This window comes from Medicago sativa, chromosome 5 (genome assembly GCF_051527215.1).
Source record: "Medicago sativa cultivar Bolivia chromosome 5, Bolivia_mono, whole genome shotgun sequence".
In the NCBI taxonomy this organism is placed as follows: domain Eukaryota; kingdom Viridiplantae; phylum Streptophyta; class Magnoliopsida; order Fabales; family Fabaceae; genus Medicago; species Medicago sativa.
Window position 1 is genome coordinate 9,527,118 of NC_140753.1, and position 144,179 is coordinate 9,671,296.

General features: G+C 32.7%; 8 protein-coding genes and 1 pseudogene across 8 annotated transcripts in view; 5 read left to right on the plus strand and 4 right to left on the minus strand.

Moving 5' to 3' along the window:
* Positions 1-988, plus strand: part of LOC146919819 (uncharacterized) — a 2,978-nt gene extending 1,990 nt beyond the window's left edge. The window contains exons 2-3 of the mRNA XM_085713217.1: positions 1-639; positions 747-988. The exon at positions 1-639 is cut by the window's left edge and continues 216 nt beyond it. Coding sequence (XP_085569343.1) covers positions 1-639; positions 747-775 — 668 coding nt within the window. The 3' untranslated portion in view covers positions 776-988. The remainder of the gene's footprint in view (positions 640-746) is intronic.
* Positions 989-15,546: 14,558 nt separating this feature from the next.
* On the minus strand, positions 15,547-17,009 carry LOC146919820 (cyclin-dependent kinase inhibitor 6-like). Its single transcript, XM_085713218.1, has 4 exons — positions 16,654-17,009; positions 16,417-16,475; positions 16,022-16,171; positions 15,547-15,939 (listed from the first exon to the last, which is right to left on the minus strand). The coding sequence occupies exons 1-4, from the start codon at positions 16,921-16,923 to the stop codon at positions 15,870-15,872; spliced, it is 549 nt and encodes a 182-aa protein (XP_085569344.1). The 5' UTR covers positions 16,924-17,009; the 3' UTR covers positions 15,547-15,869.
* Positions 17,010-31,917: 14,908 nt separating this feature from the next.
* MAP1D (methionine aminopeptidase 1D) lies at positions 31,918-37,745 on the plus strand. Its single transcript, XM_085713227.1, has 9 exons — positions 31,918-32,053; positions 32,133-32,425; positions 33,073-33,234; positions 33,312-33,353; positions 33,770-33,841; positions 34,691-34,770; positions 34,885-34,982; positions 35,615-35,662; positions 37,396-37,745. Exons 1-9 carry the CDS (start codon positions 31,939-31,941, stop codon positions 37,539-37,541), a joined length of 1,056 nt encoding a protein of 351 aa, XP_085569353.1. The 5' UTR covers positions 31,918-31,938; the 3' UTR covers positions 37,542-37,745.
* A 1,079-nt stretch (positions 37,746-38,824) lies between these two features.
* Positions 38,825-58,118, plus strand: LOC146919822 (exocyst complex component SEC8-like). The gene is made up of 25 exons (XM_085713226.1): positions 38,825-38,996; positions 39,144-39,236; positions 39,568-40,056; positions 40,610-40,719; positions 41,096-41,269; positions 42,420-42,591; positions 42,693-42,799; positions 43,516-43,823; positions 44,566-44,729; positions 45,269-45,384; positions 46,087-46,157; positions 47,061-47,191; positions 47,280-47,329; positions 49,267-49,367; positions 50,266-50,378; positions 50,597-50,704; positions 51,744-51,941; positions 52,132-52,217; positions 54,045-54,222; positions 54,307-54,384; positions 56,216-56,317; positions 56,435-56,509; positions 57,386-57,481; positions 57,570-57,619; positions 57,690-58,118. The coding sequence occupies exons 2-25, from the start codon at positions 39,195-39,197 to the stop codon at positions 57,775-57,777; spliced, it is 3,207 nt and encodes a 1,068-aa protein (XP_085569352.1). The 5' UTR covers positions 38,825-38,996; positions 39,144-39,194; the 3' UTR covers positions 57,778-58,118.
* A 612-nt stretch (positions 58,119-58,730) lies between these two features.
* Positions 58,731-60,251, plus strand: LOC146919823 (protein PLANT CADMIUM RESISTANCE 2-like). The gene is made up of 4 exons (XM_085713229.1): positions 58,731-59,004; positions 59,130-59,201; positions 59,493-59,705; positions 59,832-60,251. Exons 1-4 carry the CDS (start codon positions 58,797-58,799, stop codon positions 59,921-59,923), a joined length of 585 nt encoding a protein of 194 aa, XP_085569355.1. The 5' UTR covers positions 58,731-58,796; the 3' UTR covers positions 59,924-60,251.
* A 2,788-nt stretch (positions 60,252-63,039) lies between these two features.
* On the minus strand, positions 63,040-76,817 carry LOC146919824 (seipin-2-like; annotated as a pseudogene).
* A 2,629-nt stretch (positions 76,818-79,446) lies between these two features.
* On the minus strand, positions 79,447-82,388 carry LOC146919825 (patatin-like protein 1). The gene is made up of 7 exons (XM_085713220.1): positions 82,177-82,388; positions 81,846-82,033; positions 81,539-81,725; positions 81,275-81,439; positions 80,600-80,893; positions 79,803-79,978; positions 79,447-79,709 (listed from the first exon to the last, which is right to left on the minus strand). Exons 1-7 carry the CDS (start codon positions 82,303-82,305, stop codon positions 79,646-79,648), a joined length of 1,203 nt encoding a protein of 400 aa, XP_085569346.1. The 5' UTR covers positions 82,306-82,388; the 3' UTR covers positions 79,447-79,645.
* A 4,680-nt stretch (positions 82,389-87,068) lies between these two features.
* LOC146919826 (patatin-like protein 1) lies at positions 87,069-90,551 on the minus strand. Its single transcript, XM_085710676.1, has 7 exons — positions 90,397-90,551; positions 90,114-90,301; positions 89,773-89,959; positions 89,452-89,616; positions 88,812-89,114; positions 87,969-88,144; positions 87,069-87,418 (listed from the first exon to the last, which is right to left on the minus strand). Exons 1-7 carry the CDS (start codon positions 90,505-90,507, stop codon positions 87,355-87,357), a joined length of 1,194 nt encoding a protein of 397 aa, XP_085566802.1. The 5' UTR covers positions 90,508-90,551; the 3' UTR covers positions 87,069-87,354.
* A 25,955-nt stretch (positions 90,552-116,506) lies between these two features.
* On the plus strand, positions 116,507-121,354 carry LOC146919827 (uncharacterized). Its single transcript, XM_085713230.1, has 6 exons — positions 116,507-116,837; positions 117,907-118,142; positions 118,223-118,481; positions 119,744-119,923; positions 119,998-120,153; positions 120,874-121,354. The coding sequence occupies exons 1-6, from the start codon at positions 116,808-116,810 to the stop codon at positions 121,039-121,041; spliced, it is 1,029 nt and encodes a 342-aa protein (XP_085569356.1). The 5' UTR covers positions 116,507-116,807; the 3' UTR covers positions 121,042-121,354.
* The last annotated feature ends 22,825 nt before the right edge of the window (positions 121,355-144,179 follow it).

The following is a 144,179-nucleotide window of genomic DNA, read 5'->3' on the forward strand; positions in this document are numbered from 1 at the left end:
TGATGCTTATTAAGAGATCCATTGATGATACATTAGTTAAAGCCATTCCAAATTCTGATGATGCTAAAACCTTTATGGCTTCTGTTGGTGAAAGATATGCCATTTCCGGAAAGGCTGAGGCAGGGCAATTGATGGATTCCTTTATTAACATGAGGTATGATGGTAGTAGTGGTGTTAGGCAGCACATCATGCAAATGATGACCATAGCCAACAAGCTTAGTGACCTTAAATGTCCATTAGCCGATAAGTTTATCATACACCATGCTATAAGTTCTCTACCTAGCAAATTTGATGTTTTGAAAACCTCATATAATATTCAAAGTGGAGAGTGGGATATCAATACCCTCATATCTGTTTGTGTGCAAGAGGAAGAAAGAATGAATCATTTGAGTAGTGGAAGTGTGAATTTTCTTTCGCAACCTAACCATAAGAGTGGAAAGAATGGTTATTTTAAGAATAAGGGAAAGAAACCATTTTTTAAACAAGGAAACAATAAGAAGGGTGGACCATCCAACATGGCATCTAGTTCAAAACCCAACTTTAAGAAAAAAGGGCTGAAATGTTGGTTTTGCAACGGTATAGGACACAAGAAGTCAAACTGTCATGCCTTTAAGAATTCAATCCAAAGTGAAACCCAAGGTAAGCCTTATGCTTTAGTTTGTTTTGAGTCTAACATGGTAGATATTCCTTTAAACTCTTGGTGGTTAGATTCAGGGGCATCAATTCATGTTTCTAATTCTTTACAGGGGTTCAAGACAAAGAGAAAACCAAGTGAAGTTGAAGTGAACCTGTTTGTAGGAAATGGAAATAGAGTTAATGTGCAATTTATAGGATTAGTAGAATTAAGATTAGAATCTGGTTTCATTTTGCAATTAAGAGATACTTTGTATGTTCCCTCTATGAGGCGTAATTTAATTTCTGTGTCAAAACTTGATGATTGTGGATTTTCTTTTAGTTTTAATAAAGGATTATGTTTGTTATCTTATAATTCCAAATCTGTTGGAAAAGCTCATAAACATGATGGTTTATATAATTTGGAATTGGATTCTAATATTTATAATAGCCTACATGTTCAAAATATTGGATATAAGAGACCTTTATTAAAGGACACTTCACTCTCTTTGTGGCATGGACGCCTAGGGCATATCTCTAAGGATAGGATTAATAGATTGATTAAAGATGGACTCTTACCACCTCTTGATATTAGTAACTTTGATGAATGTGTGGATTGCATAAAAGGGAAATTTACAAGAAAAAATAGGAAGGGTTCTAATAGAAGTAGAGAGCTTTTAGAGATAATTCACACTAATATATGTGGTCCTTTAAGAACAACCTTGTGTGGAAATAAGTACTTTATAACATTCATAGATGATTATTCTCGTTTTGGTTATGTCTACTTGATGAATGAGAAGTCTTTGTCCCTTGAAAAGTTTAAGATTTTTAAGACTGAGGTCGAAAATCAATGTGGCACAAAGATTAAGATAGTTAGATCGGATAGAGGTGGTGAATATTATGGTAGACATGGTGAGACTGGACAATATATGGGACCTTTTGCCAAATACCTTGAGGAATGTGGAATCATATCTCAATATACTATGCCCGGTACTCCTGAACAAAATGGTGTGGCTGAGAGGCGTAACCGTACATTGATGGATATGGTAAGATCCATGATGAGTCATTCTAAATTACCAGATTTCCTTTGGGGAGAAGCCCTTAAGGCAGCTATGTATATATTAAATAGGGTACCATCTAAGGTTGTACCTAAGACACCTTTTGAGTTGTTTAAAGGATGGAAACCTAGTCTAAATCATCTTCGTACATGGGGGTGTGCAGCTGAAGTTAAAATTTATGATCCTACTGCATCGAAGTTAAGCCCTAAGACCACTAGGTGTTATTTTATTGGTTATCCTAATAATGCTAAGGGGTATAGATTTTATTGTCCTACTCGGGGAACAAAAATAATAGAAGCCATTAATGCAAAATTTCTTGAGAATGATGTTGGTGATTCAATTGGTCATGAAACTGGAGAATCAAGTTCTAAAGGAGAAAAGGTTCTAATACCTATACATATTATACAAGAAAGAGTTGAGATACCTTTAGTTGAGCAAACAACCGAGGAACCACAACCAACCATCATAGATAATCCACCCGCTCCTGCACCCGCTCCTGAGCATCATGTTGAAGCTTTACCCATTAGACGTTCTCAAAGAGAACGAAGGCCTGTCAATCGTGATGATTACTACACTTTTCTGGGGGAGAAGGATTCAAACATAGGATGTTTTCCAGATCCAGAAAATTATAGTGAGGCAATTTGTAGTGATTTGTCCGATAAATGGATCGAGGCTATGAATGATGAAATAATTTCGATTAATCACAATAATGTGGGAGCTTGTGGAACTTCCCAATGGTTATAAACCTATAGGATGCAAGTGGGTGTTTAAAACTAAGAAAGATGCTAAGGGAAATGTAGAACGCTTTAAGGCAAGATTAGTGGCTAAAGGGTTCACACAAAAGGAAGGAATTGATTACAAAGAAACATTCTCTCCTGTATCATCAAAGGATTCTTTTAGAATTATAATGGCTATTGTGGCTCATTATGATTTGGAACTTCATCAAATGGATGTTAAAACGGCTTTCCTGAATGGAGATCTCTATGAGGATGTGTACATGCTACAACCTGAGGGTTTCATAGAGAATAATAAAGAGCACTTGGTGTGTAAATTGAAGAAGTCTATATATGGTTTAAAACAAGCATCAAGACAGTGGTATATTAAGTTTGATGAAGTTGTTGCTTCCATGGGTTTTGAGGAGAATAAGGTGGATCAATGTATATATCTCAAGGTCCGTGGGAGTAAATTTATCTTTCTTGTTCTCTACGTAGATGACATTCTACTTGCCAGTAATAACCTAGATTTACTTTTAGAAACCAAGAAAACCTTGTCCACTTCTTTTGATATGAAGGATCTAGGTGAAGCCTCTTTTGTCTTGGGTATTGAGATTCATAGAGACAGAAACCAAAAATTATTGGGTTTATCTCAAAAGGCATATATTGATAGAGTTCTGAAAAGATTTAATATGGAGACTTGCAAGCCTGGAGATGCTCCAATAGTTAAAGGAGATAAACTTAGTAAAGATCAATGTCCCAAGAACAACATTGAAATGAATGCAATGTCAAATGTCCCATATGCTAGCGCAGTAGGCAGTCTGATGTATGCTCAAGTATGTACAAGACCTGATTTATCTTTTGCTGTGAGAGTATTAGGTAGATATTTGTCTAATCCTGGATGTGCTCATTGGGTTGCTGCTAAGAAGGTAATGCGATACCTCCAGAAGACAAAGAACTATATGCTTGTTTATAGGGAAGTTGATGATTTAAATGTCGTTGCATATTCCGATGCTGATTTTGCTGGATGCCCTGATGATGAGAAGTCAACTTCTGGATATATCTTCAAGATGGCTGGCGGTGCTATATCCTGGAAGAGCGTTAAGCAAACTCTAACTGCCTCATCCACAATGCAAGCAGAGTTTGTTGCATTGTATGGTGCTGCAACCCATTCAATGTGGTTAAAGAATTTTATCTCAGCTCTTGGTATAGTTGATTCCATTTCTCGGCCATTGAAGATATTTTGTGATAATAGCTCGGCTGTCTTCTTTACCAAAAATAATAAAACGACTTCTGCTTCTAAACACATAAGGATTAAATTCTTAGTTGTTAGAGAAATGGTGGAGGATAATGAAATTGAGGTTGAGCACATATCCACCGAAGAAATGACTGCAGATCCATTAACTAAAGGGCTTAGGCCGATTATATTTACGAAACATGTTGAAAATATGGGAATTGTAAAGTCTTTTGATATTTTTAATTAGTGGGAGCAGACATTAATTGTATGTGTTCATTTTTAAATTAATAAATTTATTCTCATTTTCTTTTTATTATTACTATCATGCTTAACATGCATATTTTTTTTTTAATGAAAATTTTATTTGAGATTTGTCTCTGATTTCTCTTGTGGAAATGATGTTTCATATGAAATGTGATTTTAATCTCTTTGGGGAGATTGTCATTTCTTTCATGAGAAAGAAATTGTGTTTCGTAATGGAATGTTTCATTTGAAACATGAATCTCTTTTAAGGGATTGATTGTACTTTCTTTGAAAGGTACAATGAGGACTTGTACACAATAGTATACAATGATCACAATATATATACTATGATGTGTATTGCATTAGTACGCTTATTTGGTGATCATGACAACAAGAAATGTTAGTTATGTGGTTGTGGGTGACATAAACTCTTAATAGTTTAATTTTCACCTATAGCTCTAGCTGATAGGTTTTTTTTGCTTGTCGGCATTGATCATGGTTATTTGTGATTTTAGTCAAGATACAAAAGTGGCCACTATTATTCAACCAATGTGTTTTTTAAAGTTTTATTTTATTTTGGTTTTTTTGTTTTGTTTTGTTTTGTTTTCTTTTATTTATCAAATCAATGTTGCCCAAGTGGGAGAATGTTAGAAATTTTTTGGTCTTCCATTGATTTATAAAATTAAACATTGGTTGAATAGTATCTTGATGGGTCTTGAAATATCTATATTGTGATCAATAGATATTAGACATCACATGGTAGGTGTACTTGAATAATGTAGCTTATAGTTGAATGAATCCATGATGGGTGGAACCATTCAACTCTTTATGAAAGGGTATGGTTTGATACCTAGTGACTATTCATGAAAGAATTGGTAGAACCATTGTAACCCTACATGAAAGGGTAGGTCCCCTCTCCACTTTCTCTATAAATATGTCTTGGGGCATATGCAAAAGATCATCCATGTTATTACATACTTACCCATCAAAGTTTGAGAAAGAAGGAGAGGAAGATCATATCCAACATAATTGGAATTCAAGATCATCAAAGAGCATACATACGCGTTGACAATCAATGGCTTCAAGAGGTAAGTCTTAAACCCTCTTATTTAATTTTAATGGTGTCCTAATTCATGCAACTATGACTGAAGTTTATTATTCATGATATGTAAATTATATTTCATGATCTGTTATAAAAATTAACAGCGGCATGGCGAGCGTCCACTACAACCACAAAAAGATATTGTACCACACTCGGAGAGAGAAATTGCACCTATCAAAAAGGTGAGTTGCCGACTCTTCCATGGATTCGCACCGAATACATTTCACATTTGAAGTAACCGGAAAAGCTTGTGATGGAGATGATTGGCGCATGCGGGCACCCAATCTTACACAGGCCAAGATAATTGTTATTAAAACTAGACCAGAAGAGCACTACAAATCAGTTGGTTAAGTGTATTGAGCTTTTGGAAGAGGACTACAAATCTACATATATAACTTGATGAGGAACGGATAGCTTTAAACTATAATTTAAGCATCAATAATTTGTCTTATAGTCAGTCTAAAAGGCTCAAACATGGAGTGATATTTTATATAGTCATTGGAGCGCTTATTTACTTTAAAAAAAAGTAGAAGAGCTAGCATGAGGAAGCCTAAATCTCTTGGAACTTTAAAAAAAATACAAATGTATCTAATAGATTTTGTATTTTAAAATACAAAAAATTTAATGATTGACAAGGCTATCTATCAAAAGATTTAATAATGTTGTATTTGCAGAATTTATTTCGAACTCATAACATCTAGTTAAGTTAGAAGACATCTCTTGTCATTTTATTCAATCCGTAAAAGATAAAATTATAAAAATAAAATTTCTAAAAGCGAATTTCTTTTTAAAATATGTAGGGGTGCAGGGAAGATTTTTCTCTATGAGATGGAGAACGGTAGATTGATGGAACATACTCCTACAATATCAAGGAGCAAGAGGGTTTTTGGGACTATAGGCAGTGTTGGTGACCAAAGAACAATTCTTTGATAATTGCTCTTTTTCACAACAAAAAATGCTCACTCACACCCCAAAAATACTAAAATACCTTTTAGCCGTAGTTAACTTTTGTTCGCACTAGGGTGCTCCAGCGGTGGTCAAATGCCGATTTTTCATTTTGCAAGCGGCATTTAACCGCTACTTAGGTTATTTTGATATTTTTGAGGTGAGGGAGCATTTTTTGCTGTGAAAAGAGCAATTTTTCAATCCCTTTATGGGTTTGTAGTTTGTACATCGCAGCCTAGTCCTGCATTTAGTGGACTGTACCACTTGAGTACAAGGCCATTACAACAAAAAAGTTATAAGTTTTTATTTTTTTTTTAAGAACAAAAAGCTAAGTTTCTTTCTAAACAAAACACCCACTCCTCTAAGAAAAATTAATTATGCTTATATATTTTAGGGTTAATAGGCTTTTACCCCCTGTAATATAGGTCACTTTTGGTTTTAACTCCTAGGAATTTTTTTTTTTAGATTCCGTCCTCGTAAAATGAAGATTCTTTGGTTTTGCCCCCTGAGCCAGTTGAGTCAGCAGAATCTCCTACGTGGCATGCGACGTCAGCAGATTCTGCTGACGTGGCGCACTGACTATATAATTATTTTTATTTTTTTATTGGGGTACACGTGGCATTTTTGTTTGTTTTTTTTTTAAAAAATTAAAAAATTATGGAAAAATTAAAAATTAATAAAAAAATTTAAAAAATTCTGGAAAAATGAAAAATCAATAAAAAATTGAAAAAAATATTAAAAAATTCTGGAAAATTGAAAAATTAATAAAAATGAAAAAATTGAAAAAAAACGGAAAAATAAAAAAAAATCTGGAAAAATTTAAAAATTCTGAAAAAATTAATAAAAATAAAAAAATCTGAAAAAATTTAAAAATTCTGGAAAAATTAATAAAAATAAAAAATGATTAATAAAATAAAATAATCTAATAAAATGAAATATAATGAAAAAATTCTGGAAAATATTTAAAAAAAATTCAAAATTTTCAAAAAAAATTAAAAAGATTAATCATTTTTAAAAAAATGAAATTTTTGAAATTTTCATTCGTTTTTTTCGAAATTTTGATTAGTATATATGTCGAGCTTAGGTTTTTTCAGTGTATTTTTTCCCTTATTCTCGGTTTATAAATACACAAAAATTTCCGGAAAAAATACTAATGAAAATTTTGAAATTTCGAAAAATTCGGTTTTTTCAGTGTATTTTTTCCCTTATTCTCGGTTTATAAATACACCAAAATTCCCAGAATTTTTTTGAGAAATACTAATAAAAATTTCAAAAATTCGAAAATTTCATTAAAATTTCATTTTTCCAGAATTTTCATTAAAATTTCGAAAATTTTTATTTTTCCAGAAATTTAATTTTTTTAGAAAATTTCGAAATTTTATTTTTTCCAGAATTTTTTAATTATTTTTCATTTTATTAGATTATTTTATTTTTTTTCATTTTTCCAAATTTTTTCCGTTTTTTCATTTTTATTATTTTTACAATTTTCCTGAATTTTTTAATTTTTTATTCAATTTTTTATTAATTTTTCATTTTTCCAGATTTTTTTATTAATTTTTCGATTTTCCAAAATTTTTCAATTTTTTATTAATTTTTAATTTTCCCTGAATTTTTTAAAATTTTTTATTAATTTTTTATTTTTCCAGAATTTTTTAATTTTTTTTTTTAAAAAAATAAAAATAATTATACAGTCAGCGCGCCACGTCAACAGAATATGCTGACGTCGCATGCCACGTAGGAGATTCTGCTGACTCAACTGGCTCAGGAGGGCAAAACCAAAGAATCTTCATTTTACGAGGACGGAATCTAAAAAAAAAATTTCCTAGGGGGCAAAACCAAAAGTGACCTATATTACAGGGGGGTAAAAGCCTATTAACCCTATATTTTATGTAATTTCAGTCTATTATTCTTTCCATGTGAATTACTTTTAACTATTTTTAAATATATTAGTTTAACTTAAATGCACATTTGCTTTCTATTTATTTTATTCTTGATTCTAATCCCTCACTTCTAAATCCATAATCTTGATCCTCCAAATTTAAAAATGTCATACACTTTCTTCACTACGAAGTTGAAACTAATATTGAGCCATTGTCTAGTTGGACTTAGACTTTAAACTTGGTGAGAACTTTAATCCATGGATGATTTTTCTTTCAAAAATGGTAGTGGCGCATCAACAAATCCAATTCATCCAATTTAAAGCTAATTACGTGTTCAAAAACGAGAGGATCAAAGTCAAAAATAGGATAAAATAAAATGATTAAAATTGCATTTGTAACTTTGAGTATACATATATCAACTTCAAATCAATTTCTTTGTCTAAAAATTTACGGGTCTATGGTGAATTGAAGATATTAAACAATATAAGAAATAATTGTGAGAGATTCTCCTCTAATTAGAAGAGCAGTAAAATGTAAGTAGATAGTTATAGTGAAGGCATGTAGGCTCAAAACTGGTTGAAATAATTAGTAAATATGTTCGAGATGGTTCCAATGTACAAAGGGAAAAGGGTAACATTTGCCACCTATATGTTGAAAGAAGCATGTGTATACATGGTTGCGAATAACATTCCCTTGTCTTGGGAACATTTTCAAGTTGCTTTCTTTGATATGTACTTTCCAAAAGAGCAAGAATTCCTTCACTTGAAGCATGAAAGAATGTTGGTAGCTAAATTTACAAAGAAATTTGAACAATTGGCAAATCCTCACAAGTTGAATTAGGGGAGTTTCTTTAATTAGGTTCGATTCTTTACGGGGTCTTGTAAACGAGTGTCCCCGGAGCACTCTTTAAGCATTCTAAATTAAGTAATTATCTTTTAAAAAAGTCAAAATTTTCAATTTCCAATGCACGGATTACACAAACTTTCATAAGAAGTTACTATTTAAGGTCCTTATCTAGTGCCCGGGGGCACTAGTTAACATTTGTCTTCTTTATATTAGAGATTATGATAAATTCTAGAAGGAGAATGCTAATCAATACCCTTGGGGCATTGGTTAATGTACTAAAATAAGTAATTTTGCAATAAAAAGTTGTGTAATTATTGACAAGACAAAAGTGAAAACTTGCATTTCCAAGACAAAACATTATGTTTCGTTGTTGTCAAATTAAAATTAAATGGAGATTTCTGTAGTATACTCCCTCTATCCCGCAATAGATGACCCATTTGAAAATGTGCAATTTTGACCAAACTTATTTTGACCGTATTTTTCTAGTAATATACAAAGATAAATAATATCATATAAGATGTCGTTAGATTCGTCTCAATGAGTATTTTTAAAATATCAAATTTTCATAATTTTTTTAATATATTATTCAAGATATTTAAGCTCAAAGTTATGCATTGGCATACGTAATAAGGTCAACTGTGTCAAGTATTATGGGACGGAGTGAGTATTGATCATCACTTCTTTTCAATAACTCCTTTTAAGATGGTTGTTGAATTTATGAAAACTAGACTCAATTCCCTTTCAATAGGAGTACTGGCTAATTTCATAGGTTTTGGCTTAATATTGATGTATCAAATCATATACCAAGATAGACAAAAAAATGCATACAATTAAACAAGTTCAAATTTGAGCTTTTAGTATCCTAGCGAACTGTTATGTTTCCAACTTCTATCATTTTAGCTCATTCTAAACCTAAAAATTAGTATTTCATTAGGATTGGTTATAGTAATGTCAAGATATAAGATTATTAATTACTCAATTTAGTAGTTAGGCGCGGTATCATGTATGCATCAACATAAAAGATACTCCCTCCGTTCCTTTTTAAGTGTCGTTTTAGAAAATTTCCACGAAAATAGCAAAGTGAATTTTTGCACGTTTTCTTCCTATTATACACTCAATTTAATCCACCAATATATCTCTATTTTTTGGCACACACTTTATCTTTCCAATAAATTTAATATGTTATATATTTCTCGTAACAAACATTTGTTTTTTTTTAAGATCGTAACAATGAGTCTGTTACTTCTCGCGCTTCATCTTCCATTAGTAGTTCCAATGAGTCTTCCACTCTTTCTTCTTTTTGAACATTCATGGAGTTTTTATTTGTTTTTCTCTCAAATTGTTCTTTTACTTTGCACTTGAAATTTTTAACAATGAGTATTCATCTTATTTATATAATTTTAACTCTTAACAAAATCATTATTATATGTAACAAAATTTTGTTTAAATCTGAAGATAACAAAACAAATTTTGTTTTTTAAAAAAACAAACTTTAGTTTTCCAAATATATAACATTAATTAGTTTTATTAAAAAAGATAAGAGTAACCAAACAAAGAAAAAGATATGAGTAATTGACAAAGGGTATAATTGACAAATCGTACCCTTAAAATACCTAAACGACAGTTAAATATGAACAAAAAATTCACCCTAAAACGACACTTAAAAAGGAACGGAGGGAGTAATTATGAGACGTATTATTCTCTGTTGACTTTGTGATTGTTTATTTGCCCCTGATACGCCTTGTGTTGGCGGGAATGATTTATGGTATTAATAATATATTCTATTTTGGTTTTTTCAAAACAATATTATTCTCTAATTACATGAGCAATATAAGTAGAAAAGTGAAGGCATATAAGTGGGATGCCATTTATAAGCTTGCTTATATACTCCACTAGTATACAAGCTTATTTGGGCTTACTTATTACGCAAGGAACTTGACCGTCGTAATAGATGAGTGGAAGGTTATATGTAACTTATAAAGAGATATGAACTCTCCCCTCAAAAAGAAATATGAACTCTAATGATGTATTTTAAGATTATGTTTTAGCCTTAATATGGTTTAGTTTAAAGAGCTGGTTGGGATGTGATATCTCCCCGTCATAGTTGTTTTTTAAAAATGGCATTGAAGAAGAAAGAACATGGTTTTTCAGATGTTGTAGTTTAATCATTTGTATTGTAGATTTTATAGTAGCTTTTCTATTGTCATTGTAAACTCGTGCCTTATTATTTGGTTTTAAGGTAATTGTACAAGTCTGTTGTGTAAAAAGACTTCGACTTCCCCATTATTTTCGCCTAGTATGTGATTTTTTAGACAAATTCCATGAACTAGGGAACAAATTGAGTAGGGAACATTCCTTAAAAAAAAATTGAGTAGGGAACATTGAGCAGGAAAACAAATGTTTCCTCTAATCCTATTTATAAGAAGAAAAAAACAAAAATCATAAAGACCAATGCATCCATATTTGATAATTGATAAGACTATTTCAAATATATACCCTACAATTAATGTTCTTTGAAAAGTGAGGTCCACTCAATATGTTCTTACTAAATATGGAACAGGGTCTAAGAAATACTCCAGCATTTTGTTCATTTCGCACATACTATTGCGCAAAAATTTATAAGTGAAAGAAAATGAAAAATGATTTTGAGTGTATTTGTTAAGTATTAGTGCATTCACTATTATCATAAATTTACACTAGAACATATTAAATTAAGAGTGGGGAAAGTATTATTAATAAGAGTTATAAGTGAAAAAAGTAATTAATATTGTATTGAAAAGTGAAATAAGTCAATTATTTTAGAATAATTGTTTTTTCAAATAACTCAGTTATTTTAGTACGGTGGGAATAGTATTTGAAAATTAAAAAAAACTTTTAAAATTTTCCTTATGATCAAAGAAATTAAAATAGTGAACAACCAACAACCAATTGACGAGACAAGACAAAGTTTTATCATTGTAGTGAATCTTCATTAGTTTATCAATCTTTTAGTTTGTGACGTCTATTTTAACTTTCAACCTAATATGTTGAGGGTGCGCAAATTTGATAGAATTTCTTGTAGGATTTGTTTGCGAGTTTGGAGGGGAAGGGATGAGAGGGTTTGAAAAAAAAATGAAGGAGCAAGTGGAATAACTAGATGATATTGAAAGAGAAGATTTTTGGGGTTCATTTTTCTCCATAATACAAAATTCTCCTTATTTTGGGAAACTAAAAAATTGTATTAGCGGAGGGTTATGGAGGGTTTACATAAATTCTTCAAATATAATCTATATAGTTATAATATTCTTAAAATTAAAAATATATTGATCATAAATATTAATTTATCATTCTCTAAAAACATACTCTTTCGAAAAAAGTGATTTTTTTTACCATTCTTCCCTATATTTCCAACCCTCCAACACCTTCCATTTCCCTCCCCTCCAAACTCTCATACAAAAGCCATAGAGAAATGTTAAAAGTATTCCAAAAGCAACTTTTTTTAAAATCTAAGGATGTGTTTGTTTCAAGGGTGTGTAATGCTATTTTCGAGAATGTGAGATTGAAAATGCAGCAATTCTACAATTGTTTCAAATTTTCAAAATACCTTTAACCTAGTATGTTAAGGGTATTTCTTCTATTGTTATTTCAATACATTCCCATCGGAACAACACTCAACTTTTTATAACTTCCCACTACCACTCACATTTATTTGTATTTATATTTTTTAATTACATAAATTTCTAAAACATTCTTTGGAAATTTAATTTTTTACCAGATACATAAGTAGAAATGTTATTCATAAAAATATTATTCCTTATAATGTAATTTCTTATCTTAACACAAACACACCTTAAAATTTGTTAGTTTCAAATTAAAATTTCTATTTTATGTTTCCTTTTAACTATTATACCCTTAAGTTGTTGACAATACATGGCGCTATGCTGCTTGTGCCCGATTGAATTCGTCTATTAAATAAACTATCTACTTCAAAACTACTAACATTCTTCACATTGTCTACTAAATTTTTATCAAGATATTTTATTTTCTCCATGACCCAACCAACAAAGCCATGTGTAAGAATAAAGAATACATAATTGACAGGGTGGATACGAAGGTTATACTTGGAACACTTGGGAAGTCAATATTCCACGTGGGTACGGAGGGCCCTAAAGTTAAAGTAGCATAAAATAAAAGTGAGTGAAGTAAAAGAATAGTGCACAAGATCCAAGAAAATTGGTTACCGTACCTTTGTGACGCAATTCTATTCTATTCAGTGTAAATGTAGTTGTTTGTGCCCATTAGCTACTTCCTTCATTTATACACCACCCTTGTAGCTAGCTCCATTGTCATCACTCACTCAACACTACTATTGTCCTCAACAACTACCACTCCAATGCATTTTTTCCCCCTAATTACTTCATATACCCCCTTTCTAGTACATCCTCTAACCGCCCCCAACCCAAAACAGATAAACCTCCTATTCTTTATCTTACCTTAGTCACTGACATGTATTTCACCATTTTAGAACGTTTCGCTATCAAAACGGTTGATAAATATCAAATCAGCTTAAAAATTGAATAGATGGGCCCACGCCACCCCATCCATCTCTTTCTTCTTTATGATCCATCATTGTGTAAAATTTTACTGATGCCACCTTCTCTTTCAAGTTCCCACATGCTTTTGTACCTTCAATCTTCGTTTTAGCTACCGATTACCATTTTAATTCACATTTTACTTTTTTGGATCGTACTTTCCTTCTTAGCTATCCATCCATATTTCTTATATATGGTTGCCAATTGCACAATATATGCATATTTTATTTTAATATCCCTATGTATAGGATCCTATAGAAACTTCCCTTAATTATATATATATATATATATATATATATATATATATATATATATATATATTATTTTGCTAAATTATAGTAACATCATTTGGCGTTGTGTCCATTATCCAATGTCTTCATATAGGAATAGGACCCTACCCTTAATGATATCAAAATTATCAATATCTTAAATTCATATAGATGCTGGCTTTAGACCACAAATAAAGGTATGCCGAGACAAAATAAAATGATAAGTGGCTATGAATAAAAGAAAATTAAAGTACTGAATTTTGAATATATTTTTTGGTACATGGTACCTAATTAAGGTTAGAAATTGTTAAGTTAATTATTAGTTGACACGGATTTGTGGGGGACGACAATAAGAGATGTTGATTTTTTGTGTGGATATGAAACACTATTACATCTGTGAATTACATTCTGTATCATAAACTTGTCGTGATGTGTGTCATATACTAAAGAATATCCGGGGGCCCCTACTTGATGATTAGAAGATAAAACTATCTTGCATTAATTTGAATTAGCTTCCTTTGTTTTCTTGTCTTACCTATTCCTAGTTAGTGACAATTGTCATCACTATTCAAAAATGTGTTTTCTTATAGACACGCACGGGCAAATGTTTGCGACCTAACATAAAGATTAATAAAAGAAATATTGTCACACAGCCCGATGATCATATCTTATCTATATATATACCATAGTAGTACCCACTGAAAATTTGCCTTCTAATTAAACACGAGTTGAAAACTATGTTTTATTTTTCTTCTTTTAGTACATAATAAAGAGGCATTCTTGTATGGACACAAATACAAATGAATAGTATTTGGTCACACACACATCAAAAACCATTTTTTCAAAAGGCTAAATCATTTTATTATCAATTTCTTTTTTATTATTAAAAAAATTCTTTTGATGTATGTGTGCCCAAACACTATACATTTATATTTGTGACCATGATAGACTTTCTCCGTAATAAAATAGGGAAGTAGAAACAATCTATACTCGTAGTACAATTGGTTTTAATTACTAGGGGTAAAATAGGGAGGTAAAAAATGTCCTTCGAAAATGTGAAAAAGATTTTGCAAGAATGAAGATTCTCCTGCGCGAATGAAGATATAATATCTTAACCGAATCATACCCTCGTTGATACGAAATATGCAATGATTATAGCATAACGGAAAGTAACAGTGTGAGTCATGAAAAATTGCTTTGCTTGCTGCAAAAGTATGTATCGAGTCTGTTTGTTTCTCACTCCATGATCCCCAAAACCAACCCACAATCACATCATGAACTCCACACACTATGAGGCAGAGGAATCTTAATCCTAACCCCATGTGCTTGCTTGTTGCTACCCCTATAAACCATTGCCTTAATACTATACTAGTACCCCCTAACCTAACTAGTACGACGTGACAATCACGTTCCTACCGCGTTACTTGCAACAAATCATTATAAAATTTCATAACTAAAACGACGGCCAAATAAATAACAAACAAAATGCAATTGCAAAAATTAAATTAAACAAAACAAAATAGCTTAATTAATTTATGAAGTAATAATGTAATGTATTGTTCTAGAATTTGAATTTTGATTGAACAAAATTCTACCAAATAGTTTCATCTTTTACGATAACAAATATTCCTCCATTTTTCACTCATGTACAAATTTTGTTGTACTTGGTGAAAGTAGAGTGGATTTGGTAGATTTATTTCCAAAATTGGAAGACTCATCTCACATGGGGTGAGGGTAATAAGATCAATTTTTCTCATCGTCTCTAACACGTGCACGTACCTTACACGCCATTTTGCGTGTCCCTCTGCATCTCCCAATCCCAAAACAATCACTCTTTCTACCCAGATTTTTCACTATGCGTTGGTTAATTTTCTTCCTTTTACCATTTTTCACTTTTTGCAATTTTTTATACATATATAACTCCACTGAAATCATAATCTGTATGAATAAAAAAACAAAAGAAAAAAGAGGATATGCAATCATACAATCACTGACTTTGTTGTACCTTTTTAATGGCAAAGGTTAAAATAAAGAAACGGACACGGATTTTAAGGGAGAGAGCATAAAATATGAATGGAATGAAATCATCGTTTTGTTCTTCATTGAGTGAATTTACAGAAATTCTGCACAATTAAGCTTCGTAAAAACCCATTCAAAGAACGAACCAACGAAACTACCTTAATCTTTTTTCTTCCATAAATAACCCACCACATCCCAAATATTAAATCTATACACTACTAATTAAATTAAAGAGTAATCTCAAACTGACATTAAACATAGATTAAATTCAAATTCAAATACCTAAACTAAAATAGTAAGAAAAAATGTCAGCAAAGTGGAAAGTTCGAACTTTTCGAACAGATTCTACATCATCATAATGTTATTGTTAACGTTCATGGCTTCAACTGAACCCACTCGTAGCGTCCTTCCAATGGAACATCCTTCACAATATCATAATTATACCTGCAAAATCATTCTTCAAGAATCATAATCTGAATTTTGAAAAATAAAGCAGACATGAAGAGAAAATGAATATTGAACTTACTTTTCTTGAAACTTTTTCTGAATGTTTTTCTCGGCAGCAGAGAAAAATTCTTCAAGCTCAAATTCCGTTGGCATATTTTTTGGAGAAGAAATCGGGCGGTTAGAATTTGTTTCCATTGACTCAAACTCGTTTGAACGACTCATCTCTCTCCTACACTCACAAAATATTCTGTTTCAGAATTTTGATATGAAATGAAAATGCGAACGCGTAAAGTTAGTTATATACACACACACATATGAGAGAGAAGAATCAAATCAGTTACTACGATTTTGAACGGAAAAAATTGTGGCTGTTAGAAACATACTCATTTATTTCATCATGTTTATTTTTTTTTTTCCTAACTCAAAAACTATAACTAACTCAAAGAATCCAAAGCAAATTCAAATTTCAAAAACCTCTGAAATTCTTCTTCACTGTAATTGCACGTCGACGTTTCAACTTGCGCGCTCTCCACCTGTAAATAGAAACGTTTAATGCGTTAGGAAAAAATGAGAATAAAATTATGAATAATAATTACTGAAGAAAAAAACGTGACAAGTACTGAAATTAATTAAGAAGTTCAACAAAATATATAAATAACCGCATTAAATTGTTCATTTCAGTTCATAAAATTCAAATTGAATTTCTCTAACCTCTAGATCTAACGATTTGATCCTTTCTTCATCGAGTTGAACGGATCCATTGCTTGAACAACAGGACGCGGGAAATTCTTCATCGGAGATATCACCGGAGGATTTTTCATCTTTTACCGGTTGCGGAAGAATCGTCGGTGTTGAGAATTTTCGGTTGTTGTTGATTTTTCTTCTCTTTGAAGTTTTTGGAGATGAAGTTGTAGCTTCATCCATGGCTAATGCAGCTTGAGCGCGAGTCCTGACACCTACAACCTGAGAAGAAATCTCCATTGATGATGAAATTCAGCGAAGTACGGGAGTCTGAAACTGCGAAACGAATTTCTATTCACACCTCACTCTGGCTTTTCAGGTGTTATAGTGCTTTTTCTGCGATTTTTCTGGCTTTGTAGAGAGAGAGAGAGAGAGAGAGAGAGAGAGAGAGAGAGTATGCGAGATAGAGAGAGTGTTGATAACGCGCGTGGAGTACGGAGACGACGAAAATGTGTGATGATAAGAAATTGAACGGTTAGGATTGGATGATTGCTTTTTCGTAGTGGTGTGTGTGGTCCAGTCTCCGTTAATAGTGACGGGGGAATCTCAAAACGGGGAATTTGACGGCGCCGTTATCTGATTAAACAAGGGAATGACACGTCGTTGTAACTAACGGGGGATGAAAACGGAGAAACGGTGTTTTGTTGGAATAGGAATGGGAAGAGGATGAGGATCGATTATGACTTTGCATCTGCAGACTGCGTTTGCGTTTGCGTTTGGATTATTCTTTTGAGTGAAAAGTGCGTTTGGAATTTACATACAACAAAGGAAACGCGATTATTTGCAAGTGGAAAATTATGAAGGGATCATGGGGTTGAGATCAAAATAATCATCATCATCATGTATTTGCGTTTGTGTTTTAGGAATTCCGTTTGGTGGAGAACCGGTCTTAAGCAAAATAATTATGTTCAGAACAGCAAATTACGGATTTATCCTCAACTGTGATTGTGAAACGCAAAACTTTTTTATGTCTGAACCATGTATCCTTACCTGCAACTACATAGACTAATTTTTCGAGTTAAATATTAGCTGCAGCCGAGTGTTTTCGGTGTTTAATTTAAACGGGAACATCTAGTTAAACTGGAAGAGATTTTTTTTTGTTGAAGGAACTGGAAGAGATATTTCATCATCTCATTCAAGTATTTTTGGTCCGAAAATACTTATTTATTATGCATGCTAGTATAGTTTTTTCTGTTTGTTTGTTGTCTCTACAATGCTAGCCACACGACAAGAGCGTTTGGCGTTTTATCGCCGTAACAATCATATTGCACAATTCTCTAGCAAAAGAAATCATAGTGCACAATTCATCTTTATCCTTTATTACACTCCTTTGGTTAGGTTTTCTTTCTTTGTTTTGGTAACAATTCTTTAGGCTTTTTTAAGAGGGAATGGAAAAGAGGGCTTTTTGGAGCGAAAACCTTAGATGTTACTCTATTGATTAATGAAAGTAGGAAAGGTGATGAAGAGCCAATGTTTACTTACATGACTATTTTGGGTAATAGACAGAAATTAGTTTAGTTGATAAGAAGTAATTTCAAAACGTAACTTTTCATTCAATAAGGCGGCATTAGTTTTTTCTCTCTTGGTTTTTTCTTTCTTTATTGAGGAGTGGTTTTGGGTCAATTTTTGACCTGAAATCACTCATCTTCGTCGTTTTCTCTCTATTTCAATCTAAATAAGTAATTTTCACATAGATCTAGGTTTTTCTTCGTGATTTCGTCATCTAAATGTGATGGTGTGTTGTCCGTCGTCGTATTTTTATTTTCCGTCTTGTTGCGATGTTCGTTTGATTCATATTGAAAGATCGATTATTCAATCAAAGATTTGAGCATCAACGTTGCAGATCCGGAGGCAAGGGTATTTCGATCACTTTAATTTTATCATATTCTGTCATGTATTAAGTGTTATTTCTTATTATTTTATGCAGATTAAAAAATATAATATAAATAAATAAATGAGCATAATAATTTTACAAGTCGTATTTATTATTAGGTGTTAATCATCAATATTATAAATATAGAACAGTGAAATGAATTTTGAAAATGCATATAATATTAATGAATTTGAAGATAGAAATGAAATAAAATGGTTAATATTTTTACATTAAAAATGACACTAGTATTTAAGAACACTTTTCTTTTGTAAATGTAACACTCGACATAAGACAAAAAATAGTTTCAATAGTTCATTTAATTTGTATACACCGAAAACTTAAAACTTGTTATATGTGCACTCAATCAAATCGCTTCTTAAGAAGATGAAGGGTGCCAGTCAACTTGTTAACTTTTCCTACCCATCCGGTCACTATTATAAGCAAAATTTCACTTTTTAGATACATTAAATAATTAATGTATCTAATCTTTATTATGGATTAGATACATTAATTATTTAATGTATCTAAAAAGTTGAGTTTTGCTTATAATAGTGATCGGGAGGAGTATTTTCAGCACACGCTGATTAATATTTCTGGATGAAACTATTTTTTTTATCAAACTATACTTACCTCACAATCAAACTCTAGATTATCAAGACCCTTTTTATAAGAATTGAAGGGTTGAAACAAAAGAAACACACGCCCTAATTAATTGTATTTGCAGACAATATATCTTGAAATGATGAACCAAAATGATAATATGATTATTCTAAAAAGAGAATTTGATTCCAATTTCTAAAATCGTTCATTTTGCTTGAATGGCAAAATGCATATATTAAAAATTGAGAAGTGAGTACAAATTAATGGGTACTCAAATCCATTATAGAAACTAAAAACAACAAAAATAAAACCTACAAAGATAGGAACAACAAATTAAAAGGCAAAGAAGAGTTGTCCAAAACAAAGGGGCAAAGGAACAAAAAGACCAAAAAAGGCCAAAGAACTCAAACATACCAACAAAGTACTCCACAACCATAAGAATTAGGTGACGAAACAGATTTATTTCAAAAGACAAAGGGAGGGTTCAATGGCCTAGTTGTGGAAAGTACAAGATGACTTACTTGAAAATCACTTCTAAGATCTAAGATGAGAACTTAATTTGATCCGTCAATAGCTCAATATTCACATTTTCACAGTTTTGTTTAATTTGATTCTTATTCGCTCAATAAACTCCTTCCCTCTCTTCCCCTCTAAACTCGCAAACAAAATTTAAGAAAAAATCTACTGTGAAGGATCTAATTGATAGAGCCTCAATATTTTCATACTTACCCATATGATTCATTTGAAAGAGAGTTATAAGAATTCATGTGCAATCCTTCAAAAAAAAGATTTCATGTGTAAAAAATTAAATAACCCCATGTCAATTTTGAGATTTGACTCAATATTGAAGAGTCAAGAACTTTATTTTTAGTGGGTAATGATTTTTTTTTTTAAATGATCAGTAAAACTATTCTACTACTTTCATTTCACAAATGTTCATCACTTTAAAAACTAAAGTTTATTTAAAATGAATGTTATTTTCACATTTTAATGTAAAACTAATTATATTTTTGTATTGTACTCCAAAGTACTCCCTTCGGTCTTATTAGTTATAGGTAAGAAAAAAACCAAAAAAAGAAAGTGGTCTAGGTGCAATTAAGTCATCATAAAAAAGCAAACTCTTTCCAATTTTAACTTTGAAATGCTTTGGAAAGTGTTGAAAACATTGGAGGATGAATAATTATAGTAGATTTGATTTAAGTATAAATTTGGAATAGCGATGTTAATCAAACACAAAAAGTTTAAAATTATCCCTCCCTTCCCCTCCGAACATCCCGAACCAAACGGATCCTAAATGTAAGGAAAATGTTGACGAAAGGAGAATGTTGATGAGTGCTCTTAGGGCATTGGTTAAAGTAGTAAGTTTATATTAAAAAGTTGTGTAATTGTTGCATTGACCAAAGTAACAACTCATGTTCTTAAGACAAAATTTCTTTTAATGAAATATTTAAACAATGCTCTTAGGACACTCGTTAGCAAGACCCAAAATATAACAATTATAGTGGATTTTTGCTTATATTTTATACAATGAGAATTTTTTTTATTCCTTAAATAAATAAATAAATAAATGTAACCAATTAATAATAGTGAGAAAAAGCATCAATTATCAATAAGGTTGATTTGATTTGATATGTAACCAAAAAAAAATAAGGTTGATTTGATATAAATATCATTTTAATAACTTTATTGTGTTTATTAATATGTGTAAAAACTTTAATCAACACTATTTTTAAATGGATGAAATAGTAGTAGTATAGAGATGCAGGAGAAGTGTGCGAGGGAACATGACACACATGGTCATTTAATTTTGGACCATATGGGTAACAGGGTAAGTATAGAAATCAATGTACTACATGATGATCAAATACACATGTTGAAAGTGCATTTACACGTGGGAACGAACATAGATCAATACTGAAGGGAAGACATGCCAACTTGATCACCTACACTATCCATCCGCCAAGCAAAAAATATACACTTTAATAAATTTTGATTAGGAAATATACCACCATCTAAGATCAGTGACAATTATCATAGATTTTGTCCTCTCAAAAAATAAATTATCATAGATTTTGTGTCCAGAATAAAATAATCACCAAGTCTACATTTAGTCTAGTCTACATACAAGACATATCCAAATTCAAGCTGATCATGGTTAGTGCAAACAGAAGTTTGACCATTTGTGCTAACTTGTGTTGGCTAAGATAGTAAATTTATTTATTTTTTGATTGTAAAGAGGGTCATCGGTCCAAAGGAAACAAATTATAAATTGATCATACGAGGCTGTGGAACCCCCATTTGATCAGCTACTAACAAATGTCTTAATTGAGTCGGACAAGACTCATAGATCATCAAAGTAGATCCCATACTACAACCAATATTAGCCAATGCATCTGCACAAGTGTTTGCTTCGCGGTAAGAGTGTTGAACTTTCACCTCCCACACCATTTGAAGTAATCTCCTTATCTTTTGAACAAGACTACGGCTAATAGGACTGACATCTTCTTCATCCAATAAATTCTTTGCCACAACCAAAGAATCAACATTTAATTCTACCAATATGAACCCCAAAATCTTCTTGCATACCGACGACCTTCATAAACTCCCCACAATTCCGCGACATACGCACTACACATCCCGACATACTTAGAAAAACCGCCAAGCCATACACCTTCGCTCCCCTGTATGATACCTCCACAACCCGCTCTGCCATCTTCCTTTCGTGCTCCGTCGGTGTTGATTTTAACCCACCCCGCCGGGGGCACTTCCAGCTCACCATTGTCATAACTTTTGGAGTTTTTTGAATGATCTTTGTGTCTTTATCAGCAGCATGATATGCGTTAACATAACTCATGACAGCAGCTTTCCCATCCAATGATGGCCTTTTAAAGTTATCAATATGATTTTCCTTAATAAATTTAATCTGTAAATAAAGTTGATTAAAAATTATTCATACTTTGAGACTATTAAATGATTCTTTAAATAATTTTTTATATAAATATATACCTTTTTCATCTCCTTTTAATTTCTTAAAATATTCTCATTCACAACATTGTTTTAATTTCTAAGAATGTACTTAGTTCTATCTGTTCGGTATATCCCTTTTATCTATCACTGAGGATGAGTGCTTGGCTATGGCTAAGATCTAAAATAATTTAACTCCATCCAAGTGACTTGCTTGAATTTCTTAAGAGTGATTCAGAATGTAACTGAAAACAAATTTGTTTTGTGTTCAGCAACTCACGAGTCTGAATCTCATTTGTTGGCTTTGTGTAATTTTTTGTAGTTGGTCTACTACTACATAGTTTCATTGCTTTTGGGACAAAAGGGAAGGAGAGTAAGGGATTAATTAATGATTTAGAACTTAGTGATTTGAGCAATCTGAAAGAATGATTGTATTTTTTTCCCTTTCTAATCTATGTCCATTTGTGTCGAAGGTGGTTGACTACATTATAGTTTCGTCTTGAAAATGGTTTATAGTTAGAGAAAAATGTCCCTAAAAAAAAAGTTAGAGAAAAATGTGTTTCTTGTCTTATTATGAATGGTATATGATCTCATTAGATTGCATTTAAAGGAGGTAGCCTAATATGCTTGGTCCTATTTTTCTTATAATTTTTTCTTAATTTATAATGAGTTTGGAGTATCATCAATTTGCTATTTTATATAGTTTTGATGAGTCCCACCAATAAATAAGAGGTCCATTTGAGCACTAACAAAACAAACATGTCTTGGACATTTATTGAAACCTTTCCTTGAAGTCTTGGATATTTCTTATAAAAATATTTATTGAGACCCTTAAAATAGTGAAGAGAGAAGGTACTTCCGTAGCCCACATTCACCGCAAACATTTGATTTTTTCATTTCATAATTTGAGTGTCTATTTAGCTTAATAGGAAAAAAAAAAGTCAAGAAACCCGAAAGTGAACCTAATTTCAACCACTTCTTGATTAAGTTATATTTTCCTCTTTCTTTCTCCTTTTCAGTCCGTCTTCTACCTATGTGTTTTATTGAGTTCTATTCTTGCCTTAAATAACTTTTGTTTCTCAACATCTCTTCCCCCTAAGTATTATTGATGCCTCTGATCAAATTTTGAGTAAAGTTAGGTTGACTATTTAGTTGACGGTTGAGTAGCTCAACTGTTTTGAATTAAGAGATAAATAGTTGAAGGCTCTACATTTAAACTCAACGAATGGCTAAAATATTAATCTAACAACCAACTTCTAACATTTGTTATTAAAAAATAAAAGTTATTTATTTAGTTGTCTTTTTCTTGTCTTTCTTAGATTCTCTTCTCCCAAGTGTTAGTTTTACTAAGCTTTTTTCTGATTGATTAACTCTTGATTTCTATGTATTTCTAGATGTGAGGAAAAGAAGAAGTAATTTTGCAAATGGCTTTTATGTGTTTGGGTTTTGTGGTCTGAACGTAATAACAAGTTGTTCCAAAACAAGGTGACGAACACGCATCAACTGGTTGAAAGAGTAAAAATCCATTCTTACTAGTGGTTGAAGGCGGCTAATGCAGTCCATGTGCTAGGGGTCCATAGTTGGCTAGCATGCCCTCTTGATTGTCTGGGCATTTGTTAATTATGCTTTTGTATTGTGTTGGCTTACCGTATAACTCTGGTTGCATTGTGTAGGCACATCTTGTGCTGAAGATGTTAACCCGTCTCTGTTGGTATATATAATTTCATTTTTCCCTCTTCAAAATTTTTTTTGGCCCCCATGTTATAATTTTTTCTTAATTTATTTTGTTCATTTTTATCGTTTATTGGCTTAATTTTGTCCCCCGTCCAATTGTTACTTTTTTATTTATAGACAAATATTAATTGTTTTACTTATTATATTATCTTAGTAGTAAAGATTTTAAACTTTGAATCTCTTTTTCAAAATCTTTCGAATGTTCTTGCTTAACCACTTGAATTACTTCTTAAAAAAACTTCCCCACGGCTGCATTTCCATAAAAACCTTATCAACTTTAAGTTCTGTCATTCTTTGCATTGCTAGACAATGGAAAGAGTACTAATTGAATTGCCAAAAGAGAAAAGGAAAAAGATGATGAAGATTAAAAGTGAGCAAAAGAAAATTGAAGAATCTCTACATTGTCCTAAACGAGATAAGAGTTAGGCTGTATGAAGACTTAAGGGGTAGGTTTCAATAAATGTCCAAGACATGTTTGGTTTTTTAGTGCTCAAATGGACCTCCTTATTTTCTAAAAGCATATACTGTATTTCCATTTTTATGGGTTGGATGGATATGAGAGTCAGGATTGTTATTTTTTCTTTAGGACCCCCCTCACACTTTCTAAAGTAAAGGACTTTTTGCACCTTTTCCTTCTTTTAATTGTTTCAAAAGTCATGTGAAAAATTATGATTGCATGCACAAATGATCACAAATCAGCTGTGGGTCTATATGGAGTACTCTTTTTACATTGCAGCAAATGTTTTTGAAAATTGAAACTTTTTCATCTTACAGACCTTTATCGTATCGATCACATGATGCCTTGTGTCATTCATGAAGTGGAATTGGGATCTACTACATTTTTTTAAGTGAGGGATCGACTACATTATCATGGTTAACAGATTTTTAAGCTATTGCAGATAAACTCAAATAGTAAGTATTATGAAAAAAAAATTAAGTTTAAAATAATGCAACTAAATTGATTATTCATGCAGGTAGTTAGTAAAGTTACATGATATTAAGAAAAAAACATACAAAATTTATTAATGACGAGTAAACTAGCACAAGATGTATAGTCAGTAAAAACTTTCACTTGAATGATTTTTTTTAATAAGCATGACGAACAAACTAGCATAAGATGTGCAAAGACGCTCCATAATTGCAAACAAAGTTACAAGAAAATTGTCAATCATCGAAAGTGAAATAACACACATGAAGAAGTAAAAAAATTGGTTAAACTATACCATATGTCTTTTAAGTTATTTAATTATAACAAATTGGTTTTTTAAGTTTTTGTCGTACTACTTACGTTTTAAAGTTTTTTTTTTGTCAAGTAGCCTAGTGGCTGGAGCTCATACATTTTAAATGTGAAGAAGTGGGGTGTCCGGGGTTCGAACCCCGGCCCCTACATATAAAATGCATTTGTCCCTACCAATTGAGCTAAGCTCACGGGACCGTTTTAAAGTTATTTAATCATAACAATGTAGTCCTTTAAATTTTTCTATATACCACTTAGATCTTTTAAGTTATTTAATTGTAACTTTTAAACGCCGAATAACTTAATTTTAAGATCTGAAATTTTCAAAATTGTTATAGTTAATTAACTTAAATGACCTAAGTGGTATGAGAAAAACTTAAAAGATCAACTCGTAAAACTTAAATAACTTAAAAAATTTAAGTGGTACAAATAAAAAACTTGAAGGACCAACTTATTGCATTTAAATAACTTAAAGAACCACTTGTGTAATTTAGCCTAAAAAATACCACCTGGATGGTAGATTGAGTATAAGTTTTCTCACCATGTAGATAGGAGAGTACAAATGCAAAATGACGGGGAAAGAGGGAAAGTGATTCTCATTATCTATCAGTGATTAAGTAAGAGTATGATGTTTAAAAAAGTATATGAAAGATGGCGGAGATTGATGCTGGAGGGTTGGGTTTCATGGAGGTAGTTTTGGTGGATAACAAAACATTATACTACTTGAATAATCCGGAAAAAAAACGATAACACTTTTTTGAAAGAAAAATAAAAGCAACATGTAGTACCGGTTTACTAGTAAGCGAGTAAAAAAATGACTGCATGAAATCGTAATTTTAAAAAGGGTTATGTGGCATATTATATGAGGTGTGTGTTCAAGAGCGAGTGCATAATGGATAGCGGGTGTCACTAGCATCTAGGGGTGGGAATAGGCCAAACATTTGTTAGGGGCCTATGATACGGTCTACTTAAATCCTGGTTCGGCTTAGCTCGTTTATTAAATAGGTTAGACTCAAACTTTTTAATAGGTCAGACTAAAACTTATAGAAAAGCCTACTAGGCCTATCAGGCTAGCTCATATATTTGTAATTATATATACTACATTATATGATACATGTGTATTACCCTCTACGAAATGAATGTGATAGTTCTACAAAAGTGGAGAGGGGGGGATTTACATGTTTTACAAAATTTTATTGACCTATTAACCTTTTAAAAAATATATGGTTCAAAATTGCACAAAATAAGTTAGGGAGTGTCAAAATTGCACATTTATAGAAGTTGAGGTTTCCAAACTGCATTTAAGCCTTGATTTTATTATCCTTTCTGCAACCCATTTTTTAGGTTATCCCAATCAATTATGCTTAATGTCGTGTATTTAAGAAGAAAAGTTGAACAGATAACGAGGACAATAAAAAGTAAATTATATTAATGCAACAAATCCAAAACATTTGACTTGCGGGGGTAAAATCATATAAATATTTCTATAAAAAAATATTCAAATGATAAAATAATAATCATCATTATCATTATGCAAAATGTAAATACATGTTTCTTTCGATTGTTGTAGTTGTCACAATAAAAAGCAATGTTAACTTTAAGAGCAAATCTTCCATAGTCACAAGATCACTAATTCAGTTTATCTTAACTAGAATATTGTTCACTAGAAGGTATATCTATCATATAATTCTAAATTTGATTATTGAACCACATAAACTCAAAAGAAACAATCGTAGTGTAGGTGTGGTGATGTGTGGAGAAATTGATTTTTCTTCTTTCTCTTTTGCACCACCCTAACTCCTAAACACCTTATTTCTCATTATAAATTTATAACCAACGCTATTCCTATTTCTCTCTTTTTTTAAGGGACTGCTCCTATTTCTCTTTTAAAAGGGGAGGAAAAAAATAACACATTGTTAAAGCCTTTTATAACTTCTTTGACTCATGAGACAAGGCCAACTGTTATTGTTAATGTGATAGTAAGTTTTTAGCTTCTAACTAAAATAGTGGGGGTAACTCAATATATGTGGTGGGGGCAAAAGAATATAATGTCTTATCATTAGTCAACAAATATGTAGAATAGTGTGAGCAATGCCTTCAATGCACATAATGTAGATTCGGGCCTATGTTAATGAAGATTCAAAGCAATCAATTAAAGAACAAAGAGTAGAAAATTAACACCATTTTTTTCCATGTGTTTTTTCACTGTATTTTACGGTTAACTATGTGTTTAGACTTCCTTTGATCATCGTTAGAGTCTATGTTTGTATTTTGCCTATAAAATCCACTCATTGTTCGCGATTTCTCGTTCCAACTCGTATTATCTCATTTTCCTTCTTTCTTTTGTTTTAGGGGACATGTGTTTTAGTATGCTATGATTGGCGCCATTTAGCTTGGACCAATTGAAGAATTGGTCTATAATGGATCATTTTTTTTTAATGTTTAGATTAGACTATCCACCAAATCTTATCATACTCAATCTGCACCAACTCTAAGCCATCACCAACTCTATCTTCTTCTTTGCTTTTTCTCTTTCTCTCTCACACACACCAGTAGGCAGTAACCATATCCAACCTTGCAATCTCTATACTTCCTCAATTCAACCCACACCACTCCTCCAATTCCTCATCCTTTTTATTCTTAGTACTTTTTCATTTGCTTCTTATTCCAAATTAGTGAAACTTCCATTTTTATATCAATACTATTCAACAACTTCCTCTAGTTCCATTGAAATGGTGAAGGTTTCAGATATATAACTAAAGTACAATATTATTATATCAATTTATTGAAAATGATCTCAAGCTTTTTAATTAGATACAAGAACTTCTTTTTTATGGATTATTATTCTTATTCTTAAAGGATGGTAATGAAACACCTCTACATTATTTATTTGCTTGCAATGGTTCATAGGGAGAAAAAAAGTTACCAATGATTTGGAAGGCACTACATCACAACCTATAGAGTTGCTTCCCCCTCTAGAGCCGAAGTTATTCATGAGTTTTGTTTTATGTTTCCGATGAATATGAGCTTAAGTATGGTTGAGTTTTTCCCAATTTGAGAGTGTGCAAAGAAAGATAAAGTTGATGTGAGCTAGATATAATATAGATAGACCATGATAACTTTAAGTGGAATGCTTTATCTAGCGTTGAAAAAAATGGGTCCAGTATGGATCAATTTTATCATGGGTCCAATTTATACTTTACCGCTATGATTTTATTGTTGGCGTTTCATACACAAGTTCATCAAAGACCTTCGTAACAATAGTTTTTGAATGGTGGAAGTGGGACATTCTACACCAACTTGTATGTCAGATTAGTATGGATCTCAAATTGTTCAATTCAATTCCCACTTTCTCTTGCTCAAACATCTTGTGCTCGCGACTTTTTTTATAAGGGTGCATGAAAGGGATGACAAACCTACTCTCTTCTTCCACCTCTATCTTCTTGTACAACAACTTTAGTTTACCAATATTTTGTGTCATGTATATGTATCTATACTATATATAAAGAAAACTACCCATTTCAGCACACTTTTGGGTTAGAATTTCAAAAATACCCTTAATTTTAAATACAAATAGCCAATTATAAAATAACACGTGGATTGATAATCAATGTCACTAATCGTCACCGTTAACATTCTTTTACCCCCGTTAACAACAGATCAACCTCACAAAAAGTTTAAAAATTATATTTGCATTCTTTATGTCTCTTCTCATGAATTCAAATCGATCCACAATTCATCACAGTACCATCTGATCACATCTCATCACCTCTAAAAAATTAGAAAGTTCCAAGGCTCACGAACTTGATTAATACTTCTGAAGCACCATTGAATGGAATATCTTTAAGGTCCACTTCATGAATTGAATATCTTTCTGTTTTATCCTTCGAGCAATTTACTTTCCGCCAACATTACAATTCAAGTTTTGTTTTTACTTTTTTTTGTTAGAAGAATGAATGAATCAGAATTTGAGAAAATCAAAGTTGAACAATAATCACTTATGAAAAAAAATAATCCAAAGTTTATGTTTTTTCCTGCTTTATTTCTCACAAGTCTATGAGTTTTTTTAATTTTTTTAAACAAAAATAATAGCCGATGAGGATTGGACTATAAATCCTCTAAAAAAAAATTAGTAACAAACGTGAACAAAAAATATTGTTAAAGATTAGACTTTAAATCCTCTAAAAAAAAGATTAGTAACAAACATGAGCAACAAACATGAGCAAAAAATAATGTTAAAGATTAGACTTTAAATCCTCTAATAAAAGATTAGTAACAAACGTGAGCAAAAAAAAAAAAGATTAGTAACAAACTAAGCAAAAAATAATGTTAAAAATTGGACTTTAAATCCTCTGATGAAAATATTAGTAACAAACGTGAGCAAAATATTATGATTCAAAGTCTTTTAGAAAAAGATTTGTTAGCACTATATTAAATGGACTATAAATCTTCTAAAAAAATATTAGTAACAAACCTGAGCAAAAAATATTGTTAAAGATTGGACTTTAAATCCTCTAAAAAAATATTAGTAGCAAATATGAGCAAAAAATAATGTTAAATATTAGACTTTAAATCCTCTAATAAAAGATTAGCAACAAACGTGAGAAAAAAAAAGATTAGTAACAAACATGAGAAAAAAATAATGTTAAAAATTGGACTTTAAATCCTCTGATAAAAATATTAGTAATAAACGTGAGCAAAATATTATGATTCAAAATCTTTTAGAAAAAGATTTGTTAGCACTATATTAAAATATTAATAAGTAGGGTTCTCACAGTTCATAGTACGTTCCCGCATTGTTTAGTTTTTCTCAACCTCTCTCCGCCCTTTGCATCAGAATTCAGAATTAACTAGTAAGTTTTTTTTTATTTCATGTTACAACTAATCAAAGTTGATTAATTTTATGGATTATTTGACTTTGCTGGTTTATAAGTGATTATGATTCAAATTATTTACGATTAATTTTAAGAATTATTTGACTTTGCTGGTTTATAATTGCTTATACAAACTATGATAGTGTGTTTTTTTGATCTATAAGCACACCTTTGGGTTGGACTTTTCTTTTCAAAAATACCCTTAATTTTAAATACAAATAGCCAATTATAAAATAATATGTGGATTAGTAATCCATGTCACTAATCGTCACCGTTAAATCTCTTTTACCTATGTTAACCAAAGATCAAACTCACAAAAAAACTAGCACAAAACAACAACTCATGTTACTTTTTATTAGCTGCGTTTTTGTTGTACATCTGTGTTGTTCCCCTCAATACAACCGACAAATATTGTCAAGTATTTTCATATCCCTTCCACAAAAAACAATATTCCATATTATTTTATTGATATAAATTACTCATCCTTAGTCTTTGATCAATTGTAACAAACGTGAGTAAAAAATAATGGAAAAGATTGTACTTTAAATCCGCTAAAAAAAATATTAGTAACAAACGTGAGCAAAAAATAATGTTAAATATTGAAATTTAAATCCTCTAAAAAAATATTAGTAACAAACGTGAGCAAAAAATATTGTTAAAGATTGGACTTTAAATCCTCTAAAAAAAGATAAGTAATAGACGTGAGCAAAAAAATATTGTTGAAGATTCTCTAAAAAAAAAGATTAGTAACAAACGTGAGCAAAATATAATGTTAAAGATTGGACTTTAAATCCTCTAAAAAAAATTAGTAACAAACGTGAGAAAAAAATAATGTTAAAGATTGAACTTTAAATACTCTAAAAAAAATATTAGTAACAAACGTGAGCAAAAAATAATGTTAAAGATTGAACTTTAAATCCTCTGGAAAAAAATATTAGTAAAAAGCGTGAGCAAAATATTATGTTAAAGATTGGACTTCAAATCCTCTAAAAAAATATTAGTAACAAATGTGAGCAAAAATTAATGTTAAAGGGCAGACCATTCGCAATGTCGGAATCTATCTTCCACGACATGTTTTCAGTCATGGTCAATTATATGTAGCTTTATCGATAGGAGTTTCTCAAAATTCAACAAAATTTCTCATTAATGAAGGGAAAATAGAAGGAGAAGATGGAGACTTTACGAAAAATGTAGTTTTTAAAGATATTCTTTTATCGCAATCATAACAATGTTTCTTTTACATAAAATGTCATTTATACATTTATGTTATGATGTTACTAATTACTATTAGAATAAACAATAAAAGATCATTACTTTTTCTTTATTTTATATGCAGACAAACTAAAATATGTTGAGTTCATAAAATAATTGTTATATAACTTGACAATCTTTTGTTTATAAATCAATATATCAATAATTTTCATTAATATTTAAAAATTTAATCAAAATTATACAAACAAACATAATATAATAATCACACGCGTTAGCGCAGTAGAAAGAGCGGACAGACGGGCACGATAGTGCCCGTCTTTCCGCTAGTTATTATAAAAGAAAAACGTTAGGTACAACGAATCGCACTTTTGCGAGACTCAACTAACTTTATAAATAATTCCAACTTTACCTCCACACCTTTCCATGATTTCCAGAAACAAGAGTTGAATATTTGACCAAAATTTTTCAGCATTCAACATGTTGAATACTTTCATCTCCTCTTTCCTCCACATCATTTCTCAATCACCAAGTGTTGAAATTAATGTATGTGGTCTTATAACGCTTTACCTTTTCACGAATTCCGCACAAAATTCTTTCATTAATAAATCATGTTTAATTAATAAATAAAATGTGATTAATTATTGTTAATTTTAAATTATGTCAAAAATCATTTTACAAAAAAATTTGTAGGAAGAAAGGAAACACATGGCATAAAAGAGATAAGTTACAAAGGAGTGACTGCAAAAAGAAGAGAAGAGAACATGGCTATGGCCGCGAGCAGCAGCGTGTCACTGTTAAAGTCTTCTTTCACCGGAGATCGATTCTTTCGCTGCTCACGCCACCAATCACTTCCTCAACTATTCCGTTACAGACAAGGTTTCAACCTTCTCCTTCTTCCTAATTCCATTTTCTCTTCTTTTCAATTAACTTATTCTTCATTCATTCTTTGTAACAGGAATGAATCATTTTTCGATGCAGTTACCTCGATCACTTTCTGGCTTAACCAATCTCTTATTCAATAGAAGGAACATCGATGACAATACCAATCGTAAACGCTTGAGACCTGGAATTGTTTCTCCACGTCGAAAAGTTCCCAAGGACATAACAAAGCCTCCATATGTAAAATCCATGGTTCCGCCAGGGATTGCGAGTGGACCTGAAGTACATGATGAAAAGGGGATTGAATGTATGAGAGCTTCTGGAAGGCTTGCTGCTCAGGTTCTTCAGTATGCTGGCACCTTAGTCAAGGTGCGTTTCTATTCATCTTTTTCGCCACTCGCTTCAAGGATGATATAACAGATAGATAGCTGATAAGTTAGTCTATAGCCGATAGCAGATAAGCTAGTTTATAGCTGATACCAGATAAGCTAGGTGATTGAATTTGTAGTGTTTGGTAAATTTAGCCGCTCAACTAGCTTATAAATATGAAATGACAAACAAATGCTATATTTAATTAATATTTATTTTATTTTAATTATGATTGCAGCGGTAAAATTGAGATAAATAATGATAAGCTATAAGCTACTTGAACTAGCTTATCAGAAACCACTATAAGCTAGTAAAAATAACCTATAAGCTCGCGAGGAAGTAACGGTTACCAAATGGGTCTTTTTTAGTCATACGAGTTTATAAGACATAAGCTAATAGCTATAAGCACAATAACATGTCTAACCAAATACACCCTACGTGTCTTAGGATTGTAATTTTATTAACTAACAAACATATGAGGTTGTTATTATTGGTTAGTGCGGGAAAAGGAAATCGTAATTTTTTTGAAGCGTGAGATTTATGTTATCTATGAAATGTTAATAAAATTAAATTGTTGAAATGATTGGTATGTTTCTTATTGAAAAAGAAAAAGTTGTTTTTATGTTAGTTTTAACTTCTGTTGACAGCCAGGCATAACGACTGATGAAATTGACGAAGCAGTTCACCAAATGATAATTGATAATGGTGCGTACCCGTCTCCTCTTGGTTATGGTGGTTTTCCAAAGAGTGTATGCACATCTGTGAATGAATGCATTTGCCATGGAATACCAGATTCACGTTCGCTTGAGGTCCTTCCAGAAAACTCTTAAATTGTAAAATTATATATCTTGGGTGAAAAAGTTGTGACATTTTCTTTTATTTGCAGGATGGTGATATAATCAACATTGATGTTACCGTTTATCTAAATGTAAGTTGTATAATTTTTTTTTGGCATGGCAGGGTGCTTATTTTTGCTTTTTGTTCGGGTGGGGAGGGGGACTAGTCATGGAATTTCATATGTTATGTACTTTACCTCGTCTCAGTAGTACAGTAGTATGCACCCTGCTTACAACGCTTATGTCCTCTTCTTGTGCTATATTGTTGGAGGGGACGGAGGCTAGGAATTATTTATCATACATAACACAATACTATTTTGTTCTTTTAAAACATGGTCTTATGTTAATTCGTGTATGAATATTAATTCATCTATCTTATTTTGGAACGAGTATGCTGCATTAATATCAGTTGTTTTGCCCATTTTTATATGTTTTGGAATTGAATCTTTTATGATTTATAAAACTTGTGCTTTGATTTGGTGATTGAACATATGGATATGAATTGTAGGGTTATCATGGTGACACATCGACAACTTTCTTTTGCGGGGATGTTGATGATGAGGCTAAAAAACTAGTTCAGGTACCAGTTTATCTTCATGCCAACGATGGCTGTGATTTGGTGCTTTTGTATGTTCCATACGTCTGTGCCCTGTTATTTAATTCTGCATTTTAATCTGATTCTCATCATGATGTTCTAGTGAACCGTGAACTAGTTCAATGGTCAGTCCAGTTTTCAAAATATTGGTAAAAATATTAATTTTGGATTTTAGATTACTTGGTCTGGAAAATTGTTTAATGCACTTTTTGTAATGGAATTCATTATGAAAACCTGAGGAATTACAGAGAAGGGGTCTAAATCCTTAGAGTAAGGACTTACCTAGTTTTTGAATTTCAGATATTGTGCTAACAAAGGAATGCTTTTATATTCCCTTTGGAACGAGTATATGAAAAGAAAGAAAGCTACTCTACTGTATTATATGGCATTGTAGATATTTATTATCTTAGCAGGGCAGTAAGTAACTAGGCCTACAGTACTTGTGCCAACGTAAACTGTAAAGCTATCCAGTAGAATATCCTATGGTATTAAGTTTTGAATGAGACACGGAGTGTATAAGGAAGAATATCCCTTGGTATTCATTTATGGTTTTATATTTTCTGGTCAATAGGAGATGTACCACTTATTCCTGGAAATTGTATATCCCATAAAATCCGTTGACTAACGTTTTACCAAATATAATGAATTTTATTTGTATTTTTCCTTACAACTTATTCTAATTGTTTTTGGATGTTGAGATACTATTCTGGAAGTCTCTTATGCAGCTTTTTTGTTTCTTAAAAGTGTTTTTTTTTTTTAGAAATGAGATATTGTCCTCGCCATTTGTTTTGTGTTTATATGAGTGGGGTTTTCTCCCTTATTTGATTGATACAGGTCACCAAAGAATGCCTAGATAAAGCAATATCGATATGTGCACCTGGAGTGGAATACAAGAAAATTGGCCGAACAATTCAGTAAGATGTTCCTATCATTTGTTCTCCCATTCCTGCATTTCCTTATTCCACATAAATTCAGAAAACCTCTGGACTATATGATTCATCATTGATTTTTTTTTTTTTTTTTTAAAGTGATCATGCAGATAAATATGGATATGGTGTTGTGCAACAGTTTGTTGGCCATGGGGTTGGACGTGTTTTTCATGCTGATCCAGTTATTCTGCACTTCAGTAATTAACTTTTAACTGTGAACTTTTGTCAATATTACTTGTTTCACTTCAATTCTATACTTGCAAATAGCAACAAATCCGTGTTGAAAATCTATATTTATTTTACTGCTTACGAGGTATATTGAAATCAGCATGTGTCCTTTAATTTTTAAAAATGATAATCATTAATATTTTGTTTAATTTTAAAAATTATAAGCATTAGTCTTTTAGAAATTATCAAATGATATTGTGCATAGACTAAGGGGTTGAAGGAGGCAAGGGTTTGGAAGTAATTTTTTTTCTTTCACTACATAAAAGTTGGTAATGATCCATTAAACTTGACAAACAAGCCCTATATTTTACATTCCACAAGGGAAAAACCAAAGGTCCCTGCTAGCTTATACTGTTATACATATATGATATATTCCACCTCTTTCTGGAAATATTCATTTAGCTGTCGAATTTAAAACTGTTTGTTTGGACATCAGTTAGCCACCCTTATATTATATTATATTGAAAACATTTCATATTCCGTTCACATATTTTATCCAAACCTCAAAATACTTTTGCCCGTCAGATGTGATTGCTTTTCTGTCAATGCCTCTATTCAGAGTTATGTTTGTAACAATTATTCTTGTTATTTTTATTTTCAGGAAACAACGAAGATGGACGTATGATGTTAAATCAAACCTTCACGATTGGTAATTTTTTTTTTTCCAATACAATATAGATTGTTATGAACTAATGCTTATGATTATTGTTTGCAAAGCTGGAAACTTTGCATTTGTTTGCTCTTGTTTTCTGTTGCATTGATTGGGTTTTAATATTATATCTGATATGTTACAATATTATTGTTTAAAAAATTGAGATGTGCATATATTTAAAATATTTAAATACGTAAAACTATTGTATAATTCATACTTATTCCTAATGTCACAATTCAATATTTTAGATATGTAAAAATACTCATTGCCTTTCATCATTTCGCTTTCCTTGAGAAATTCTCTTTCCTTTCCACTTGGGAATTTCAACCTTGCGTAGCTTAATAAACAGGATAGTTCAATATCTTCATGCATCTGCCAATAAAAGTTCACACGTCCAAAAATATGGCCACACTGCCAAATTTAAATTTGGAAGCTGCTGTATGTGAATGATACTACCCACATACCATATGGATAGGCATTGCCATGTATGTAAGCCACTTATTTTGGAGTAATTGTGCATAACTGCCTTTGAATTTACATAGGCTAAGTGTATGTAGCTTACTAATTTATCACAGAATTGCAACAGCTCAGATGTGGGGAAGGGGTGCATGGGAATCGTATGAAATTTCAAATTCCCTTTTTAACAAGTTTTAGTGTCGCTAACTGTTTTAATTGTGGAGGATGGTACTATATAGAGGGTAGTGAAAGTGGAGTGGAATGGAATGGAATACTTTTGATTTTGACTCCCTGATCTAGCGCTTGGTAAAAATAATGGAAGTGAGTGAAAATAATGATTTTACTCTTGGTATGATTGAACAGTAGGGAATGTAGATACTACAATGAACAAAATTATCGTTAAAGCACCATCCTTCATTGTCAGATCATTTTCACCTTAAAGGAGAAGTAGCAGATATTGTGGACCCAAATTGAAATTGAGCTCTTTAACATACTGCTTTATATGTCACGATTATTTTTCTTCAATGTTGCAGTCATATGCAAAATGATTTGTAACCAAATTTTCCATTCCCTCAATCTCTACTTTCTTATTTATAAGCTAAAGCAAGTTCCAGGAATATACCCTTGGTGTCATGTTTTCAAAATTTGTAAAGTACTTTGGTATTTGGGGATTTCTTGAATGTATATACTGCTTAAACTTTTTGAAAACCCATCGGTAGTTCATGATGTCTATATGAGGGAGTGTTGTGCATGATGTTTTTCTTTCCCTTATTTGTTAGGTGTATGTTTAATTTCAGTAAAAGCAAAGATGACAATGTTGCATTTTATGAGCGGAAATATTAGATGAGATAGGATTTAGAGTTATTGCATTAGAGGCAGAAGAAGACAAAAAACTATAGGCTAAAGATTTAGAGGCCAATAGTTTGCCTATAGACATGATTTATGATAGAACATTATGACATTGCTTTGATCCATATAGCTGATTCCCCCTGCTGGAATAAGGTTTTGTTGTTGTTGTTGATGATGTTTAACACATAAACTTTACAACTCATCACATTTTGAAGAAACTGTGGTTGAGAATGTTTTTCATATATAGAGTTAAGGCTCCTAATAGACTCTTAAGTCTATATATAATCATGGTTTTCATGATGCAGTCATGTGCTTAACAACCCTTTAAACTTGCTTTAGTGAGAAAACAATCCTCCAAGATTTATAGATTTTGTTATAACGTTAACATTATTTAATTTTTTTTCTTTACCTGGTAAATTTTACAGAACCTATGCTGACTATGGGCAGCATCAATCCAGTGATGTGGAAAGACAATTGGACAGTTGTAACAGAAGATGGAAGCCTTTCAGCTCAGTTTGAACACACCCTTTTGATAACACCTGATGGGGCTGAGATTATGACTCAATGCTGACAGATGCAAACATTCAATATCTTTGCATAGCTCGCACGAAGAAACTTATTATTGAGATGTTATTGATTTAATTACTTCCAGTTTCAGATCAAAGTTCTTGCTGGAAATTACCCAAGTTATAAGAAGCATGTGCCAAATGAGTCACAGTGTTGTATTGTTTCTGTGTAGTATTTATATATAGTTTTACAGTTTCATTTTCTTCAATTTTTACTACACTTATTTTTCATTATAGGTTTGTCAATGGGTAGAGGGAGATTAGGTAGAAAGTTATTCTTTCGATCATTAAGATGGATTTAAATTTAAAAAATCTCATAAAACATGATTTATTTCAGAGTTTTATAGCGTATTGCTCCCTCTTTGGATCTTTTACCCATAAAATAGGTTATTGGGATTTTTTTTTATTTTTTTTAGAATTTAGTATCGAAGTATGTTTTTGGATAAATATCATTAATATTTGTAAAAAATAACATCGTTTTTTTTATATAAAAAATGCAGGAGATATTATTTTTAATCTATCACAATGATAAATAATTTTGGATTACTCTAAAAATTTGTGAAGATTTCTTTCTAGGCCCCCATATCTATAATGCCCTCCGAAATTCTCATTTTACTCTTATTTAGAATATCCGGTATATAACTATCGGAGAGTTCGCTTAATTTCGACACGTATCTCTTGAAAGTGTTTGTACTTTCATTTCCTCTTTTGCACTCAACTTCAATTTTCTCTAAAATCTTGTGATTTTTGAGCGATTTTAGATTTTTTTATCACAATCATTAGAGCAAATAAGATCAATCTTCAAACTATTACGATCAATTAGAAGGTAAAACATACTTTTTACTTTCACATTTGCTCATGCATTACTTTTGTTGTATTTTTGTCAACAAAGAAAAAAGAAAATTTTGATCAAACCCTATACATTTTCCTAAATTCCTATTGAATCAACACGAAACATTTTCCCTACAACAAAAAATAAATATCATAAAAATAAATATTAATATTTGTTAGAAAAACATATAACATAACAATTAATAAATAAATTAAGTTATAATATTTTTTTTTTGACAGAGGTTATAATAAATTTTTAAAAGGTGTTAGTTTGTTACATGAAGTATCATCAAAAAGCAGTAAGTGATAAAAAAAATTCTGAATTTTTTTAAGTATTAATACAAAATCTTTTTTTATATGTAGAAATTCTTTAAAATATTTTTAATACTAATTTTAATTTATTGATAAGTGATAACTATGAGTTGCTGTAAAAACATATAGATACATTTATTTTATTAATTAATTTTGGTTTTCTCTTTCTCTGATTTTCCAGAATAGTTCTCTCTCATTTTCAATCAATTCCAATCATCATTTTCTATCATTCTTTACTACAAAACACACAAATTTCGAATCGGAGCAACTTCGCCGGCGACCACCGTGCCGGAAATTGCCTCTGTTCGTCGGATTTGGTAAGTTAGCTGTGATTTCTTCTTCTTCAAACAATTCTGCTGTCATAGTTGAATTATAAGATCTGGTGTTGTATTTGTCATTTCTTATTCCTCTTAAGAATGAATTCTGATGATTCATTTATATGCAATTGGGTTTTTGCATTGCAGTTATATCTTCATTTCATGGTGTGTATGTGGACACATTGAAGAAGTCTCATTATGGGAGTTTTTGATGACTTACCTTTGCCTCCAGAAAAATCTGTAAGCTATATTTCCTCCTTTTCAGATTTATTAATCATTAGCTGTGAAGCACGGTCACTCCTCGGATTAGGCGTGTACGTGTTCGACACGACACTGACACGTATAATTACACTGAATTATGCGATTTTCTCAAATTATTAGCCGTGTCAGTGTGCCGTGTCAGTGTCCGTGTCTGTATCCGTTCTTCATAGATCATTAGATTATTGACGGTAGAGTATTATTATTATGGTTAGATTTATTCATTTATTGCAATTGCATTTCTCATGTGTTGCACTGAGTAGTACTCATTCATTGATGAAAAATTGAGTCTTTGTTTTCCATTTGAATGCAGTATCTGAGAGAAGAACTTTCTAGGATAGACGAGACTTGGACTGTTGCTCGTTTTGATTCGTTACCTCATGTTGTTCATATTTTGACATCAAAAGATCGTGATGCTGCTGCCCAATATTTGAAAGAGCAAAGTGATGTTGTTGAGGAGGTTGTCGATGAAGTTGTACAATCTTATCATAGTGGTTTCAACAGAGCTATCCAAAACTATTCCCAGATCTTGAGGCTTTTTAGTGAATCCACTGAAAGTATAGGCGTCTTAAAGGTAGATTTGGCAGAGGCTAAGAAGCACCTTAGTTCCCGCAATAAGCAATTGCATCAATTATGGTATCGATCAGTCACATTACGACACATAATCTCCTTATTGGATCAAATCGAAGACATTGCTAAGGTTCCAGCTCGTATTGAGAAACTCATTGCAGAGAAGCAATATTATGCTGCAGTTCAATTGCATGTGCAATCCATTATGATGCTTGAGCGAGGTCTCCAAACTGTAGGTTTTCAACTTACTATATTATTATTCTATTTTCAGTGTGTTTTGCGTTGAAGGCTTATTTTTTGCTACGTGTTGTATTTGTTCTTTGGTAGAAACAGTTTATTGTTCAAAGAAAATGTCAATGTGACTGTATCCTGAATCCAAAGAAAAAAAGTCAAAAAGACTAAAAAGCACAAGTGTATAACAAAACTTCTGCATCTCTCTGCATATTAGAAATGTATTTTTCCCGTTGACCAAAAAAAGAAGAAATGCATTTTCCCTTAAAACCACCATTAGTTTGTGATTGAAACACCAGCGAGAGTCACTAAACTTAACCATATCCTCTAGCATATGGAAAGAAGGGCTAACAGTCAGTTATAAAATTTCCACTTGTTTAGCTTGTTTTGAACCTGTATATTATACGACTAATGTACATCCCTTCTCAAGCTTATTATTGATTCAAAATGCTCTCTCTCCCTCTTTGTTAATATTTTTCCATTTATTTAATCATCTCTATGAACATTTTTATGTGTTTTTTGTTTGTAATAATCATGTTTGGCGTGTGGCCTAGGTTGGGGCACTCCAAGATGTCCGTTCTGATTTAACAAAGTTGCGTGGAGTTCTCTTTTATAAGATTTTGGAGGATTTACATGCACATTTATACAACAAAGGTGAATATAGGTATTTGTTTTTCTGTTCCTATCTCTTACTTAGATCGTGATGCTGCGAGATATTGGAGTACACATTTTTTTTTGTTTTTTTGCAAAGGCATTTAGAGTATATGCTTCTGGAATGCTATTTTAGAGGTGGCTCATCTGTGCTTTATATTTCTCCCATGATATGCTATTTTCAAGCAAACTCCGAAGCTCTATTTTGCTCTTTTGTTAATTTCTCTTCTATTTTGTTTGCATTTGCTTCTATGTGAAAACATCTTCATATCATGGCGCTTAAATGTACTGCGAACTTTTGATCTGACCACCAATTTAATGTAGTTGAGCAGTTTATTTGTTGTGAACCAATGATATGATATATCGTGTTTGAACTCTTTTGTGTACAGTGCTTCAGGCTCAACTATGCTGGAGAACGACGACGACGTTCCCACCACCATTTCTGTTGGACTTACTGCGCATAATTCACAACCTCTGTCTCGAAGAACAAAGTCATTCAAAGGCGACAATCAAAATGGCCTCCAGATTGATGGATCATATAGGCCCGGACCTGTGGACAGAGGGTAATACTGGTCAATTGAACTTCTGACTATTCTGCTATTTTTCTCCTAGTTATAAACTGTTAGAAACAAGAATCACCATTGATGAATGTGAAAAGCTTGAAAAACTCAGAAGAAAGAGAAGAGAGAGAGAGAGTTGTAACTAACTCTGTAACTGAATCTGTTATTTCTTGTAGAGTTCAGGTTACAATGGGATACAAGTATATATAGGGTCATGAGGTAGTATGACAGCTGTACACAACCTGACAGCTGTCATTAGCCTGCAATGGAAGGCTTAAACTAAGTGTAACTAAACCACACTAAGATGCTTAATGCATCAGATACTTATATACTCTAATGTAAATTGCATAAATCATTTCTTATTTCCTATTGAAGCTTCATGCAGTTTATTTACTGCTACACATTGCTTCATTGATGGCCGAGGGAAGATTGCTTTCATAGTAGATATTCTAATTTAGCAAATTCCTCTCATATTGTCTTATTTGTCAAGAATGGACGAGATTGTTGAAAGTGATGATGAGAGTATTTGATAGTGTGATTTTATTAAATGTTACATGGAATACTGGTTATACTACTCAATGCTAGCTTTGGTAGTATATTTTTTTGCTGGATTGTTGCTTTGTTAGGTTGATGTGATGTAGTCATGTAGCTCCATTTTCTTAATTTCCACTTTAGGTTGTGCCCTCTAATAGAGTTTGATAAACTCATCATATGATGAAGAAGAAGAGAGAGAGAAAGGAAGAGAGAAGAGAGAGAAAGTTTATTACAGAATTGTGATTTTCAATATATGAAAAGTTAGTTACAATTTTGAGATGGATCTGATTTATATACAGATTTGTACAGCTCAGCATACAGCTATTGATGAGCTGGCACATACACAAGTAAACTAAGCTATGTACACTTATATCTCTAATACCCTCTTCACTAATATTTACTAATCTAAGGATGTAACAATTTAAAGAAAATCTCCAATTTTTCTTTTTCCAGCATCATATTGGTGTGTTGTTTGATAGAGAACTATTACGTTGTTTGATCCATGTAGCTGATCCCACCTAGCGTGATAAGTCTTGATTGTTGCTCCACATATTAGGGTGTAGTTTGGATTCTGCTTGCGGAATATAGTATATAAAACACTATCAAATGTGTGTTTCAGTTCTTTTGATGGCAATGATGAGGAAGGCGCTTTGGTTTCAAGTGAAGAAGCTACTTTAGATGGGGATATGGAAAACATGAGAATCAATGGTAGTGGTGTCACAAAGGATGCCAGTGGTGCTCTTCGTCAAATGCCAACATGGCTTTCGAATTCGACACCTGATGAATTTCTTGTATGCGCCACTTAATTGTATAATTGGTATTGAATTCATATTGCTTTTCAAATTTTCAGTGACTTCTAGCTCTGAACTGAAGTTCCGAGTTTCTTGTGTAGGAAACAATTAGAAAGAGTGATGCTCCACTTTATGTGAAGTATCTTCAGACCATGGTTGAGTGTCTGTGTATGCTTGGAAAAGTGTCAGCTGCTGGTGCTATGATTTGGTTAGTTATTTTAATAATATTTATTCTTTTCAAAAAAAATATTTATTCTTTTCAAGAAAACTCTATGTTTCTTCATCTCTTTGAAGGTTTTGATTTGCTTTTTTCAATAAGCTTCTCTTAAAACTAACTTTCACACTAGTGTTGCTAGCTGGATCTTGACTCTTGCTTGGGACTCTATTGTTAGTCTTCGATAAATCTTCGACTATGACAGCAAGTTTATCTATAGATGAAAAATCAAGATATTGAATCAATTTTATGAATCCAAAGTAATATAAGAAAATCAATTTCTCTTTTAATATCCCTTTGGAGTTTCTTTTCACGAGCAAGGAAAATGCATGAGTATTGTGCTATAAATGATTATTACTGCATCAAATTACAATTACGATTGGTTGAATTTTCATTCCTTTCAATTTCAACTCCTTTGATTTCTGCTTTAACTCCTTTGCAGTTGGTAAAAGAGGAAATGCTTTAACGAGATCCACTACTATGTGTTCTTTCCGTTTCTTTTGTGGATGTGTATATATATATATATATATATATATATATATATATATATATATTTCCCATGGTGTCTTTCGCATTATTATCATTTTTGTGCTTTTTAGGCGTGGTTGTTTGTGCTGGCTTCACCACATTTCATTATTATCGTTTTGTTATTGTTATATATTTGTTAGTGATGATAGTGTGTAAGTTATACTGGTTTTATTGTTTACCAGCCAAAGATTACGACCAACAATTCATGAAATTATTTCATCCAAGATTAAAGCCCATGCAGACCTTTTGAATTCATCAAGGTCTAGCATTGGTCATGGTTCCCGAACTGGAACAGGTGATCTACACTTCATTAAAGGTCAACTGGAAAGCTACCAGTTGCCAAAACAGAAGCGTAAGAATGGGATATCTATTGCTGGGACTCTGTTGGCTGTAAGCCCTGTTTCCCCTCTCATGGCTCCTGGTGGGAAAGCACAAATTGCTGCGAAGGAGCTTCTTGATTCAATTTTGGATGCTGTTGTTCGAATATTTGGTTAGTCACGATAATTTTATTATGCATTCTTCTTTCTAGGTTAATAGCACACTTAATGTTGCAGAGAGGAGAATGTTAAGATAAATAAATGGTCACGCAAAATAATATTGGATTATGAATAAAAGCACTAGGGAGAAAGTTGGGGAAACACCTGCTGTGTAAAAGACAGCAGAGTCTTGTGTGGTTTGGGAATGTGTGGAGAAACCCATTGCATTAGAGATATAGGATTATATCTTCACTTCAGTATTCACACTGCTCTTTGTGTGGGCTACTTGCCCTATTGTACTTGGGTTTCAAGCCCTTAGTTTCTGTTGTAACAGTATTGCTACAGCTAGCTATGTATAAATAGTTAGCTACACTGGAATCAATTCAGTTGAGATGCATCAATCAAATTACTTTCACTCACTCTCTCTCTCTACTCACACTCTCTCTCTCTCTCTCTCTCTCTCTCTCTCTCTCTCTCTCTCTCTCTCTCTCTCTCCTGCTCCCTCTCCCTCTCTGTGTGTGTGTGTGTGTGTGCGCGCGCACTTTCATGCACTTTCTATATTTTTAAACACATAGAAGCATTGGTGAGGCGGGTAAACTAGATAGAGGATAGTTCAATAAATGGAGGTAAAGGAAGACCAAGGAAAATTGTAGCCAACCCCACCTAGTGACAAAATGTTTTGGTTGTTGTTTTCTGCTTTCTATTTTAATCATTATTCTTCATAGTAAATTTGTCATCTCGTGTATCATTCTATAGAGAACCATGTTGTTGTTGGGGAGCTGTTGGAAGCAAAAGTCAGTCAGCATGTTGATATGAACACACCAAAATCTGTGCCAGTGGATGTGAGTTGGAATCCTGATTCTGAAACATCTCAAGTCACAGGAGGTTACAGCATAAGTTTCTCCTTGACAGTGTTACAGGTAATCTATATCTAGGGGTCATTCAGTTGCAAGATATTTAATAACAGAATGAGTACATGTCTGTGCTAATAATTTCCCCACTCCATAGCAAGTTATTGCTATTAAGATATTACTATAATAATAAGTGAACTTGTAAAAGGCTTACTATCACTTAAAGGGTTGACCACGTTTCATGCGCATCCTGTTCAACTGAGACATTCACTTTATAATTAGTGCATCTCTTTTATGCGTTTGTGTATTTAGCTTGAAAATTGTACTAGATGAGAAGATTACCTACTTGCTTTAAGTTTTTAACATGTATATTTATCATAAAAAAATAAAAATTAGCCCCCCCCCGTCTTTTAAGCTTCTGGATCCGTCATTAGGACCAACTTTCTAGAAAGCTTAACTTGCGAAGTGAAAACTCATGACAAGTTTAAATCTGTAAACTAAATAAGCAGTTTGACATGCATGTTAGTGGGTGTTGAAACTACTGGAAAGTATCACACTTGTTGGTTTAGAAACATGTTTAGTTTTTTTTACTGCATGTTTCTTTGTAGAGTGAATGCCAACAACTTATATGTGAAATTCTGCGGGCGACTCCAGAAGCTGCATCTGCTGATGCCGCTGTGCAAACAGCCAGACTTGCAAGCAAAGTCCCTTCGAAAGAGAAAAGGCAAGTGAGTTGAATTTATTTTGCTCTTAAATATAACATTTAACAACAACCTTTGCTCAATTCAAAGTTTTAATTTTATGAAATATTGTGTAGCAGTCCTTTGGCCACAGACACCTAATAATTAAGAAAGTCTGTGATAAAGTTGGCATAAGAACTTGATAGATAATAAATGGAGCTCCAATCAAACCATTAATGCAGCCTTCATTTAGGATTCACTGTTAATCATCTAGTTGAGGAGCATTTGGTTTGCAACTCATATATGACATGCTCGGTGTCACATGTTAGTTTGTGACTTTTTTTTTTTTTTTTTTGAATTTATGAAAGTGATCTTATTAGAGAGATCTTGACTTACAAGAAAGAGCACAAGGTATTGTTTTATTTATGCGTTGGTGCAAAGAAACATAGAAAAGAAAACAATGGCATTAGTACAATCACAACCTCAAATCCCCTCTTATGCACTCGGTCTATAGATAAATTGAAACTTTGGTGTTGCAAGGAAAGATGTTTAGACAAGAAAAAATGAGTAGGGTATTGGACACAAGGTCTTTTGCCTTAATGCGATTGATAAATCATTTGAGTCAGGTTAACAATTGTCAGGAGAAAATAATACAGAAATTTTAATTTTCTATGTTAATACAATATTATCTTTCAAATCAAATTTGTATCATGTAGTTAATGATTAATGTTTCTTATTGATTACAGGGATGAATCAGAAAATGGTCTTACCTTTGCATTTCGCTTTACTGATGCTACAATATCTGTTCCTAATCAGGGTATGATAAATTCTATTTTGCTGCTTATACAGTTTAAAATCATGTTGCTGTTGGAATACATGGGATGCTGTTAAGATATGCTTATTTTGGTGAAGCTTGCATAATTTGTGAAAATAAATCACTATTAAAGATAAACTTCTACGCGTTTGAATTTCAACCAATATGAGAGCGCGTGATGGGAAGAGTGTGTTGCTAGGACTCCTCTTCCTTGCAATGTCTGTACATATTTTTATTTCACCTCCGATAAAATTTCTATTCCTATCATAGAGAAAAGTGCCATATGTGGTATCTTTGATACTTGATATATAGAAAAAGTTGCAATATCAAAGAAAAATGAAATTTATATTTATTTGTGCACATATTTGAGTTGTCAAAGTTTTTGGCATGTTTATTTTCCTTCTCCCACTTTTAATTGTTTACTACATGATTACAGCTGCTGTTTAATAGACATGGTACATGAGAATAGTAATCTTATCAATATTATGATATGGACAAGAAAATCATCAATGTTTAAGACTACCAGTAATATTGGATAAAAAACAAATAAGCAAGCGCTGTTACAGGAAAATTTTCCATTTGGTTGTTTAGCACCTGCAATTCTAAATTCTTTCCATTTCAGTTTAGAGTGATATTGCGTATATGTAAGCTTTTAGCATGCTGTGCTGACAGTACCATTTCTGCAATAGCTTTTAATTTGTAAATTAGTTATGGAAGTTTCTGATAATATCACCCTTTTACTTGATTCTTGACAATTTAATCTCTAGCAGTAGTTTTTGCTTTGATGACAAGTCATTGCCTAACTGCTGAACATCTTATTTATAGCATTTTTTCTTTATAATTTTTTTGTTTATTTAATTTTTTTTCCCAATTCTAACATTTATGGCTGGTTATTTTAATATTCAGGAGTTGATCTTGTTCGCCAAGGATGGAATAGGAAGGGTCCCAATGTGGTGCAGGAGGGTTATGGGTCTGCAGCGGTTTTACCTGAGGAGGGCATATATTTAGCAGCATCAATATACCGACCTGTGCTTCAGGTGTTGCTTTTTGGATTGTTATATCCCTCCTGTAAAGTTTTGACCGTGTTTAATATGTTTTTTTTTCCTGACTTGATTCTTTGTGCAGTTCACAGATAAAGTTGCTTCAATGCTGCCAACAAAGTATTCCCAACTTAGGTGAGCTCAAAAACATTTGAGAATTTTTCTTTATTCAATATTTTTTTAAACTTATTCCTTGATTTCTTGTATGCGAAACCAAAATGCTACTTTATTGTTCACTTTCTTTGTTGAAAAAAATGCGTGAATAAAATGTTGCTTTCTGTATTTAGTGCTAAGTTAAGCACATGTGCTTGTTCATTTTACCTTAACTTAAATATTGATATCGGGACAGAGTGTCATTCTGCATTGAATATTTAGCGCCAATATGTTAAGTATATACTGCTAAATGTGCTTGAAAAACCAGGTTCTGAAAGTAGAATGAATTGAGTTTGTTGCGGTAAAATTTTGAAAGAAACTTTTTCGTTAGAATTTCTTTACTGAAAAATAGTGTAGATGCAGGGCAGAGATATTAATGTTAATCAATCTATCAATCTATATTATGGTCTGGTTCCAGCTAATTGGTTTAATTAGCTAGTCAAGTCTAGTTTTTTGGACATTGCTTATTTGTAAATGATGAAGAACACGAACCAAGAATGTGGTTGAAATGTAAAAATAGTTTTACTTGTCAACGTCAAAATAAAACACAAAATGTTTGATCAATTGATTATAGAACCCATTATAAATAGGGCTATTAGGTTAGGTTATTGAATCTCATCTATTGATTATATACTGAATACATTGTTAGCCGTCTTTGTTTTTTCTTTCTTTTCTTAGTCTAAACCTGATAATTGCAATAAAAATCTTTAGAGGGATTAGGGAATGCGAAATGTCCATTAAACTTCGAACATAATTTCCATCCTATCCTTTGTGAAGTGAATGGGTTAGAACTTTTTTATCCCCCTTATAACCTTATTTCAAATAATAGTTCATTTTTACACAATCTAGAAACTTAATATTCTTCAAAATATTAACAATCTGATGCTAGATTTACATTTTGTAATGCACGTGAAACGTAAAAATAAGAATATTAACAAAAATATTATCAATATTTTTGACAGTATAAAAATACAATAAGTCAAAAACCCAATAATTGTATGTTAATAAAATCCCAATATCGATGTACAGTAAAATGCAGAATAAGTAAAAAATATTACTAGTTTTGTCTTTGGTTTTTATGCAACCTCAACACCTCACGTTCTCAATAATAAAATAAAATAACAATAAAAGTGAAGTCGGCTCAATCCCCAAATTAATAGCATAAATCCAATACCCAGTGTCCAGCCATTGTGAAGGACAAAATTCTGCATCTCCGGCTCTGCAACTGTTTGCCGGCACTGGCCAGAAATGTCATCAGTCGCAGCTGTACGACAAACACAGCGTTCTTGTGCTACGCGACACACTTCATTTTACTTGGGTGAAACAGTAATTTAAGTTATAAAAATATGTCCAGCTGTGATTCCATACCATTTCATCCAAATTCAGGGAAATGAAAAATAGTGGTAAGTAATGAAATTGATGGAATAGATACCATTAGATTCTATTCTATCCGTCCTTATTTTTAAAATCCAGACAATTAAAATAACTTCGATCCAATCCATTCAACTCTATTCCATCTCATAGCATTAATTGAAACATACCCACCCTTAGATCAGAGGCTCTGGATGTATGATATTGGTGGTACTTGTAAAATAACTTCTATGCTATCTATAAGAATTAGGTCTAGTGCCAGTGTAGCACTACTTTTGCAAGCCCGGGGTGAGTGATCAACAAACTTCAAACATAATCAATATAAGGAAACATAATGAAAATGGAAGCTATAAGTTTTTTGCATGTCAGCTAGTTTCTATTAATTTTTATATGGTTTTGACTAATCATGCTTGCATAGTTTATATTTTTTATACAAACCCTTATTGATTTAAAAAAAAAAATAGCAAAACTTCTTTTCAAGCTCAAATTTTGTGACTTTTTAACGCATTAATGTTACTTCATGGTTTTGTCAATTTTGTGAATTGCAGCAATGATGGGTTGCTAGCTTTTGTGGAGAACTTTGTAAAGGACCACTTTTTACCAACTATGTTTGTGGATTACCGAAAAGGCGTACAGCAAGCCATATCAAGCAAGTCTTTTAAACTGTTCTGGCTATTTTATTTTTCCGTCTCCCTTATTTTAAAAGCCCTGCTTGGGGTCAGTGTGATCTTTTCTGAATCTTAATTTTTTTTGAAACATCATAGAATGTCAATCATGCAGTAAAGCATTTTGAAGTTAGCTTTCACTGAAATGTTTGATGCTAAGACCCTTTCTTACTTCTTAATTGAAGGTGTTATTGACAAGCACTTGAGTGATAATTAATACCCACCCCAAAACACAACTTTCTGAAGCAAATTTGGTTTCCATGAAAATTATGCATCCTGGTTTAAAGTAGTTGGTACTGTAGTAGTTAGTAATTTTGTTGTACCGGCCATAGTTATGGGAACCTGTGACCCAAGACTCAATCCCTTGCTCGATTATCTTTTCCTTACAGTACAATTCAAAAGTCCCAGAAAACAGATTATGCATTTCTGTGTTTTTGGAGTGTTTTAGTTGTTGCAATTGTTCGTATTTAAATTGTTGAAAGTATACTTGCTCATACATGTTATTTGTTGGGATTTTAAAAGAAGCAATTCCTAAATTTGTTTACAAAATAGGAAAGAAGAAGCCTGTGATAGCGTAGTTAATCGAGTGTTCTTAGATGATAGATCACTTCTTTTGTACAATTAAACTAAACATAGTTTGATCCTAATTTGTAAGATCACTGTGCATAACATTTACTGAACTTTTCAATCTGTAATGTAAAAGCTAATTAGGCTTACGGGCATATAGTGCACGGAAAAACTATTAGAAATTTTGGTCAATATTTATCATATTGTATTGAAAAATGGAAGTGAATGTTGATGACTTGTTGAGAGATTAGTATTTGTCCTCAAATATCACCATAAGTTTGTTTTAAGATTTGTTCTCTTCCTATAAACTTTTAGGTCCGGCTGCATTTCGTCCAAGAGCACATGTGGTCAGTACTTATACCTCGTCAATTGAAAAGGGCCGGCCTGTATTACAAGGATTATTGGCTATTGATTACTTGACAAAAGAGGTAAATTTTAGCTTCAATAATAATGTCAATACAATACGTCGGGTTCTATTTTATTTTTTACTTTTCTATTTTGAACACAAGATGATATGTTACCTGGACTAGTAAGTTTTGGAATTTGGACATTATTCCATTGACCATGCTTGACATTTAGTTTCGTTTGATAGTTAGAGAACATGTTTGTTTTCCCTTTGAAACTTTTTGTATCAAATTTACTGCAGGTGCTTGGCTGGGCTCAAGCAATGCCCAAATTTGCTAATGATCTTGTGAAGTATGTGCAAACTTTTCTGGAGAGGACTTATGAAAGATGCCGGACTTCATACATGGAGGTACTTTTTTTTGGATGAAACTTCCTGTAAGTTTAATTTATTTATTTTGACGGAAAAACTTTCAATAATCTAGAAAAAAAACAGAGAACATAGATTACTAAATCCTCAAGCTACCTGACAAAGACATATATTTGAAACAACGACTGGCTAAGCACCATAAACTATGATGCATGGATGCAATACGAGTAACAGATACGATACATATCCGATGCAGTGATACAACATTTTTGAAAAAATAGGATACAATATGTTTAAGATATGTATATAAAAAAATGAAATATAATAAATATATTATTTTAATTCAATAATTCCAAACTAAAAATGGGCAAAGGCAGAGGGAAAAGTGAATGGGTGAAGGATATTATGCATGTGAAGGGTTCAATTTAATGAATGGGTGAGAAATTATTAGAAGAGTGGGCAAGTGTGAATGATATATTTATCTGAGATGAACGGGTAATGCCATAAGTGTTATGGTGATTACCGAGAGTCATAAAAAGAAAAATTGAGCCATATATGTATCTCAGTGGGGAATATGTAAATTCATGAAGAAGCGTACATATATTGCAGCCATGTTGCTGCTGTATCAGTGGCCATTTCTGCGAATCGGTGCATCATAGACTATAAAGAAGCAAATAACACATAAGAATTGGATCCTTGCTGCTTCTTCAGTCCTATTATTTATTAATTCAGTCAAGAATCCCCAGGGGAAGGGATGGCATGGTGGTGTAGGCTTGGGGCCTAAGAGTGTGCTCCTCTCTAGGTCTTAAGTTCAAATCCCCGAAGTGCCAACAATTCCTGTGTTGGGTCCGTTGGTGTATTGTGTGATTGGTCCTGCTGATTAATAGGTCCTTGGGCCGGATACCTAGTTTTAAAAAAAAAATGAAAATAAAGTTTCAGCTCAAAGTATATATGGACCTGTTGATTACTCCGTCCTTGGCTATTTAGATGAATTGGTGGTTGACATTCCTATAAATAGTTGCCTTGAATCACATCTTTCCTGTGTTAGCATTTTTTGACATTTTTGTCAACTATATTTCAGGCTGTTCTTGAAAAGCAGAGTTACATGCTTATTGGGAGGCATGATATTGAGAAATTGATGAGGCTTGACCCCTCAAGTGGGTATTTACCAAATCTGCAAGGACCTTTTAATTTGGAAAGCAATTCCTATGACGCCGAAACAATTGAGGCTGAACTGGAGCTAAGTGAATTATTGCTAAACTTGCGTCCTATTAAGCAGGTTCATTTCTTCATTTATGCTTACGAGTTACTATGCTTCATTATTGATATAATTTTCTTATCGAGCGTTTAATTTTTACCAACCTATAATAATTAAGTTTTCAATTTTATGCATTCTTGCTAAAATCCACCGTCTCTCCCCCTATTCATTTTGCTTCTCCTGTGACTTAATTGTATTTTTTTTTCCTCAGGAAAACCTAATCCACGATGACAATAAACTTATTTTGTTGGCATCCCTTAGTGACTCACTGGAGTATGTTGCAGACTCCGTTGAAAGGTGTGTTTTGTATATGCTGTGCAATCTAGCAATGTTTTATTGCATACTGTATATAATGTAAGTATAAACGTGAGACTGCCAGAATCCAATTCAGATTGTAGAGTTCACAACTCTTTAAGTTGCAGGTTGTGGAACAATCGCATCCCCAGAAAGACATTTGCTTTTCTGGGATTTTAATAAGATCAGTAAAATGTGCATGACCACCAATCATTCACAAACCATAGTTTTTAGTAATCAGAATCCTATGGTGTGAGGGAAAAAATAAAACTCCTTTGGAGTTTTCCACCACCTAGTAGTTTTTTATCATTGCTTTTTCACAAGTGTGAATCTATTTAAAAGAGCTTCCCTTGGATGAAACTATTTATAAGATCTCAACATTATTAATGTTATTATGTTAATTTGTGATATTTTATCTGTTTGTTTGTATTATATGTATGTATTCTTGAGTACAATTTTATGTTGTAGGTAAAATCTTGTTCTGTGTTACAATCTCTCAGATTTTACATGTGTATCTCCCTTATTGGGTGGCAGGATCTATAACTGTGACAAACCTTGCATTGTTTTTTGAGGGATATAGCGCAGCAGAGTGCTTATGATGTAGGGCAAATATCCAAGAGTGCTCCTCTTTGTAGGGTACTCCTGAAAATCCTTAAGCATCCTTGTAGGACGGACTATCCTTCGACTAAAACTTGTGTATCAGATATCCTATAAATGAGAAAATTGAATATCATAAAATCATCAAAGGCATCTGAAAGTTTTTACTGAAGTTTAGTCTGTTAGGTATAGTGCAGGAAAACAATGCTCAATAAAATTATGTTGATGTGTACGTGGATGATATGTTGGATGAGAGGAACTCTTCTATAAACACAACCACAAATGATAAATATTTGGGCACATCCACATCAATTGGAAAAATATAAAACAAAAATAATTAGATCACATCAATCAACATCATTTAGTTTTATTCTCTTTTAATTTTTGCATTTGATGTGAGTGTGTCTTAATATTTATAATTTGTGGTTGTATCCATAGAAGAGTTTCTCGTTGGATGATATCACAAAAATCATAGCATCAACAGAGAGATGAACTAGAATTGGTATCAATAGTGTAAGTCGAGTTAAATCAGAGGAAGTGTCATCTGTTACTATGTGAAAATGAAGGAAAATATTAAATGAGCACAAAAATATTAAATGAGCTCGAAAAATGGCTGGAGCCAAGCTCCTTACAATCTGTGATGGTAGTATATTTGAAAGGAACAAAACAAAATAAATACTCCTTACCTAGTTAGGACCATAGAGTTTTGTTTTGTTCTGTTCTAAGTGACTTTTTACAAAATTTTCAGTTATTGATTTCAGTCTCTGCCTTTTTACAAAATTTCACTCGCTCCCTTCTCCTTTCATACATTCACAGGCTTTGTTCTTGAGGGGATGGGGATAGTTAATTGCATTGGGATGTTGTGTTTATTTAACAATTAATTAGCAAACATTTATGGGTTTATGAATGTACAAGACGAAGATGAAAAGCCATGAATGATGATGGTGGATGTTGATGATGATAATTTTTAAATATTTTTTATATTTTAATATAATAATAACTAAAAATAATGATATGGAAAACATTTAATCAATGAGAGTGACAAGTCACCAAAATTGATGGAGGAATAAAAGACCCAAGAAATGTATAATAAGGGGACCAAAATAATGGGTTTAGAAATGGGGGAACTAAAATTTCAGTCAAGTTAAAATAGGTGGAGCAAAAATGCATTTAAGCCTTTGTTTTTTCATGATGAAAGAATTCCAAGCATTAAAATTCTTGTGAAATTGGCAGGCTTGGACAGACTACTCAAAGAGCAACAAATCATGTTGAAGGAAAGCATCATAGTCATTCAGACAGCACACCTACAAGGAGTCTGGCATCATTTGCTCAAGATTATAGAAAATTGGCAATTGACTGCCTGAAGGTTTTACGCATAGAAATGCAATTGGAGACAATATTTCATATGCAGGTTTGCCAAATGTGATGTTACTTTTCTCTGATTGAAGAATTTGATGATTCGATTGCCGTCAAACTTATCTGAGCATTTGAACAGGAAATGACAAATACAGAATACTTGGATGACCAAGATGCTGAAGAACCAGATGACTTCATCATTTCTCTCACTGCACAGGTGTCTTTCTATCTATCTTTGTATGTTTTCTTCAAAAGATCCTGCCGCCCAATTTCTCAAGAAGTCTTTATTCCACCCACATAAATTCCACTTTAGATGTCTTGTCCCAAGAGTACCACTTCGACCAAAGATATGGCCCAAGTAGTGCATGCACAACTTGGGGCAGTCCTCACCTTAGAATTTGGTTTTATGTTCATGCACTGACATCAATACCCGTTGGACCCCTTCCTTCACACCATCAATTAGGCTGGGGGTGGATGATGTAGGGAGCCCAACAATGGATCTAGGACAGACTTTGATACCATATTAGGTTTTGGACCTAATCAAACCTCACAAAACTGATTGGTAAGGTGAGGATTACCCTAGTCTTATTAGCTTTACAAGATCATATCACTAGTTGATGTGGGACTAGAACCGCCCCCTCAAACCAACACACTAAGGCTTTGTTTGCGAGTTTGGAGGGGAAGGGAGGAGCAAGTGGAAGAAATAGAAGACATTGGTAGGAGAGGGCTTTGGGGTTTCATTTTTCTTCATAATACAAAATCTTCCTCATTTTGGGGAACTCAAAAATTGTATTGGAGGAAGATTTTGGGGGGTTTTGGAGGGTTTATATGAATTCTTCAAATTTAACTTATGTTGTTATAATGTTCTTAAAATTAAAAATATATTAATCATAAGCATTAATTTATCATTCTCTAATATGCAAAAGATTTCTGCATTTTCCCCTATATTTCCCAGCCTCCAAAACCCTCCCCTCCAAACTCCCAAACAAACCGTAAAGGTGTTGTTCTGCTGCAATGAAGATAGACAAACTGGCCCAATAATAGAGCACAGGGATCGCCACAATTAAGTTAGATTTTCCAACAACAACAGCCAAGCCTTTTCCCACAAAGTAGGGTAGATTTTCCAATATTGTTTAAAATAAAATTCTATATATTTATGAATTTTATTAAATTTTCAAATTATGGTTGATTTCCCCACATAAACTAAAGATGTGGCCTAAGTGAGGCATATAAGATTAGACACTAGATAGTCCTCACCTTAGAAACTGATATTGTGAGATTGAGTTAGGCCCAAAACCGTAGATGGTATTAGAACTTAGTTCAAGCTGTTATTGGGCCAAGTTCTCTTTTAGTCTGTTTGTGTTTGTCCATGCTCTAGATGTCTAGTTTTAGGTGTGTGGAGAGGGAGGTGTTGAGATCTATGTTATTCCATCCACACAAGTCCCAATTTAGATGTGCAGTTTAGAGCATGAAGTGAAGTGTTGAGAGTTCCACATTGACTACACACATGGCCTAAGTAGTGCATACACGATGGGCAGTCCTCACCTTACAAGCTAAGTGTATGCGCTTGCACTCACATCAATATCTATTGAGACCCTCTTTCAATCGCTTATTTTGTGAAATTGTCGAGTGAGTTTTTTAATCATGAGAATTTTAAGTTCTAATACTAAACCAAAAAGTAACATACATTCATACCATACCAAATAAACCTTGAGAGAATGAGAGCATAAGTTCTAGTCAGAACGTATATTCTTCCACTAGGGAAGTGTGGGAATAACTCAAATACTAATATAAATAAATGTTAAAATCAAACTAAGTTAGTTGTAATGGCGGCTTAATAAACCCACCGGTCAAAGAATTCTAAATTATCTGATCGATAAAATAAAACAATGGAATCTTACTATAAATCCTAATATTGAATGTAAACGGTCAATAGCCAAAATGATGAATTTCAAAAAAGTTTGATCTTCCTGTTGGTGACTCAAAGATGTATGTTATGTTTATGTAAGTTAAACTATTTATGTTTACTATTTTAATGAAATGTCCAGATAACCCGAAGAGATGAGGAAATGGCTCCTTTTATTTCAAATGCAAAGCGGAATTACATATTTGGTGGAATTTGTGGAGTTGCAGCAAATGCATCTATTAAGGTGCGAATGTATACAATTTACAGTTTTGTTTTGACCTAAATACTTGCAATATTTCTGTTTGAAAAAGGTATTTTCCGTTTCTTCACTGCTAATGAGAGGGGGCGCTTTTACTTACAGGCTTTGGCGGATATGAAGTCTATTAATCTTTTTGGTGTTCAGCAAATATGTCGAAACACTATTGCATTGGAACAGGTAACTGATATTGTGTGTGCGTGTAGATGTATCAAGTGTGAGGGCTATTTTTCTTCCAGCGCTCAAAGAGTGCTCGTTATTAGGCATGCATACACTTAAGCTCAAAACATGTTCTAAAGTGATGTATGAGCCTTTTGCGTTTTTGGGCTTTTGAGTTAGGGTTTTACATGTACTATGATACATACTAAGGTTTAGCATTTAAGATGTTTGTAGTAGTTGCTCTTGTTGATGTCCTTTGCTCATGATTTTTTCTCGTGAAGTTTTTTTTCCCAAACGTGTCCTTTCTTCTTGATCCTTCATCTCTATTTTGCGTCTTTTCTAACAAATTGTACCAGAGCGATGGTTGATTTTGACCGCGCGTTAGTGAGCGGTATAATACACGTGTGGAGATTCATGTACTTGAAACACTAAAGTTTTGGGCTAGGGCATGATATTAGCCAGTTTTGGTGGTCTCTAACTTCGCACATTGATTAGAGCTTGTCACCGTTCTCCCTCTTGGGCTCCCTCTCCTCCCTTCCCCTCCGAACCCCAAATGCAACTTAAGAGGGTTTAATTTATACCACTAGATCTAACCAACGATGGTTAAGATTAAAATAGTCATGACAAACAGTTTAAAATTTTTGCATGGTTGTATTGCATGTTTAGTATTTGCTTTTCTTAATCTCACTAAAAGCTTATCTAACTAGATACAGCCACTGGATTTTTGCACTAACTAGATACAGCCACTGTGTGTGGATTTTTGCATGTTGCATATTTTTTTTTATTAATTAGACAATCTTACCATTTGACTTCATTAAGAGAGATTAGGAATAAAGTGGAGATAAAATAGTTCTTGACGAAATTTAAGATGTATAATAAATTTGCACGGTGTTACAGGCATTGGCTGCTATTCCATCCATAAACAGTGAAATTGTGCAACAAAGATTGGATCGAGTCCGCACCTACTATGAACTCTTAAACATGCCATTTGAGGTAAGTCTACTAACTAACCCAACAGCTTCATGTTTAATGTAATTTTATCTCAAGTTATCTTATCTTGGTATTCCTATTCCTTTCACAGGCCTTGCTTGCCTTCATTACAGAACATGCACATTTGTTTACTGCTGCAGAGTGAGTTAATACCCAAATTTTAGTTGTTAATACCCTTTTATGGAATGATATTGACATTATATTCCCACAGGTACGCCAAACTTCTAAATGTTCTGGTCCCTGGGAGGGAGATTCCTCCTGACGCACATGACCGAGTGTCTGAAATATTATCCTTGTAGTGTGTTCAAACTTTTATGCCAGAGTTCATTTTGGACAGTTGGGGTGTTCGCGTCAATTAGATTTCTGAAAAATGATGATGCAACAAGCCGATGCAGATGTTTGATTTTACCACAAGTTTCAACTGATAAGACCACTAATAGTTGAAAGATGGTTTGATTCTGCGCTTGATGATGGCAATGACATTCACCCCACCCCTCCATTTGTTTGTAATGTAATTATAAATATGATGATGACAATTTTGGTTGATGCTTCTTTCCTTTTAGTTTCGTTAATTCTACGTTTGTAGATTATTGTTCTCAATACAACTATCCTTATCAATGCTTATATTAAAGTTTTATTACTCGTTATTTGTACTTTTTTTTTTCTTTCCAAACTCACTAATTTTTTCTTTCCAACTCACTAATGCTTAATACAGTCTGTCTGTATATATTTTTCTCTTAAAATGTGTCTGTATACATTAAATTAAAAAATTACAGTATGGTAAAATCAAATCGATTGTAATTTGCTAATATATATTTAACTAAGAGTACTGTTATTTTAACAACCAAAAACCAACAACTTTCTGCACACCGTATTTTTTTCATTGAGCAATAAGGCTGACACGCATCCCTAGATTATAAAATAAAAAATTAGTGATGTCAATCTGTATAGAGCATGTGAAGAACAATCTGTATATATGTCCAGTCAAATAAAAAAAATCTCCATGCTATGATGAGAATTGTTTAATAATTGTTTTTACAGTAGCATCATGTGGTACAATGTAACTACCCTAGTCGTCTCTTGTTGAAAAAAAAAACATTTTTGCTTGCTTTAATAATATTACTATTAGTGGAATGGAAGTAACGAACAAGTTGCACAAACATTGACTAGTGCATTTAGTCACATTATTGAACCATTCCGCACTCACAATGTTCAACATTTATAAAGGTGAGGCCAATCCATCATTCACAATATATCAACACAACATAACACTCTTATCCATACAATCTGCTTCAAGTCAATTTAGTAAGTTCCAAAAATGTATCCACCACCAGAACAAGGAAAGCCAGCATACAATCAACCAGCAGCAGCAGCCACAGGTATTACAGTGAGCTACAACAGCACTACATCAGCGTACTCCGGTGCCTCATCAGATTACGCCCCTCCTCCTCCTCCGCCTAAACCTCTAGTTGAATGGTCCACCGGTCTTTGTGATTGCTGCTCTGCCTCATCTGACCCTAGAAAAAGTAAGTCGCTCGCTCATCCTTTACTAAACTAATTATATTATGCATATACCTACAGCTAGCTATATAACTATATGTATATTAATTAATTTTCACTTGGTTGACTTTGCATATCTAATTTGTTTCAGGTTGCATAACGTTCTGGTGTCCATGTATCACTTTTGGCCAAGTTGCAGAAATCATTGACAAAGGATCCACTTGTAAGACACCTATTCATTTCTAATAACAAATCAATATATATTGAAAGCATTATAAAAGTGCTCTTTAATAACGCATAATTCTTTAGAGCTTACATTTTATATATTTATATATTTTTGGATTAATATGCTGATTTCATTAGTTTAAGAAATTACCACATGATACTTGCAAGGATTAATTTGACTTCTTTGATGTGATGGATATGTTTTAAAAAAAAGTAATAGAAATAAGTTATTAATGGAAAAATGAATTAATTGTTGTGATTCAACTTAAGGATTTTTGTGGTTTTGCAGCATGTGGTGCTAGTGGGGCTTTGTATACATTGATTTGTTGTGTGATTGGGTGTCCTTGTTTGTATTCTTGCTTCTACCGGTCAAAGATGCGACAACAATACGGTTTGAAGGGAAATGATTGTACAGATTGCTTGATTCATTGCTGCTGCGAGGCATGCGCCTTGTGTCAAGAATATCGTGAGCTTGAAAACCGTGGATTTAACATGGTCATTGGTATGTAATATAATATACACTCTTGTTTATCAACAATATGACATGAACCATTGTTTTGAATCTTTTCTTAATAAGGTTTGCTGCTAATAAATCTTAGCTATAAAATTTGCATTTTGGAATGGATAGGATGGCATGGAAATGTTGAGCAACGGACTAGAGGAATAGCAATGTCTACAACTACAACAGCTCCAGCAGTTGAACATGGCATGAGCCGTTGAATTGAGTGAAGATCGATATGTATTCTGTGTGGTTCATTGAGAGAGTGTGTTCATATATAATCTGTGTTAATCATCTTATCTTATATGGTGGCGGCTAGGGTTTGAACTTCAAACCTTACATATATTATACATTGTTCTTACCAGCTGAGCTAAGCTCGAGGACATAGTACAATAGTGTATGAAATATGAGGATTGTTGTGTCTCTGATAACAAAATAAGAATGTTGCCAATGTAATGTTAAATATTTAACACATTATATGATAAGATCAAATGTAATCAAATATCAAACAAATGTTATGTTATATGCTCAGATGAATCTTTCGTTCCTTATTCTCGTTTTCAATTTAGAAAATTGCTTTCACTCACCACCATGATTTCTCTATGTGAAGCTCATCTATATATAGCACTTACATTTATTTTAGATTCAACCATTTTGTTATATAATCCCTTTGTCTCAAATCGTAAGTAGTTTTGATCATTTTATGTGAAAGAAATTATGTGTTATTTTATAAATGTAATTAATTTTGCATGTGAAAGAAATTATGTTATGGAAAAGATAATTTAAAGAATTGAAAGAAAAAAAACAGCAATAAATAGTTAATAATCTGGTAGAAAAAATAACATTAATACTTCATTGGTATTGTAAAATGACTTATTTGAGACAATTTTTTTTAAAAGGACTTATATATAATTTAGGACGAAGGGAGTAGAAATGAATGAGTATTTTGAACCCGTACACCACGTTGTGAGGAAGTTTTTTTTTTTTTTTTTAAAAGAAAGATTGCGAGGAAGTTTTCTAAAAATCATATATTTAAGTTAAATAACTACAAATTATTGTTGAATCTTACAAGGATGTGATATGACAATGAAAAAAGTTAAAATGTTATATAAATATGGGTTAAATATATTTTTGATCCCTTTAAATATATCAATTTTTATTTTCAATTTCTCTAAAAATTGCTTTCAAACTTTAATCCCTCTAAATTTTCAGTTATCAATTTTAATTCCTGCTATTTTATAAAGTTCACGTTTCAAATATTTTTATTTTTATAACTTGTCATTGTTATTATTATATTTTTTTTTTAAATCATAAAAATTGAATTAGAAGAACTTATCAAAGTACAATTGGGCCTGTAAATTAACAAGAGCATCCTCTATTCAATAATGGTCTGGAAATTGCTCTTTACATTTAAAAAATGCTCTCCGACACCCCAAAATTACATAAATACATTGTCTCAGCTGCAGTTAACTACAGCTGTTGGGGGCAGTTAACACTCTTCATATGCTTGTTCAAGCATATTTTGACAGACTTCACATGGTATTTACTGTAATACTTCAGTTTCTAGTTTGCCAAAACAAGCATAAGGAAAAAAGCACTAAAAATTTATCATGTATTAGTGCTACTCTTCCAGCTTTTCATAAGTGCTGCTCTAACTTTACACTTTTTTCTGAAATAAGAGTGCCAAGTTCTATGAAAGGTATTGTAGCAAAGTGTTATTCAACAGCATTTTTTTTAAATCCTGTGACGTGGAGGAACTTATGCTTGAGATGCTATTGGTTTAATTACTTCCAGTTTCAGATCAAAGTTCTTGCTAAAAATCACCCATAGTATAAGAAGCATGTGCCAAATGAGTTACGTTCAGTGGCGTATCCAGGACCCTAGGTCAGGGGGTGCGGATTATAAACTTCAATGAGTATTTTTTTTTCTTTCTTTTTTTAAGGAAACTTCAATGAGTAATTATACATATATAAAAAATTGGTTATATAAGTTTTTAGTCACTTCCCAAAAAAAAAAGTTTTAGTCACTTACAATATATATATATAAATTGACTTTTAGTTTCCGTTTGAAGATGAATCTCCAAAAATTTTATATTAGCTAATTTTTTTGGGTAAATAGACGAAGTGACAATTGATATTGAAAACACACACATATAAGTGGAGAGTTCAAATTCGAACCCCGATCACGACGTGCGGAGAATCAATTTCAATATTTTTATTAATTGAGTTAAGACTTACATACGAAATTTACCATTTTTATCGTTAAAAAATGATAAAAATAATGACAAATTTCAAAAGTTGGAAGATGCCAATACATAATAAGTGATACAAAGAGATTAAAATTTATCAATTTTTGGAGAATCAAAGTTATATTTACCCATAAACTTTAATTGTATATGTATTGATATTAATAATGATTAATCAACTAAGTAATTAAAGTAAAGTAAATGAAAAGAAAAACTGAGCGTACCCGCCAGCCGGAAAAAGAAAAGTGAGTGGTGCAAATCTTAATATTGAGGGTGTGCAAAGTGCATTTAATATATGAAAATTAGTGTAATTTTAAAAGTTTGAGGGTGTGCAGGTGCACACCCTGGGGGGTGTGGTTATGGTGCATAAGGAAATCCTTATGCACCGTGCATAATTGCTTTCTACACCCAACATAATTGCTTTCTACACTCCAAGTGAAAGCTTAATTCTAATAAGTTCTGCATAAGTCCAGCCCATTAACACCTAACCCAACAAAATTGCTTTCTACACCCCATGACGTTGTTTTTTTTACTTGTAGAGTTGAAAATCTGCAATTATTACTGTCAATTATTACCCCAAGCAATTGCTTTCTACAGTAATAATTATGCTTTTTTTTATAAACTACAACTTTCTTAATAATTATTCTTAAGAATAATTTCTTAATTCAAGTGTGGTTATGGTACGATTTCTTAAGAATAATTATTCTTAAGAAATTTTGGGTCCTTGATTGTGCTGATGTTTTATAATTGGTACTATTTGTTTAAGGAACTTGTGAACTATAATGATGTTCAAGTGTCATATGTTTTATGGAGTGTTTTCGATCTGTTGTTCAAGTGTCATAATTATGGTTTAATGGTTTTGATAGTCTTCTATGAGAAACCAAAATAATTGTCTAAAGGTTTTGCTATGGGTATGATTTCTGTGAGTTGTACTTCAAAACCATTTTGTTGTGGAAATGGTTTCTGTGAGTTGTACTCCAAAACCATTTTGCAGTGGAAATGGTTTCTGTGAGTTGGACTCCAAAACCATTTTGCTGTGGAAATAGTTTTTGTGAGTTGGACTCCAAAACCATTTTGCTGTGAAAATGGTTTCTATGAGTTGTACTCTAAAACCATTTCCTTTGCCACAGGACTAAGCTTAGTATAATCAAAATTCAAAATTTCATTCATCCAAATCGGCTTCTCCACGAACACTTTATCAAAATTCCACTAAACGCAAACGAAGAAACCAACAAACCAACCAAAACACAACAAACATAAATTGACCATAACAATCCCCATCCAAACCTAAGCATTACACTCCAAATTGATTCATTCCCTTTATACAATTTTCTAACATAGGGTTTAATATATCCAAACACAACACTCCAAATTCTCAACATAATCCCAAAGATAATATCTTTCCCCAATTTCCTTATCCCAAAAGGATCCATAAAGAATAAGCAACAACGAAACATGAATGATAAGGGATAAGTTATAAACATGAAAATTAACTTAATTTGAAACTCCAATGCTTTAATTATCAATCCTGCTATCAATTCGAGAAAACTCGAAGATGAATCACCGAGTCGCAGTGCTGAGTCAGCAGAATCGTTAACTGCATCATCAACTGTAGCAGTAGTTACAGTGGATTCCTCATTTTTATCCTCTGTTACGGGAATAGCAGCTTGTGGTGCTTCATCAAAATAAGGTTTCGCGGTGAAATTTTCATCTTGTTTGAGATGCCTCCACCTTGGCTTATGTCGGAAGCTTCTTCTTGAGGAATTAGGCGAATCGGTATCGGTGCCAGAATCAGAGGTTTGGTTGTTTCTGAGACGAATTGATTGGCAGCGGAGTGTGGTGTGATAAGTGTTTAAAAGTGATATATTTCATATAGGAGTTTCGGCATTTTAGTGACTTGTTTTGCAAGATTCTCTATGGAAAACTCCAAATATTGTGTTAATATGTCATTTATGCTTTTGAGCCCTATTCTACCCTTTTTGTGCAGGAAAATACAAGCAAGGAGCAAGAAAAGTCAAAATTCAAGGAAGCCACGCCATTAGCGTAACCTACGCTATTAGCGTGAGGAAGAAAAGCCCAAGGTCAGAAGGGTACGCCAATGGCGCACCTGGAGCGTGAAATCTGGAGCACTCGTGAAGAACACGCTATTAGCGTAATCACTCCAGAAAGGTACGCTAATAGCGTACCTGGAGCGTAGCAGGCCATGAAGAACCACGCCATTAGCGTGAGAGACGCTATTAGCGTAATGAGTCCAGAAAGCTACGCCATTAGCGTGGCTGGAGCGTAGAAGCAGGGCAAGGCCAACGTGGCAGCAGCCCATTGGCCAGATTATAGGCCGACTTACCCGCTATTAGCGTGGCAGACGCTATTAGCGTAGGTACAAAAATACAGGCCCATTTAAATAGCATTCTTACCTCTCTTTTAGGTCATTCACTATTCCATTAAAACATTTTATACATTTCTAGAGAGAGGTTAGAGCTATTTCAAAGAAAGAAACACAAAGCAAGTGATTAAGGAGTAGATTCAACCCTAGATTCATTGAGACATCAAGGATCTTGGCATGGAATCTTCATCTTTCCTTCATTCCTTGCATTAGTTTACATGTCTATGTGTAACTATCATCTTCTTTGTAGTATTGAGGTAACAATCAAGCTATTATGTAATCTTTTGATCTTTTAATGTATATGGTTCTAGCTTAATGATTCAATATTGTTGTTATTCTTGCTTTTAATGCTTTCAAAGAGATTCAAGATGATTTGGACACAAACTCTTGAATCTAGAACTAGAATAACAATCTATCTTATGTTATATCACTCTTGACAAGTTTGTAAACCTTTGATAATTACTTTTAATCAAGATTTTAATGCTTTCGGATACTTAATCAGGCTGGACACGGTCGATTAAGTTATCCGATCGACTTTGTTATCGTTTAAGGAATTTGGACACGAATGTTTAAACGCTAACTTGGAAATAACGATGTCGCTTTGGACACGAAGGATGTTGTAGAAATGATTGTAATAATATTGGTTATAAAGCTAGAGTCTGTTAATCGATCGAGAGATTGCTGCTGTTATGCTTGCTCGTTATCTTATACCGCAAGCGAAATAGTTCGATCCCCTCTCGTTTTTACTTTTATGTCATCTGTGGATATAGTGTTACAAACAAACAAATTATATCCAAACCCTTAATGTGAAATATTGTGAAAATGCTTATGATTAACGTAACTCCCTGTGGAAACGATCCTATATATACTCACGTGTACATAATTATATGACATGTAGAAAAACTACATCAAAATGGCGCCGTTGCCGGGGAGTAACGGAAATTTTTATATTATAAGTTTTGAAACAATTTTGTCATGTTAAGTCAATTTTGCACAAAATTCTTTCATGCATATACTTATACACTTATATCATTCATTATTTTTATGCTAACCACCTGGTATAGTCTTGGTGAACTTTGTTTATGCGAGGTACCATTGCTAAAGAAGACCTACAATTTGATCCTGAGATTGAGAAAACTGCTAGGTTACTTAGGAAGCAAGCAAAGGAAGCTAGGAGATTAGCCAGGCTGGCTCAGCCGGAATCTTTACTTTTTATTCCTTCTCCTTCCGGTTCGGTGCATACTATTTCACTTAGTGGTTCTTCACACTCTTCTGAACTATCATCTCCAAGGAGTGAACCAGAAGTAGTCATGGCTAATGAAGGTGAAAATGATGCTCTACCAATGTGGGTTAGTCCGAGGAGGCTAGCTAATCTTGGAAATCAAAATGCGAAATCAATTGAGCTGAAGTCGGGGTTGATAAACTTGATAACTCATAATCAGTTTACCGGTATGGATCATGAGGATCCATATAGACATTTAACCAATTTCTATGGTATCGCCGGGACACTTGGTTTGAAGGAAGATGAGGAAGAGGGTATGTTTGTGAAATTGTTTCCTCATTCTTTGATCGGAAAGGCAAAGGAGTGGTATATTGATCAACCAACTTCTTTGATGGAAAACTGGACGGAGCTAGAGAAAGCGTTTCAAGAAAGATTCTTTCCGGAGGATAGGCATCTTGAGGCTAAAACTTCAATTACAACTTTTGCTCAAGGCCAAAGTGAGTCTCTTTGTGAAGCTTGGGAGCGCTATAAATCATTGCTAAGGAATTGTCCAAAGCATGGTTTTGATAGCCAAATGCAACTATATCTTTTTCGTCAAGGGCTTCAAGACATGTCCAAGACGATGCTAGATGCAAGTGCTGGAGGTTCTATTGCTTTGAAAAATCCAGCTGATGCTGTCAAAATCATTAACCAAATGGCTCTCAACACAAGAAAATCTTCTCACAACCGGAACCCTCAACAAAGGAAAGCTGGTATCCTTGAACTAGAAGCAAATGATGCGGTCTTAGCTCAAAATAAGCTTCTCACTCAACAATTAGAAGCTATGCAAAAGGAGATGAGAGCTATGCCAAAACAAATTCTTGAATCTCTCAAGCAAGAAAGAGGAACCGCTCAAGTCAATACTTGTGGACTTTGTACGGGGGATCATCCCACCGGCTATTGTCCCGCTCCCGGTTCTTTTGAAGAGGAAGAGGTCAACTATGTGGGAAACCAACAAAGACCTAACCAACCACAACAAGCCGGAACCTCACAACAATCCCAAAATCCGGGTACTTCTAACTTCCAAGGAAGATATCCGGCCAATCAAAACTTTCAAAGGCCATGGAGGGCACCTTACAACAATAACTACCAATATCCACAATCAAACTTCTACCAACAACCTTACCCTCAATTCCAACAACCATTCAATAATCAATACCAATTCCCACCACCAAATAACCCCCAACAACCTAACAATTCCGAAAGCACCGAAGAAACTTTGAAGCAATTCATGCAAATGTCCATGGCTAACCAGAAAAACACCGACGCGTCCATCAAAGGCCTTGAAACGCAAGTTGGTCAGTTAGCACAACAAATGGCTCAAGGTCCTCCGCAAGTGGGAACTTTCACCGCTAACACTCAACCAAATCCTAAGGAGCATCACAAAGCATAGCAGTCAAAAGCTATTGCTACAAGGAGTGGTAGAGTAGTAGGTAAAGGGGTAGGTGAAGATATTGTTGTTGAAGAGAAGGATGATGAAGTTGTCAATGAGGAGGATAAGGAGAAGTTCGAGGAGGATGTTGTAGAGATAGAGAAGGAAGTGTATATAAAGAATAAAGAAGAATTAGTTGAAAAAGAAAAAAAATCAAAAAAGAGATCTAGTGGAACAAGAGGAGATGGAGAGGAAGAATAAAGATGTGGGGAAAGATAAAGGGAAGAAACAAGAAGTTGAGAAGCAAGTGGTGGCTCAACGATTACCATACCCACATGCTCCATCGAAGAAAGACAAAGAGCGGCAATACGCAAGGTTTCTTGAACTCTTCAAGAAGTTGCAAATTGATATACCATTCTCAGAAGCCTTGGAGCAAATGTCGGTCTATGCAAAATTCATGAAAGATATCCTTTCCAAGAAAAGAAGAGTCAACGATGAAGAGACAATCCAAATTGATGCCAATTGTAGTGCTATTATTCAAAGAACGTTGCCTAAGAAAGAGAAAGATCCGGGAAGAGTCACTCTACCGGTAGCTATTGGCACAACACATGTAGGTAAAGCACTACTTGATCTTGGATCAAGCATCAATCTCATGCCTTTGTTCGTTGCCAAAAGAGTTGGTGATCTTTGTATAAAGCGGACTAGGATGATGTTGCAATTGGCCGACAAATCCTTTGCAAAACCACTAGGTATGGCCGAAGATGTTCTTGTAAAAGTGGACAAATTTATTTTTCCGGCTGACTTTGTGGTTATGGATGTCGAAGAAGATGAGGATGTGCTTATCTTAATGGGAAGGAATTTCATGCAAACGGCTCGGATGATGATTGATCTTGATGATAATATCATGAAGGTCAAGGTAAATGATGAAGAGGTTACTTTCAACATCCGAGAAGCCTTGAAGTACTCGAAAGACAAGGGTGCATGTTTCAAAATGGATGCAACCGAAGAAGTCATCTTGACTACTCGGAAGCAATTGCACAATAGAACACCCATTGAGAGTGCTTTGGTGGACGTACTCAATGATATTGATGAAGACGAAGCAAGAGCTATTGACGAGTGTTTGAAGGAGCTAGATTCCTTGAAGGAGGTTCTTCCTAATCAAGCCATACTTGAAGATTTGAAAGAAGAATCCAAGGAACAAGCAAAAGTTGATGACACCAAGGTAGAATTAAATGTTTTACCATCTAATTTGAAATATGTTTTTCTTGAGAAAGATGGTACAAAACCGGTGATCATTAGTAGCTCCTTGTCCATTGATGAAGAAACAAAGTTGGTAAAGGTCCTCAAGGCCAACAAGGAAGCGATAGGGTGGAAATTATCCGACTTGAAAGGGATAAGTCCATCTTATTATATGCACAAGATTATGATGGAAGAAAACTTCAAGCCGGTAGCACAACCACAACGCCGCTTAAATCCAAACATGAAAGAGGTGGTGCGAAAGGAAGTAGTGAAGTTGCTTGAAGCCGGTATGATCTATCCTATCTCGGATAGTGCTTGGGTAAGCCCGGTTCAAGTAGTTCCCAAGAAAGGAGGAATAACGGTGATTACTAATGATAAAGATGAGTTGATCCCAACTAGAACCGTCACCGGATGGAGGATGTGTTTAGATTATAGAAGACTCAATCAAGCAACAAGGAAGGATCACTTCCCCTTGCCCTTCATGGATCAAATGCTTGAAAGACTCTCCGGTCAATCCTTTTATTGCTTCCTAGATGGTTACTCCGGTTACAATCAAATCGCCATGAACCCAGATGATCACGAGAAGACGGATTTCACTTGCCCCTTTGGTATTTTTGCTTATTGAAGAATGCCATTTGGCTTGTGTAATGCACCCGCAACTTTTCAACGGTGTGTTCAAGCAATCTTCTCCAACTTTATTGGTAAATGCATGGAGGTGTTCATGGATGATTTCTCAGTTTTCGGTTCGTCATTTGATATGTGTTTGAATAGCTCGGATACCGTGCTGAAGCGGTATATTGAAACTAGCTTGGTGCTCAATTGGGAGAAATGTCACTTCATGGTTACCGAGGGTATTGTCCTTGGTCATAAGATTTCTGCTAAGGGTATTGAGGTAGACCAAGCAAAGGTCGATGTTATTGGAAAGCTTCCACCACCGGTGAATGTCAAAGGTGTTCGGAGTTTTCTTGGTCATGCTGGATTTTACCGGAGATTCATTAAAGACTTCTCAAAGATAGCAAAGCCTATGAGCAACTTGCTCAACAAAGATAAGTCTTTTATTTTTGATAATGAATGTCTTTTAGCATTTGAAACTTTGAAAGAAAGATTGACCACTGCACCAATAATCATTGCTCCTAATTGGAATTTAAATTTTGAATTAATGTGTGATGCAAGTGATTATGCTGTTGGTGCGGTCTTGGGTCAACGTAAGGATAAATTTTTTCATGCTATTCACTATGCAAGTAAGGTTTTAAGTGAGGCACAAATCAATTATGCCACAACTGAAAAAGAGTTACTTGCAATAGTTTATGCAATGGAGAAATTTCGTTCTTACCTTGTAGGTTCCAAAATTGTTGTTTATACTGACCATGCAGCTATCAAGTATCTCCTTACTAAGTCCGACTCAAAGCCAAGGCTCATCCGTTGGATGTTGTTGCTTCAAGAGTTTGACTTAGAGATCAAAGATAAGAAAGGCACGGAGAATCTTGTAGCTGATCACCTTTCAAGGTTGACAAACAATGAGGTAACCAAGAATGAACCGGAAGTTCGTGAAGAATTTCCCGATGAAAGGTTGCTTGCAATCAATGTGAGACCGTGGTTTGCCGACATGGTGAACTACAAAGCAACCGGGTTCATTCCGGAAGATTTTAAATGGCAACAACGCAAGAAGTTCCTCCATGATGCTAACCACTATGTGTGGGATGAGCCTTATTTGTTCAAAATTGGAGCGGACAATCTCTTGCGTAGGTGTGTAGATGATGAAGAGGCAAAGAAGATCCTATGGCAATGTCATAATTCGCCCTATGGAGGTCACTTCAACGGGGAGAGAACAGCCGCAAAGGTACTTCAATCCGGGTTCTATTGGCCAACTCTATTCAAAGATGCCAATTTACATTGCAAGCATTGTGATGAATGCCAAAGAACCGGATCAATGTCAAAGAGAAATGAGATGCCTCTACAACTCATCCTTGAAGTGGAAGTGTTTGATTGTTGGGGTATAGATTTTGTTGGCCCTTTTCCTTCATCATATTCCAATGAGTACATCTTGGTCGCTGTTGATTATGTTTCAAAGTGGGTGGAAGCCGTAGCATCGCCTAAAGCCGATAGCAAGACGGTAGTAAAGTTCCTAAAGAAGAATATTTTCACCCGGTTTGGTACACCAAGAGTTCTTATTAGTGATGGAGGGTCACACTTTTGCAACACACAACTTGCCAAGGCCCTAGATCATTATGGAGTCAAGCACAAAGTAGCATCACCGTATCATCCACAAACGAATGGACAAGCCGAAGTTTCCAACCGGGAGGTCAAACGAATACTTGAGAAGACGGTCTCTACATCTCGGAAGGATTGGTTGGCTAAACTTGATGAAGCTTTGTGGGCATATAGGACTGCATACAAGTCTCCTATAGGCCTCACTCCTTTCCAAATGGTCTATGGCAAATCTTGTCACTTACCGGTCGAGCTCGAACATAAAGCATTCTGGGCATTGAAGTTCCTAAACTTTGATCAAGAGAAGGCCGGTGAAAGAAGAAAAGTTCAAATGCATGAGCTTGAAGAATTGCGAAATCAAGCTTATGAATCTTCAAAGCTCTACAAAGAAAGGACCAAGAAGTATCATGACAAGAAGATCATTCAGAGACAATTCATGCTGGGGCAAATGGTGTTACTTTTCAATTCAAGACTGTTTCCGGGTAAATTGAAGTCTAAGTGGTCCGGACCTTTCATGGTTAAAGAGGTCAAACCATATGGAGCTGTTGAACTTGAGGATCCAGTCACAAAAGCCAACTGGACGGTGAATGGGCAGAGACTTAAGCCCTACTTCGGTGGTGAAATTGATAGTTGTTTGTCGACGATTTCACTAATCGAACCATGATTTCTTCAAAATGCGTCAAGCTCAGGACGTAAAACAAGCTCTTGCTGGGAGGCACACCCAGTTTTGTAAGTATTTTTTATGTTTATTGCATATAGTAGTAGTACATAAGCATTGAAAGCTGAATTGAAACAACAAAGAAAAAACTGATCCTGAAGCATCACGCTAATAACGTAAATTTCGCTATTAGCGTGGGAGCTACAGAAAGATACGCTAATAGCGTAGGTTTGGCGTAGGAAATTTTTTTTTGTGGGCCCAGGGGAGTAACTCCCCTTAACTTCCCACAACCCCTTAGTTAACCATTTTTCACGGTTTCATTCATTCACACACACAACCCTAACTCACAAACTTCTTCTCTCACATACATAACCCTAACTCACAAACCCATTTTCATTGTTTCAATTCAAGTCAAGTACCACACTTTGCATTGCATTTCTGCTTGAATTTGCATCATTCTAACAGGTTTGTTTTCCTTTTCTCCTTTGTTTTAATTGAATTGAAAATATCATGTTTTTAGCAATTTTAGAAATGGTTAGGTTAGGGTTAGAATTTTGCTTTGTGATTAGAGACTGTAATTAATTGATTATAGTTTGAAAAGGAACAAGAATCATAACCCACATGCAACAAACATTCATCTTTTGATTTTGACCCATTTTGTAAAAATTTGAAAAATAAGGGTTTTGAATGATTTGTGTGCCAATGTTGTGATTTTGATTCCTTTTCAAGATTATATTATGTTTTAGAGACATAGGATGAAACCTAGGGCTGAAAATTGCTGGTATGTGCTGAGAAATTGCAGGAACAAGAATTTTGAAAATTTGAAAATTGCAGGTACGAAGAAATACGCTAATAGCGAAATTTACGCTAATAGCGAAATTTTTCCAGAAAATTTCGCTATTAGCGTGGCATGCGCTATTAGAGTGGTTCTTCATACTTGCCCAGATTTTCAAAATTTTTGATGTTTTTAAATGACTAATTCTAGTTTGTGCTAATATTTTCTATGCAATATGTTGGTTTTTCCTGGTTTTGTTGCAGATGGCACCTAAAAATGTTGAGAAAACTACCGGGACCAAACGTCCAAGAGGCAAAGCTGCCTCGACCTCAGCCACACCTGTAACCCCAAACCGTTTTCCCACCCCTGCCCACTCTGCCAGGTTTAAGAAGATGGCTCAATACAAAACCTGGCATGAGAAAACCTTTGACATTCACCCCGATGGTGAACATTGTGACCTCCTCTACATTTTCACTGATCGTAAGTGGCATAAACTCCTTTATCCTGCAACTGAGATTAACACTGATTTAGTAAAGGAGTTCTATTGCAATGCTACACCTGATGCCTCACCCACTACCCTGGCTGATGCCTTTTCTTGGACTTCATATGTGAGAGGGAAGCAAATCCCTTTTGATAGGGATTCAATCAATCAATTCCTAGGCAATCCCTTAGTCCTTCCACCTTCAGAAGATCCAACTGTCCCTCCTTTGTGTACTTATGCTAAGAGAAATGCTAAAGGCAATTGGACCTATGAGCAAATTGAGCGGGACATAATGAACAAGGGTAGGTTCTTTGTGAAAAATGATAGGGGAGAGATCAGGCATGCTCTCACAAAAGAGATGAATGCTAAGGCCTGCTTAGTGTTCCAATTTCTTGTCCACAATGCATTACCCCGAGCCCATACATCTGATGCCCCAAAAGCTGTCCTACCACTCATCTGGTGTATTATGAAGAAAGTCAAGGTTGATATTGCTCGCATAATAGCCAATGAGCTGAAGGCTGTGGCGTTGAAGGTTGCCACCGGTGCTAAGAAGGTTGCACTATTCTACCCCGGACTTATCATGGGCTTGCTTAAGGCCCATGGAGTAGCCATTGCTGGACCCTATGATGAAGACATTGAGGGGACCATTAATGATACTGCTATCCGCACCTGGGAGAAGAGAGAGCAGCGGTGTTCTCAAAGCCACTTTTCTGATGATGAGGGTGGCCCATCTGAGGGCCCTGGTTCCTTTGATTTTTCAGGTTTTCAGACTTTCATGCTGGAGCAGCAGATGCATAACCAGTACGTGAGGGACCAGAATAGCTTCTTGATGGATCAGAATGAGGCAATTTGGAGGAGCAACATGGGCATACACCAGGACCTCTACAATGCTCACATGTATCCGGGAAATGATGATTACCCGGTCATGACACCTGACCAGTACCAGAGCTATGTTCATTGACCTGAGGGCAGACCAGGTCCTTTTGTGGGGGTGGAAGATGCTGTTGAAGATGAGGCTACACCTGAGCCTGAAAATGCTGGAGGTGAAGATGATGATGTGGAGGAGGATCTGGAGATGGATGATGCTGATGCTGATGATGATCAGTGATGTGATCATGGCTTTTTAGTGATGTTTTTCTTTTCGCTTTCTAACTTTTGCTTTCCTTATTTCATGTTGAAACTTATTTAATTTGGTTGTATTTTGCATTTTGGTTATATTTTGTACTCTTCGAGCACTGTGGTTTTTAGTGCTCGACCTGATACTTTAGTACTTTATATTATTGTGGTTTAATAACTTAGCTTTTTGGTTTTTAACTTATGCTTTGGATGAATTTTTGTTGTTTACATCTTGCTTGTGTCTCTCAAAAGAAATTGCTCATGAACAATAAATTTTAAAGTGCTCCATGGAGCCATGTTTGAGCAAAAGCAGGTGAGTGATAATGATATTACTTGTGAGAAAGCGTAAGGCCAAGGTATTAGTTTCCTGTTATTCTAGGTTTTTAATAAGAATTTGAAACTTGTACTTTGCACAAAACATATATCATTTAATTCTTTTCATAAACATAAATATTTTTGAACCACTTAGTACTTAACATAAATGTGAGGTAGCTTCAATCTGTTGTATATATGCTGGAGACCTATAATCACCGTCTAACTTGTTTTAGTTATGTTAAATCTGATAATCATTTTGAATTGTTTGAAAGCATGGAAAGGATCAAGGCACTTTTTGAATTGAGAGTAACCTACTTGACCACATAAAGCCTACCTGTGAGAAGAGCGAGTATCTGATACCCCAATCTGAGCCTAATGAATCAAGTCCTCAAACATGAACTGTCAATATTCATAAGCACAATGCTTAGTGAATTTGTCTGAAATTTTTCATAAATCCAGTTCATGCTTGTCTCTGAAAGGACTTTGATAATTTTTAATTTGTTGAACCCTTAACCTTTTTGTACTTTGTCCCTTGCCTTAGGATAGGGGAACATTCAATTAGAGTTTTGTTGTATTCAAGTTGGGGAGAAAAGGAGGCATTATATGTCAAGTTTATGGTGAAATTGTTAAAATAACCTGACAACATTGAATCAAAAAAAAAAAATTGTACATTTGAAAAAGAAAAGAAAAGAAAAAGATAGAGAAAAATCAAAAATAGAATAAGTTGTCAAGGTTATAAGTTTGATTGTTAATCACCAAAGGTTGTAATTCTTGGTAGGGAAGTATATGGATTTCAAGTTGTGATACAAAAAAATGTTCCTCTTTGATAGGCTTTTTGATCAATTGCCCCACATATGACATTTCTTTTGTAGCCCGGCCAAGTTATAACCCTTGCAAGACCTTTTGATCCATGCTTTTATGCTTTTTGAGACGATATTTGGATGGACACCTAACTTAAATAGGATGTTAGCATGATTGTTGGATGTGTGTTCATTACCTCACTTATTGTTATCATATCATTGCATTTACTTTTAAAGAAGTGTGTTAGGTGTGGTTCATAGATAGATATGTTTATGTTTTGAAGTTTATGATGTATAGTTTGTGCTTAGGACATTTTTCGCATTCTTAGTTTGAATCTAGAGTAGCGGAGGACTTCATGCTTGTCCACACGATCTTATTTGAATCACCATTTGTTTATTTTTGTTTTGAATTGTTGACACCATGTTGAAAACCTTGTCCAAAGCCTTGTTAGTTTCCTTTTCAATTGATTTGTTTGAGGACAAACAAAAAGCCAAGTTGGGGAGAGTTTGATAAGTGTTTAAAAGTGATATATTTCATATAGGAGTTTCGGCATTTTAGTGACTTGTTTTGCAAGATTCTCTATGGAAAACTCCAAATATTGTGTTAATATGTCATTTATGCTTTTGAGCCCTATTCTACCCTTTTTGTGCAGGAAAATACAAGCAAGGAGCAAGAAAAGTCAAAATTCAAGGAAGCCACGCCATTAGCGTAACCTACGCTATTAGCGTGAGGAAGAAAAGCCCAAGGTCAGAAGGGTACGCCAATGGCGCACCTGGAGCGTGAAATCTGGAGCACTCGTGAAGAACACGCTATTAGCGTAAGCTACGCTATTAGCGTAATCACTCCAGAAAGGTACGCTAATAGCGTACCTGGAGCGTAGCAGGCCATGAAGAACCACGCCATTAGCGTGAGAGACGCTATTAGCGTAATGAGTCCAGAAAGCTACGCCATTAGCGTGGCTGGAGCGTAGAAGCAGGGCAAGGCCAACGTGGCAGCAGCCCATTGGCCAGATTATAGGCCGACTTACCACGCTATTAGCGTGGCAGGCGCTATTAGCGTAGGTACAAAAATACAGGCCCATTTAAATAGCATTCTTACCTCTCTTTTAGGTCATTCACTATTCCATTAAAACATTTTATACATTTCTAGAGAGAGGTTAGAGCTATTTCAAAGAGAGAAACAGAAAGCAAGTGATTAAGGAGTAGATTCAACCCTAGATTCATTGAGACATCAAGGATCTTGGCATGGAATCTTCATCTTTCCTTCATTCCTTGCATTAGTTTACATGTCTATGTGTAACTATCATCTTCTTTGTAGTATTGAGGTAACAATCAAGCTATTATGTAATCTTTTGATCTTTTAATGTATATGGTTCTAGCTTAATGATTCAATATTGTTGTTATTCTTGCTTTTAATGCTTTCAAAGAGATTCAAGATGATTTGGACACAAACTCTTGAATCTAGAACTAGAATAACAATCTATCTTATGTTATATCACTCTTGACAAGTTTGTAAACCTTTGATAATTACTTTTAATCAAGATTTTAATGCTTTCGGATACTTAATCAGGCTGGACACGGTCGATTAAGTTATCCGATCGACTTTGTTATCGTTTAAGGAATTTGGACACGAATGTTTAAACGCTAACTTGGAAATAACGATGTCGCTTTGGACACGAAGGATGTTGTAGAAATGATTGTAATAATATTGGTTATAAAGCTAGAGTCTGTTAATCGATCGAGAGATTGCTGCTGTTATGCTTGCTCGTTATCTTATACCGCAAGCGAAATAGTTCGATCCCCTCTCGTTTTTACTTTTATGTCATCTGTGGATATAGTGTTACAAACAAACAAATTATATCCAAACCCTTAATGTGAAATATTGTGAAAATGCTTATGATTAACGTAACTCCCTGTGGAAACGATCCTATATATACTCACGTGTACATAATTATATGACATGTAGAAAAACTACATCATGGTGGCCGGAGAGGGTGATGGTGGAGTGGAATGTGAAAGAGTGGGATCAGAGGTGGAAGTTCCCGGTGAGTCCTCGACGGAGCATTGGTGAAGTGCGTCCGAGAAAATGTCATCGTCTTCTTGTAGAGCTGAAGCACAAGATTATAACATGTGTCCCTGATCTGACGGTTGTGATATGTTTATGCATATGGTGCATAAGAAAGGACTTATGCACCATAACTTTTGCCCACCCTGGGCACCTCCGCCCCTGGTTACGGTGTTCAGTGTTGTATTGGTGACCATGGTTATATAATAGGCATCGTTATTATACATAAATTTCACGCGGAGGTCGTTGCACTGCCTCAGCCCAGTCATAGGTATCATAGTCATTCATAGAAGCTAAAAGAAATTTGATCTTGCTCAGTTGCTCCCCTTTGGATCTTTTACCCATAAAATAGGAGTTTTTTTTAATGTAGTATTCAAGTATTTTAGAGTGCATATCAAATTATTGGGAATGCATCAAAGTTAAATCTTTTAGCAAAGAGCTCTATTATATGTTATGGTCCTACCCGACTCTAATAATTAATTTTTACAATTACACGCAATTGTACAAATAATAAATCTTTGTGGTATTGTTATACCCTTTAGGAATACTAGCATTATAATATAATACTTATCATTTGATTTTAAAGTTGTTGTAATATAAATCATATCAATAACATTTTAGATTAATGTACGATTATTTATTGTGTCATTCAGATATTCAAAATAACATTGTTTTCAAAAAAAAAAATGTACAAGATACTCCCTCCCGCTCTATATATAAGAAAATTTTATAAAAAAAATAAAAAATTGGTCTTAATTAGTATAAAAATATATCACAACGTTTAAGTTGTAGTTATTGCTTAAAAAACTTTGCTATTATTTAATGTTTTTGTTTTTAATATTAGTGAGTGTATTTAATACTTCACAACTTTTTATGAAGATATATTTGTAAAAATATTCAAAAAGTTACACTAATTAATGATTGCATTGGTTTTGAGTTTTTTTGTTTTTATTTTTCTTCTTATAATAAAGAACGTAGTATTGTTTTTAGTGAATCACAATGATAAATATTTAGATTATTCTAAAATTTTGTAGGTTTGACCTATATAACGGTAGAACTTTCAATCAAACCATGAATTTGTGATTAAGGTTTTTGTTATGTTTGTCGAACGGTGTAATAATATGCAAGTATTCACTTGCCTGTGGACATTGTTAACTAGATTTTAGCCCTCTCAACCCCTTCTGATTTTAATGGTCCAGATACTGTAGGATGGGGAGGAACTAACACTCTCCAGTTTACTATCCAAAGTGCTTACAATTTGCAGCAAGAGACCTTTTTAGCCGTGGGAGGTGATTGGAAGACCTTATGGAACTGGAAGGGTCCCCATCGTATCAAAACCTTTATTTGGTTGCCCGGTCATGGAAGGATCCTTACCAATTATCGTTGTAGCAGGTGGGGGGTTGGTATCTCCCCTACTTGTCCTTGTTGTGTGAGAGAGGATGAAACAATCATTCATGTTCTTCGTGATTGTGTGCACGCCACTCAAGTATGGCTTAGACTTGTCCCGTATAATTACATAACTAATTTTTTTCTCTTTTGATTGTAGGGAGTGGATTTTTATTAACCTTAATAAAAAAAAAAAGGGGATTGGAGATAATCCTGCTACTTGGCATACTACTTTCATGACTACATGTTGGTATTTGTGGAATTGGCGAAACAAATCTATTTTTGAAATAGGATTTCAAAGACCAAGGAATCCAACACTGGTAATTCAAAAGTTTACTAGAGAGATAGAAGACAAAACGAAGTTGGTGCATAAAAGTCTGCATCAAAAGGAAATTATATACATCGGTTGGATGCAACCTCCAATTGGTTGGGTTAAGCTTAATGGTGATGGTGCTTGGAAGGGATCTGGTACTCTTGCTGGGTGTGGAGGGCTTCTTCGAGACTTTGATGGCAGATGGATCAAAGGCTACTTCAAGAAGATTGGAATGTGTGATGCTTTTCATGCTGAAATGTGCGGCATGTACTTAGGTTAGGACATGGCGTGGAGGGAGAATACCACTCATCTTATAGTGGAGAGTGATTCAAAGATCTTGGTCGACATTATTACTGAAAATTGCAATTTTAGTGGAACGACTCCTACTTTGGTTAGGCGTATTCGACAATTTTTGAGTTTGAGTTGGACAGTCAAAATTACCCATACTTGGCGTGAAGGCAACATAAGTGCAGATTGGCTTGCTAATTTCAGCATTTCGATGGATTTTCTAGATTTTCATATTCTAGAGACTCCCCTTAGTGAACTTCAGAGTCTTTTGTTTGATGATATTTCTGAAACTTGCATGCCTAGGAACGTCGGGTTATTTTTTTTACTTTTCTTTCTCTTTGGACTATGCCCTCTTGTACTAAAAAAAATATGCAAGTATTCAACGAGTATAGCTTGATCTCTTCTCATTATAAAATTTTGAAGCGTATTGAACTATATTATGACTTTCATTTAATTTTTCACCATCCTGTTTACATGTTTTTCTAAATTGCAGTGATGAAACTTGAAAGAAATATAAGGAATAAAAATGAAGAGCATTCATTCTCGGGTTGGTGAGTTGACCTACTTTAGTAGGTGAAATTGGTGTGAATTGCATGTTACTATCAAGCTGACAAGGGGAGCTAATAAAACAAAAGAAGTTTTTCCATTAAGCTTCTTCATTTTATTTAAATCAATTTTATTAGATTGCGTTGATTTGTATGGGTTGAAAAGTTTATTAATCCACAGCCTGACCTGCGACCCATAAACTTTTGGATTATATTTTTCAACTCAACTTATGTTGAATTAAATCAAAACATATGATTACGTGAGCAATAGGAAATGACAATATAATTGTACTTGTGGTGCAATCAGTAAAACATTCCAAAATAAAATATATAGAATTCTTAACTTTGAAAATCAACAACAATTATTTCATTACACAATACACACTTGCATCATTATCGTACACAAGACTTATTATTAATTAACCAAACTAACAAAGAGATAGAGCCTCAACTATGGATATATATGACATTTTCAATCTGGTTATCATTTAATTTACTTTCCATTTTGTAGCTTCGACTTTTTCTCTTTTGCTATCTCCGAAAGTAACCTAGCAAACCTAGCAAATATATCAATATTTTTAGAGTTAGGGCACCCTTAGTTAGGACTAATATACAAAATAAATAAGTTATTATAAAATAAAAGTAATTACCTTTTGAGTTCTTCCTCAATGGTGCCCTTATCTGGAACAGTTTCATATATGCCCGTATCTAGATTCACTCGAGTAAATTTTTTCTTCAATAAATTTTCACCAGCTTTTACCAGATTATTCAAATTTGTTTTAGTAGATACATCAACAGAAGCTAATTCCCCCTGTAATGTATCGTCCTGTTTCAAGCAACCACATAAGTTTGTAACAATTTAATTATACAATTATTAGTTTAAACAGATATATAAGAAAAATAGAATCACACAAGAAACGTAGCAATAGCTTTGAATTCGTTTATCCGTTTTATGAATAGTTCATTTTTTAATAGATATTATTTGGTCAAACAAAAATAAATCTTGATGAGCTTTCATTCATATTAAAAAATCATTCATCAAGCTAGGAAATGCCCGCACACTTATGCAATCGTTATCAATATCTAATATTCCATCTATCCACTTGCAAGTATGTTGAAAACAAAAATGACTTCAAATTTCATCACATAGTTTTTTGAGCAAAAATTTCACCATATATGTCATTTGAAAAAACCATTTTATTTTAATAAAAAAATAGCATAAGAGGAGTATAATTAATTACTTACTTTTTTTAAGAAGTAAAAATGAATTATATATACCAACAGAAACAGATTAACATTGTCAGCACAAGATGTGTGCTAACAGAATGCAACCAACGTCATACAATAAGTCTACACAAAAAGCGCAATTAACAATTGCCTAGACAATCTAAAGGGCATTCAAGCCAATTGTAAATCCCTAACACATAAACAGTAATTAATTACTTACTTGAATTCTGAGGTAGTTGTCTTGAGACTGAAGGGCAGTAAAAAGAACTGAGTTGTGGTAATCAACCATATCAGTGCTAGCTTCATTGAAACAATCTAGAATTGGTGTTGAACCAGAGTTGAATAACCAAGTCAAAGCACCCCATTTAGCAACCATCTTAGCATTGTACTTTTGCTCACTCTTGTTTGATCCTGTCCCTATTGAGATAACTATAAAACGATCATACCCTATACCATTCCCACTTCTCCCAAGCCTTATCATATCCTTGGTCACTTCTCTAATTGCAACCATTGTCTGCAAAATAATCATCAACAATCAAATTAATTCTTTGTTATAGATTTCAAATATTATAATCGGACGATTGAATAGTCTGCTGGTGGTAATATATATCATTTTGATCTTTTCAAAAAAAAATAAAAAATCGGACGATTGAAATTACACATTTAAAAAAAATTATTATAAACAATTTTGACCATTAATTTCGTATCAAACAATACAGATCTTTAACTGCATGACACAATCTTGACCATTGATTTCAGATCGAATAGTCCAAAAATAAGTTCGTAAAGTAAATAATATTACTCTTTATAATTATTTTTTAGATATTTTAATCACTATTTTTAATGTGAGACTTAAGTTTTTTTCAATCTGATTGGCCCTTGAGGTAGCGCTTACCGGATTGTTAGCGCACACGCCACCATCGATGAGATTGTATTCTTTGATGACTTTCCCATTTTCATCTTTTTTCTCGAAATAGTGAGCTGGTAAATAAGTTGGAGCAGCCGATGTAGCTATGCAAATATCTGCTAGTGGTACATCTAAAGTTGGCTCAGCATCAATCTGCATAAATATATGATCAAGTTCAAGGTGATTGAAATTTTCATAATTTAGACGTACCATGCATGACTATCAGACTATGTAAAAAACAACAATCAATACCTGATAGGAGGAAAAAATGGTAGGTTGAAGATTCTGAACATCAAAAGATGGAATAACAACGTTTGTCAAAGTTTGGCTCAAAAGTGTATCTTGTGTCATATTTCTTATCAGCTTGTGAAGATACTCTCCATTGTACTTAGCTCCTGTCAATGCTTTTGTTATGTTTATCAAAGGCGCAAATATTCCACTGCATATGTTAAGTAATAATCCAATTAATTAGTTCTTTTAATCTAATGTTCAACACTTTATATTATTATATGAAGATATATATATTGAAGTAGTTAGAAATTTTAATATATAGATGGACCTTTTTTGTGGAAAAATAGATGGCAAGTTTTGAAGGTAAAATGGGACAATTTCCTTGGCAGCAAATAAAGGACGGTTATCCTTTGGATTTGGAGCTGCTAACATGGTAGTAATGAGACCGCCTGTACTTGTCCCAGCAATTACATCAAAATAATCTGCAATCCTTGCATCCTCATTATGGTCTATCTCCTGTAAATTATTAATTAACATATATACATGTTATTAATATATATATATCAAAATTAAGACATTAATTATTTTAGAAATATATATATATATATATATATATATATATATATTAATATTAATATTATTATTATTAATTAATTAACCTGAAGTTGTGATTCAAGGTAGGCAAGAATAACACCAGGAATGATTCCTCTGACGCCTCCACCATCAATGCTAAGAACAGTTATGAAATTCACAGGCTTAATATCAAGGTAAGATGTGGGGGCTGCCATTGATATATGATGGAAAAAACAAATTACAAATAATCAAATAGGTCTTGCTGTGTGTAAGTATGAGTATGGATGGAGAACTTGATGCTTTTAGGCTATGTCTATGTTTGTATTTATGCCCCAAAAATTCAAAGAGTTTCAACATTAATTACACGTTTCTATATATCTATTTTTTTTAACCACGATTGATTGGTGGTTAAAAGTATCTACTTTTAAAATTAAAAATATTCTTAATTATTACTCCCTTTGTTCGAAACTCTAAGTCACTTTTCAGAAGGAATTTTTTTTCCTAAATTATAAGTCGTTTTATAATATCAATAAATCATTAATGTTATTTTTTTCTATTATACCATTGACTATTTATTACTCTCACTTCTTTCAATTCTTTGATTTATCTTTCTTATACCTTTTATTAAGGACGATTTTGCAAAACAATTCATAACATCTCATTCTCTTACAAAATTATCTTATTAATACATGTGAAATAACGAAAAACGACTTATAATTTGGGGTGGGGGAAGTATTGAGGACTTGAGGCGATTATTGCTATATATTTTTGTGACAAATTGTGAAGAGTCAAGAAGAATAGTGCTTTAGAGTCCTCAAATTTCAACATGCTATCAGAACCTAACGATCGGGCCACCCACTATCTAAATACACGCACCAAGCTCAAGAGTGCTAGGCGTGAGGGGTGTATTGGGAAAAATGATCAAGTTTCACATCAGATAGATTTGATAAAGCAGAGACTCCTCAATTTACAAGTTGGTTTTGTAACGATGAGTTAGTCCCTAAATTTCAACATGGCTAAGTCTTTTTTTTTTTTTGGTCAGAAGTCTATGTTTTAATATATATCTAATCTAATGTATTAAAAACTTGAAAGAACAACATCATTAATATTAATATATATTACACACTTCGCGCTCCAACAACCAACTCGTAAACACACCTAAGATTATATATACCACTTTGGATTTTACCTACAAAATATAAATAAAAGAAGTACAAGAGAAATGAGTGCTTGCGGTGGTAATGATGATATATACACAATGAGACATTGTTGGAGGATAAAATATTATAGAAATTGGAATTGTTTACCTTTTAAACTCACAACTTGTAGTTTGTCAAAAATAAAATAAAAAACTCACAACTTGTAGGAAACGCCCTTAAAAAAAAACTTGTAGGAAACATGCTAATTTTTTAAGGAAGGGATCTTAATAATATGAAGTTTGATGGAAGGTAAGTAAAATTTGATAAAAAAAAAAATTATTCTTATTAGTAACGGAATTTGGATTCTACCACATAATTCGTACTATTAGCAACTTATTAATCATTTATTAAGTTAAATCATTTGGTTGTAAACATGTTATTATTCGATGGCTTGTATCATTTTTTCCAATTTTAGGGGATCTTATGATTTTGTTAAACTAGGGCGGACACAACCACTAATCTCTTATAAGTGTCAATTATTTTAGAAATTTTATTTTGCAAATAAGTCGATTATTGTGAGAGGGAAGAAGAAATAACTAATTTTAAAAATGATGTATTTTTTATAGTGAAAAAAAAATTTATTACAAGGGTGATAGTTTTTTTTTTTTTGAAGGGCACAAGGGCGATAGTTTTTTTATATATAGTCATTATAGTTTTGTTATTTACAAATAATATATATCATCCGCTCAAAAAATAATATATATGTTTTTTTGAAGAAATCCGAAATATATATATATATATATATATATATATAGGGGTTTGCTAGGATACACCCACTAGTTTTTATTAAGGTGTGTTTTAGCAAAGATATAACTAAAAAGTTGTTAAATACACCTTAAGGTGAATGTTGCTAAAACACTCCTTCTAAAAAATAAGTGGGTGTACGTTAGCAACTCCTATAGGCATTTGCTATAATACACCCACTTATTTTTTAGAAGGTGTGTTTTAGCAAGTTATAACTAAAAAGTAGTTAAATACACCCTAAGGTGTAGCTTGCTAAAACACTCCCACATAAAAATTAGTGGGTGTGTTCTAGCAAATCCCATATATATATATATATATATATATATATATATATATATATATATATATATATATATATATATGGGTTATGATAGAAGACACCTTTTGTGAAGGTGTCTTTTATCAAGTTACTCTATGAGCTTTTGCGAAAAGACACCAACTTACTTTTATGAAGGTGTCTTTTAGCAAAGTTATAACTAAAAAGCGAAAATCACACCTTAAGGTGTTGCTTGATAAAAGACACCACCAAAGGGTGTCTTGTAACATAACCCTATATATATATATGTGTGTGTGTGTGTGTGTGTTGTTTTTATATAAAAAAATGCTATATTATAAATTGTTTTTATAGAAATGTTACAATTTGTTATCGTTTACACATTTTACACCTCTCTTAGAAATTAACTTTTTATAAGGTGAATAAGTGGGATGACTTCTACCCTACATATACTATGCAATGTCGACTTTCAACTCTTTTACCGTATCATCTCTATATGCCATGATTGGCAATCGTATGCTAAACGTTTGTCATAGGACTTATCATAAAACAATTAAAACGTTTATCATAGGAAACAATTTTTTTAGTCTCTAGATTAACTCTAGGTAAGACTTGGTCGCTGTTTATATAATATATATACACGCTATGCATGCTGTAATTATATTTACAGCAAGTTGTTGCTTAAATTGTTGGTTGTTGATCGTTGAATATGCATGCGAGGAGCCATTGGCGCATTCTGATCCCTTTAATTAATATAATAATATATCTTAAGATAGTTCTAAACATATTGTAATATTTTAGTTCATTATCACCCACTTCTAACGTTTATCTTAGATCTTTGTGAACGTTGGATTTGAGAGAACTTCTACTAAAATCCAAGCCCAAGTGTATATTCATAAATCCATTTAAAAAAATTCTGTATACATTAAAAAAAAAACTTTCTGAATGAAAAATTAAGCTTGTTTTTCAGTTTAGAGCTTAGAGGTGTAACATCCTCTTCCTAAGAACCATTTTGTCTAAGATCTATTTAATTAAATTTAGAGAATAAAGAATTAAGACAAAATAGAAAATATGAGAGTCAAATGAGAGTCTCCTCTTCATGGAACAAAAAACATCAGAAGGAAATAACTCTAATTTGGCATGCAACAATTTAGAAGATATAGCAGGTTTGGAATGAGTTTAATTTTTCCTCGAACATTTCGGAAGAGGAAGGGATAGTGGACATGATCAAAACTACATCTTGGAGGTGGTTCCTCACAAAAAAAAAAAAAAAAATAAGGGAGGAGGAGCTTGTATGTATTTTGAATGGTTTTTAAACTATCTCATTTGCCTTATTCATAATTCGGGTGTTTTTTTGTTTTGGGTCGAGTACCTCTTGTACTTTTTCCGACTTATGGGTCATGTAGATTTTGTACTTTTTTCATTCTTTCAATAAATTTTGATGTTAAAAGAAATGGCTTTATCAAGAATTAATGGAGGAGGAAAGATTTACGGAGAATATAAAGTAGTTCACAAAGTTTAATTTTTAAGTTAGATGAAAGCCCTCCCATACCGAGGACCACAAAAATAAATATTGACGCAAGACATTAAGGCTTTGTTTGTGAGTTTGGAGAGGAAGAGAGGGGAAGGGGTTTGGAAAAGAGGAAAAAAAAAAGAGCAAATAAAAGAAAAATGATATTGAGAGGGGAAGGTTTTGGGGAGTTTATTTTACAAATTCTTCAAATTTAATCTATGTTATAATATTCTTAAAATTAAAAATATACTAACCATAAGCATTAATTTATCATTCTCTAAAAAAAATTACACTTTCAAAAAATATGATCTTTTTTTCCAATTTCTTGTATATTTTCAGCCCTTCATTCGCCTCCCCTCCAAACTCTCAAACAAAGCCTAAAGGACTTTGAAATTTTCAAAACTTTTTTTATCTCTTTATAATACTACCAAATCAAAGAAAACATTAGTCCATTGATACTAATATTTAGGCCAATTGATTATCTAGTCATTTATAATAGAGATTACGGTTGGTAATGGGGAAGAGACAGTTTTTTATTTGCGAAATATCAGTTGTTGTTGGATCTTCTATCCCTCTGAGGAGGGTGTCCATGTCCATGGTTGAAGATACATGGTCTTGGATTCATGATTCTAGTGGCTAGTCGACTAAGTTTGTTTATGTTGCATTCTCATCAGAATATGTACTATAGTGTAAGGTATGTAAAGTGAAGACCTCTAACTACAACCTTTTTTACTCGAGGTAACGAAACTTGTGGTCACTCACAAGAGTTAGTGACATTTAATCGTGACTTGTGACTTCTTCCTCCGAGTTTTGTATAAGTTTTCAAGTGGGGAAGTTTTATCATAAACAATAATGGTGTATTATTCTGAGCAAGGGGTGCAAATTATTCAACTTCGATATGATTAGATTAGAATTTAGACATATACATACATGTTTGTCCCAACTTTTGTAATAAGTCATTTTTTGTCTTGTACTTTTTGAAATATGTCATTTTTGATCCACTTTCCAACATTAGATATGGGTTATAATTGAGCTATGTGGGACAAGCAAGCCTCTCTCCTCATAGTATGTGGGACATCTTTTAAGTTACTTTCAGAGTTCAGACTGACTTAAAATATTACAATCGAGGTGGCAAGGAGAGCTGATATAACAAACGTAGTCTTTCCATTAAAGATTCCTTATCTTATTTAAATATATTTTATTTTCCAGGTTGCTTGGAGTTTTGTGTGCGTTGAAAAAAACCCATTCCACAACATAGTATTATAGTAAATTTTTTCAATTGAATGCAACATACATGTTGAATTAAATCAAAACATATGAATTCGTGGTACAATCAGTTAAACATTATCTAATGAAATTTTCTAGAATTCTTATTTACTTTGAAAATCAACAACAAATATTTTGTTCAAAATACCGCTAGCTAGTAGAAAATGTTACACGCTTGCATCATAATCAGACAGGAATTATTAATTAAGCAAATTAATTACGAGATAAAGCTTCAACAATGGATTGACATATTCAATTTTGTGATCAGTTACTTGCCATTTTGTGGGATGGACTTTTTGCATTTTCTAATCTCCGAGAGTAAACCAGCAAACCTGCAATGCAAACATATATAATTAGTTTTAGGAGTTGGAGCTTTTTTTCCCTTAGTTTGGGACTAATGCAAAATAAATAAGTTATTATAAAATAAATGGTTAAATATGTTTTTGGTCCTTATAAATATGATAACTTTTCGTTTTAGTCCCTCTAAAAAATTTCATCAGCTTTTAGTTCCTAAAAAAATTTTCATCTTCACTTTTGGTCCCTTCTTTAAAGTAAACTCATATGTAGAATTCATATTTTTTTAATAAAATTTTGCAGAAAAATTCATAATATTATAATAATCTGTCCCAGAAAAATTAAAATTTTTTAACAAAACAAGAATTTAATATGAATTTTTATATTTTTTAAGGTTAAAAATTCATATTTAATTTTTGTTTTGTTAAAAAATTCTAATTAACTTAAAAATAGGGACCAAAAGTAGTGATTGAAAATTTTATAAGGACTAAAAGTTGAAGGAAAATTTTAAAAGGGCTAAAAGGAAAAGTTGAAAATTTATAGAAATCAAAAACATATTTAACCCTAAAATAAAATAAAAGTAATTACCTTTTGAGTTCTTCCTCAATGGTGCCTTTATCTGGAACTGTTTCAAATATGCCCGTATCTAAATTCACTCGTGTAAATTTTTTCTTCAATAACTGCTCACCCACTTTTACTAGATTATTCAAATTCTCTTTAGTAGATATATCTACAGAAGCTAAATCCCCCTGTAATGTATCTTCCTGTTTCAAACAAACCACCGTAAGTTTGTAACAATTTAAACGTAGCATTATTATTCTCTTCAAAAACAAAACACACCATTATTAATTTAAAGATATGAGAAATAGAATCACACAAGAAATGTACTATAGATAAGATTTGGTCAAACAAAATAAAATCTAGCTGGCTTTCATAATAAAAAAACTCATTTGTCAACTTAGGAATTGCACGCACGCTTGTGTAGGAATTATCCAAATTCCCTTCATCCATTTGTTTAAGGGTTGTGTGTGCAACACAAAGATAGCATCCCACTATTTTTATATATTTGCTTTTAAGATTTTAACTAGAAATTAAAGAAATAGATTTTATTAAGAAGCAAAATTTGATTAATATATTAATTATTTATTTGCAGAAGAAATCTTGGGTTCCAAGAAAGATGGATCCAGACCACCAATACTCAATAGACAAAATTGATTCAAAATTTAAATTAAATTAAAAATAACTAAACATAAAAAAAAAAATGACATGATGATATCGAATAGAAAGAAGTATAACTTAGTTGATATTTGAATTCCGGTAAGTTTGACATGATCGCAGTGATTTTGTTAAAAACTACACTTCAGATCTTCAACAAAACGACTACGTATGTCATTGTGATTTGGTATGATTCCAAACATGTGCTTAACTTACTTGAATTCTGAGGTAGTTGTCTTGAGATTGAAGGGCAGTAAAAAGGACAGCGTTATGGTAATCAACCATATCATTGCTTGCTTCATTGAAACAATCTAGTATTGGAGTTGATCCATTGTTGAATAACCAAGTCAATGCACCCCATTTAGCAACCATCTTAGCATTGTACTTGCGCTCACTTTTATTTGATCCTGTCCCTATCGATATAACAATAAAACGATCATACCCTATACCATTATCCCCACTTCTCCCATCTGGTTTCCTTATGATATGCTTTGTCACTTCTCTTATTGCAACCATACTCTGCAATAAATCATATGTCAACAATCAAGGATAAGACCACTAAAGTCCCCGTCTTAGGCCTATAAAAAAAATTATCTTTTACTAAATTTTTATACGCAAAAATGTCTCATATACATTATACAGACAAAAAAAGCACCATATATCAAAACTTGTTTTAAACCTGACTTACTTTTGAAGATTATTGGATCGACCCTGGTCCTTACAAATTTAGTAATTAATTTGTAAATTAAACGATATCACTATATATAAAAGAAAAGAAAAAAATAGATCTTTTCTTCTTTTTAATGTGGGATTTGAGTTTTTTTTCGATATTCTTGGCCTTGAGCCAGAATTTTACCGGATTGTTAGCAGCCACACCACCGTCAATGAGGTTGTATTCTTTGATGACATTCCCATGTTCATCTTTTTTTTGGAAATAGTGAGCTGGTAAATAAGTTGGAGCAGCCGATGTAGCTATGCAAATATCTGAGAGTAGTACATCTAAAGCTGGCTCAGCTTCAATCTACATAAAATATATATATATATATGATCAAATTCAAGATGATTGAAAAATTCATATAATTTAAACGTGCATGCATGACTGTGTTATGTTTTGTATGCAAAAACAAGATTCAACTACATTTAATTATCACAAAAAAAAAAAAAAAATTAAAACTACCTGATAGGAGGAAAAAATGGTAGGTTGAAGTTTCTGAACATCAAAAGATGGAATAACAACGTTTGTCAAAGTTTGGCTCAGAAGTGTATCCCTTGTCATATTTCTGATCAGCTTGTGGAGATACTCCCCATTATACTTGGATCCTGTCAAAGCCTTTGTTGTGTTTATGAGGGGTGCAAATATTCCACTGCATATAATATTAGTATTGTTAGTTTTTAGGATGGAACCCTAGACTCCTTAAATCCCCCACCCCAACCAGATTTTCATGTATTTATACTTTATATTATACGCACACATATGATATGGTAATTATATAGATACCAAAAATTAAACAGGCAGACCTTTGCTGTGGAAAAATATTTGGCAAGTTTTGAAGGTAGAATGGCACAATTTCTTTGGCAGCAAATAATGGACGGTTATTAGCCTTTGGATTTGGTGCTGCTAACATGGTAGTAATGAGACCACCTGTACTTGTCCCGGCAATTACATCAAAATAATCTGCAATCCTTGCATCCTCACCGTCTATCTCCTGTAAAGTAATCAACATACATGTGAATAATGTAAAATTATATCAAAATTAATTAAGATATATTAGTGAAGAATTAAAATATTAATTAATAAAACCTGAAGTTGAGATTCAAGGTAGGCAAGAATAACACCAGGAATGATTCCTCTGACGCCTCCACCATCAATGCTAAGAACAGTGGTGAAATTCACAGGCTTAACAGCTTCCATTGATGCAATAACAGGTGTGTGACTGTGTGAGTGGGGATGGAGAATCTGATGTTTTTCGGCAATGTATGTGTTTGTATATATATCCAAAAAATTCAAGATTTTCAGTATTAATTGGATTTTTCCAAAATTTTATTAGGAGTTTAAAGGTTGTCTACTTTATAAAATAAACATATTTTTTATTATTATATTTAGGGTGCGTTTGACTCGCAAAACAATAAGTAATTGAGAGAGTACAAGACATGACAAAAAATAATGGACAATGTTGGAAAGTAAAGATGGAATTTTGGTATTTCTTTATTGTTTGTAATGGACAAAAAACTGGCCTATGTTTTAGTGATGACAAAAAATTATGTTTTTCTCGAGTCTCTTACTACCTATTTACAATCTCATGAAAACATGTATTAAAAAAGTTGTCCAATTCGGTCCTTGGTTTATTTAGATCAAACACACCTTTAGACTTATAAAAAAAATGCCAACATGTTGGTGTTAGCAACTCAACAAAGAAATCTTAACCTTAAAAGTTGTGCATTCAATATTTTGAACCCTGAACCTTGCATATTTTATGCATTGTCCATACCAACTAAGCTAAGCTCACGAGAACACGAGAGATAAATTATTGAATGGTTATTTGATCATATATATATATATATATATATATATATATATATATATGAATATATATTTGATTAAAAATGAAAAATATCATACAATAATTTTATAATATGAATACTTGTGAAGAAATATAATCCATAGATGATAGGTGTCTTGAGTTTCTTGATGTAAAATAATATAGTTTTTTTAATCTCTAATTTTTTGTTTATCGATAACTATAAAATTATTTTATCATGAATACATCAATATCTCTTTTTTAAGAGGCATCAATATATTTTTTATATATAAACATTTCTAGACCCGTTACCGATCGTCCTACAGAGTTTATCGTAAGTCGTAATCGACTCTTATCCTTATTTATTACTCTCTCCGTTCCTTTTTAAGTGTCACTTTTGGAGAAATTTTTTGTTCATATTTAACTGTCACTTTCAAAGTTCTTGTTTTACCAACATTACCCTTAGTTATTTATTGTGGAGTGAGAAATATATGAAATAAGATATTAAATGACTAAGGCTATTATAGTAAAAGTATAGATTATTGTATAAGAAAAAGTAACATTTATTGAGTGTCTTGGTTTGTGTAAAATGTTAAAAAGTGACACTTAAAAAGGAACGGAGGTAGTAATTTTGTTAAGTATGCAGCAACTTAACCTAATTTTTTCCCTCCACTAATCCCTTGTTAGGTTTGCAACAACTCAATCCTAAAATTTTGGCTCTAAATTTGCATCTTTATTTATTTATTTATTTATTAATTTTATTAGGTCTGCAGTAATTTAACATAACAAATTCCATTTAAAAAAATGCATCCCACCAATTTCATTCCTATTCTATTGCCTTTTTTTTCGACAATATTTTGTACACTTATTTAATACTAAAAAAATCGATCGCACCAATTTCATTCATATCCTGTTGCCTTCCTTTTTTGACGCTCTCACGTTATTCTCCAAGTTATAGTGTTACACATCCAATCGATTAAATTTCATTTATTATGAAGTTGAACCGATTTTTTTTTTTAGAGGTGAAGTTGAAGCACTTAGTTTATCACATTTTATTTTTGATATTAATTTTGTATTTTTTGTACACTTATTTAATACGTTTACAAACAGAAAACCCTAATTTCCATGCAAACTCGGCTACCCTAATTTCCATGCAAACTCGGCTATATATAGCAAACCCTAAACCGTGTTTATCTCAACAAAAAAAATCCTAAGCCGTGTTTCTATTAATTGAAGTGACTTTGTTTTTCATGTTAGTAGAAATTTAAAACAATTATTACAAGTCAATTTTTGATGTTTAACTATAAAAGTAATAAATAAAATCCACCCCTGCAACAATATAATATGGTATTCTTTTTATCTTTTTTATTTATAATTTTTAAAAAAAATGAGAAGATAATGCCCCAATAATATATTCTGATAAAATAAAATAACAGTCTTTAATTGATTAGTTTTTCAAAACTAAAATGTAAAATTTGATAAGATTCAAGTGTCATTAAAGGACATCCTTATTTATTAATTTTATTAGGTCTGCAATAATTTAACCTAATAATTTCCCTCCAATTTGCTGCATTAGGTTAGCAATAATTTAACCTAACAAATTCCATCTAAAAAAATGCATCGCACCAATTTCATTTCTATCCTATTGCCTTTTTTTTTGCCAATATTTTGTACACTTATTTAATGCTAAAAAAAATGCATCGCACCAATTAAAAAAATGCATCGCACCAATTTCATTCCTATCACATGTTCTTTTTTAATATTTTGTCTATTATAGATTATCACCTGTTCTTTTTTTCACCGTTACTAGTTATATATTGCATTTTATTATTCATATGTCATTCCGTTAACGAAAAACTCGTGCGACACACGGGTAAACAATCTAGTATATATCATGATCGTCAAATGTATGTTAAACGTTTATAATAGGGTTTATCCAAAAAACGAAAAACGAAATGTTTATTGTAGGAAAGAACTTTCATATTTTCTAATTAGCCCTAGCTAGAGCTTTTTTTTCTTCACAATTACTATAACTAGACCTGGTATTTGGTTATATATAATTTAAGCAAGTTTGTTGCTTAAATTGTTGGTTATTCATCGTTGAATATCCAACTGAAGAGATCATTGGCTCATTCAGATCCCTTTAATTTATAATATCTTTAGATAGTTGAAAAATTGTATATTATCTTTGGTTTAATCGACCACCTCATCTAAATCTTTGTGAACTAATAATTAAATTAAATTAGTTAAGCTTTTTGTGATAAAACTTATGTCAATACTTTGACGTGTGGAGCAAAATTAGGAGCAATAAATCAAAATAATTAAAAAAGTATAGACAATAAATGATTAAATGAGTTGTAGAGTTATAGATTCAGAGTTCAAATCCTTTCAAAGAGAAAATGATAACATAACTATTAACATATTAACATTTGTCATTAAAAAAATAAGGAAAAGACAACGATATTTGTTCACTAAATTCGGTCCAAATTCGACATATGTGTCTAGAGGTGGGAGATCTCTCCAATTCATTATTAAGGAGTTGTTTATAAAGGGAAATTAAAAGAGTTCTAAGAAATAAGCTTTGAACAAAGCAAATCCTAAATTCTACCTTTTTCTTGAATCTCTTCCTGTGGTCAAAAGATTCAATGATTTACCCTAAAATTGTACAAAAGTGTTTCCCGATCCTAAAATTTTCCCATAAGTTCTCAACTTTAATATAACAAGTCCCTATTTTGTAAACTATAATTCTCACGTTTTTCACACACAAAACTATGTCGAATTTTTATAAAAAAAAAAAAAAAAAAATTGCTTAGGTGTTAGATGATATGTAGGAATGTTTTGTGGATAAATAAGAGCTTAGTACCCTACTTTTGTTGAGTAAAATTGAAAATAGACGATTTTGTGAAAATAGACAAACTTTGTCAAAATGAGGGTTTATGATCAAATAACTTGCAAATGACTTTGTATTCTTTTTTTTTTTTGTGGTGAAATGACTTTGTATTCATAATAACATGATGAAATAAGAAGGAATCAATTATTGATGGATGTATAATATGTTGGTTATCATGATGTGGTTGATTGTCCGTCTATTATGCGAATTGTGTTTTGTGAAAAAAAAGTCTTTTCCTTGAGGTGATAATTGTTGATGATTATTATGATATGATGACTCTTTTGTTGATTATGACTTGTTGATTGTATGGATGTAAACGGTTGATAATGCAATGATGAATTTGGTGAATATATTATATGATGGTGTAAATTGTATAAATATAGAGTTGGTGATTTGTGCATTGTCGAGTCTTTACTTGAAAGTTCATGCATTCATAGTCATGTCGAGTCTTCGATGAAGAACGTAATTGGTGGTGATTATTACGTTAGTTGGTGAAGAACGTAATTGGTGGTGATTATTGCGTTAGTGGATAATTCGGTGAGATTACCTCCGAAATCCAAAACTTGATACCACATGCATATAGAAGTGTCTAGAACATTTCATGCACGTGAGATTGGTGGAATGTGTCATACTTGACTATGTAATTTGGTGATTACGTGCATGATTGATTTCTTTTTTATTGTGAGTTGCTTGAGGAGTTTTGGAGCTACCTCTTTACCTTGTGGCTTGGAGTCTTAGATATGACTCTGATTTAGGAGTGTCGGAACTTTTACCTTTATGATATATGTTGATAATGTTGCTGAGACTTATTGTCTGTTTATGTCTGAGATTTGAGATATTGTTGGTGATATATTATGAGACCTGAGACATGGTTGTTGAGTTTTGTTATAATATTGTGAGTTGCTTGAGGTGTTTTGGAGCTACCTCTTTACCTTTTGGCTTGGAGTCTTAGATATGACTCTGATTTAGGAGTGTCGGGACTTTTACATTTATGTTATATGTTGATAATGTTGCTGAGACTTATTGTCTGTTTATGTATGAGATTTGAGATATTGTTGGTGATATATTATGAGACCTGAGACCAGTGGCGGAACTAGGGGTGGCAAGGGGGAGCCACTGCCACCCCATCCCATATATGAAATTACAAAAATACCCTTTAGAGATACTGAAAATTACATTATGGCCACTGTCATTTTTCTCTGAATTAGCATGTATCTTCTTCTTCTCTCTGCCGATGGCGATTGCGACTTCCTTCATGGATGACCGCCATTCATGCGGAGACGGCGGCACCCTCCATTTCTGATCCTTCCGTCGATGCTCACTCTTTGTATCAATTAGCACATATTCTCTCTGTAGAGAATAGGAAATCGAAATTGAACAATGGACAATGGTAGAGAACTATGGGAAATAGAACGTCTACTAAGCTATATTGTTACATAGTTACTGAGTTACTGTTATAATGTTATTTGATTTTGGAAACAGGCTGAAATTGAATGGGACAAAAGTGAGATATAAATTTGTCCATTTTGAAATCATGTATGTTATTTCAATGAAATTGAAACTGGCTTTTGTTATGAAATTTGAATGTTATTAGAATTGATTTAACATTGAAACAATGTATTGTTATTAGAAATAATAGGAAGGAGGAAGATGAATTAGTGGTTGAAATTAAGGTTTTGTCGTGGAAGTGGTGCTTGAATAGACTCAATATTTCGATTAGCCTTTATTACGAGTGGTGTTGGAATCCTCGTGAATGTCTCCAAAGATAGGTGCCGGTTTTTTGTGGAGTAGCAGCAGGTTTTTTGGGGGGCTGCTGTCATGTCTTGTGGAGTGTTTTGACAGATTTTTTTTTGCAGGTTTGGAAGGCCGATGATGGCGGCCACTCCAAAAGTTTTGGTCTGGCTCCGCCACTGCCTGAGACATGGTTGTTGAGTTTTGTTATAATTGGTTGAGAAATTGATGTATGATGATTTTCTGCTGCGAGTTGTTGAAAAACATATTTATGCATGTTTTGAGTAATTGAAGATGTAGCATCTAAACTCTTCACCTTGTTCAAAATGAGAAGTACTATGTTTTGTTAATTAATTTTGTCTATGTAAAAACAATAATCAATACCTGATAGGAAGAAAAAATGGTGGGTTGAAGATTCTGAACATCAAAAGATGGAATAACAACGTTTGTCAAAGTTTGGCTCAAAAGTGTATCTTGTGTCATATTTCTTATCAGCTTGTGAAGATACTCTCCATTTTACTTAGATCCTGTCAAAGCTTTTGTTATGTTTATGAGCGGTGCAAATATTCTATTACCTAATAAAGATGCTAATTTATCTCATTTATAGTAGAGAAGTCTGTTAGTTCTTACCTAGTTATTAGTTTTACATCAGTTACAGTACTTCAACAGTTTTATAACTTTGTATATAAATCAATAGCAGCTCTCTATGTAAATCAGATTTTTACACAACAATAAAATGAGAATTATATCTCAATTCCTCTTTCTCTGATAATCAACATGGTATCAGATTAGCTCACTTCCGCTTTTCTTCCTTCCGGCGATTGCGTTTCTTCGCTGTTCATCAATGGAGATTCAACCTTTTGCTGATTTTGCCACAAACCCTACCAATCCCTATTACCTTCATCCTAACGAGAATCCATCTATTATACTTGTTACCCCTCTTCTTGATCACAAAAACTATCAGTCATGGTCTCGCTCAATGAAGGTAGCATTAATCTCCAAGAACAAGTTGAAATTTGTTGATGGTACTCTTAATCTTCCCACCGTGTCTGATCCTCTTTATGATCCGTGGATCCGTTGCAACAATATGGTACTTTCCTGGATCCAACGCTCTATTTCAGAAACCATCGCCAAGTCAATCATGTGGTGCGATCGTGCCGCGGTGGTCTGGAAGTGTTTGGAGCGGCGGTTCGCACACGGCGATATCTTTAGAATCGCTGACCTTCTCGAAGAAATTGCTCGCTATCAGCAAGGTACCTTAGATATCTCTTCTTATTTCACTCATTTGACAACACTTTGGGAAGAATTGGAGAATTTTCGACCTCTCAAAGATTGTTCATGCGCTATTCTGTGCACCTGTGGTGCTGCATCTGATTTGAAGAGACACAAAGAACAAGACAAAGTCATCAAATTCTTGAAAGGCTTGAATGAACAGTATGCAAGTGTTCGGTCTCAAATCATGCTTCTCGATCCTTTACTTGATATTGATCGATGCTTCTCCTTGGTTCTTCAACAAGAACGACAAATGTTAATTTCTACTGTTACTGATAATTCTGTCGATCAACAGTCTTCTATTATGCAGGTTCAGCAAACTACTTCTAACTCTGGCAATAATTATTCGAGTTTCGCTTCTACTCAGCACGGCGGTCGCGGCAGAGGCCGTGGAAGTCATTATGGAGGTCGTGGTTCTAATAATCGAACCTGCACTAATTGTGGTAGACGCAATCATACTATTGACACATGTTTTGCCTTACATGGCTATCCACCTGGTTATCAACATAAAAACTCTAAGTCAGTAAATGTTGCTTCTACCACTTCTAATGCCTCACAAAGAGAAAGCCACGCCAATCCCACTCCAGCTACTATCAACACCATTCAAGAGCAATATAATCAGATTTTACAACTTCTACAACATTCAACATTACAAGCTTCATCAACACCCTCGAATCCTAGTCCCAATCAACCTTCTGTCAACTCTGTTATATCTAATCCTACAGCTTTAAGTTCATCCTCTTCTCCCACTTTTGGTAAGATCTCTGACCACTGGGTTGTAGATTCTGGTGCCACTGACCATATCACACATTCCTTACATAACTTTGTCTCTTATCACACAATTTCTCCTGTGTTTATGTCCTTACCTAATGGCCAAAAAACCATTGCCACAATTTCTGGCACCGTGCAACTTTCTCCATCCCTTATTCTACATAATGTCTATTACATCCCTAATTTCCATGTTAATTTGATCTCTGTCACCCAGCTTTTAGACACCACAATTTATGATGTCTTCTTCACCATTAATGGTTGTTTTATTTTGCAGATTTCAACCCGGACAATGATTGGTGCAGCTGAGAGATTTGGAGGACTGTTTGTGTTGAAACCTTTATCAATTCAACTTAAAGATTCTGGTTCTAGTTCTGGTCTTTCTTGTAACTCTGTCTCTCAAGCACTCAGTGACACCGCACAAACCTCTTCCATTTGGCACACTAGACTAGGACATATATCGGATTCAATACATAAATGTATTTCATCACAATTTCCCTTTGTGAATTTTAAAGAATCTCGATCTCCTTGTGATATATGTCATTATGCAAAACAAAGAAAGTTATCTTTTCCCCATAGTCTCACTCGCACTTCTAATATTTTTGATCTATTACATGCTGATATTTGGGGACCATATGCCACTCCATCCATTTCTGGCCATAAATATTTCATTACACTAGTTGATGATTTTAGTCGTTTTACATGGATCATTCTCATGAAAACCAAAAGTGAGGCTAGACAACATCTCACCAATTTTATTTCTTTCATTGAAACTCAATTCAACCATAAACTCAAGTGTTTAAGAAGTGACAATGGGCCTGAATTCTTGATGTCTAACTTTTATCAAGCTAAAGGCATTATTCATCATCGATCTTGTGTTGAAACCCCTCAACAAAATGGAATTGTTGAGCGGAAACATCAACACATCCTTAATGTTGCCCGCGCCCTTTCCTTTCAATCAAAAATTCCGATTTCTTTTTGGCATTTTTCTGTGCAGCATGCAGTGCATATTATAAATCGCATTCCTTCTCCTCTCTTGCACAATAAAAGCCCATACGAATTACTCCACAAACAGCCACCTACTCTTCTCCACCTATGGGTCTTTGGTTGCTTAGCTTTTGCTTCCACTATCCACCAAAATCGTTCTAAATTCCATCCTCGTGCTAGAAAATCTGTCTTTCTTGGATATAGAGAAGGAACCAAAGGATATCTTCTCTATGATATCCATTCCAATGCCTTTTTCTTGTCAAGAAATGTTATTTTCTATGAAAGTCAGTTTCCTTTTTCTCCCCCTCTCACATCTTCTTCCACTTCATCTAGTCACCAAACTTCCTTTGATTCCCATGATCTCACCCCCCTTGCCGAGTATGATTCCATCCTTCATCGACCAACTCAGGTTAATACTTTGCCTACACCATCTTCTACTCCTTCGTCTGAGCCTACCCCTCTGACTTCTACCCTTCCTCCACCTCCTCCTCCTCCTCCTCCTCCTCCTCCTCCTCCCCCCCTACCGATGCATTGAGACGTTCTACAAGACCTAAAACTAAACCAAGTTATCTTGAAGATTATCACTGCAGTCTTCTAACCTCTTCTCTGCACCAATCAGGTAATTCTGCTTACCCCATTTCTTCCTTTTTATCTTATGATAAATGTGATATCCCTTATAAAAACTATTGTCTTACTATATCTTCCACCACTGAGCCACAAACATACACCCAAGCTTGAATGTTGGATAGAAGCTATGAAATCTGAATTAACAGCTCTTGCTGCCACTGAAACTTGGTCAATTGTGGACCTTCCACCGGGAAAAATTCCAATTGGGTGCAAGTGGGTTTATAAGGTAAAATTCAATGCTGATGGGACCATTGAGCGTCATAAAGCTCGTCTTGTCGCCAAGGGTTACACTCAAATGGAAGGTGTGGACTATTTCGATACTTTCTCTCCTGTGGCAAAATTGACCACTGTTAGAGCTCTTCTCAGCTTGGCTTCTATAAAAGGCTGGTTTCCTGAGCAACTTGACGTCAATAATGCTTTTCTTCACGGTGACCTTCATGAAGAGGTATACATGAAACTCCCACCTGGCCTTATGGTTCCCAACTCTTCCCCAGAGACAACCAAAGTATGTAAGCTTCACAAATCTCTCTACGGTCTTAAACAAGCAAGCCGACAGTGGTATGCCAAACTTTCAGCAGCTCTTGTTTCCATTGGTTACCAACATTCCTCTGCTGACTACTCTTTATTTACAAAGACTTCTGGTACAAAAATAACAGCACTTCTAGTTTACGTGGATGACATTGTCCTCGCAGGTGATGATCTCACTGAAATTCAATATGTCAAATCTTTCTTGGATCAACAGTTCAGTATTAAAGATCTTGGCAAACTTCGCTTCTTTCTTGGTCTTGAGATAGCTCGATCTCCGAGTGGTATCTTGCTCAATCAACGCAAGTATACTTTGGATTTACTCTCTGACAGTGGCCATCTTGCTGTGAAGCCTTGTTCTACTCCCTATGACTCTTCCTTGAAACTACATGATTCAGATTCTCCCTTGTATCATGATGAATCTGCTTTCAGACGCTTAATTGGACGCCCTTTGTATCTCACTACAACTCGCCCAGATATTGCTTTTGCTGTCCAGCAACTTAGTCAATTTGTTTCTCGCCCCCAAGACATTCATTTCCAGGCTGCTACTCGTGTCTTGAAATATTTGAAGAGTTGCCCAGCAAAGGGACTTTTCTTTTCTGCCAATTCTCCTTTGAAGTTGTCTGGGTTTGCTGACTCGGATTGGGCATCTTGCCCTGCTACCCGTCGCTCTGTTTCTGGATACTGTGTCTTTATTGGTTCTTCTCTCATCTCTTGGAAGTCCAAGAAGCAATCTACGGTTTCCCGGTCAAGTTCTGAAGCCGAATATCGCGCTCTTGCTAGCCTTTCTTGTGAATTGCAGTGGCTGCAATATTTGTTTCATGATCTACATGTTACTTTTTCACAACCTGCCTCCGTCTACTGTGACAATAAATCTGCTATTTATCTCGCTCACAACCCCACCTTTCATGAGAGAACTAAACACATTGAGATTGATTGTCACGTGGTCCGTGAGAAAATCCAAAGTGGGCTTATTCATCTCCTTCCTATTCCTTCTTCTGCTCAACTTGCTGATGTGTTGACCAAACCGTTGTTGTCGCCCGCTTTTGGCTCCTTAATTTCCAAGCTTGGCCTTTGTGACATACATAGTCCAGCTTGTGGGGGGATATTACCTAATAAAGATGCTAATTTATCTCATTTATAGTAGAGAAGTCTGTTAGTTCTTACCTAGTTATTAGTTTTACATCAGTTACAGTACTTCAACAGTTTTATAACTTTGTATATAAATCAATAGCAGCTCTCTATGTAAATCAGATTTTTACACAACAATAAAATGAGAATTATATCTCAATTCCTCTTTCTCTGATAATCAACATATTCCACTGCATATGTTAAGTAATAATCCAATTAGTTCTTTTAATCTAATGTTCAACACTTTATATTATATTTTTGTGGAAAAATAGATGGCAAGATTTGAAGGGAAAATGGAACAATTTCCTTAGCAGCAAATAAAGGACGGTTATCTTAAATCTTTGTGAACGTTGGATTTGAGAAAACTCCTAGTAAAATCCAAGCCCAAGTGTATATTGATAAATCCATTTTAATAAATTCTTTATACATGAAATTAAAACTTTTTGAATGAATAATTAAGTTGTTGGCCTGCTGCGATTAAATCTCTGAACAAAAAATGAAATTGTTTAAGCTTGTTTTTCAGTTTAGATCTTAGAGGTGTAACATCCTCTTCCTAAGGACTATTTTGTCTAACATCTATTTTAATTAAATTTAGAGAATAAAGAATTAAGACAAAATAGAAAATATGAGAGTCAAATAAGAGTCTCTTCTTCATGAGGAACAAAAAGCATAGAAAGAGGATAATTCTAATTTGACGTGCAACAATATAGAAGATGTAGTAAGTTTGGAATGAGTTTAATTATTCCTCGAACATTTCGGATGAAGAAGGGATATTAGACACGATTAAAACTACAACTTGGAGGTGATTCCTCACTTAAAAATAAGGGCAAAGGGGCTTGTATGTATTCAGAATGGTTTCCGAATTATCTCATTTGCCTTAATTCATAATTAGGGAGTTTTTTTTTTGGGGGGGTTGAGTACCAATTGTACTTTTTCCAGTTTATGGTTATGTAAATTTTGTACTTTTCTCATCCTTTTAATAAATTTTGATGTTAAAATAAATGGCTTATCAAGAATTATGGGAGGAGGAAAGATTTACAGAGAATGTAAAGTATTCCACAAATTGCACAAAGTTTAATTTTTAAGCATATATTCAGAGGAACACAAGAATTTTTTATTTTTTAAACAAACACAAAAATAAATATTGACGCAAGACACTAACGGACTTTGAAATTTTCAAAAAAAAATTATCTCTTTATAATACTACCAAATGAAAGAAAACAATATTAGTCCATTGATACTAATATTTAGGCCAAATCATTATCTAGTCTTTTATAATAGAGATTCAACGGTTGGTAATTACTAATTAGGTCATTCGGATCACGATATATGGGTTTGTTGGATCTTTTATCCCTATGAGGAGAGTGTCCATAGTTGAAGATACATGGTTTTGGATTCATGATTCTAGTGGCTAGTCGGCTAAGTTTGTTTATGTTGCACTCTCATTAGAATATGTCATGTAGAGTGAAGACCTTTAAATCATCACTAAGATCGGTCAGAGTTTGGCTCCAGCTACTATTGCCCCCTGTGAAGCGACATTAACTACAACATTTTTTACTTTTGTGTGGGTTGAAAAAACCCATTCCACAACATATAATAGATTATTATATAATTTTTCAATTGAACGCAACATACATGTTGAATTAAATCAAAACATATGAATTCGTGGTACAATATATCAGTAAAACATTCATTATTAAATGAAATCTTTAGATTTCTTATTTACTTTGAAAATCAACAACAGATATTTTGTTCAAAATACAGATAGGTAGTAGAAAATATTACACACTTGCATCATAATCATATATGAATTATTTATTAAGCAAATCAATTAAGAGATAAAGCTTCAACAATATGGATCGACATATTCAATCTTGTTGTGATCAGTTACTTGCCATTTTGTGGGATGGACTTTTTGCATTTTCTAATAAATGAGAGTTTCTCAGCAAACCTGCAATGCAAACATATACCATTAGTTTTAGAGGATAAATGGATATGGAGCATTTTTACCCTTAGTTGGGACTAATACAAAATAAATCAGTTATTATTATTATAAAATAAAAGTAATTACCTTTTGAGTTCTTCCTCAATGGTGCCCTTATTTGGAACAGTTTCACGTATGCCCGTATCTAGATTTACTCGTCTAAATTTTTCCTTCAATAAGTGCTCACCCACTTTTACTAGATTATTCAAATTCTCTTCAGTAGCTATATCTACAGAAGCTAAATCCCCACGTAATGTATCGTCCTGTTTCAAGTAACCATCGTAGACAAACATCAAAAATTTATGTTTTAGTGATAGACAAAAATTTATGTTCTTCTCCGGTCACTTACTATTTGTTTTGTCCGATCTCATGATTACATGTATTAAAAAAGTTGTCCAATTAATACCCCTGTTTTTTAGATCAAAGACACCCTTAAACTTTATAAAAGGAAAATGCCTTGATGTTAGCAACTCAACAAAGAAATATTAATCTTAAAAGTTGTGCATTCAATTTTTTTAAAACCAAAATATTGTATTTTCAACATAGAACTTATTTATATTTTAGGAATCCTTAAGGCACAAGTTAATTAGACCTTTTATAAAATAAGAAATTAATAATTGATTATTTATAACTCATTTGGGTTGGTTTGGTGGTGTTGGCTATGGACCTCGGAGTGTGCTCCTTCTCAAGGCCTCAGATTCGATTTTCTCCAATCTAATGTTTGAAGAGTCATAGGATAAGTTAAGTTTAAACTAGTGAATATATCTTTGTAAATTATGGGATAATTATCTTTTTTTTATTCTTTACTTTTTTGAAAAAACTATGAAATAATATATTAAAAACCAAAAATAGTCTCTCTAGCACAAGGTGTATCAGAAGAAACTATAAGTCCGGGAACTACAAAAACAAAAACAACCAGCTGAAAAAACTAATTGGGAGATTGCCTTTATACACATCAAAGGATTCAGTCTCCACGTTATGCAATCAAAATCAAACAAAATATAAAAAGATTTTAACCATCAGAAAGTCTGAATCTTAATATTCTCCATTAAAGCAGTTATACTCTCAGCCTTATGGTGAAATATTCTTCAGTTTTGTTCCTTTCAAATGACATACACCACAGAGGTCCAAATAATGTTGAAAGCCAGGCGAGATTTATTGGAGAAGCCTCTAGCCCCCCAAATTTAATAAGATGGTCTAGTAACTTTCCTTGTGAAGCTCACTCCAAATTATTTATAACATGTGTCTTGATGACCACGTTAAATAAAAGAGTCGCTCACTCCCTGACCAATTCATATTCCCACGCAAATAACCTCCTTCTCCACTTCCACGCCTCTCCATTAACGCCCACACCCCAAAAAATGCATTCCAGCCACAGAAACCAATTTATTATCTGCTAAATCAAAAAGTCTCCTGAATCTTAATTCAAGCGGTAATTCACCAACCCACAAGGTAGACACCCCATTCCCTTCTGATTAAGTTCAAATTTTGCCACCAAACGGACCCCCCCCCCCCCCCCCGCTCCCAAAACATAACTTCCCACCGGCTTCACCGTACTTCGTACTTAATACCTTATACCAAAGACTATCACTTTCCTCCAACATCCTCCACACCCATTTACCAAGTAAAACTAAATTAAATTCCATTCTCCCAATCCAAACAAATGGAGATTACCTTTTTTTTTGTTGACGAAAAATGATTGATTGGTTGTTAATGTAAAACTATTATTTATTGACAAAGCATATCCTTTATTTTGTTGAAATTTTTATGGTAATTTTGTTTTTGTTCTACGTAATTATCAAGTTATTACCCCAAAAAAAATATTGAGTAAGTTGTTTGTGAAGAATCAAATAAATAACGGTACGAGAGATAAATTATTGAATGGTAGTTTAGTCATATACTAAGACATATATATATATATATATATATATATATATATATATATTATTTGAAAATGTCATAATTTTAAAATATGAATACTCGTGCGTGGAGAAATATAATTCATAGATGATCATGTGTCTTGATGACCACGTTAAATAAAAGAGTCGCTAACTCCCTTACCGATTCCTCTTCCCATGCAAACAATCTTCTTCTCCACTTCCACGTCTCTCCATTAACGCCCCACCCCAAAAAATGTATTTCATCCACATAAACCAATTTATTATCTACTAAATCAAAAAGTCTCCTGAATCTTAATTCAAGCAGTAATTCACCAACCCACAAGGTAGACACCCCATCAGTCACCTCTCTAACAATATTATCCAACACGCCTCATCCCCTTTTGATTAAGTTCAAATTTTGCTTCCTAACGATTTGCAATGATTTGGAATGAAGATTTTGATCCAAATTTTCGCATTTTTTGGGTTTTTGAAGGTGGAGGGAAAGAAAATGTTGCTTGGAGTATGGACTGATGGGTTTTGTACAAAAACAGTAACTTTGCGTGACTTAACTCACACAACGTGAGTTAAGTAACGCAAGGGTAAATTGGTAATTTCAGTTGGGCGCGAGTGTTTTGTGCTGTGAGAAGAGCAAAATTCAAAATATTATTGTGGATGCCCATTAGTCATTTGGCCAAACATTTGGCCCATTAACCCATTTCCATACTCTTGTATCTCCCTACAAATAGGGTGCATTTGTAATAGAATCTTACACATAAGAAATACTATTTCTCTTACATTTCTCTCTTGCTCTTCATCATATATATTTTATAACAAAAATGATTTTAGCATGAATGCATCAATATCTTTTTTTTAAGAGGCATCAATATATTTTTATATATAAACATTTTATAATATATTATATTGCTCTAACTTATCATAATTTCTAGACCCGTCACTGATCGTCCTGCAAAGTTTATCATATCCGTCTATTAAATGTATGTTAAACGTTTATGATAGGGCTTATCAAGAAAACAAAAATCAAAACGTTTACTATGACTAGACCTGGTCTTTGGTTAACGCTATGCACAACAAATTGTTGCCTAAATTGTTTATTATTCATAGTTGAATATCCCAAATGAGGAGATCATTGGCGGGTGCAGATCCTCTCCATTTTGTGAGGAAATGGCAAATCTCAATTTTCATTAACAAAAACAAGACATGAGGAAAAGCAATCAATCAACGGTTCTGATTTATTCAAAGATTATTTAATCTTTTTATTTTATTTTAATAAACAAAAACATAGAAAACCACGCCTAATCCTTCTTTCTCTCTCATATGGAGTTCAATGGAACATCGACAAATTCTTAAGAACCCATTTTCGGTAAAGCGACGCCATTATCGTCCCAGACCACACCTCATCACTCCGTCGTACTTCTGCCATAGTCATGTTACCAGACATGAGGTTGTTATAACTGTTCCTACTTGTCTTGTGTTGTTGTGGATGTTTCTGGTCGCTATCGTGTCGCCGGTACCGTCGCTGATTGCTCTTCTATGTGAGTTAAATCAGAGATGGGTTTCACAATTGGTCTGTTTATGTCCGGTCTCAAGTTTAACTCATACCAATTCAAATTGGTTATGATTTATTAATAATCTAACAGAAGAGATTATGAGATTAAGATTAACAATCAATAATTCCTGTAGACACAACACAAAAACACAAAAGAATCATAACATAAGCGTTTAAGATTAAATTTTGAAGCATAAGCAGTAAACACAACAGAAAGTTGCGGCAAGCTGGAAGCTGCAATGCAGCGGTCGACGGAAGTTGTGAAGGTCACATGCAATGTTGAAGAGGAAGGGTGTCTTGGTGAGCACAGCAAGGAAAGGGTCACGAGATGGAGATTATTTTTTTATTTCTGAAATAAGTAATTGATAGGATTAAGTGTCTAAGATAAATCTAAGCCATTGATATCTTCCATTCCACGTGTCTTGTTTTTGTTAATGAAAATTGAGATTTGCCATTTCCTCATAAAATGGAGAGGATCTGCACCCATCATTGGCGCATTCAGATCCCTTTAATTTATAATATCTTTAGATAGTTTAAAAATTGTATATTATCTTTGGTTCAATCGACTACCTCATCTAAATCTTTGTGAAGGAATAATTAAATTAGTTAAGCTTGTTGTAAATTTGGACAAAACTCATGTCAATACTTTGATACAAAAATCAAAGTAATTAAACAAGCATAGACAACAAATTGGTTTGAGCTAAATGATTAAATGAGTTGAAGAGTTATGGGTTCAGAGTTGAAGTCCTGTCAAAGAGAAAATACTGACATAATAATTAACATATTAATATTTGTGTAAAATAAGGAAAAGACAACCATATTTGTTAACCAAATTCGGTCCAAATTTGACCTACGTGTCTAGAGGAGGGATATCTCTCCAATTCATTATCAAAGACTTGTTTACAAAGGGAAATCAAAAGTGTTACGAGAAATAAGCTTTGAACAAGGCAATCCTAAATTCTACCTTTTTCCTAAATCTCTTTCGGTAGCCAAGAGACTCAATGATTTACTCTAAAGGTGTACAAAAGTGTTTACCGACCCTAAAATTTTCCCATAAGTTCTCAACTTAAACCATAAAAGTTCCTGCTTTTGTAACCCTATAATTCTCACATTTTTCACACAAAAACCTATGTCGAAAACGACTTTTATAAAAAAATAAAAATAAAAATAAAAAGTCACCGGTATGCGCCCCAAGCATGGACAGAAGCACAACTTCTCAAAAATGGCGATTTTAGGGCATATTCAACAAAGCTAATAAGTTTTAGTTTCAATGGTTGGTTTAATGATAAAGATAAAATAATGGAGAATGACCAAGAATGAAAAGTAGTTCTCTGTTTTTTTAAGACAAAAAGTAGTTCTCTATTTTGTAGAGTTTTAGAGAGTTTTTAATAAATCTTCATATCATTCTCATCTCTTTATAATATTCCCAAATCAAATCAAGAAGATATATATAATAGGTTTTAAATAGGCTTTTTTGGAAGCCTATTTAATTTAAAAGATCAGAACACATGTCATTCAAAAAGCCTCTTAGACCTATTAGGCCGGCCTATGTAAGTAAATATGAATACTATTATTTATTATTATATTATATTTTGTACTTTGAATTAAAATAAAAGTTTGTTAACTTATTCTGTAATTTAAGCTTATTAGTATACAATAATTTTTTGCATATTTAAATGTATTATTATAAACTAGAATTGAAATATGATACAATATATAGTCAAATTCCCTAAAAACTTATCTTGATTATCAAAAAAGAGTTTAATTTAATTGATATATTAGTTTCCTAGTATATTTAAACTTAGATCACATTGCTTATTAAAAGATATTCATATGAAATAGGCTTTCAAACAGGCTAGTAGGCCATATCAAGCTTTCAGAAGGTCAGGCTCAGGTCTAAAAAGTAAGCTTATGAAAGGCTGCAGGCCAGGCTTAGGCCTTCAAAAAATATGGCAGGCCAGGCTCAGGCCTTGCAAAACCTAGCTCGGCCTAGCCTATTCCCACCCCTACAATACTCATACCCATTTCTTGAGCTAATGTTTTTAACACTATAAAAGAGGAACTTTGCCCCTTCTTATATTAGTAGTTTACAAAAAAACACGGGTATTAAGAAAAATTGTTGGAGTAATAACGTAGTCTCAAATGTGTGTAATTATTATTAGATTATCTTTAATTAAACTAGCGGAAAGACAGGCACTATCGTGCCCGTCTGTCCGCTTTTTCTACTGCGGTAACGCATGTAATTATTTTATTATGTTTGTTTGTATAATTTTGATTAAAAAATTTAAATTTTAAGATATTAATGGAAATTATTGATATATTGATTTATAAACAAAATATTGTCAAGGCATATAACAAAATTATTTATGAACTCAACATATTTTAGTTTGCCTGCATATAAAATAATGATCATTTATTGTTTATTCTAATAATAATTAGTACATCATAACATAAATGTATAAATGACTTGTTATGTAAAAGAAACATTGTTATGATTGCGATAAAAGAATATCTTTAAAAACTACATTTTTTGTAAAGTCTTCATCTTCTCCTTCTATTTCCCCTTCTTTAATGAGAACGTTTGTTGAATTTTGAGAAACTCCTCTTGATAAAGCTACATATAATTGACCATGGCTGAAAAACATGTCATGGAAGATAGATTCCGACATTGGAAATAGTCTGCCCTTGTGACTTATTTATGGTAACTGCAAAACTTAGTCTAACAGAAAACTGTTTTCTACTAAGCACAAAGGGAATTCCTGAAATGGCATATGTTTTTAATTTAATTCTAGGCAAGAATGCTCTTTTTCCAACATTACTTCCTGTTAAGATTTCCACATCCAACATATTCTTAAATAAAAAACAACATAACAATCGTGTCCCATTACACATGCCATATCTAAGGTCTATGTTTCGCAACAACATCAAAGGTGCACCTTTTTTTACCTTTAAAATATGCGGTGGGATACTTTCTTTAGCAATTGAGTTTAAGAATTCATGTTGATATAAGTTATGAGTATCCCCTTCAACCTCGTCAAATGACAACAAATTATGTTCGTCTCCTGGAAGATTGATAATTATGTCATTTAATTTTTGAACATCATCATTTGTAGGTGTAATTATGGCTCTTTCGACCATATACGATGCATCCCATCCATGCAAATCTAACTGTGGAAAAATATGATCAATAAGAGTTTGTATTGACTGTTCTCCTTCCCGTGGTAATGCAATTTGAGGAGGTATCCTCACCATTTCATTGGGTTTGGTAGGTCCAACACCGTCACCAATTCGCATAAGAAATTGTGCAAATTCAGGATCATTCTATGATCGCATATATTTGTACCAAATGTAGGACCTTGGTATTAGCCCACAAATAAGACCTAATAATACATGCATATATCATTTGTGTCTTACTACCTTTTTGAATAACTGGAAGTACTTGGCGAAAATCTCCACCCATGATCATAACTTTTCCACCAAATAGAGCATCACAGTCAAAAATATTATTTAGTTTTCAATCTAATGCTTCTAAACAATATATGTTTGTCATTGAGGCTTCATCCCAAATTATGGCAGCTGCTACTCTTATAAGTTTTGCAAGATCTTTTTGTTTTTTTATATTGCAGATGGAATTTAGTTGTACATCAAAAGGAAATTAAATCGGGAGTGTGCAGTTCTACCACCCAGTAATAATGTTGCAGCTATACCATATGACGTGGTTGCTAAGACAATTTTTCCTCTATTTCTCAAAGTTGCCATTAATGCTCGATAAAGTAATGTTTTACCTGTTCCGCCTGGACCATCAACAAAAAATATTTGACTCTGTTTACGATCAATGGTATTCATAACGTTAGAGGATTTAAAGTCAAATCTTTAACATTATTTTTTGCTCACGTTTGTTACAAATCTTTTTTTAGAGGATTTAAAGTCCAATCTTTAACAATATTTTTCGCTCACGTTTGTTACTAATCTTATTTTATAGGATTTAAAGTTCAATCTTTAACAATATTTTTCGCTCACGTTTGTTACTAATATTTTTTTTAGAGGATTTAAAGTCCAATCTTTAACATTATTTTTTGCTCACGTTTGTTACTAATTTTTTTAGAGGATTTAAAGTCAAATCTTTAACATTATTTTTTGCTCACGTTTGTTACATTTATTTTAATATTTAAATTAAATTTATTCTTATCTATTTGTTACATGTGTTATTTGTATTTAAAATTAAGGGTATTTTTGAAGAAAAAAAATCCAATCCAAAAGTGCTGAAAGAGGTAGTTTTCTTTATATATAATATAGAAATATAGATATAGATATATATTCAAGTTAACTTTTCATATATCAAGTCAAATTACAATTGTGTGTGGAGGTTTAAAGGGTGTATGCCACCTAAGGTGGTCTATGTATCACCACACGTTAATTGAAATATTTGAAAGTGGTACAAAGGAGTGTACACATTAAGGGTGTCTATCTATCATTGATCTTAATGCATATAAGAATTTGTATATGATCTTATATTTAAGGACAAAACTTTTTTTATGTAAACTACATCTAAAAAAAGGGACGAAGGGTGGACAAGAAGGTACAAGCTAGCAAATAAACAAGGTCCAGAAATAACAAGCTTCACCCATACATTCCTGAAGACAAGAAACTACCTGCAAAAATACTTCAACTAAATGATTAAGAACAATGCTAGATAGTACTCCAATTTTTACTTCCTAAATGAATGACAAACCAAAGAAGAAGCCCAAGCAAAAATCCTACACATGATAAGCAAAACTCCCAGCAAGACTCCGACGAGTTATGCAAGAAATTAGCCAACTTGCTTTCTATGACTACAACACCACACACCCATCATCAATACCTCCCAAGATGAAGAAACGACAAAAACCACTCTTGAGCACCAATAATCTTCTTGAAGAACACCACAAACCTGCAAGCAGGGCCGTATCTGAGGCAGGGCGAAAAGGGCGACCGCCCTAGGCCCCAAAAAATAAGTACGAAATTTGGGTTCCAATTTTTTTTTAGGGTTCTATTAGGCCCTAAAAAAATTGCTTAGTTTTCTTTATCAAAGTTTGATGTTTATATATATTTATTAGTTAGAACCCAAATTGTAGGTTTGCTCTAGGCCACCAAAATCTCAGAAACGGCCCTGCTTGCAAACTTAGGGCAAATCACTACTAGATATCAAGATCGCTTCCATCCAGCCTACACCAAACCCGCAAAGAAACCAAACAACATCAAGAATACATGAACTTCAACTGATCGGCTTCGGACCTAAGAAGAGAAATAGATTATCATTCCACACGAATCGATTGGCTTCATATGATTTTGTTTTTAATTCACATTGTGAAAGGTTTTCGGGTTTTTTTTTTTTTTAGATGGAGATGATGAAACTCATGATTTTCTTTCTATCTTTAAATTTTAATTTGTTGATTTGGACATCCCATGTAAGCACCAAAACGGTCACATAAGCGCCAAGATGTCAAGTAAGCTCCCTTTAACATAATTGGATGAAAATATGGGTAAAGATGCAAACGTAGTGGCATGAAGGACTAATTTGAAACACAACTCAAAGTTCTGATAAAGTACAAACGTAAAATTCAAATGAGCGCATGATGCATTTAGCCTACGGCTTAAATAAAGATAATTTGAAGCACACGATTTCCATTGATCATGTAATGTATAAATACAACAATGAATTTAGGTCAAGAATGGTAATAAATAGGCTTAATAGCAGTTTTAACCCCCTAACTTTCTTAAAGATGTGATTTTGACCCCCTAAGAAAAAAATTACAAAACCGCGCCCCTAAGTTTTGCACATGTGGCAGTTTTGGCCCCCAAGGCCAATTTTGACTCGGTTTACGCTGACGTGGCACCCTAAGTGAGGTGCCACGTGTTATTTTTTTTATTTCTTTTTACCAAAAATTGGCCTTGTGGGCCAAAACTGCTATAGTTGCAAAGCTTAGGGGACGGTTTTGTAGTTTTTTTCTTAAGGGGCCAAAATCGCAACTTCGTGAAAATTAGGGGGCGAAAACTGCTATTAAGCCTAATAAATAATGACCAACAATAAAAAAAAATAGTAAGAAATATGGTAGAGCTTGTTTCCACTCAATATGTTGTAGAGCTTGTGTGACACATGCTAGCTGGTTCTATTTATGGTGGAGAAAGATATTTGGTGAATGAAAAGAGTTTAGTCAGTTTGAAAAGATCAGCTTTTCCACGAGTATTCATGGAATGAGTCTTAGTGAATGGTGACAGGAGAGACGTCTCTACAACGGATTGAGAAGTAGGGAGTGTGTGCTCATGTAATGGGTGAGAGGGGTTGTCCATGCATATATCTTTTACAAACTTAAAAAAACTCCAAAATCTATGAGACCGCACATGTTCCATGAGACACCCATTAAATCTTATTTGTCAAAAATATTTTTTTCGTTATGCAATTATTTGCAACAGAAAAATGAACAAATGATCATGATGATGTCCATCTATCCGCTAATATGCAAATAAGTGCAGACATTAATGATTGTTTAATCACTTGTTTTGGATTTTAATTTCTTTAACGGCATTTGGCAACATGTTCGTCGTTGGATTGATTTCTCTTCATATGATTTTTCAAGTATTTTAGACCATATTATTCAGTTTGGCTACTTAACAGGTCCTTCAAAACCTCTACAATCTATTATTCTAAGAAATCGTGGTTAAGCCTAACACAACCTCACAAAACCGACTTGAGGCGAGTCTATTATTTTTAGAAATTGTGGTTATGCTTAACACGACTAAGGTGGGGATTGCCCCCACTTTTAAACACATTGTCAGGTCATCTCTTATCTGATGTGGGACTCTTTAACGCACCGCCTCACATCTGAAGCGTGGATATAAATTGTGGATGGTTCGATAGCGAAAACCTGATAGCATGTGGTCCAACAGATTTTTGAGAAGGCTCTGATATAATCTTAAAAATTGTAGTTGGGTCTAACACAACCTTGCAAAACTGCCTTGTGAAATGATGATTGTCCTCACTTTTAAACACATTGTCAAGGCAACTCTTATTGGATGTGTGACTTTTAACCGTTATGTTTGTAATTTGTTTTGATGTGTTTGTGTAATATGAAAAGAGCATAATAATATAAACCAAAAGAAATATTATATTCATCATTTATCGGATAGAGTCTAATTTATATCCTACTAGTGGTTTATACCCTTCTTTTGTCTGGCCATTGGCTAACAACTCTCTTTCTTTTTTTCTTTTTCTTTTTGGTTTGCTTGATTAGCATTTGTGACATTTCGGGTTATCTTGTGTTAAGACTTAAGATGAATGCTTATTATTGTTAATACTCCCTCCGTCCCGGAATAACTGACCCATTTTCTAAAAAAAAGTGTCCCAAAATAACTGACTCATTTCAATTTTCAATACAACTTTCATCATTCCCAATACAATATAACACTAAATAATACTACTTTTATCATTCCCAATACAATATATTCTACTTTCCCCTTTATTTATACACTTTTCTTAATCTGTGTGAAAAACCAAAGTATGTCAATTATACCGGGACGGAGGGAGTATACTTCTAGCTTGTAAAAAAAAAAAAAAGTACTAGACAAGTAAACAATGCTCTTGAATTTCATTTTTTAATAATGATCTTTATTGAATTGGTTTAGAACATCGTTAGTATGCCTTTTTGTTCTCCGTCAGACGACTCAATCCATGCCTGCTGTTACAATACCTTTTTTGCTATGTGGGGCCCAATTTACATTTATTCAATCACGCCACCACCGCCACATACGCCAAATTTGTTTTTTCTTTCTTTGGTTGTGTTAATTTTCTTTTTTATCTTGATCATTTTTTTTTTCTATTTTTTTTTGCCGAGGTTTAAACCTCGATCTTGCATATTTTTATGCATTGTTCATACAAACTGAGTTAAGCTCACGAAAACTATTTTTTTTCTATTTAATTAATAGAAATAAATTGTGGAAAAAATAGAATAACAACTAGATTGTGATGATAAAATAAAAAATAAGAAACTTTTCCCCTCCCTCTCCAACAAGCCGGCCCTAGTTTTCTCTTTCTCTCTAGGTTTTCTCTTCCAGTTTCTTCATTGAGGGGTGGTTTTAGGTCAATTTTTGACCCGAAATCACCCCCTCTTCATCTTTTTCTCTCTATTTCAATCTAAATAAGTGATTTTCACATAAATCTAAGTTTTTTCTTTGTGATTTCATCATCTAAGTGTGGTGGTTTGTTGTTCGTCGTCTTGTGCGGCGCTGTTTGATTTTCCATCTTCTTGCGATTCATCTTGAAAGATCGATTATTCATTCAAAGATTTGGGCGTCAACGTTGCAGATCCGGAGTCCATGGATATTCAAATCACTTTAATTTTATCATATATTTTTGTATGCATTATGTCGTTATATGCTATTAACTTGGATGTTGTGAGTTTGTTCGCAGATTCATCCTTTACGTTTTTAGCGGTGTTGAATGATGTAATCTCTCGATTTGAATGAATGAATATCATTTTGTTTTTGTCAAAAAAAAAAACTAGATTGTGATAAAAAAAAAAACAAAAAGAATAATAACTATATTTTCACCCTAAAACATTAATATTTCTTATAATGAATGACTAGTTTCCTTTGTCAATGATCATTTGATTTGAAAGACAATAGAGTATTAATTGCTTGTTTTATTTTAGTCAAATGACCTAAAGTTCACACATTTTAAATGTAAAAAAAATGAAGTGTTTGAAGTTTGAACTGTGACCCCAGTATATATTATGTAATGTATTTACCAAATGAACTAAGTTTCTAAGGACACTTGTTTTTTCAATTCTATCATCTTATTAATATTACTTTTACAGCTCTAAAATCAACAAATTTCGTTATGTGATCAATTAAGAATAATAAATATTTTTAAAAAAAAAAATTTCCTCTCTTCCATAATGATGACCTATTTGTAAAATTAATTTGTATTAAAATGAATAACCATTTTGACTTTTAAGACAATATTGACAACAAAATAATAAACATATTCACCCAAAAAATTAATACTCCCTCTGGTTCTATTTATAAGAAAAAATTTGGTCAACAAAAGTTAATGTATTTGGTTAAAAAATTGGACCAAATACATTCACTTTTGTTGACCCAAATTTCTCTTATAAATAGGACCGGATGGCTCATTTCATACTAGTGAGTGATCTATTTGTAAAATAAATTTGTCTCAAAATGACCGGAGGGAGTACATATTTTACTATGCGTTTATTATGATAATAGAGATTGCCTCACCACATGGCAGGGATAATTTAGTAAAAATATCACACTCTCTTATTTTATTTATACCCCCTCCGCCCTTTAATATAACCTCCATTTGCTTTTTTCACATTTCTTAAGAAAAATTGTCAGTGTAATTATTATGTCTGTTTTGTGTGTTAATATTACCATATTGTCATTTGTTTATATATGTATTAAATTTGACTTTTAAAATTTTAAGATAAGTTAGTAGTATTAATTAGGGTTATGTTTAGGAAAAAAATAATAAATACATCTAGTAATTTGAAAAGTGATTTAGATTTAGGGACAAAAATAAAGTCAAATGGATGGTTAGATATAGGGACGGAGGGAGTATATTTTTTAATTATTATAAAATTGTTAAATGAGTTATTGACTTTAGGGAGGTGTATTCAATTAGGATTCTAAACGATTTTAAAAGTATATTTGATCTTTTTCCTTTCTTGACAAAATCTTCTATCATAAATATAAACAAAAGTCAAAAACATTTCTTTAAAACAAAAGTCAAAATACATTTGATATAAATTTAGACTATATACATTTTAACTTTTGTTTATTTTTAGACAAATTCTTATTTACCATCGACAAGATGGGTATTGTTACATATGCTAGGTTGACAAAAATCAAAATCATGAATTTCTCTTTCAATATTTTTTTTTGTTTATTACTTTTTTTAAAGATAAATTATTAATTTGTTTAGTGTCGACTCAATAAAATTGAGTAGTTTAATCTTTGGTAAGTGATTGATAAATAAATTTTGACTATGAAAACAGAGTTGCATTAAATATGATAAATAAATAGAAAAAGATAAAAACAAAACGAAATTGAAAATTAATGAACAAATATATATTTTTGGTAAAAATAAATAAATAATATTGTTATTACTGGTATAGTTTGAGAACAAGAAGAAACAAGAAACCCAACATAGGGAAAAACGCATTCTTCTTCATCTGGGGTTCTTCTCTAAGCTCCAAAGTTCAAACCTTTTCTCATTTGGGTCTCATCCAACACACCTATTTCTTCTTCCATGTTGTTCTGTTTCTAGAACAGCAATGGTTGAAGATATGTGTTTTCTCTATAAGGTAACTTTCTTGTTCCTATTGTTCTTTTTCTTATTTGAGACATTGTGTTTTTTCTCTTGTTTACCCTTTTTAGCTACTATTATTAGCTCACACACTAAGTGTTGTTTTGTTGTAATGTTTTTTAGCTTTCAAACATGTTAAGGGGTTTTTTTGTCAAAAATAATAATTTATTCTTTGTAAAGTTTGATTTTGTGTGTTCATAGATATGTTATCATCAAATTTTGGTACTTTTGACTCTGACTGAACTAATATTAGCTTAATGACAAGTCCTTTGAGCTCATTTTGCATGTTTGTATATGAATTTGTTTTTTCAATTTGAGGGTTTTTTTTTTTTGGAAAATTTTTTGAGGGTTTTTTTATGGTATGTTTGTTACCAAATGTGTGTATAACTGTATATGTTCTGTTTGGTATAAGTTCTTTTTTTTTTTCTCTTCACTTCACTGTTTCAATTTATTTACTTTGCATATGTTAGCCTAGCTTTGCATAGCTGGTCTCAAGCCCGGATAAAAAGAGAGGGTTGTTGTAGGAAGTCGACAGCCAACATAAAACTTTGTTGAATCTCTATGACATGACATGGATTACTAATGTATCTATCAACAAAGGCCTGTTTGGATAAACATCTTATAGCTCAAGCACTTATGCATAAGCTTTCATAAGCTACTTTTGTAGAAAATGTTAAATAAAGATAAATTATTTTTGTATATGCTATAAGCTGTTTTTATAAGCTATATTGGAGAACTTATGAAAATAAGCCGAAAAAAGCTTGTGAAAATTGTCATAATCCCGTTTTATAAATTCTCCCAAACAATCTCACAAGACGTATGTCAGTAGATAAGCTCAAAAAAGTCAATCCAAACAGGCCGAAAGTCTTATTAAGATTAATATCTTCTATTTTTTTTTTTGGAATTTTTCCCCCTATTAACTGCAACAACATCAATTTGACTATCTCATATATGTTTCTTTAAGGATATGAGAGATGTAGGTACTACTTAATTGGGGAAATACTTAGGAATGAAAGTTGTCACTTTGTTTACACTGTAGTGACTTTTTCGTTGTGTGTGGATGGCAGGATATTCTTGTTATAAAGCCTCCGAAGAAATCCCCAATGTTGTTAAGGACAGCGGTTTTTATGTTTTCGATAGTCAGCGTCGTTTTTATCTTCTCTGTCTGTAGAAAGCAGATAATCACCGAAGCGAGGACTAAATTTATCGACTTGAATGTCATTGATAACCTTACTCAGAGTATAGTGAAGCAAACACATAATCCCAGTATACTACATTATCCTGAACCCTTATCCTTTAGCAGGTATTGGGAAGAACTGTTTTGTTCATTGATATCAGTTGGTTTTCATTACGTACTTATTTATCCAACTTATTATTTTTCAGGAATGAGTGTGCTCCTAATCCTGTCATGTTCTTTGCAATATTGTCGAATCAGAGATCGGGCAGTGGGTGGTTTGAGACCCTTTTGAATAGTCACATTAATGTAAGCTCGAACGGCGAGATATTTTCTGTTAGAGAAAGAAGGCAAAATGCTTCTTCAATTTTGCAGACTTTAGATAGAGTATACAATTTGGACTGGCTCAGTAGTGCTTCCAAGAACGAGTGTTCTGCTGCAATTGGCTTCAAGTGGATGCTTAATCAGGTATATATATGTACTTCTTGTTAAGTAGTTTGAACATCAACCCTGGTTCGAAAGAAAACCTATACGAAAAAAGAACACACGAGATTTGAGCACGGGGTTTGGCCAGTTGTGCCTACGTCTCTGACTGCAGAGCAGCAGCAGTACCTTTCTATTATTCAAACTTAGGGTTTACAAATTACAACTTGTGTTTAAATACTACGGTCCAGTTTACAAGACTACCCCTGAACCATACTGCAGGGGACTTTGCCTCCCACACCACCTCAGTCGTATCCCAATCGAGAGACCTGTCCACTTATCAGTAATATATGAGCCATACCCAACAAGTCTTCTTAGAAGTGTTTTCAACACAGTCACAATTGTATTAATATAATGCTAGACTGCTAGTTCATAAGCTTGGAAAATTTGCGGCTTTTTGGCTGAAAAGACTGCTGTGAATCTGTGATACTTTTCTTAATTACCTGTCATGGGATTGTCCGAGATTTGTGCGGTTATTTTTGGTTTCTGTAGTTTTGCGCATGTACAGACCTAAAGGCTGAAGCAATGACTAGATTTTTCAAAAAAAACTCTTCAAGATTCATTCAACGGTCACCTTAAATCTTTATTGGAAATGTAAATTATAGAATGTTTTATACTATGTATATTGAATTCTCACGAGCCTTTGTTTTTGTTATAGTTGTTGACAAAGTTTGCCTCTGCATTAATATAATTTATATCCCTTCCCTTTCTGGCATTCTATGTCAAAAGTATTATACACACAAGCACACTCTACAAACTTTACTTTTCAAATATTGATATATATGCACATGTTTACATCTATGTTAGGGACTTGTTAAAGGAGTGTCATACGTGTGAGTTAAACACAAGTTGAGATGACACTCATAAATCACATCTGCCTGTTTTTACCGTAGAAGCTTTGCTCTACTGTAGGATGTTTCATATGACATTGTTTCTTCTTCTGGGTTCTCTGAGTTTTATGTTTTCTCATCCTCATCTTTATGGGTTCTAATGAGAATTTTGAGATGTTGAGAAATAATATCAAGGATATTTGGTACTGGAGTTCTAGTATTTGTATTTTGTACACTTGAACTTCTTGTGGCTATTAGGATTATTAGAATTGGCACACATGTATACCTCGCATCTACACGCTTTTTCTATCTTCTTTTTCACTCTGTTTACTTTCTTCAAGTTTACATTGACGTTTCATTTGACACATTATTATGACTAAGTAATAGAAGAATCAAGAAACCTTTTGGTTTGTGCAGGGACTAATGGAGCACCACAATGAAATAGAGGAATACTTCAAGCGTAGAAGTGTTTCTGTCATATTTCTTTTCAGGAGAAACTTACTACGCAGGATGGTATCTATGCTAGCCAATTCCTATGATCGCTACGCAAAGCTTTTGAATGGAACACATAAATCTCATGTACACTCTGCAGAAGAGGTCTTTCATTACATCTTTTCTTCTTCTTTTTTCTCTTAATATTTGTGAAATGTAGCTTACATTTGGTCTTTTAGGCTGATATTCTTTCAAAGTACAAGCCTTTCATAAATTCTACATCATTGCTGGTGGACTTGAAGGATATGGAGATGAAAGCTGAAAAGGCTTTAGAATACTTCAATAGCTCTCGGCATATGATCCTGTACTATGAGGATCTTATGAGAAATCACACTGTAAGGATTTCTCTATATCTTTTAAGTTTTACCCTAAGTTTCGAAACTATTCTTTGGAATATAACAGTCACCATTTACCGGTAGCATCTTTTGTGTGATTCACAGGTACTGGATTCTACTTTAGTTGCATAGATTTCCCAAAATATGATTCGTGTGTGGCATTTGTCAAACGTGATTTTGGTTAGGATAAGCATTGATTGTGCAAAATTATCTTAGTTAAATTGAGTTTGAACTTTGAAGTGATTTATGTTCAAATGTTAATATAATTTGAAAGCAATTTTGATATGAAATTGTGTAAATATTTCAACCAAATGCACACGATCACTTTCAGTCAAATCAAGGTCTCGAGGAAAAAAAAAATCAATTTTACTTAATGCTAACCAAACATGCGTGTTTGTTAAAATCGTGCTTTGGTATGAACAAATTCATTTATGGTGGTTTCCATCATGAAACCTAACAAAGTGCTGATATTGATAAAACCTAAAAATGAGTTTATAAGTGAGAGACACCGTTCACCTTACAAACTGGTTTTGTAAGGGTTGAATTAAGTCAAACCCAAATTCTAAAAACTTTATCGTAATGAATTTTAGTTTATCAACAGATTTGTAACCAAGCATCCGAAGCTGCTTACACTGTTTTGAGGTTAAAGATAGAATATAGAAGCTTTGGTAGTTTGCACTTAACATTAACCCATGAGGTTCACTCTTTTGTTTGTTGCAGAAGCTAAATGATGTGCAAAAGTTTTTAGGATTGCCACAAATGGAGTTAACGAGCCGGCAGGTAAAGATACATAAAGGACCGTTATCAGATCATATTCAGAACTGGGGTGATGTTAACAAGACGTTGACAGGAACCGTTTATGAGAGTTTCCTTGAAGCTGACTATTAACTCTTTAGTCTCTTCTAACCATAGAAAAAGTTGTACATATCAACTTCACTTCCTACGTAGCACCACCGACACTTCAGATTAAGGACATGTTTTGTGTCCGACACTTCATGAAAGAGTTTGGTTTTGGTTCTGGAACACTGCCTTGGTGTTTCTGATGCCTTTACTTGTCACCACCTCCTAATTGATGAAATGAATGCATATGTTCATTATAATCCCTTTTACTTTTCATCTCTGACTCTGAGTGGACATGTAATTTTTGCCATCGTCGCCCAATTAATTTATGTAAATTAGAGCATTTGTTTTACTCAACAAATTTTCTGTGATTAGTTTATTTATTGAAACCCTTTATAGATTGAGCTATATTAGGTCTCACTAAAATTTATTCTAACCTTTTTAAAAATCTCATAGTTATTGTTTCATGAACTTATATAGATCTGTCTTGAAAACTTAATGAAAGATATATTAGAAAAAAAAAAGTGTTTTTTTGACGAAAGAAAACCAATGTGTTGTTAGTATTCTTCTCTTTTGGAAAAATGTGTTGTTTAATATTATTAAACTATTATTTTTGTTTGGTGTGAATCGGGTATTCTTTGTGTGTAGTTGTAGAGGCCAATCGTTTAAGTCATATGACACCGCAATGGGTTGTAAAACCTTCCATTAAGAGATTCTCATAACCGGATTCAAACTCAAAATTTCTGGTTAAGTTGAAGAGATCATTTATCATATAATCCAAGTGTTTTTGGGTAAATATCAACAATAAACAATTAGTTTAATTTTTGGTTAGTATTGAATTTTTTTTTTGGAAAAATGCCAAAATGTAATGAGAAAACTAACCAAATCCAACTGTCAAAGCGGTTTCATAAAAACTAGTGATATATTCTTTCATAATTAAACAACAGTTTACATTTTTTTGACAAAACAAACGACAAAATAACTAAACTAGTTTTAGAAAACTAATGTTAAGCTAGTTTATTGAGTTAGTAATATTTTGTATTATTAAAGATTAGTTGTAAAAAAAATGTTAAATTATTAGCTTATACATTTGAAATCATATAATATGACATGGTCATGTGAGCAAGAATTCTTTTACTACTGTCTGATGTATAAAAGTACATGTTTGTTTTAAAACTTTATAAACATTTATACATATGAACTATTAGTAGTAGATTCTTCATTTTTTTTCTGGTAAAAAAAATTGTAAATAGTTTTGAAAAATATGAAGAGGATCTTTACTCCTATTATATGATGGTAGAGATCGAAGTTTGTTAGATTAGTTGACGTGACATAAATCTTTTTAAACGGTAAAAGAGAATGTTAAGATCAATTTTGAAATAAATAGAAATTAAGGACAAATTGCAAAGAACAATTTTGAAAATGTTAAGATCAATATATTTGTTTTGCCGGACTAAAATTGAAAATAGTTAACCAACATGCTGAGTTTTACAGAATGAGCTAAATTTTCATAATGTGACGAATCAATGTTCGAACTTAAGTTGAAAGAGTTGTTTAAATTTAGCGAATTTCGAATATAATTATCTCTAGTAAAAGAGATCTAACGTTTTTTTTTTTTTTAAACTCTTATATTTGCAAACTAAAACCAGCCGCAAATTAGAAAGACGTGGATCTTGTAGGGTGTAAGCTAGATTCCTCATAGATTGGTTAAAATATTGTTCCAATTGGTTACTCCGTACCTTTAAACAAATGCTATGTGTGTCCAAGCCCCAGCCCCAAGGACTAAAGGAATCGACAATTTACAGATAGAGTCAAAGCTCCCAGCATGTGAATAGGTGCATTACAGTTTTGGCATAGTACTTGCCATTGTTACACAATGCAAGTTGCATCACTGCTTTACAATTTCAATGTTCTCTATAGTATTTAAAAAAGACATCTCCTCGGTAGAGTGACAGGTAGAAAATGAATTAAATACATAATCAACAATCTTACATTACCTTTTTCAAGGTTTATTTTTAATTAAGTACTAAACTCTCAAAATCTTGGACAACTTGTAAAGTTGTACGACCCTTGTTAAAGAAAAATACAAACAAGAAGAGTTTTTTTACCTCAAGAAATTATTACTTTTCTTCTCTTCTTTTTGAAACGATTCTTTTCGATATTTTCTTCCATTTTCTTCTATTAAAATCTACATTAACCACGAGGACAAGTAATGACTTATGGTAAAGGCTGAACATAAAGAATGGTGCATATTTATTATTCTTAGACACATATCTGGCTATTCTATAGTGTAAGCACAACTATTGGTTTGTAAGTATTCATTTTTGGTGAAATTGTCTACTCACCAATCCATATTACAATGCATATTCTACCGTCAAATAACAAAATCTCTTCCCACTAGGAAGGCCTTCCAAACTTGAAGGACTTATACTTACCTCTTTTTACCCTTTTAACTTTGGTTAAAACTTTTAAGATTCTAAAAAGTTGCATGAGCCATGACTTAGTTCATTTTTAAGTATTTTTTTCCATTGAGTATTTATTTTTTAGTTGAATTTGCGAATATGGTAATGGAATCTTCCTTGATGCTTGGCTAGCTCTTCGTTCGTTCTTTTCATTTATATTATTTTTTAATCTTCCCTCATTGTTTGGAGCACATGCTTGTGGTGCTTTTCATGGTCTTTAAATACCAAGGAGCTATAGTGAACATTCACATATCAAATATTTTTCCTTTCAATTCCTCAAGCGCCGTTTTTAAAATCCTAACCAAACTCTCTTAGCTCTTATTCTTTTGCATTCCTTCTTCATTAGTACTTTCTCATTCTCACATAATTTGATTTAACCATGGCACATTTCACTCGTAGTTGTTTGATCTTTGTACTCTTGTTGATTTCATGTGAACTACTCTCCGTAGAAGGAAGAAGTTTGAGAAAGAGCATTGGTTCACCCAAAGCTCCCTCGGTCGAGACAATGACTAGAAGTGTTGTTTTGAGCCCAAGGCAGTTGCGGAATAATGGTAGAAATCTAGAGGGATCAGTTGAAGCTTTTCGACCAACAACCCCGGGACATAGCCCCGGTGTTGGACATTCCCTAAAGAATTAATAAATTAGAGTGTGTTGCTAGTATTTTTCTGTCGAATAATACATGCTTTTATATATGCCAATGCTATTTCATTTAAAGATTAATGATAAGATGTATTCTGTAGACAAAAATCCATATTTATTCTATAAGTTTGGGTTTTCATTAGTATGCATGCATGTATTATTGTATTAGTGCAGTTTGTACCTTGTACTATAATAAATGTATAGCGTGTATGTTTTTTATACATGAAAAACGTTGTATCTCACCATCCAATTCGAAGAGACCAATCTCTTACAATGTGACGAATCAAGATGTGAATATTAAACCAAAACTCGAACATGATGGCCTCCCTTGGAGGAAACTTGTGACAGATAAAAAAAATTCCACTCCATTCTCCTTCCAAAATGAATTATGAGGAAAATTAACTTCATATATTTTGGAATGAGGTATATGCAAATGCTGCGCTACACTTCTAAGTTCTAACCAATGATAGAATCTCAAAAATATTTAACATTTTATTTGATTTGTGTGTTTTCAATGGATCAACTTATTAGTAATGAATATTAATTTAGACAATTTGTTACTTAAGAAAACAATTCAAATTGAACCGAATCTCAGGATTGATCCAAAAATATTGATCCAATATTTTTAGAAGCCCAAAATAAGTTTGGTAAAAGATAATAATAGCTTGTTACAATTTTAAAATCACAAACATCTATAAGTATAATTTTAACCAAAATTAAAATTTTATTAAAAAATATCGTCCATAATTCAAATGTATTGATGTAATAAAAAGAGCTTATGGATGAGCACATGAGCGTGCCCGTGTGAACGCTAGTATATACTCCCTCCGGTCTCAAATATAAGAAAAGATTCATTTTTTAGGTTCATTGAATAATTAATGCATCTGTTTTACAATGTAGACCACATACATTAATTACTCAATGAATCTAAAAAAAGAATATTTTCTTATATTTGAGACCGGAGGGAGTATGAAAAACAATACCATCGAGTTTATGAAGGTTTTTCTATAGGCCCCTCCTGATTGCTCAAAAGCCCTTAATTTATCAGAACATATTCCCCGATAATCCATCAGAAAATACGTTTTGATCATTTTTTTTTTTTTTCCATTGAAAGCAATCTACCAATCGGCTTTTTTAGTAGAGCAATCTTTCAAGTTTATTTCCATATTAATGTGGGCTTGTAGGCAATGTTGAAAGCCCCTTAACCCAGCAGTGGGCTTGTACACAATGTCTAAACTGTGTTTAGATTAGTAGAATTTTACTTCATAGCCTTCATATTTGACTCATACCCTCCACAAATCCTCAAAAAACTCAATTTTGCTCATGACAATTTTAAAATCAACTTTTTCTAGGTTTTGTTTGGTATTTTGATCAATAAAAGATTATAATTAACTAGCGGAAAGACGGGCACTATCGTGCCCGTCTGTCCGCTCTTTCTACTGTGCTAACGTATGTGATTATTTTATTATGTTTGTTTGTATAATTTTGATTAAAATTTTTAAATTTTTAAATATTAATTGAAACTATTGATATATTGATTTATAAACAAAATATTGTCAAGGCATATAACAAAATTATTTTTGAACTCAACATTATTTTTGTGAAAATTTGATTGGGCACGTTTGCATCAACGATATCATTAGTGCATGATATTTCAACTTCATTTCCTTTTTCTTTTTCTTTTCGTCGTTTATAATTTTCTCGTCTTTGAAGTAGTGTTGTTGTGTTTGCTCATTGTCCATTCTCTGTTTTCTTTTCCTTTCATATTTTGTCCTTACCTTTTGGTGATCCTCCCTCGATAGTTGATTTTTGCTATTTCCCATTTTTCTAATAGGAACCGTCAAAATTAAAAGATTAATAATTAATAATGAAAGAGATTTGTGTTTTTTGTTTTAAAAGGGTAATAATGAAAGAGTTAGTAAAAGTACCATGCATATATTTAATTTTTTTTTAACAAAAGAAGACATGAATTTTTAATATTTTTTATCAATGCATGACTGTGATATTTGTCCAAATAGCGACATCCATCATTGCTCCATTTAGGTGTTATCTATTTACCCAATTTCAAGCCATAGATATGTGACATGTCGCCAAAACAAATTTAAGTGTTATGATTACATAGAATGTGGGAGTTAATGTAAATGTGAGATTGTTTCGGGGCTATGCTACAACAGCAACAGTGAGGGAAGGCCATTTGAAAATATTAGAGGTCCTTAATTTTTAATGGTGGGGTGTCACAACTTACATGTGAAGAGGACAACCATTGCTGACTAAACTAACTACAAAAACGCTTGAGTGGGGAAACAAAAATCACATAGAGAGCATAAAGGAGTTGAGTGATAGAGTTTTCAATGTCATCATCGGCACCGACGTTACATACGTTGCTGAAGCTATATTGCCTTTATTAAAGAAAATAATGATTTAACACTTTGATTTCAATGTATTTTGTTGGATATTGGATGGGGCCATGTGAGCAGTTTATCAATTGTATACATGCAGAACGTTTGGAATCACAAAGAAAAAAGCGATGCTTTTATTCCTTTAAAAGAATGTGAAAGGAGTTTAACGACAGTGGATGTTATTGTTTATTGTAAAATTAGAGGGGGTGTTTGTTACATTTACATATACCTTAAGGGAAGTCATTATAATTTTCCCTTTATTTAATAATTACAAAAACCAGTTCTCTTTATATATATAAAAAAAAAAAACGCTATCATAGTTTGTATAAGCAATTATAAACCAGCAAAGTCAAATAATCCTTAAAATTAATCGTAAATAATTTGAATCATAATCACTTATAAACCAGCAAAGTCAAATATAATCATAAAATTAATCGACTTTGATTAGTTGTAACATGAAAGAAAAAGAAAAAAAAACTTACAGGTTACTGAATTCTGATGCAGAGGTCTGAGAGAGGTAGACAAAAACTAAACAATGCGGGAACGAACTATGAACTGTGAAAACTATAATTATTAATATTTGAGATAGTGCTAACAAATCTTTTTCTAAAATATTTTGAGTCCTAATCTTAAATTTATTCTTATTAGTAACAAACCTGAGTTATTTGTTTCTAAAATATTAGTAACGATTAGTGACATGGATTAGTAATCCACGTGTTATTTTATAATTGGCTATCAGTAAGAACAATTCATAAGGAATTGTGTGAGTTTTCATTAGTAATCCACGTGTTATTTTATAATTGGCTATCAGTAAGAACAATTCATAAGGAATTGTGTGAGTTTTCTCCTTATATTAAATTTATTCTTATATATTTGTTACATGTGCTATTTGTATTTAAAATAAAAATAAAATTAAAAATTAAGGGTATTTTTGGAAAGAAAAGTCCAACCCAAAAGAGTGCTGAAAGGGGTAGTTTTCTTTATATATAGTATAGAAGTATAGATATATTTGTTACATGTGTTATTTGTATTTAAAATAAAAATAAAATTAAAAATTAAGGGTATTTTTGGAAAGAAAAGTCCAACCCAAAAGTGTTATGAAAGAGGTAGTTTTCTTTATATATAACTAGCGGAAAGACGGGCACTATCGTGCCCGTCTGTCCGCTCTTTCTACTGCGCTAACGCTTGTGATTATTTTATTATGTTTGTTTGTATAATTTTGATTAAATTTTTTAAATTTTTAAATATTAATGGAAATTATTGATATATTGATTTATAAACAAAATATTGTCAATTTATATAACAATTATTTATGAACTCAACATATTTTAGTTTGTCTGCATATAAAATAAAGAAAAAAATAATGATCTTTTATTGTTTATTCTAATAGTAATTAGTAACATCATAACATAAATGTAAAAATGACATTTTATGTAAAAGAAACATTGTTATGATTGCAATAAAAGAATATATTTAAAAACTACATTTTTCGTAAAGTCTCCATCTTCTCCTTCTATTTTCCCTTCATTAATGAGAACTTTTGTTGAATTTTGAGAAACTCCTCTCGATAAAGCTACATATAATTGACCATGACTGAAAACATGTCGTGGAAGATAGATTCCGACATTGGGAATGGTCTGCCCGTTAACATTAATTTTTGCTCACATTTGTTACTAATATTTTTTTTGAGGATTTAAAGTTCAATCTTTAACATAATATTTTGCTCACGTTTGTTACTAATATTTTTTTCCAGAGGATTTAAATTTCAATCTTTAACATTATTTTTTGCTCACGTTTGTTACTAATATTTTTTTAGAGTATTTAAAGTTCAATCTTTAACATTATTTTTTTCTCACGTTTGTTACTAATCTTTTTTTAGAGGATTTAAAGACCAATCTTTAACATTATTTTTTTCTCACGTTTGTTACTAATCTTTTTTTTAGAGAATTTATAGTCCAATCTTCAACAATATTTTTTGCTCACGTCTATTCCTAACCTTTTTTTAGAGGATTTAAAGTCCAATCTTTAACAATATTTTTTGCTCACGTTTGTTACTAATTTTTTTTAGAGGATTTAAATTCCAATATTTAACATTATTGTTTTGCTCACGTTTGTTACTAATCTTTTTTTTTTAGAGGATTTAAAGTCCAATCTTTTCCATTATTTTTTACTCACGTTTGTTACAATTGATCAAAGACTAAGGATGAGTAATTTATATCAATAAAATAATATGGAATACTGTTTTTCGTGGAAGGGATATGAAAATACTTGACAATCTTTGTCGGTTGTATTGAGGGGAACAACACAGATGTGTAACATAAAAGCGGCTGATAAAAAAGTAACATGAGTTGTTCTTTTGTGCTAGTTTTTTTGTGAGTTTGATCTTTGGTTAACAGAGGTAAAAGAGGGTTTGTGCTAGTTTTTTTGCGAGTTTGATCTTTGGTTAACAGAGGTAAAAGAGGGTTAACGGTGACGATTAGTGACATGGATTACTAATCCACGTATTATTTTATAATTGGCTATTTGTATTTAAAATTAAGGGTATTTTTGGAAAGAAAAGTCCAACCCAAAGGTGTGTTTATATATATAAAAAAAAAAAACACACTATCATAGTTTGTATAAGCAATTATAAACCAGCAAAGTCAAATTCTTAAAATTAATCGTAAATAATTTGAATCATAATCACTTATAAACCAGCAAAGTCAAATAATCTATAAAATTAATCAACTTTGATTAGTTGTAACATGAAAGAAAAAAAAACTTACAGGTTAATTCTGAATTCTGATGCAGATGGCGAAGAGAGGTTGAGAAAAACTAAACAACGCGGGAACGAACTATGAACTGTGAGAACCCTACTTATTAATATTTTTAATATAGTGCTAACAAATCTTTTTCTTAAAGATTTTGAATCATAATATTTTGCTCACATTTATTACTAATATTTTTATCAGAGGATTTAAAGTCCAATTTTTAACATTATTTTTTTCTCATGTTTGTTACTAATCTTTTTTTTTGCTCACATTTGTTATTAATCTTTTATTAGAGGATTTAAAGTCTAATATTTAACATTACTTTTTGCTCATGTTTGTTACTAATATTTTTTTAGAGGATTTAAAGTCCAATCGTTAAACAATATTTTTTGCTCACGTTTGTTACTAATATTTTTATCAGAGTATTTAAAGTCCAATTTTTAACATTATTTTTTGCTTAGTTTGTTACTAATCTTTTTTTTTGCTCACGTTTGTTACTAATCTTTTATTAGAGGATTTAAAGTCTAATCTTTAACATTATTTTTTGCTCATGTTTGTTACTAATCTTTTTTTTAGAGGATTTAAAGTCCAATATTTAACAATTTTTTTTGCTCACGTTTGTTACTAATTTTTTTTTTTAAAGGATTTATAGTCCAATCCTCATCGGCTATTATTTTTGTTTAAAAAAAAAATTAAAAAAACTCATAGACTCGTGAGAAATAAAGCAGTAAAAAACATAAACTTTGGAATATTTTTTTTCATAATTGATTATTGTTCAACTTTGATTTTCTCAAATTCTGATTCATTCATTCTTCTAACAAAAAAGAGTAAAAACAAAGCTTGAATTGTAATGTTGGCGGAAAGTAAATTGCTCGAAGGATAAAACAGAAAGATATTGAAACAGAGTTTGGTGTTTGGCTGATATGGAGTGAACGTAATAACAGAGTTTTCAAAAATGTCGAAACTCCAATGTTTCAGCTATTAGATAAAGTGAAATTTCATTCGTTGTGGTGGTTGAAGGCTAATAAGGCCAACTTTGTGTATGGTTTGCATAGCTGGTGGTCGGACCCTATGTCTTGTTTGGGTATCGACTGACCTGTTTCCTCTTGTATATACTTTGTATGACTCTTTGTTCTTTGGGGTGGTCTTTTTCGTACACCTTGTACTAAGAAGTACTCATCGCCAGTGTTAATATATCTCATTTTTATGTCTTCAAAAAAAAAAAAACAGAAAGATATTCAATTCATGAAGTGGACCTTAAAGATATTCCATTCAATGGTGCTTCATAAGTATTAATCAAGTTCGTGAGCCTTGGAACTTTCTAATTTTTTAGAGGTGATGAGATGTGATCAGAGGGTACTATGATGAATTCTGGATCGATTTGAATTCATGAGAAGAGACATAAAGAATGCAAATATAATTTTTAAACTTTTTGTGAGTTTGATCTGTTGTTAACGGTGGTAAAAGAAAGTTAACGGTGACGATTAGTGACATTGGTTATTAATCCACGTGTTATTTTATAATTGACTATTTGTATTTAAAATTAAGGGTATTTTTGGAAAGAAAATTCCAACCCAAAAGTGTGCTGAAAGGGTAGTTTTCTTTATATATAGTATATATAAAATTTTAAAATCAACTTTTAAAATATATTAATAAATGATTATAATTAATATATTTTTAATATTGAGAAAATTATAACAATATATATGTATTAGATTAAATTGGGAAATTTATTCTAGCCTCCCAAAAGTCTTCCTCTAATACAATTTTTAAGTTCTCCAAACTTAGGAGAATTTGGTATTACTAAGAAAAATAAATCATCCTAGCTCTCAATTTATTCCAGTTGATCCTTTCTTTTTTTCAAAGTCATCTACTTATTTCTAAACTTTCAAACGAGCCGAGTTCAAGACAACTTTCTCACCATACGAGTTTGTCTGTAAACACGATGAATCTTTCAAATTGCCAGAATTGAAAAACTATTTGATAAATTTAATATTGATTTTTTCGGAATGCTATTGGAACACATTTAGGTTGCAACAAACTCAAGTCCTCGTGCTTCTGTTCCTACAAATTAAGCTTTGAATTTTTTGGAACACACTTTTATTTCGAGTTTATGTTAAAATTGCTCGTATACCGCCGAACTCGAACCTTAAATTTGTCCGAATAAAAGTTGAAGACTACTCCCTCCGGTCACTATTATAAGCAAAAAACTACTTTTTAGGTTCATTCAATGAATGATGTATGTGGTATATATTAATGGCGACATACATCACTCATTCAATGAACATAAAAAGTAGTTTTTTGCTTATAATAGTGACCGGAGGGAGTATGTTTGTCAAAATTTCAACTTCCACCATTTTTCTATGTGACTTTTTAACTTCCATTTTGTCAATACTCCCTCCAGTCATAAATGTAAGAAACAAAAAAAAATAGCACACATATTAAGAAAGTGGATTGACTACATTTAAGTCATGATAAAAAGTTATATCTTTCCAATTTTGCCCTTGTCTTGGAAATAAATGTGACTTTTGAACTAATCATGGTAATGTGAAACAAATTGAATATAAAGTTATTGAGGGTAAAATTGGAATAGTGACATTTAATAGGTTGATTTTACTATATTTTTGCTTACACTCAAGACCACCAATTTTTTTGTTTTGTTTCTTACATTCAAGACCGGAGGAAGTACATATTTCTGTTCCGAAAATTGAAATTTTATGTTTCTGGAGTAGCGTAAAATTGAAGAAATTCTTTTTGCGTTCCAACAAGCTGTGAGGGAATGAGTTTGAATTTTTGTTTCCCTATTTATTTGAATTAAGAGTAATTTGGGAAGTTCAAACTGTGTTAGGAGTACAAAATTTAGAGGAAGGAGGTAAATTATTCTTATCTTGTATAATAAAGTTTCGATAATAGTATGCCTTCTATCTGTATACTATACCACTTCTCTCAAAACAAAACAAAAAAATCTGTATACTATACCACTATTGAGAATTTGTGCAACCCAAGATGGAGAAAATGATCGAAATGATTTAGATTTTGAGAAATGATATTTGTAAAACCATTTTGTTACAACTTTTTGACAACTTTCTCTCTCATACTCACATGATGTTATTATTCTCTCTCTTCCTTTCTCTCTCTCAATTGTTTTTGACCAATAAAAAGAGAAAAAAACAAAGTTGTCAATAAATACATATACAAATATCATTGCTCTTACATTTTGTTGTGTTTAATGATAGCAAAAATGTTTAACGGTAATCACATCTTTGCGGTTAGATATAAATGAATTGAAATTAAATGATATTATAAGATGATGTGATAATAATGTGTTTTTTTATTGACACTTGTAAACAAATATTTTTAAATAATCGCACTGATGTATATTTTTTTGAAGGGACTCGTTTTTGTGTATTATTATTATTTTTAAATAATCGCATTGATGTATATTTTTTTGAAGGGACTCGTTTATGTGTATTATTATTAGGAAAATACTATATATAGCGAAAATGCATTCCCCGAACAACCCACGAACATTGAATTCACACAACCCCTTCTCCTTTTTTTCCGCCAAAAACTCCTTTTTTTTCCACCAAAAACTGAAAGTGTTGTTTTCCACCAAATAATGACAACAAGGCTTTCGTGAAATTTCAAGAAGGATTCCTTTGTTGTATATAGCACTCCTCTTATTATTATGAATGATCAGATTATTTATCTTAAAATTAAGATTTTTTAGATAAACAAGGGAATGGACTTGCATCAAAGTGATAGTTAAAAATATCAATTAGGTTGACATCCCTAAATATTCCAAATCAAATACAACACTACAAGAATTTTGCTTATTACCGAGGGAATTAAACCCTCAATAATGCATAAAATCCCTCAGTAACACACATTAGTGGCGGATTTGATGACGAAAAAATTCTCTCAGTAATACCGGCGTCAGTAATGTTATTGGCGGAATTTTCCCTCAGTAATGAAAACCAATACTGACAAAGCATTACTGACGGATTATTCCCTTAGTAACAATCCGCCATTAATTATTATCCGCCAGTAATATTTATGTGAGATTCGCCACAATTGTGATTATTTATTATTTTTTTATTATCACTTTTGTGATCTATTTATTTATTATCAATTTTATTATTATATCGAAGTATTAAAACACAATTAAAACATCACAAAACCCAGCATCATCCTTTAAAACGGAAAAACCCAGCATCATCGCCATCAACATTCCCCACCAAAGAATCGAGATTTTTCTCTCAATCCGACACTCCCACTCTCAAACCTGCTAAATAATATATCTTTCCATCCATATCCAGAAAAAGAAATTAAGACTGTAGAGGCAAAAAAGTTCTCACGCAAAATAATAATAGTAAGAAACATCAGTTACATTTTAATTGAAGAATGAAGAGAAAGAGGAAATTGTTAAAGAAATGAACTGCAACTTGAAGATTTTTCCAAGATCCCATCACTCTTCATATCTAACCATGGGATTCAACAACATAAGATTGATTTTGACATTTTCGTTCATATATACCATTAGAAAACCGCTTTGAGAAAGAGAAAGAAAAATCATTTGTTTGATTTTGGTTCAGCTTCGGGTTTCTTGGTCCACCTTCTGAATTGGTAGCAGCTACAACTATATGTTTGGGTATGGTTTTGAGAAGATGAGCAATATCTGGATTGAAAGTGAGCATAGATCTGAATGAGTTAGGATGGTATTGAGATTCAGATTTTGGAATTGATGGTGAGGATTGAATGATGAGATGGAAGAAAGATATAGATCTAGAAACGTGGGGAAGAAAGGCATGGAAAGAGGAAGAGGTTGTTGGGGTTAATAGAAAGATTTAAGATATGGGGAAGATTGTAAGGTGTGTTATTTGGAAGAGAAAGAAACCGTAAGAAAGGGATGGAAGAGAGAGAAGATTGTAAGGAATGGGTATTGACGGGGATCCGGATTCAGTAACTTTTTGGTGGGAAAAGTCATGTGACTTTGCTCAATATCCACCATTGGATTAATCTGTTGGTTCAGACTTTAACACAAGTTCCTACCTTTTTTGCATTAAAAAACAAAAGTAAGTAACCCAACATATTCTTCTTCTTCTTCAATGGTGCTGCTGTTCTTCCCATAACACCAACACCACGAACATCTCAATTGCATACACCAACATCTCAATTGCAAATCCTTTTCATGTTCTTCTTATTCTTCTTCTCTCGTTTTCCTGCATCTCAATCTCTCGTTTTCTCGTTTTCCATCGATAGCAAACCCCAAAATCAAAAATCGAATGGGTTTCGTGTACTGAAACCCCAAAATCGCAAGCTTCTTGAAACAACACTTAGTCAATTTGTCGATAGCAAACAGCGGTTCAGATCGTTGATGAATTGGTGAAACGATGAAGATGAAGGTGTAAAATTAATGAAATTAAAGATCAATGATAGTGTAAAACGGATCAATGATGATGGTGGTGTAAAACAAACATGCAAACTGAAAAAATGAGATGAATGGTGAAGGATGCATTTGGGGATTTAGGGTTTAAAGATCCCAATGTATTTTGGATGAACAGTTTCAATACGTAAATCTATTTTTGCTTTTGTTTTTTAATGCAAAAAAGGTAGGAACTTGTGTTAAAGTCTGAACCAACAGATTAATCCAATGGTGGATATTGAGCAAAGTCACATGACTTTTCCCACCAAAAAGTTACTGAATCCGGATCCTATTGACGGAAATAAGGGGTACTGGCTGTCTTTTAGATCTATCATAACATTATTGACGGATTTAAACCCGTCGGTAATTTAATGTCATGTGCAACTGTCTTGCATCATCGTTATTGATGGAAAAATCCGTCACTAATCTAAGGTAGATTGGTCATTAATAGTACTGACGGATTTATCTGAGAGCTTTTTCTACATTACTGAGGGTTTATACCGCCAGTAATTACTGAAGGTCTAAATTCCTCAGTAATGCAATTTTCAATTCATTGGTAATTATGGGAATTCTTGTAGTGCAAGTATACTTGTAATAAAATATTACTAATAGACAAGAAGAACATAAAAATGATCCAAGAGCACCCACATCCATGCCACCCATATAAGTGGTATAAATGGGTCTCATTGAATACATTAAATTACTTAACACTTTTCAATTATTTAAACCACTCAACTACATTTTGTGAATATTCATGCCACTCTTTTAAAACTTTAAATGGGTCCCACTAGTCTTACAACATATTCATAATTTATATTTTTGATCATTTTAATTTAAAAAGTAACACTCAAAAAGCACCTTTTATTATAAAAGAACAAAAAAAACAGACAAAGCCACCGTAGCTCTGCATGGATACAGGGCCAAATATTACCACCCAAAGAAACTCAATTAGTGGTGTTCATTCTGACAGGCTCTGTTCATATATGCAAATACCACGCCTGATGTTTATGCTCTAAGGGAATCAGAAAATATGCAATCATAGACGATCCCTAAAAAAGACATCTCTTAGAAACAAAGAAAATTTCTCATCGGTCGGAAGTTTTCCAAACCATAACATCCTAGGTCAGGGAAGAATGAATGTCAATGAACAGCCTAATGCTCCAAAAGAGAGACTTCATGCGTAATGTTTGATATGTTCACTCTTGTATCGGATATTGTATTTGACATTTCTAATTTTGGACTTCTTCTTCTTTCGACGACTCTTCGACACGTAAGATGTGAAACTTGTATTAGTAATATTCTCTTTGGTATTTCTAGAGTCAAAACTTCCTAGAGAATTGCAATTTCTTTTTAAGCAACGCTACTCAAAATTGGATGTGATGGTGACACTTCAAGTGGCGTCTCTGAAACAATTTCTTGTTCATGCTCAATATCATTAGAAACATTAGAAACATGATGCTGATGCATGTCATTCTCCGAGCCAGTGTCATCAACATCCTAATTCTTCTCAAATTCATCTTTAACACCATCAATAACCTGATGTTGTTCCCTATATCCTTCCCAGTCTCGGGTGTCCCAAAGCTGATCTATACAGTTTCATCGGCATTAAAATTAAGATATGTGTAAGATACATTTATTTCTTTTTATCAAGGACACTTATGTAATTTGATAAATATACTTCTTTTTACTCACATTTTTTTACGAGCACTGCGGTGCGAAATAGGAAGTGCGAAATTCAACGAAAGTGCAATTCAGCACGTTACTTGCATTAATCTTACTAGAAACATACTAATATAACTTCTCTTTTCATGAATACACGGATGGTTGCTTAAAATTAGTTTTTTTAATAAAAAATAATAATTCAACCCTCACATTTTTGGTGGAATACATGGAAGAATTAGGGACTGTTTGGTAACACCCAAAAAAGAGCTTATAGCTTATAACTGATAGTTTATAAGCTTGTCTGACAAAAAAAGCTCTGTTTGGTAACGCTTTTTTACAACGAGCTTATAACTTATTTCAGGAGCTTATAAGCTATTTTTCAGAAGCTACTTCAAGTAGCGTTTGAGCTTATAGCTTATAGTGTCTCACTTTTAATTCCAGTTTTACCCTTATTATTTTAATTAAAATCCACTTTTACCCTTAATAATAATAATATTACTTATATAATTTAACGTACAACATCGAGTGGGCACTTCAAATTAATATACGATTTTTTTTATAGCAATTTCTTTTTCTAAAAAAATGTTATCGTTGTATATATATATATATATATACAACTTGTCCCTTCAATATATATGCATCTTTGTTTTTTTCCTTTAGCACTTTTTTTTTTTTTTTTTATCTTATGGGTATATTATTTTGTATTTTGATTTAAAATAAAACTTTACACTTTAATTTTTTATAAAGTATAAAAACTGAAATAATTCAAAATAAAATTTTAGGAAAAAAAGAAACTAATTTAATGATATATAAATACTTAAATTACCAATTTTTTAAAAAACAAGAATTTTTCAAATATCTAAAATACTATTAGTTAATATAGAATTTATTACGAATCAGGAATGTTCTTTTATGTCATTTTATATTTATCAGCTAGTTGAACCGCTAATTTTACCAAACACTTTAATTAGCTTATCAACTATAAGTCATCAGTCATCAGCTATCAGCTATAAGCTATCAGCCAGCTTATAAGTTATTCGCTGTTTTTACCAAACAGAGCCTTAGCCTTTCGTCAAAATTAGTTGGTATGTTTTTCGCACCAACAAGCATTAACCTTTTTTTACAAGAACATTTTTTTTTATACAATATACTCTTCTTATTACTTTATTATTTTTTTACAAAAACAAAACGATATTCATTCATTCATTTTAATTGATAGAATACATTAGATACAAGAATATATAATTTTAAGATAAATAGTTCCTTAATTTAAAATCTTCAAAGAATATCCTTAAAACATTTGTTAGCAAGATCCATTTTATAAATAATATCTTCATAATATTTTTTTTTTGAGGAATTTCTTCATGATACTTTTTTTTTTGACAAATTCTTCATGATACTTGTTAACCAATACAATAATAGCCTTAATTAACGAAGAATGTTAACCATTGCCCTTGGGTCATTGGTAAAGTACTAAAATAAGTAACTTTGCATTGAAAAGTAGTGTAATTATTGTTAAGAAAAAAGTAAAGACTTGTATTTTCAAGACAAAGTTTCTATTAATAAAATTCTTGACCATTGCCATTAGGGCATTGGTTAGCAAAATCCTATGGTGGGCGGAGTTGTAAGAGTTGAAATTGAAAGTTGAAACAAACGAAATGCAAGTTGGATGAGCATGAATCACATCACATAAATGTGTGGGTATACCCTAGGGAATCTGGGTAGGGACAAGCTAGGAATCTTCTCCAATACGTTGGGCTCTCATTGTCGTACGTATTGTTGACATCCTTTCTTAGGGGTCCAGGTGCCCTACCAATGAATGCTTCAGCTTACGTTGTTGCAATCGAACGGTGGTGGATAAGGGCCATATTAAGATCCAACGAAGAACATTCAACAGAGTGATTATAATTATCACGGGCCTATATGACGGTGACAGCGCCGCCAAGATGTTTCACGATGACGATGATGTGTTTCTCTTTCTCTGTTTAGAGGGGGCCGTGGGGAAATGAATTTCTTCATTTTCCTTAGACTAATTTTACAAAACAAAATAAAAGAAAATAAGTGATTTGTAAAAATTAAATAATTATAAATTGTAAGAAAATGTTTACCGCTTTCGTTATTATTTATTAATTACAGGTCTCTTTCTTTTTTTTTTTTGAGGAATTACAGGTCTCTTTTAAAATATGTATTCGTTTATTCTCAAATTTTTTGATACCTTTATTGTTCCCTTTAGTTAAGAGACCCTTATAGAAATATTTTTTTTCTGCCCCTATCACAAAAAAAAATGTTATGTCTGCCCCTAGTTGAAAATTAATGTTACAAATACCCTTGTTCTTCTTTTAAGTTGGCGAGCATGACCTTTTTTCAACAATTCTCTGCAACTTGCAGGTTCTGTCTGAATTAAGTTGGCGAGCAGGTTTTTTTTCCGTTCCTTTTTAAGTGTCTCTTTTGGAGAAAATTTTTGTTCCTATTTAACTGTCACTTTCAAAGTTCAATGCATCATTAAATGTTGTTTTACCAATATTATCCTTTGTTATTTATTGCGGAGAGAGAAATATATGAAATGAAATGTTAAATTAATAAGGTCATTATAGTAAAAGTATGACTTATTGCATCAAAAGTAGAAACAATTATTGATTGTCTTGGTTTGTGTAAAATATCAAAAAGTGACAATTAAAAAGGAAGTTTTTTATTCATGTTCTTTGTTTGAATTGGCGAGCAAGCCATTTTTTATTTGTGTTCTGCTTGTAAAATGGCGAGCATGCCATTCCTATTTATTTGTGTTCTACCAGGAAGCATGCCATTTCTATATTATTTTTTTGAAAGATTGCATTTCTATATTTTCAAAGGCGAACATGCCATTTTTTTCTATATTTTTTCCTTTTTTTTATTTCGGTCTAACTTTTGTTTTCTTTTTGTTTTACAATTTTTTTTTATTAAAAAATCACTTTTCTTGAATTTAAAAAATAACCTAAAATAATTTTTTTAATTAAGCATTTACCAAAAATACATTAAAATGAAACGTTGTTACAAACTTAAAACATCTATTACATTTACCTTATCTTAATTTTGTGTCCATGAGTACTACATCCAACCAGTCATATTCGCAGGAATTGTCCAACTGTTAATCATCAGTAGTTAATTTATTTCGTAATGTATTTTATTCCGAATTATCTTAATATAATTATTATTATTATCATTTCACTTGTGTATTTATTAATACTTTTTAATTTTTTTAATTAAAAATATTTATATACAACGTAGGATAAACGATGATCGCAACTCCATTAAAGAATAATAATACAACGTATTCATTAAATTAGATGAACCTTCTTTCAATTTTTTTTTTAAATTAGATGAACTTAAAATGGCATGCTCTGCAATTTAAATATGGAACCATGGCAGCCAAATAAAAATGGCTTTGCTCGCCATTTCAATCCAAGAACATCAAAAAAAAATTAAAAAAGAATTGATCGCCATTCCATATGCAGAACTTACATAAAGTTCTGAAAAAGCCTGCAAGCTTGCCGAAGAAGTTGAAAAAATGCTGATGCTCGCCAAGTTAAAAGAAGAACAGGGGCATTTGTATCAATAATTTTGAACTAGGGGTAGACATATCAATTTTTTTGGTGATAGGGGCAGAAGAAAAAAAAATTCGACCCTTATACATGAAAAGTCTTCAAATTTCAACTCTACCGGTTATCGGATTTCATTTATACCCTTATTAAATACTCTCCCCGTCCCGCAATACTTGACCTATTTGAAGAAAAAAAATTGTCCCACAATACTTGACCTTCTCAAATTTTTAAGCTTAGTTTGACAAGTTTACCCCTTATAAAATACTTTTTGTGGTCTCCATGTAAAAGTTTGTAGTGGAACAAAGAAAGTAATCATTACTTAAAAGTTAAAAATAATAATAAGGGCAATTCAGTAAAAATATCATTCTCTTTCTTTCATATTTACACTTTTCTTAATCTGTGTGAAATGGTCAAGTAGGTCAAGTATTGCGAGACGGAGGGAGTAAAATTTATGATAACAACAAACACCCCGTGCAAGTTAGGGATGTTCACGGTGCGGTTTGGTTCGGTTTTGAGATTAAAAGTCATCCGAACTACAAGATAAAAAATATGCGGTTTGGTTTAGTTCGGTTGACTTTTAAAATAAAATCTGAACCAAACCAATATGGTTTGGGTTGGATTGATTTGTGCGGTTTTTATCGAGACAATTTGAATTTTTGTTTTCAACTTTAAAATCAAGTTAAAAAGATAAAACACAACATATTTCCAGCAATGTTTTCAAAAGTGTTTTAAATTTCATCTAACAATATTCCCAACGACGTAAACCAAATTAAAAATGTGTGAAAAAAAATAATATTATTCTGTAATGAATGCAATTACTAAGATTTTATCATTCTCTAAAAGTTCAAGTAACACATAAAAATATTTGAGAAATAAAAAGTAAAGAAGAAACATAAGAGAAAAAAAAATGTCATTTTATAGAAGTTTTCATTGAGTTTGTATGAGTATTGGTTTGGGTGACATATGTTTAATTAGTGTTTTTCTTATGTTGCGGTTTGGTTTGGTTTGGTTTGTGTTGGTTCAGTTGGTTAAATAAAAACCGCAAACCAAATCAAATCATACGGTTGAGTAAGAAAATGATCTGAATACATCCGAACCAAATGCAGTTTTTTGCAGTTTCGATTTGGATTGGTTTGATTTTGAACACCCCTAATACAAGTACCTTAGATATATAATCCCTTTGTCTTATTTTAATTGTCTCTTAAAGGTTGCTTGCGATTCTTAAGAAAGTTACTTGTTGGATTGATTTTAATAAAATTAGTATCATTTATTAAATCATTTTTATTAATTGTAGTTATTGAAGTAGTTAAGTGGAATGAAATTCAATAAAAGAGATATATTAATAAAAAATAAATAAAATGAGACGGAGAGAGTTCGTGTATTTGCAAGTAATTGGTTTAGGAGACTTACTGGTAATCGATCATCGACGAAATATTAATTATAAGGATAGTCTAATCAACCATTGTACTACGAAGATGGTTTTTGGAAAGAAAAAAAAAAGAGATTATAACTCATTTGGTTGAGTTAACGGATTAAGAGTTAAAAGTTCATCCTCTGAATTGCGACAAAGAAAAAAATATTAACATAAATGAGTAATTAACATAGCAATATTTGTCTTAAAAAAATAATAATAGAATCATTGATACAAAATTTTAATACTCTTGGTATGTGCGATTTTTTAAACTAGTCTCTTATATAAATTAATGGAAGGAGTATTTTTTTTTTTTAAGAAATCAAAATGGAATATATTAAAACCACAAGAATATCCCTCTAACATAAGGTGTACCGAAAAGATAATCAATAATTACAACAAAGTTTCACCGGAAATGATACTGAAAACAAAGACGGTTAACCAATACCCAAACAATTAAAGGGATTTTGGCACCAATCTTGAAAGCTATAGTAAGATGTAACATAATAAGCTTTAAACGAAGAGAAGGAAAGAAGCTTGATAATTTCCAAAAGCTGAGATGGAATGTTTTCTTTTGCACAGAAGATCCTAATGTTCCTTTCCTTCCAAATTACCCAAGTGCTTGCAAACCAGATTAAATACATAAAGGAGCACCGGGATTTAGCGATACCTAAAGAAATGCCGAACTGAAGATAATGATCTGAGATGGTTAAAGGGTTAACCGAGGAAACACCTAACCAAAGATGAACCAACTGCCAAACCTGACCAAAAACATCACAATGCAAGAATAAGTGATCCGCCGATTCAATCACCCCACAACCAGAGACACACGACTGAGCATCTTTCTGAATGGAAGGAGTATTTGTTTTTTTTTTTTTAAATTGTATCTTAAAACATGAGAAATCAATATAAACATATGTATATGCAGAAGATAATATCACATAGTATTTTTGTCATCGATTATTTTAATGTGTCAAAAAGGATTACGCTTTACTACGGCAAGTTTTTCATGCAATTATGATATTGTTGCTCGTACAATCAAAACCAGATGGTTTAAATTTAAGCTTAGCGTTTTAAATTATATAAAATATAAAATAGAATTTGTCCTTTAAAAAATTATTTGATTAAGATGAGATGATATCGATGTTTCAAATGTGTGAATGTGTGATTAGGTTGATAGATGAGAATCTCATTTCGCACGAATATTTTTGTTTGGTTTTTCATTTTGTACCAATATGATATTCAAATTTATTAGAAATATAAAAAATATAGCATTTAAGTATGTTTTAGATTAAAAAATTATTTGTAGTACATTTAATTTTTTAAGCTTTTCTTTTGTAATTTTCAACCAAAATGTATATGTTCATTGCGCCGCGCCGTTCTTTGTTTTCCAAAAGGCTACGAAAAAGGGGGTGTGTATTATTGCTTGCGTATTCTTGTAGGCGCCACGGTGCAGAAGATAGTGACATTTTTTTCACTGGTATCTTCTTCAACAAAAGTCTATTAAATAATTTAAATTGACCAAGGAGTATTTGACATTGGTAACGCTAAAGCTGAAACATAGTACGTAATAGCAATTCTTAACGATGAAGCAAGAAGAACATCGACAAACCAATATATGCCCTTTGACTTTAGCAAGAGATATTTCATATTGTTGCACTAAATTACAGCAGTTATATTTTATAAAATTGTTTTACCTCATGAATATTGTTGCGAATTCGATGAGAAAACTCACACCAATAACAACTTGATGTGTGGAGCAAGGGATAATAAAGCAACCAATAATCAAAGTGAATAGAACAGTTATAATCACAAGCCAAAAGTAGAAAACAACACAGCAAGAGAAAAGAAGAAGAGAGAACACAAAGAATCTGTTTACCCAGTTCGGTCCAAATTGACCTAGTCTGGGGGAGAGAGCAGCCCTCCGTTCCACTATATGATGAGTAACGTTACAAAAGAGATGGATTACAAGAATAAGTCTCCCGCCTAATTCTACCCAAATCCCAGCCTCTTCCCGTAACCAAGAGACTCAATCCTAATAGTGTTTCCCAAGGTGAATCAACCCTCAAAACCTAGTGTTTGTTCCAAAGAGACAAACTCTATACAAACCCTAGTTTTGTTGTTGCCTTTCTAAACCCTTGTTTCAGCCCCTTCTATCTCAAAGTTTACACTGATACAATGCCTATATTTATAGTAAAAGAAACTCCCATAAAATTGTACCAAATCTGGCCCAAAAAATACGTTTCTGAAAAATAACAGCACGCAAAATCGGGCCCCGATTTTTACCATTCGGGCGCCGATTTTTCCAGTACCAAACTGCTCCCAAAGACAGCCAAAATCGGGCCCCGATTTTTGCCATTCGGGCCCCGATTTGTACTTTCAGCAAACATCAATTTTTGGCCTCCAAACTCCAATTTTGAGTCACTTTCACAACAAATATTGGTTATACATTTCCGGGTTTGGTGAAGAAAATTTTGTTCTTTTTAAAGAACATAGTGCTACAAAGTAGATATAAACAAATCTGTAAAAAAAAAAAATAGATATAAAAAATGCATGGAACAATTTTTTTTAGTGAAATAGCTTAATTAATGCATGGTCATCGACTGGGTTATTTTGCATTGGTGGTGGCCGGGGTTTGAACCCCAGACCTTGCATATATTATGCATTGTCCATACAAACTGAGTTAAGCTCACGAGAACCATCGACAGGGTTATGATAACCACTTGTGAAATTTTTTTTTTTTAAAAAAAGACTTGAGAAATTTCTATATTTATTTAGGAAAATGATTTTTGAAACGAAAAAAATACAAACACGACACCGTATATTTCTACTGTATTTTTCTTTTCTTCCTCTTCTCTCT

What these genes read in the sequence shown, in the direction of transcription:
- LOC146919820 (XM_085713218.1), bottom strand. Translation starts at nt 16,923, where the DNA reads ATGGAGATTTCTTCTCAGGTTGTAGGTGTCAGGACTCGCGCTCAAGCT. An exon ending in TCAAATCGTTAGATCTAGAG is followed by an intron (nt 16,476 to 16,653) that starts GTTAGAGAAATT and finishes TTCTATTTACAG; the next exon opens with GTGGAGAGCGCGCAAGTTGA. An exon ending in CAGAAAAAGTTTCAAGAAAA is followed by an intron (nt 15,940 to 16,021) that starts GTAAGTTCAATA and finishes ATGATTTTGCAG; the next exon opens with GTATAATTATGATATTGTGA.
- MAP1D (XM_085713227.1), top strand. Translation starts at nt 31,939, where the DNA reads ATGGCTATGGCCGCGAGCAGCAGCGTGTCACTGTTAAAGTCTTCTTTC. An exon ending in ATGCTGGCACCTTAGTCAAG is followed by an intron (nt 32,426 to 33,072) that starts GTGCGTTTCTAT and finishes TTCTGTTGACAG; the next exon opens with CCAGGCATAACGACTGATGA. An exon ending in AAAATTGGCCGAACAATTCA is followed by an intron (nt 34,771 to 34,884) that starts GTAAGATGTTCC and finishes TTTTTTTTAAAG; the next exon opens with TGATCATGCAGATAAATATG.
- LOC146919822 (XM_085713226.1), top strand. Translation starts at nt 39,195, where the DNA reads ATGGGAGTTTTTGATGACTTACCTTTGCCTCCAGAAAAATCT. An exon ending in CAGCAAATGCATCTATTAAG is followed by an intron (nt 56,318 to 56,434) that starts GTGCGAATGTAT and finishes TTTTACTTACAG; the next exon opens with GCTTTGGCGGATATGAAGTC. An exon ending in ACACTATTGCATTGGAACAG is followed by an intron (nt 56,510 to 57,385) that starts GTAACTGATATT and finishes ACGGTGTTACAG; the next exon opens with GCATTGGCTGCTATTCCATC.
- LOC146919823 (XM_085713229.1), top strand. Translation starts at nt 58,797, where the DNA reads ATGTATCCACCACCAGAACAAGGAAAGCCAGCATACAATCAACCAGCA. An exon ending in CATTGACAAAGGATCCACTT is followed by an intron (nt 59,202 to 59,492) that starts GTAAGACACCTA and finishes GTGGTTTTGCAG; the next exon opens with CATGTGGTGCTAGTGGGGCT. An exon ending in TGGATTTAACATGGTCATTG is followed by an intron (nt 59,706 to 59,831) that starts GTATGTAATATA and finishes TGGAATGGATAG; the next exon opens with GATGGCATGGAAATGTTGAG.
- LOC146919825 (XM_085713220.1), bottom strand. Translation starts at nt 82,305, where the DNA reads ATGGCAGCCCCCACATCTTACCTTGATATTAAGCCTGTGAATTTCATA. An exon ending in ACCTTGAATCACAACTTCAG is followed by an intron (nt 82,034 to 82,176) that starts GTTAATTAATTA and finishes AATAATTTACAG; the next exon opens with GAGATAGACCATAATGAGGA. An exon ending in CCATTTTTTCCTCCTATCAG is followed by an intron (nt 81,440 to 81,538) that starts GTATTGATTGTT and finishes ATATTTATGCAG; the next exon opens with ATTGATGCTGAGCCAACTTT.
- LOC146919826 (XM_085710676.1), bottom strand. Translation starts at nt 90,507, where the DNA reads ATGGAAGCTGTTAAGCCTGTGAATTTCACCACTGTTCTTAGCATTGAT. An exon ending in AATATTTTTCCACAGCAAAG is followed by an intron (nt 89,960 to 90,113) that starts GTCTGCCTGTTT and finishes TATTATATGCAG; the next exon opens with TGGAATATTTGCACCCCTCA. An exon ending in ACAACTACCTCAGAATTCAA is followed by an intron (nt 88,145 to 88,811) that starts GTAAGTTAAGCA and finishes TGTTTGAAACAG; the next exon opens with GAAGATACATTACAGGGGGA.
- LOC146919827 (XM_085713230.1), top strand. Translation starts at nt 116,808, where the DNA reads ATGGTTGAAGATATGTGTTTTCTCTATAAG. An exon ending in GAACCCTTATCCTTTAGCAG is followed by an intron (nt 118,143 to 118,222) that starts GTATTGGGAAGA and finishes ATTATTTTTCAG; the next exon opens with GAATGAGTGTGCTCCTAATC. An exon ending in ATGTACACTCTGCAGAAGAG is followed by an intron (nt 119,924 to 119,997) that starts GTCTTTCATTAC and finishes TTGGTCTTTTAG; the next exon opens with GCTGATATTCTTTCAAAGTA.